Source organism: Bufo bufo, chromosome 10, assembly GCF_905171765.1.
Source record: "Bufo bufo chromosome 10, aBufBuf1.1, whole genome shotgun sequence".
NCBI lineage: Eukaryota > Metazoa > Chordata > Amphibia > Anura > Bufonidae > Bufo > Bufo bufo.
In genome coordinates, this window is record NC_053398.1 from 9103573 (window position 1) to 9214387 (window position 110815).

Consider the following 110815-nt stretch of genomic DNA (forward strand, 5'->3'; position numbering starts at 1 on the left):
AATAACAAAAAAAGTAAAAATGTCAGCAGCAATGAAATACCACCAAATGAAAGCTCTATTAGTGAGAAGAAAAGGAGGTAAAATTCATTTGGGTGGTAAGTTGCATGACCGAGCAATAAACGGTGAAAGTAGTGTAGGTCAGAAGTGTAAAAAGTGGCCTGGTCTTTCAGGGTGTTTAAGCACTGGGGGCTGAGGTGGTTAAAGTCAGTGGAATCTGCTTGGGTCTGTTCCTGTCAGTTATGTGCTGAATCCAGGGCTTCAGTTATTTTCATTGTTCTGCTCCTATAATGGAGTAGAATAACAGATATTATAGTGCTGATATGAACTTGCCCTTAATGACTATTGTGATTTATTTTTTCTTTTTCTACTTTTATGTATTTTATTATGTTTAGATGTCCTTTTATGTGAATCTGTAGAACATTTCTTAGAACCAGGGGAAATAAAAAAGAATCCTTTATGACATAGATCATGTAGCTTTGTAATCAGCTCGGACTGGCCCACAGGGGGATAAGTGAATCCGCCATCCCCTGCACAAGTGGCCCATGGCACCGACATGCAGATACCAGCCGATGCTGACCTGACCTCTGAAGGTCTCTACAGGGACCCCCATAATCCATCATCCTGTAGCGTCCTGCTGCTTCCGCTGTGTGAGCAGGTGGTATTTGCATGTTTACAAAAAATCCCAAAATGAATTTTACTGGTGGTCCCTAGGCACCCCAGTCGGACACTGTTTGTAATGTATGGCAGGGTTACTATCTGGCAGGATTGCAGGGCAGATCTTTGATCCCAGCGGTGGGGGTCACCTCATCTTCAGCCATCATTAAAGGTTTTGGCTACAAGTAATACAAGATTGTTCTACCCAACAACCACTCCCAGCATCTCCCATGTAGAGCTTGTTACTCGTCTTTAGTGTGGTGAAAACATATGAAGAAAATAAGAGACTAGATGGCAAAGGCTGCCATTAACGTCTGGCTAAATATAGCTGGTGGCCGCTCATTTCTACTCGTGGCCAGACACCAACATGCCTGCTGTCATCTGAGCGGAGATATAACCCCAGGAGACACCCATAGGGAAAATAATACAAAATTAGGCCTAATGCACACGGGCGTTGTTTTGGTCCGCGTCCGAGCCGCACATTGTGCGGCTCGGGCGCGGACCCATTTACTTCAATGGGGCCGCAAAAGATGCGGACAGCACTCCGTGTGCTGTCCGCATCCTTTGCTCCGTTCCGCGGCCCCCGCAAAAACGGACAAGAATAGGCAGTTATATCAATGGCCGCCCGTTCCATTCCGCAAATTGCGAAAGGCACACGGGCGGCTTCTGTATTTTGTATTCCCGCTGGATTTGCTCCATGTGGAAAATCCTCTGCATTTTCCAGCCCCAGCAAAGTGGAAGAGACTTAGGCTACGTCTACACGACGACATTTGTTGCGCGACTCAGATAGGGCACAACTACACTGCAACATTTGTAGCGCAACATTTTGTTGCACTAATGTCGCGCGACAATTTTTATAATGGCAGTCTATGGTGTCGCACTGCAACATGCAACATGCCTATCAAATGGATTTTCTGAGACTGTTGCATCGCAGTCGCAGCATGTTGCATGTTGCAGTGCGACACCATAGACTGCCATTATAAAAATTGTCGCGCGACATTAGTGCAACAAAATGTCGTGCGACAAATGTCGTCGTGTAGACGTAGCCTAAGGCTACTTTCACACTTGTGGCAGAGTGATCCGGCAAGCAGTTCCGTCGCCGGAACTGCCTGCCGGATCAGGCAATCTGCATGCAAACGGACAGCATTTGTAGACGGCTCCGGATCCGTCTCACAAATGCATTGCAAGAACGGATCCGTCTGTCCGTTTCTATTTTTTTTCCCACATTTTTAAAGGTCTGCAGATCCGGCATTAAAAATACCTCAATGTAAATTAATGCCGGATCTGGCATTCCAGCAAGTGTTCCGGAATTTTGGACGGAGATAAAACCGCATCATGCTGCAGTATTATCTCCATCCTGAAAAGTCAAAAAGACTGAACTGAAGACATCCTGATGCATCCTGAACGGATTGCTCTCCATTCAGAATGCATTAGGATAAAACTGATCAGTTCTTTTCCGGCATTGAGCCCCTAGGACGGAACTCAATGCCGGAAAAGAAAAACGCTAGTGTGAAAGTTCCCTAAGAAATCTCATTCACATGATGCAAAAAAGAATCTGCAAAGTACAGAGTATTGACCTGTGGTAGGAATTTCAAATCTGCAACAAGATAAGTAATTTACCCTGCAGATTTCACCCACCAACCAATCCCCTGGCGCTCGGCAGGTGGCATTTCCATGGTCTCTGTTTACCTGTCTCCAGCGATGACGTGTCGACCCATGTAACCACTGCAGCCGACATCGCTGGAAAACCGGTGCAGGACCAATCAGTAGACGAGTATACTGCATTTTTTTAATTTTAGACGATTTCCCGCATGTGGATGTTGATGCGAATCTGCGGGTAATCCACAGAAAAGTCTACAACGCTATAAAAACCCACAACAAATCCGAGCTCTTTCTGCATCAGTTTGTAAAACTCCATTCACTTTGCTGCTTCTGTATTTCGCAGATTTTCCATACGTTAATCTACATGGAAAATCTGCAGCATTTCTGGGATGTGTGGCTGTAGCTTTATTTTCCTGGGTGCAACATAGGGATCAGGAGATCAGGCTCCGTACAGGTGGGTATATCACAATCATTCCCAATAATGGCCCTTTACTTCCCTCTCGCCATTCAGAACACATACGCACTCGGCTGAGCTCAGTTTGCGTGTTTATTGGGGGATGGGAGGAAAGTGTATGAGCAGCAAAAGAGAATTCAGAGGATTTCTTTATTATTTAACCCTTTACGTAAAGATTTGTCAGAAACTTACTGCATGGGTTTGAATGTGCTGCCTGGAGGATAAATGTGCTGCCTGGAGGATAAATGTGCTGTATCGAAGAGTAATGTGCTGTATAGAGCATGAATGTGCTGCATGGAGGATGAATGTGCTGCATGGAGGATGAATGTGCTGTATGGAGGATGAATGTGCTGTATAGAGCATGAATGTCCTGTATGGAGGATAAATGTGCTGCATGGAGGATGAATGTGCTGCATGGAGGATGAATGTACTGCACGGAGGATGAATGTGCTGTATGGAGGATAAATGTGCTGTATAGAAGAGTAATGTGCTGTATAGAGCATGAATGTGCTGCATGGAGGATGAATGTGCTGTATAGAGCATGAATGTGCTGCATGGAGGATAAATGTGCTGCATGGAGGATGAATGTGCTGCATGGAGGATGAATGTGCTGCATGGAGGATGAATGTGCTGCATGGAGGATGAATGTGCTCCATGGGGGATGAATGTGCTGCACGGAGGATGAATGTGCTGCACGGAGGATGAATGTGCTGTATAGAGCATGAATGTGCTGCATGGAGGATAAATGTGCTGCATGGAGGATAAATGTGCTGTATAGAAGAGTAATGTGCTGTATAGAGCATGAATGTGCTGCATGGAGGATGAATGTGCTGCATGGAGGATGAATGTGCTGTATGGAGGATAAATGTGCTGCATGGAGGATGAATGTGCTGCATGGAGGATGAATGTGCTGCATGGAGGATGAATGTGCTGTATAGAGCATGAATGTGCTGCATGGAGGATAAATGTGCTGCATGGAGGATGAATGTGCTGCATGGAGGATGAATGTGCTGCATGGAGGATGAATGTGCTGTATGGAGGATGAATGTGGTGTATTGAGGATGAATGTGCTGCATGGGGGATGAATGTGCTGCATGGGAGGATGAATGTGCTGCACGGAGGATGAATGTGCTGCACGGAGGATGAATGTACTGTATGGAGGATGAATGTGCTGCAGGGGTTCTGTTAGGGTTGCCACCTTTCCCAACAAAAAATTGTTACACAAATTAAAAAAGTTGGTATGTCTAAGTTGTATTTAGCCTCTATTTTTAAAATGATTATGCTGGGATTCAAACTAACAGCCTTCTACATTAAAGTCAAGAACCTTAACCACTGGGCTACAGAGCTTCATGTTAACCTGCTGAACATATATTATGTCTAAAAACCTCAGTAGTAGTTTCCCACATATGCATTCATATATATCAAAAGTATGATTTTATATATATATATATATATATATATGGAAAAAAATTACCAGCAGCACCACCAAGCCAGAAAACAAGTAGAGAGGGTGCACTGTCCGAGTATGGTAACTGGTGCTTACCCACTGATACGGAACAAAGAAATCGGACTGCACTCCAGTTATGTCTTCAATGAAAAAAGGTTTATTCACCCATAGGTGGCACAAGCGACGTTTCGGCTCGCAATGAGCCTAGTAATTACACATTTATTTTGTGCCATACTTTTTTTTTTTACAATTACAAAAAAAAAATATATAAAATAAGACTTCTGCTGTATAGGAATACCTAATACATGAGAAACTACTGTGAGGTTTTTCTAGCACAGTTTAGCATTGAGCTCCATAGCTCAGTGGTTAAGGTTCTTGAAATCCCAGCAGAAACATTTCAGAAATAGAAGCTAAATTAGATTTAAATATACGCATACTGATAATGCTTGGGGATATCCCACCAGATGGGAACTAGAGTCCTGACTGTTCAGTAACACTGGGGGATTCCCCGTACAGCGATCTTTGCATAGACCTGAGTGGGCCCCCTAGGGGCAGTGGGCCCGGGTTTGCCGGGTGCTGATGCTGGCCCTGGGGATGAATGTGTTGTATGGGGGATGAATGTGCTGCATGAAGGTTCCCCCAACATACCGTAGGTGTAAGCCGTGAACATGCGCGTTGTGTGGGGAGCTATTATTATTTTTTGACGACTGCGCTTTTCATTAGTTTTAACCCCTAAAGGTCTGTGCCCTTTTGTTGCAGATTTGTTGCAGAGTTTGCTGTGAATGTTACCCTATAGTTTTTTTTGTGTGGATGAGATTTCTAGTACTGATCCAGTTAAAATAAACTACATGCAGATTTGCTGGAAACAGGCGTAAAAGCGCAGTGAAAACTCCTCCTATCGGGGGCTATCAGTCAGGGAGTAGTGTTCACTCCAGGCACACGGACTGCCCGTGGTGCGCCTAATGTATAACTAGGCCTGAGCCTCAACATAAGGGGAAATAAAGATTGGCGTAAACTTCCGGTCTTTGTAAATGACCCCCAAAGTATCCGTGCTCGGTCCGTGTGCGTCATGTGAAGCCTCCAGTATATAAAACTCCAAAATTGAGTTGTTGCCCCTAGCAACCGGTCAGGCACCATCTTCCATTTCCAGCTTATTCACACATCTGCATTAGGAATCATCAGGCAGTGAGGTCCGTATGTCTCCATGTGCCCATAAGGCATGGCCCAACATAGGAGCTGTTCTGAGTTTCTCGGCACAGACCACTTACTTCTAAAATACCTGGTGGTCTGTAGAGGCCTCTATTAGGGAACATGGATGCATAATACAGGGGTCCCTCATCCAGGGCCTTGTTCATCAAGCCTCTGTAGCCCATGGCAACCAATCAGAGCTCAGCTTTCATTTCTTAAACTGCTCTGGAAAAATGAAAGCTGCACTGTGATTGGTTGCTGAAAACAAATCACCATTCTCCTCAAGTCTATGGCCTTTGCAGCAGTTTCTGTGAGGAAAAATCCGCCATGGAATCCGCGACAGTAGATCTGGCTGATCCTTGGATTTCTGCACGGACGCCTGCAGTTTTAGTATTATCAGTAAGTGGACATCTGCCATAGTTTACCACAGTGTCAATGCTAAGTGTGAACATGTCCTTTGTTGGCGCGGTCTGTTGGCATGGACATTTTTTGGTCCACCCTTGAGGAGAGCCGCCATCTTATTGGTTGCTATGGGCAATCGCTCCTTTTTGCTGCTCTCAGAAGCATCAGGGACATTCTGAGTTGCCAGTGCGGTATTATTATCACAGTATTTATAATAGAGGAGCTCTGTTACCTGAGACATTACTGACAGTACCTATAATAGAGGAGCTCTGTTACCTGAGACATTACTGACAGTACTTATAATAGAGGAGCTCTGATACCTGAGACATTACTGACAGTACTTATAATAGATAAGCTCTGTTACCTGTGACATTACTGACAGTACCTATAATAGAGGAGCTCTGTTACCTGAGACATTACTGACAGTACTTATAATAGAGGAGCTCTGTTACCTGTTACATTACTGACAGTACTTATAATAGAGGAGCTCTGATACCTGTGACATTACTGACAGTACCTATAATAGAGGAGCTCTGTTACCTGTGACATTACTGACAGTACTTATAATAGAGGAGCTCTGATACCTGTGACATTACTGACAGTACTTATAATAGAGGATCTCTGTTACCTGTGATATTACTGACAGTACTTATAATAGAGGAGCTCTGTTACCTGAGACATTTCTGACAGTACCTATAATAGAGGAGCTCTGTTACCTGAGACATTACTGACAGTACCTATAGTGGAGGAGCTCTGTTACCTGAGACATTACTGACAGTACCTATAATAGAGGAGCTCTGTTACCTGAGACATTACTGACAGTACTATAATAGAGCAGCTCTGTTACCTGAGACATTATTGACAGTACCTATAATAGATGAGCTCTGTTACCTGTGATATTTCTGACAGTACCTATAATAGAGGAGCTCTGTTACCTGAGACATTACTGACAGTACCTATAATAGAGGAGCTCTGATACCTGTGATATTACTGACAGTACCTATAATAGAGGTGCTCTGATACCTGTGATATTACTGACAGTACTTATAATAGAGGTGCTCTGTCACCTGTGATATTACTGACAGTACCTATAATAGAGGAGCTCTGTTACCTGAGACATTACTGACAGTACCTATAATAGAGGAGCTCTATTACCTATGATATTACTGACAGTACTTATAATAGATGAGCTCTGTTACCTGAGACATTATTGACAGTACCTATAATAGAGGTGCTCTGATACCTGAGACATTACTGACAGTACCTATAATAGAGGAGCTCTGTTACCTGTGATATTTCTGACAGTACCTATAATAGAGGAGCTCTGTTACCTGAGACATTACTGACAGTACCTATAATAGAGGAGCTCTGTTACCTGAGACATTACTGACAGTACCTATAATAGAGGAGCTCTGATACCTGTGATATTACTGACAGTACCTATAATAGAGGAGCTCTGTTACCTGAGACATTACTGACAGTACCTATAATAGAGGAGCTCTGTTACCTGAGACATTACTGACAGTACCTATAATAGAGGAGCTCTGTTACCTGAGACATTACTGACAGTACCTATAATAGAGGAGCTCTGATACCTGAGACATTACTGACAGTACCTATAATAGAGGAGCTCTGATACCTGTGACATTACTGACAGTAACTATAATAGAGGAGCTCTGTTACCTGTGATATTACTGACAGTACTTATAATAGAGGAGCTCTGATACCTGTGACATTACTGACAGTACCTATAATAGAGGAGCTCTGTTACCTGTGACATTACTGACAGTACTTATAATAGAGGAGCTCTGATACCTGTGACATTACTGACAGTACTTATAATAGAGGATCTCTGTTACCTGTGATATTACTGACAGTACTTATAATAGAGGAGCTCTGTTACCTGAGACATTTCTGACAGTACCTATAATAGAGGAGCTCTGTTACCTGAGACATTACTGACAGTACCTATAGTGGAGGAGCTCTGTTACCTGAGACATTACTGACAGTACCTATAATAGAGGAGCTCTGTTACCTGAGACATTACTGACAGTACTATAATAGAGCAGCTCTGTTACCTGAGACATTATTGACAGTACCTATAATAGATGAGCTCTGTTACCTGTGATATTTCTGACAGTACCTATAATAGAGGAGCTCTGTTACCTGAGACATTACTGACAGTACCTATAATAGAGGAGCTCTGATACCTGTGATATTACTGACAGTACCTATAATAGAGGTGCTCTGATACCTGTGATATTACTGACAGTACTTATAATAGAGGTGCTCTGTCACCTGTGATATTACTGACAGTACCTATAATAGAGGAGCTCTGTTACCTGAGACATTACTGACAGTACCTATAATAGAGGAGCTCTATTACCTATGATATTACTGACAGTACTTATAATAGATGAGCTCTGTTACCTGAGACATTATTGACAGTACCTATAATAGAGGTGCTCTGATACCTGAGACATTACTGACAGTACCTATAATAGAGGAGCTCTGTTACCTGTGATATTTCTGACAGTACCTATAATAGAGGAGCTCTGTTACCTGAGACATTACTGACAGTACCTATAATAGAGGAGCTCTGTTACCTGAGACATTACTGACAGTACCTATAATAGAGGAGCTCTGATACCTGTGATATTACTGACAGTACCTATAATAGAGGAGCTCTGTTACCTGAGACATTACTGACAGTACCTATAATAGAGGAGCTCTGTTACCTGAGACATTACTGACAGTACCTATAATAGAGGAGCTCTGTTACCTGAGACATTACTGACAGTACCTATAATAGAGGAGCTCTGATACCTGAGACATTACTGACAGTACCTATAATAGAGGAGCTCTGATACCTGTGACATTACTGACAGTAACTATAATAGAGGAGCTCTGTTACCTGTGATATTACTGACAGTACTTATAATAGATGAGCTCTGTTACCTGAGACATTACTGACAGTACCTATAATAGAGGAGCTCTGTTACCCGGGGCTCTCCAGCCAGACTACCAATGTCGGGCAGGCTGGGGGTTGTAGTACAGGGGGCGCTGCAGTTCACAGCTGAGGAGGAGGAGGGCGGGGGCTTCTTGGAGGAGGAGCCCGGGGAGGAGGCCGCCGTCTCCGGCTATATCCGCCGCTCGGTCCCGTCAGTCTGTGCTGCTCCCGGCCGCCGTGTCTTCTGTCCCCGCCGGGAACCATGAACCGCTCCGGGAGGAAGGAGGAGGAGACCCTCATAGAGATGTCCGGGGCCGGTGAGTGAGGGGTTAATGGGTGACTGGGGGGGACACCGAGTCTGGAGGCTCCGGGATCTCCGCGTGTCCTGACAGGGAGCCGCCCGAGGCCGGAGACTACAGTGTCTGTATACTATAGAGTACATTGTATACAGTGTCCGTATACTATAGAATACATTGTATACTGTAGAGCACATCCTATACGGTGTCCGTATACTGATCACATACACCACATCATATTTACCATATAGTACATCATATAGAGTGTCATGTATACACCATATAGTACATATATACATGTGATAGAATGTATCATATTCCATACACATAAACATGATATAAGACATCTATATGTGTCACATTATGTATAAATATTGTACATAAACTCTCTTCTAGAGATGTGGCGCCTCCTCTACATGTAATATGATGTAAGTCATGTACTGCCCCCTATACACCCCCCCCCCCCCATGTACTGCCCCGTATACACCCCCCCCATGTACTGCCCCGTATACACCCCCCCCCCATGTACTGCCCCGTATACACCCCCCCCCATGTACTGCCCCGTATACACCCCCCCCATGTACTGCCCCGTATACACCCCCCCCATGTACTGCCCCGTATACACCCCCCCCATGTACTGCCCCGTATACACCCCCCCCATGTACTGCCCCGTATACACCCCCCCCATGTACTGCCCCGTATACACCCCCCCCATGTACTGCCCCGTATACACCCCCCCATGTACTGCCCTGTATACACCCCCCCCCCCATGTACTGCCCCGTATACACCCCCCCCCATGTACTGCCCCGTATACACCCCCCCCCCCCCATGTACTGCCCCGTATACACCCCCCCCATGTACTGCCCCGTATACACCCCCCCCCCCCATGTACTGCCCCGTATACACCCCCCCCCCATGTACTGCCCCGTATACACCCCCCCCCATGTACTGCCCCGTATACCCCCCCCCCCCATGTACTGCCCCGTATACACCCCCCCACATGTACTGCCCCGTATACACCCCCCCCCATGTACTGCCCCGTATACACCCCCCCCCATGTACTGCCCCGTATACACCCCCCCCATGTACTGCCCCGTATACACCCCCCCCCCCTCTACTGCCCCGTATACACCCCCCCCCATGTACTGCCCCGTATACACCCCCCCCCATGTACTGCCCCGTATACACCCCCCCCCCATGTACTGCCCCGTATACACCCCCCCCCATGTACTGCCCCGTATACACCCCCCCCCATGTACTGCCCCGTATACACCCCCCCCCATGTACTGCCCCGTATACACCCCCCCCCCCCATGTACTGCCCCGTATACACCCCCCCCCCCATGTACTGCCCCGTATACACCCCCCCCCCATGTACTGCCCCGTATACACCCCCCCCCCATGTACTGCCCCGTATACACCCCCCCCCCACATGTACTGCCCCGTCGTATACACCCCCCCCCCACATGTACTGCCCCGTCGTATACACCCCCCCCCACATGTACTGCCCCGTCGTATACACCCCCCCCCACATGTACTGCCCCGTCGTATACACCCCCCCCCACATGTACTGCCCCGTCGTATACACCCCCCCCCCACATGTACTGCCCCGTCGTATACACCCCCCCCACATGTACTGCCCCGTCGTATACACCCCCCCCCACATGTACTGCCCCGTCGTATACCCCCCCCCCCCACATGTACTGCCCCGTCGTATACACCCCCCCACATGTACTGCCCCGTCGTATACACCCCCCCCCCCACATGTACTGCCCCGTCGTATACACCCCCTCCCACATGTACTGCCCCCTATACACCCCCCCCCACATGTACTGCCCCCTATACCCCCCCCCCCCCACATGTACTGCCCCCTATACACCTCCCCCCAACATGTACTGCCCCCCTAAACACCCCCCCACATATATACAATCCTGATACTTATGGGTATTGTACGGTATATAGAATACGTATGCGTCTTGTGTGTCAATCATTTTGAGAACATTCTCAGGTTTCACACCGTGGATTCTGCACAATCCCCATGTGGAAGGTGAATTTGGATCCGTAGATCCGCGCTCGGGCCGGGACCCTAATCCGTAATGTTCCCACGTGGAACTGACTGCTGATCCAGCGGAGGTGTGGGCTTTCATGTGGCGCACCCACACGTGGCAGATCTGCTGCAGACTTTTCACTGTGGACAATCTGTGGTGTTTACAGTAGCAGCGACCTGGTTGACGTCCAGACCCCCTGCAGAAAACCTGCGTGAAATCCACTCCAAAACCTAATGAAAACTCTCAGAAATCCACACTATTTATCGCGGGTTTGGTGCGTCTTTTGTGCAGATTTTGTGTAACGACCACACTGGAGTCTGTGGGGAAAACCAGTCCACATAAAGTGCAGAATCGCACAAACAATTGAACTGGTGGAGATTTTAAAATCCACACGATATGAAAAGTGCTGGTGCTGTATTAACGCTTTGTCTTCTTTTGCTGGAAAATCCATGTGGAAAAAAAGCACACAAGGCCTCATGCAGGTGACCGTATGTATTTTGCAGTCCACAAAGTGCATATCCGCAAAATGCTTAGACCGACGAGTTGCAGTCCACGTTTTTTGTGCAGATCCATTGACTTCAGTTAGTCCGTGGACCGCGTTTTGCAGACCAGAATAGGACATGTTCTATAAATTTGCGGAACGGACATATGGATAGCGCATGGATTTCGTGGTTGCCACATTAATGCAATTTTTGGGGGTTTGGGTGCATTTACGTCACTTAGTGGTTTTCCAGCAATGCATCACATTAGATACACAAATAAGTTAAAATATTGTGCCCGGATTAGTATACTTTACTTTAAGTTGCGCACAATTATCCCCCGTCATGTGTGATGGAAACCAGTGTGTATCGTAATCGGAGAAAGTGAGAGTCCTGCCACCAGTCACTCCCGGTGAGTCACCTAGACGTAGCTCGCAGCGGTGAAAAGCCATGTCGCCTGCGAAGATCACAACGTCCCGGCTGCAGCTGGGGGTGAGAGCAGGAACAATACACACGATGGGAGTTGTGTTACCTGGAGATCTCACGATAGGACGCGGTTAATCTTTATGACGGCAGATGTGGCCACCCAGCTTTCCCAGTCTGCCTGATTATGCACAGTGGGATCTGGAGAGCAGCCGCTTGTCACCCAGCTTTCCCAGAATCTGATATGGATTATTATTGGCTATCGAAGGACTGAAGCATTTCTCCATGCTGGGAGTTTCCGATCTTTGTACATGGTTTCTGGGCAGAACGTGGCGACAGATTTGTAGGCTTTAGGTTGGGGGTTTGGTCTGTGGTTTGTGGAAAGGAACCTTCACTCATGAGAGAAATGTTTCAGAAGCGTCCTCATGTCACTGATTGTATCTGTGTGGTCAGTATTAGATACAATGTATCCATTCTTAGGCCTAGTTCACACGAATGTATGGCTTTTATATTTTTTTGCGGTCCGTTTTTCACGGATCTGTTCAGTTTTTGAGTTCCGTTGTGTTTCCTTTCCGTTTTTCCATATGGCATATACAGTATACAGTAATTACATGGAAAAAATTGGGCTGGGCATAACATTTTCAATAGATGGTTCAGCAAAAACGGAACAGATACGAAATTGAAATGAATGGTTCCGTATACGGAACACAAAAAAACGGCCCGTACACGCGCAAAAAAAAGTTCGTGTGAACTAGGCCTTAGGGTCCATTCACACGTCCGTGAGGGTTTTGCGGATCCGCAAACTGAGGATCCTCAAAAAATGGACACCTGCAATGTGCGATCCGCACATCACAGACACTATAATAGAAAATGCATTTTCTGGTCTGCAATTGCGGACAAAAATAGGACATGTTCTATTTTTTTTCCAGGAACAAAATTGTGGATCCCGAAAAAACGGATGCGGATCCCGAAAATGCGGATCCAGGAAATGTGGATTTGCATCCGTTCCAGCCCCATTGAAAGTGAATGGGTCCGCAAATTGCGGAACGAATGCGGACCCAAATTACGGACGTGTGAATGGACCTTTAGGCTACTTTCATTTACGGTATTGAGATCCGTCATAGGGTCTCAATACCGGGAAATAACGCTTCCGTTTTGTCCCCATTCATTGTCAATGGGGACAAAACTCAACTGAACAGAACGAAAAGCTCCAACGGTCTGTGAGATACCGGCTGGCATTGCAGGAGCGCACGGCGTCATAGCAACCAATGATGCCGTGCGCTCCTGCAATGCCAGTCCGGTATCTCGCGGACCGTGTTCCACGGACATCTGCATGAGGCTTTACCGTGTAAAACCTCTCCAGCAGATGCCATCATAGGGGGGCAGCGACGTGTCCTTCATAAAGGGTCACTATGGGGTACTTCCCTCTGTCACTTAAACTAATTATCATTGCAATTGTTACCACTTTATGGAACACTCTTCCACCAGCATCCTGGACCTATCCCTCCATTACAAGTCTGTTCACACGTGGCAGATTTGTTGCAGACGTTTTTCCAACTGAAGATCGGTTCCATTTGTCTGAAGGGGAGTTTTTCTGCAGTAGATGTGGATTTCTACAAACCCCGTTCAGATTCACTGGGGAGCGGCAATAAATCTGCCACATGTGAATATACCCCAAAGGGAAAATTCCAGAAGTCCCTCATTGTCCTCTGTGCCGACACTGCTTGGCCCAGGCACAGTACAGGAGATGTTATCATGAGGTCCAGAAGAGGACTTTATTGAAGGCCTCATGCACAAGACCATATGATTTTTGCAGTCTGCAAAATACGGATACTGGTCATGTGCATCCCGCAATTTCAGCGAGCCCTATTGTCAAAATGAGGACAAGAATAGGACGTGTTTTATAATTTTGCGGGAGAGATACACGTGAGCTGTCTGCAATTTTTTTTTCGGCCCCATGGAAACAAATGGGTCCACATCCAGTCTGCAAAAAAATGCAGATCAGATGTGGAAAAGAGAGAGTTTCTCTGTGGTCTGTCCTCTGCTCCGGTGACGACAGGTCAGTGTGCCATGACATCTAGTGTAGGCTTGTGGGTACAGGAGGATCGCTGGTCGCCATGCACAGCAGACCCCTCCTGCCTTTGTAGTTGTGGCTATAGCTTATGTCTATAATTGAAGGTCCGGATGGAGTTCTGCTCCTGTAATTTGAACTATTCATGGTGACGAGCTCCACCCTGACCCCATATTCCTTCAAATTGAGGTTGGTGGCACAGAACTGTCATAAATAGACTAGAAATATATTTCCTATGGGTCATCCTCCAGCTTTCCATAAACCTAAAGGACATGTGTGAATAAATGTACTTGTTTTTTTTCACCATTTACAGAGGAGTGCCGTGGATTTCTTTTGTTATTCTCACACCCAGGATCAAGGGTTAAACGCTGGCACCCAGATTGCTACGTACAAAAAGTGCTGCCCCACTTTAAAAAAAAAAAAAATATATAGTACATTTCATTATATTTTTTTATATATATTATTTATTTATTTTACACCGTGACCATTGGGCGCCACTGTATGGTTACGCCCTCGCAGTAATTATTATAAGATATTATTTTATATACTATATTCCACAGCACCTTAGACATAATCATCACTCGCTGTCCCCAGTAGAGCTTACAATCTAAGTTCCCTATCAGTCTGTCTTTGGAGTGTCGGGAGAACCCGGAACAAACCCACACAAACTAGAGCCTTAGATCCAAGATGTATGGGGGTTACTGATTCCAAGATAAGAATCTGACTAGATGTGAAGTTAGCACTAGATGAACAGCGGTTGAATCCCCAGATTTCAGCAGCTGACAATCTACTACCTATGGGGCCTCCTGACTCTACCCAGACAAAATATGTCTGTTAGGCCTCATGCACACGACCGTTGTGCATCCGTGTCCATTCCGTCATTTTTCACAGTTTAGCAGAGGTCCCATTCATTTCTATGGAGCTGTGAAAAAACTGATAATCCTCCGGTTTTTTTCTCCGCATCCGTGATTCCAGTCCATCAAAAAAATATAACCTGTCCTATTCTTGTCAGTGGAAAACGGAGGATGGACCCATTCAAGTCAATGGGTCCATCAAAAAAAACGGATGTACAACTGGTATGTCATCCGTGTCCGAGTCCGTGTCGGTTTTTTTCTACAAGACCTTTGTGCAATAAAATTACACTTTTCATTAACCTTCCTTTTTCCCCCCCTGTCAGACAAAAAAAAAGGAAGACACAAGGAAACACAACTGAAGCAAAATCGGACACGGGCCACTGAAGCCAAATCACTGACAGTGAAAAAACACTGTCGTGTGCATGAGGCCTTAAAAGAAGGATCGGGCATGTAGAATTTCTGTGCTCGATCCTCTTGTTTTATGGGAGATGGGACATTGCTAGTGTTTTAAGTCCAAGGTTCGGGTTATCGGAGAATCCCGTTATGGATTCCGCTACCAGGGCCATAGACCTCTATTATGACGGAATGTGATATGGAATGCCTTTTATAGGCTTTCGTGGTATGTGCCATCATAGAATTTCGTTAGGGTCCGTGGTAGCGGAATCCATAACTGGATTCTCCGATAACCTGAACTTAAAACAGAAGTTCGCTCAACACCAGACAAATGCCAGAGAAGGCTGTGATTTGCTCCCATTATCCCAGTTAATGCACACTCGGGCTAGCATGCACGTGTCTGGTGGGTTTGGGAGGAATACTGTAGCTGGCGCCCGAACAAACACTGAACTGATGTGCAGGGCTGCCCTCATGGTCTGTACCAGGCACAGATCTGCAGTATCTGGCTGCATGAGGGATGAAGAGGCAGCAATGATGAGACATCTTGATAATGAGAGGGTGCGTGGGTTTTGAGGAGAAAATTAATGAATAACTGGAAATTAGTAAGTTGTTGCCATTTCAACTTTGTAACAAATGCACGGTGACCTTTTCAAAAGTTGTTCGGTTTTGCTTATGGTGGCTTGACCAGGCCCCTGCTAGGCCTGAAGAGCGGATCTGGAGCATGAAGCACTGAAGGCACTCATTCCTGCTGACCGCATCATCCTTGTATGCTATTAGATCATGCAGGCGATTGTCGGGACTGTTGTTCCTTCCTGGCAATCACTTGCTCTGTAGCAGAGGGGACCGCTGCTATTGCATACACCAATCTCCTCTACAGTATGTAAATGATGGGATATGATAGAAACTTTTAAATACATAAAGGGAATCAACAAGGTAAAAGAGGAGAGAATAGTTAAAAGAAGAAAAACTGCTACAAGAGGACATGGTTTTAAATTAGAGGGGCAAAGGTTTAACAGTAATATCAGGAAGTATTACTTTACTGAGAGAGTAGTGGATGCATGGAATAGCCTTCCTGCAGAAGTGGTAGCTGCAAATACAGTGGAGGAGTTTAAGCATGCATGGGATAGGCATAAGGCTATCCTTCATATAAGATAGGTCCGGGGGCTATTCATAGTACTCAGTATATTGGGCAGACTAGATGGGCCAAATGGTTCTCATCTGCCGACACATTCTAGGTTTCTATGTATACGACCGTGTGCATGAGGTCTATAACAAACCCTGTGTAGTCTGATTGCGTTGCTCTCACATGTGTAAGGCCATGTTCATGTCTGCATTTCACCCCAAAAGGTGAGAAACCCCTTTATTGTGCAATAACGTACCGCGCCGTGTGCATGCTCCCTTCTGTCAGTACAGTAGATATGCGTAGTAATTAGGCCGATGCTTTCACCTCTGACACTTGCATGATATTTATTTTAAAAAAATAAGTGCAAATCCAGGCGTTCCCTACTTTTTGCAGTTTTCTTAAACGTCCTATCTTTTTTATATTAGTGGAAAACATCTAAGGCTACTTTTACACTAGCGTTAATATTTTCCAGTATTGAGATCCGTCATAGGGTCTCAATACCGAAAGCAAAACGCTTCCGTTTTGTCCCCATTCATTGTCAATGGGGACAAAACGTAACTGAACAGAACGGAAAGCTCCAAAATGCATTCTGTTCCGTTCTCGTACCGGAGGGCAAACAGCAGCATGCTGGGATGCAAGTCAATGGGGACAGATCCGTCCCCCCTTTGACTTTGGCTAGTTTTTACACTAGCGGCAAGGAACTCTGGCAGGCTGTTCCGACGGGTGAACAGCCTGTCGGATCCGTGCTGCCGCTAGTGCATGCCAGCCCTATTGGCTATACAAAAGTACATGTCTTACTCTTATTCCAGCTGGCTCTCGGCATGTTTGCCGTGCTGCCGCCGGAACATTTATAGTCGATGGGGCCGGAGCGGTAGTCTGGGGGAACGCGTGCACTAGCGGCAGCACGGATCCGACAGGCTGTTCACACGTCGGAACAGCCTGCCAGAGTTCCTTGCCGCTAGTGTGAAAGTACACTTACAATGGTGTTCATGACGGATCCGTCTTGGCTATGTTACAGATAATACAACTGGATCCGTTCATAACTGAGGCAGATGGTTGTATGATCGGAAACTGAAGCGTTTTTGCTGAAACCTGCCGGATCCAGCAAAAACGCTGGTGTGAAAGTAGCCTAAACCGAAATAAAAACCAAAAAGAGAGAGGGGAAATATAAGTTGTATATAAGAGAGCCGCAGCTTGAAACATGTTAATCCTCCCCCCCTCCAACTACAAAATACAGTTTGTGGGTTCTTTTCTTTATCATCCGGAAGGAACGCCCTTGGCTGTGTAATGGTGTTATCTTTAGATTTGGGGGCGTTCTGATTGCTGGAGGGCTCCCAGCTGTGATGCACATGGCCTTGTATCCTGGACCCCACATTCTAGCCCCCCGCAGCCTGAGTGCTGTGAGATTTCCAGGCCTCCTGCGTCCAGCTCTTGTGCAGGCAGCTGTCGGAGAGAAGGAGTTTGTTGCCAATAAACATTACAGAAATAGAAGTCCCTGCCATTCTCCAGCAATGCTGAGACCTGGAATACACTGTACATTTTTCTTATGTTTTTTTTTGCCAAAATAAGGCCTGGAAATAATTTTATAATTGCAAGAGAAATATTTTTGTTTGCAGATGTTGATTATTATTTATTTTATTTTTTACTTTTTGTTATTTTATTATTATTAGAGGGAGGAATACTGCCTGCCCTGACCATGTTCCTGTCTACGAGTTTTGCCAGAACCCCTTGGTGCTTTGCACTGGTGTCTCTGACCCCTGTAGGTCAGCCACTAGCTACACCAGTACTATTCCAAGAAGTAGAGGCCTGGTGGCACCCCAGAAGTGAAGACCAGATCATTGTACATGGTTTAATGCCCTTAGGTCTAGCCCAAAGTCGGACCAGTTGGCTAGCACAGTGTTTCCACACCCACAGCGCTGTACACCACTGAAGCCAGTGATTGGCTGCAGTGGTCATGTGGTTATAGATCACATCACGGCTGCAGCATTGTAAACAAGGATGAGCAGTAAGAATATATGCCTTTTGCTATTTTATACCGTTTCCTCTCTGGTCCGTCTTCTTTCTTGAAAACCCCCTCTAATAATCTATTTATGATAAATTGCCTGGAAAAAAATATATTCTTAAACGGCAGCTCACATAATAGTGAAGGTGATCGATCCCCCGACACAGGTTTCCATTTAGCCGCAGTAATATAGACATCGTCTCCAAGGTTACATGGAAATTAGTCTCTTCTCTGTTCTGTCTTTTTCATTTCCCTGCCCCCCAGGGTTTTTTTAACTATTTATTATGTTTCTGAAACCTAATAGCAAAACCACCACTACAACCAGTATGCAGCAGAGCTGGTCAGAATTTCCCTCACTTTGTGCTCTTTTCTAATGGTTTGTGACTTGTAAGAACAGGTTCAGTATATTTATTCATGTGTCACCTGGACAAACATACAGTATCGTGAGGAGGAGGGACGCAAATGAGCCGTCAATATTACCCTTCTGTATATCGGCAGGATCATTATGTTTTTTTTGTTTTTTGTTTTACTCATTTTCACATTTTATGGTCATCAGCGTGAGATTCCTTTAAGGCCTCTTTCAGACGGGCGTTGCGGGAAAATGTGCGGGTGCGTTGCGGGAACACGCACTATTTTTCCGCGCGAGTGCAACCATTGTAATGCGTTTTGCACTCTCGTGAGAAAAATCACGCGTGTTTGGTACCCAGACCCGAACTTCTTCACAGAAGTTCAGGCTTGGGATCGGGGATGTATAGATTGTATTATTTTCCCTTATAACATGGTTATAAGGGAAAATAATAGCATTCTGAATACAGAATGCATAGTACAATAGCGCTGGAGGGGTTAAAAAATAAATAAATAAAAATTTAACTCACCTTAGTCCACTTGATCGCGCAGCCCGGCATCTCCTTCTGTCTCCTTTGCTGAACAGGACCTGTGGTGAGCATTTATTGCAGGAACAGGACCTGTGGTGACGTCACTCCGGTCATCACATGATCCATCACCATGGTAAAAGATCATGTGATGACTGGAGTGACGTCACCACAGGTCCTGTTCCTGCAATGAATGCTCACCACAGGTCCTGTTCAGCAAAGGAGACAGACGAGATGCCGGCAGCGCGATCAAGTGGATTAAGGTGAGTTAAATTATTATTATTATTTTTTTTAACCCCTCCAGTGCTGTTTTACTATGCATTCTGTATTCAGAATGCTATTTTCCCTTATAACCATGTTATAAGGGAAAATAATAATGATCGGGTCTCCATCCCGATCGTCTCCTAGCAACCGTGCGTGAAAATCGCACCGCATCCGCACTTGCTTTTGGATGTTTGCGATTTTCACGCAACCCCATTCACTTCTATGGGGCCTGCGTTGCGTGAAAAACGCACACAATATAGAGCATGCTGCGATTTTCACGCAACGCACAAGTGATGCGTGAAAATCACTGCTCATGTGAACAGCCCCATAGAAATGAATAGGTCGGTATTCAGTGCGGGTGCAATGCATTCAACTCGCGCATCGCATCCGCGCGCGGACTACTCGCCCGTGTGAAAGGGGCCTAAGTGTCGCTCGGCCAATCACATTGATTTCTTGGCAGATAAACTGCACTTGAGGCGTCTGGCAGATGCTCTTTGCTCCCTGTCAAATTTAAGGGGGCATGCTATCCTTTCGGGCCATCTACTGTAAAATGAAGCCTATAAAATTATCCCTAAAATAGCGCACGATAAATGCAAAATTCCACATAAGTGTGCTTTCACATTGTAGTTTTGGGCTCAGTCGGGCTGGAATGTTATTATACCCAGTCTCTGCTATATGGAGCTATGCACTAATCAGTACAGAGGCATCCCATATAAAACGTATACCGCACGGTGGTACACATCTGTCAGCTTCCGAAAGACATCGCAAAACACAGGGTGAACACACTGAGCAACTACTGGAGTTTTGGGTGTGTATTAATGCAGTATAAGAGTTCGTTCACACGACCGTATGTCTTTTTCAGTGTTTTGCAGTTCGTTTCTCCTGGATCCGTTTTTACCTTTTAATTTTTTTCAGTAGTGTTTCCAGTTCCGTTTTTCAATATGGCATATACAGTAATTACATAGAAAAAATTGGGCTGGGCATAACATTTTCAATAGACTGATACGGAAGACATACGGAGTACATTCCGTATGTGTTCCTTTTTTTTTTTTTCTGGACCCATTGACTTGAACGGAGCCATGGAACGTGATTTGCGGGCAATAATAGGACATGTTCTATCTTTCAACGGAAATACGGAATGCATACGGAGTACATTCCGTGTTTTTTTTTTTGGGCGGAACCATTGAAATGAATTGTTCCGTATACAGAACACAAAAAAACTTTTGTGTGAGGCCTCTTGCACACGAACGTTTTTATTTTTTTCCCCCGTTCCGTTTTTGCTTTCCATATACAGTCCGTATACGGGACCATTCATTTAAATGGGTCCGCAAAAAAAAACGGAATGTACTCCATATGCATTCCATTTCCGTTCCGTTCAAAGATAGAACATGTCCTATTATTGTCCGCATAACTGACAAGGATGGCACTGTTCTATCAGGAGCCAGCTGTTCCATTCTGCAAAAAACGGAATGCACACTGACATCATCCATATTTTTTGTGGATCCGTTTTTTTGTGGACTGCAAAATACTGAAAAAGCCATACGGTTGTGTCCAAGCGGCCTGAGGCTACTTTCACACTCTCGTTTGGTGCGGATCCGTCATGGATCTGCACAGACGGATCCGTTAAGATAATACAACCGTCTGCATCCATTCAGAACGGATCCGTTTGTATTATCTTTAACATAGCCAAGAGGGATCCGTCTTGAACACCATTGAAAGTCAATGGAGGACGGATCCGTTTTCTATTGTGTCATAGAAAACGGATCCGTCCCTATTGACTTACATTGTGTGTCAGGACGGATCCGTTTGGCTCCGTTTCGTCTAGTGGACAGCAAAACGCTGCGAGCAGCCTCCAGAGCGGAATGGAGACTGATTGGAGGCAAACTGATGCGTTCTGAGCGGATCCTTTTCCATTCAGAATGCATTAGGGCAAAACTGATCCGTTTTGGAGCGCTGGTGAGAGCCCTGAACGGATCTCAGAAATGGAAAGCCAAAACGCCAGTGTGAAAGTAGCCTGAACGAGCCCTAAATCGGAAGAGACGACCCCAGGAGCATATCCTGAGCGCTCCTGGATCCTGTCCTAGTTAGACCCGTGCAGGATGATATCTGACAACCTTTTTCCTACGCTTTGTTGGAAACTGTCAGATTGGGTGAGCACGGAACAATGCCGCCTGACACCCGACCGTCATTCTTACAAGGCGCTTCTCTTTCTGGCTTCGTTGTCTAGTAACATGTTCTGTACATTCTAATTTGTTCACCTGGTAACATGGCCTCCAGGTGGGTGACCAGTGAGGTTCTGTGGGCCTAAGCGTAATGTCACACAGCATACACTGGTCAGCCATACAGACTCGTACTAAACTGCCGACAGCATTAGGTAGGGGCCAGGGAGAGCATGAAAAACATTCCCTTTGTGGAGCTTTTATCATTGGGAGTAGTGTGAATATGAGCTTTTATTCTGCCAGATTCTGCTCCTGGAAGTGTCCAGGAGGCGGAGCTTCACTGTGAAGTGCCCTCTGCTGCCTGCATTGAGCTACTTCACAGCTCCTCCCCTCTGCTGAGTAACAGTTGTAGCATCCAACCAGGACCCCCCCCCCCCCCCCCCCACAGCCTAACGCACAGCACTTCACAGGGAAGCTCCGCCTCCTGGACACTTGCAGGTAATGGACAAAGCATTATATTAAAGGGGTTGTCTAGGACTAGCAAAAGATGGCTGCTTTCTTCCAAAAACAGCACCAGTTGTGTGTGGTATTACAGCTCAGCCTCATTCACTTTAGTGGAGCCAAGCTGTAATACCCAACACAACCTTTAGACAGGTGTGGTGCTGTTTTTAGAAGAATGTTGCCATCTTTTCTAATCCTGGAGAACCCCTCTACCACTGTTCCTGATAATAGAAGCTCCACAAAGGGTCGGCTTGTCCTGGTCTCTCCTGCCTCGTGCTGTCAGCAGTTTAGCGTGGTCAAAACTGTCCATGTCCTTTAAAACCACTGACGGGTTCGGTGAAATCGTGGATTATCTGCTGATAATGGTGCATGTCGGGGGTAAAGTGAACAGTAAGTTTTTGAAGTTGATGAGTTGGAAGGAGGAAAAATTGCTAAGTGTAAGGGCGCATTTACACCAACGGATTATCTGACCAATCAGATGGCCATTTACACACCAACTATTGGTCTGATTGGACAGAAATTAGTCACATAATCTGTTGGTGTAAATGCGCCTTAAGATTCTGAGAAACACTGACAAGGACCAAATGGTGATGTGTAGACATCCCGGTCAGAGCGTCTTGTGGCCACTTCTGGTATGCAGTGGTTAGTACCTATCCAAAGTGGTCCAATGAAGGACAATGGGTGAACTGGTGATGGACGCCCAAAACTCATTGATGCAAATGGGGATTGAAAGCGAATCTTCCTGGTCCCGTCCCACAGAAGCACTACTTGGAGCAAATTACTGGAAAAGTCACTGCTGGCAATGACGGGTGCCAGGACGCTTGCTGCATAATGCACCATATCAGGCAGGTGGTTTCAATGTTATGGCTGATTTGGTGTATGTTCTTGCATTTTTTTTATGTCCATGATAAATTCAAAAAGAGCCAGAGAGGGTCACAGTGCAGAAAGGGAGAAAGAATAGCCAACAGCAGCACAGAGTATTACAGTAGAACAGGGGTCAGCAACCTTCGGCACTCCAGCTGTTGTGAAACTACAATTCCCAGCATGCTCTATTCATTTCTATGATCTTTTTTAGAAGAGCAGAGAAAGGATGCATGCTGGGAGTTGTAGTTTTACAACAGCTGGCGTGCCGGAGGTTGCTGATCTAGTTGGGGGTATTGACCTGTCCACCCATAACTGTGAGGACAGGGTCAGTCTCATGCTTGGAGGGGAGAATTAGAGACGCGGGTGAGATTGCAAACTACAAGGGGGATCCCCAGCAGCACAGGGTGTCTGGATCCTTGTGATCTGCTCCATCACATTAGTCCAGGGATCAGCAACCTCCGGCACTCCAGCTGTTGTGAAACTGCAACTCCCAGCATGCATACTTGCTCTGCTCTTCTAAGAATTCACATAGAAATGAATGGAGCATGCTGGGAATTGTAGTTTCACAACAGCTGGAGTTCCGAAGGTTGCTGATCCCTGGTTTAGTCTATAGTAGCTCCTCACATTGCTTGATATGAATTCTGCAGGTGTGAACACGCTCGGGGGTGGGATGTGTGCAGAACTTGTCAGGCAGAGTCCTGATCTTGTATTTCATGTTCTTCAGTGAGATCATTACAGAGCAGCAGCTTTCACACTTGTTCTCATTGTGTATGTACTACTACTCCTCCCATCCGAGCAGGTAACAGGTGGAATAGATGATGATTTAGGAGATGGGCCTCTTGCACACTTTTTTTAAAATTTTATTTCAATGGTTCCGCAAAAAAACGGAATACTCCGTATGCATTCCGTTTATGTATTTCCATTGCGCTGAAAGATAGAACTTGTCCAATTATTGCCCGCAAATAACGATCCGTGGCTCTATTCAAGTCAATGGGTCCGTAAAAAAATGGAATGCATGTGGAACACATCTGTATGTCATCCGTTTTTTGCGAATCCATGCCCACTTTGCCCATGAGTATGCTGTTAAAATATATTACTGTACATTACATTAATGATTAAAAATGTTATGTTTCAATTTGCGATCCGCAAACAAGGGATCGCATACGGAAGCCATACGGAGATTTTTTTACGGAACGAAAAACTAAACGGAAACAAAAAACTGAACAACGAATCCGTGAAAAACGGACCGCAAAATACTGAAAAAGCCATACGGTCGTGTGCAAGAGGCCATAGGCTTCCATGGGGTTAAGAAGATATTAGTTAAAGGAAATATCAGATACGACCCCTGTTAAAGCCTCATTCACATGTCCGTGTCTATGCTAAGAGCTCATGCACAGAAATGTATTTTCTTTCCGCTTCCTTTCGTTTTTTTTTTTTTTGTCAGACCGTATGCGGAACCATTCACTTATTAAATGGGTCCACAAAAACAACGGAAGGTACTCCCATGTGCATTCCGTTTCCGTATTTCCTTTCCGCAAAAAAGTAGTGCATGTCCTATAATTGTCCGTAAATCACAGTCCAAGCCCCCATTCTAGTCAATGGGTCCGCAAAAAATACGGAACGCACCCGGAACACATCCGTATTTTGCGGATCCATACTGTAGATATTTTATGCCCAGCTCATATTGCTTGTGTTTGGTGATTAATAAGTTACTGTTTCCAAAAAACGGATCGCATACAGAAACCATACGGATATGTTTTGTGGAATAACTGAACAGAAAAGAACTTAAATCACAGAAGAAAAAAAACCTCACATACGGAACAACGGATCCGTGAAAAACGGACTGCAAAAGCAGCAAAACAACAACGGTCGTGTGGATGAGCCCCAAGTCCATGAAAAGGTGGTCAGTGAGGCCTCCGTGAAGATGTCCGTGTGTCTGTTTTTTGCTGTCCGTGTGTCATCAGTATTTCACTGACTGCACAGCTGAAAAATAATTTTTAAAGCATGCGTCCGTGCTAAAAAACTCAGACCCACGGCCCGTGGTAAGAAACTGGTGTGTGAATACACGCATTAAAATGAATGGGTACGTGTGCTGTCCGTGGAGAACACGAACAGCACACGTATGTGGAACACTGACGTGTGAATGAGGCTTAATGCATGAGCCAGCCGGGCGGTCTGCTGATCGCCTCGGGGTGAGATCCTGAGACCCCTGGCAGATCAGCTGATGAAGCTGCTGTCAGCTGCTCCTTTCCCCCGCAGCGGTCGCCCTCTGCGCAGAGGGAGTGATTCTCAGGCAGGGAGCATCATGGTTGTCCAGGTGAAAGTCTCTAAAGGGGATCAGCCCAAGATGGGTAACTGATCGGCAGCTCCTGACAGCTGGATTCCATGGGGCACTTTACCAAGACCGGCTTTTGACACAGGTCCTAGTTTCCCGATTTGCGCTGCGCATCTGTGCCAGTCCTTGCCCCTGGCTGGCATAGCTGTTTGCTAACAATTATGCCCGTTTCCAGGAGTGAAAGTTAGTAGATTTGCTGGGGCTGGAGGTCTGGTCCTGGCACAGCCACCATCATACCGAGTAGGCAGACACCAAGTTGCACAGCCAAAAAAGGGGGGCTCGCAACTATTTTATGTCTAAAATAAGTCACAAGTAAGTGTGCCCCCATGTCTGTGTTGGAGCGGACGTTGTTCTTCTTCCAGCAGTCCCACAGAAAATGAATAGAGCAGCAGTGATGTGCATCCCAGTCGCACACAGACGTGGGACCCCCGTGGAGGAACCAGTGTTTGGACACCCATTGATCAGTTCGTATCCCCTGTCCTGTGTTAGCGTGGATCCAGTGGTGGAGCTTCACCTTTAAGCTGACTATACATGTCAACTGTCTCTCCTGATCCTTTCATACATATGCTCTGCCAAGCAGCATGCATACAAGGGGAAAGCCACTGCCATCACCTCTGGCAGCAGCTCAACTCCTGAGAACAATGGGGTCAGGCAGTTGAAATCCAACATGCCCGATCCTTATCCATCCTGCCATCAACCATCAGAGCTGTTGGATGCTCGGCTGAATGTGCACGGCCCGCTTTACATCTGTCCTTGATGTGAATTCTGCATCAGTTTTGTGGGACCAGCACTGACAAGTAGAATTTCATTGATACAGGAACTGGGAATGCTCTGCGAAAAGTCTTCTGAAACACTCTGTGCTGCTGTACAATGTAGGGATTTGAGACGCTGTGGTTGCAGATGGGTCTGCTGATCCCTGCTTCTAATAAGCAGAAGAAAAATGTGTGTTGGAGGATGAGTCGCCCCCAGTTGACTTTGGTCATGAGATCTGTGAGGTGAACAGCTGTCTCTTGTGGGATTGCCGTGCGGTCTATTAGCCGCATCACTCGGCATCTCTGCTCCTGGGAGTCACTAATTAGTGGGTGTTTTCCTCTCTACATTGTGGTGTGATGTGCCGATTATTCACTTGTATTGCCCCTCAGGATATGACCCATGAATGGAGCGTCACTACCTGTCTGCTATTCTCTCCAGCCGTGGCTATATATTATATATATTTATTTATTATTATTTTTCAGGTTACCATGATACATGTAGGTGTGGTGTCGGCATGGTCACAGCTCTGACCCATCTTGGCCCCTCCTGGTGGGCATGGAAGCTGAAGTGCTTGTAATTCTGCCTTCTCCTGGCCTCTCGGCCTCCTGCCTGCCATTCTGTGCTCCCTTAAAGGGCTAGCGTGTGTGAAGCCTTATTGATCCCATCCAGTGGCGGCCTTCCCCCTATAGGAGGACTCCTGAGCAAAATGTTCTTAGCTAATCTAGTCCTGAAAAGCTGTGCTCTAGTATTGTCCTGACCTTTGCCAGTTTACTGTATTGACCTTGTGCTGCCTGTTCACCGAATTGGAAGATCTCTGCCTTCCTGACCTCGGCTGTCACTGCTATAACACTGCCCTAATATCTGCCCTGTCTTATATGACAGTTTACATATCTGAATGGGATTGCTGTCGGGTAAAGGTTTTCTCGGGGAACCCGGCCTCAGAACACGCAATGTTGATAACGTACCAGAGATATAGATAAATGATGATAACGAGATGGGTTATCTTTTTTTCCTGCCATAATCATCCGTGTGATGAGGCCATCAGTCAGGTTTCTTGACCTTTTGGATGTTGTAATTGTAACCGATCAGGAGATTCCTGAAAACTTTGCAGAATCCAAAATGCTTCAATGTATTCTTCTTGTTTTAGTTTTTTTTCTCCGTTCTATAAATCCCCGCTTGTGCCGCTTGTCCTTATTGTGATAATGTTGACACCTTCTCCTCTGTATATTCGTCTTGATGTTGCACATTCTTTTTCCATGGAGCATTTCCAGTAAGTCTCCATACACAGCTGGGAATCTGTCACCCCAGTATTGGACTATTGTCTGCAGTAATACATGGGTAGTACTGCAGATATAGAGTCCAGATCACTATATTTTTATTTCCTGTCTCCCCTTGGGTACACAGTCAGGACTTGCTGTGCTAACATAATAGCGTGCACAGCAGTCCTGACAATGTATTTCAATGCAGTTCTGAGCGCTGGAAGCTGGGGAATGGAGGCAGAAGAAGAAAAAAAAAATAGTGATGTGGACTCCATATCTGCAGTAATCAGAAGTCTCACTACATTTTTTTTCCAGAAAAGTAAAAATACTCCTGTCACCATTTTTGAGGAGTATTTTTTACCCGTGGAGGAGTATGAAAGTTGCAGTAATAGAAATATGTATGTCACAGTTCCTGACAAAAAGACCAGAGAGAAAGGACTCGCATGCAGGACTTTTTGGTCTGCTACAAAGATAGGATCCCGAATGGACTCCATCATGTCAGTGGGGTCTGTTCAGCGTCTGCTCTGGCAGTTAGGGTGGGTTCAGATCACGTTTGTCATACATTTTTAATGTACACATAAAAACGTATATATATGTTAACGTACGCCTCAGACAGATGCAATAATGTGGCATCCGTCAGCATAAAAAAAGTATACGTTAGCCTATGGCCTCATGCACACGACCGTGGTGTGTTTTGCGGTCCGCAAATCGTGGATCCGCAAAACACTGATGCAATTTGTGGAATGGCACGGACAGCCTTCAATATAAATGCCTATTGTTCGCGGAGTGCTGTCCGCATATTTTGCGGCCCCCTTGCACTGAATGGGTCCGCAACCGAGCCGCTCGGATGCAGACCAAAACAACGGCCGTGTGCATGAGGCCTAAGTGTGTGTGTGTGTTGTGTTTTTTGCGGAACCATTCACTTCAATGGGTCTGCAAAAAAAAATATATATATGGAAATTGCTCCTTGGGCATTCCGTTTTCGGATGTCCATTCTGCAAAAGGATAGAACATGTCCTATTATTGTCCGCATTAGGGACAAGGATGGTACTGTTTTATTAGGGGCCAGCTGTTCCATTCCGCAAAATACGGAATGCACACAGATGTCATCCGTATTTTTTGCGGATCCGTTTTTGCGGACCGCAAAATACATACTGTCGTGTACATGAGCCCTAAGGCGTATTGGTAGACCTTGGCCTTTTTCCAGGGAGTAAAAGTCCTGAAGAAGCATCTATGACACGTGTACAGGCTTTATTGACCCCTGAGGAAGCTGGACTTTACTGGCGATGCGCGTGGAATCCTGCTCTGTACTGACAAGGGTCAAGCACCTCAAAATAGCTGTCTATGGATGGGTATCTGTCCGGGCTATATTCTCTTGTCGTATTCCAAGGCTTAGGCCCCATTCACAAGAGCGAGTTTTCAGCGCGGGTGCAATCCATGACGTGAATGCATAGCATCCGCACTGAATCCTGACCCATTAATTTCAATGGGTCTGTGTACATGAGGTGTTTTTATTTTTTTTATTTTTTTTGCAGCATGTTCTATATTTTATGTTTTTCACGCAGCCCTGGCCCCATAGAAATGAATTGGGCTTCAGCAGGTGCGGATGCAATGCGATTTTCACTGATAATTGATAAGAGATGTTTGTAAACCTTCAGGTTTTTTTTTTAATCACGCTCGTGAAAAACGCATTGCACCCGCGTGGAAAAAACTGAACGCAATCACAGACAAAACTGACTGAGCTTGCTTGCAAAATAATGCGAGTTTCACCTAACGCATCCGTATCATTCGTGTGATAGAGGCCTTAGTTAAAGAGTCGGATTTTAACTTGCAGGAAGCCGCTTCCACAAGGTGGAGCTAGCGAGATTGTTCTCTTTGCTTGGGAGATACCTCTGCATATTAGAGATTAGATACACTGTAGTATTTACATTGATACGTTGTTACTTATTAACTCTATTAATGCTGACAAGGAGTTTCCTCCATCCCATGTAGTAAAACGGCCTTCACTTTGACTCCTAACCTTGCTGCTTTGATGCAGACCTGTCACCATATGACATAAACCTAGAGAGATATGCAGCTCCTCTAGGAAATTGGGGGCCTCCGTTCCTTGACCTCTTTTCTGCTGCGAATGCAAATTCTGTCTGCAGAGGTCCCATATTTGCCATGTGCACCTTAGCTTTTGCTTTGCTCTGACGCTGCAGAACATGACTTTTCTCTCAGCCCAAGACTTTCTACAGTCTGTGCTTTGTTTGTGCTGACGGTATTTTGACATTGGCCCCTACAGCAGGGGCAAGGCTGGGTTACCACCGCTGGAGCTAGAGCAGAGGCCAGTCTTCACATCCGATGTGTGATTTTGTGTTTGAATTTAGGCGATCACCTTGTATTTCGGTCCCCCTATGAAATCTTCTGCCTTGGCCAGGAGGAGAAATCTTACACCCATTCATTTGTTTGTTAGGGGGCGCAAACTGGTGCCAGAGAAGCGATCAATTTTCATCCCATTTTGTCATATCGGGGAGATATTTTAGAAGAATTGAATGCTCTAAAACTGCCAACATCAGTCTTGGGCCTCATGCACACGACCGTACTGTGTTTCGAGGTCCAAGTTGTGGATCTGCGAAACACGGGTGCCGCCTGTGTGCATTCCGCAATTTGCGGAAGGGAACGGGCACCCATAATAGAATTTATTTTTTTTATGAATTTTTATATATATTTTTTTTTGCGGGGCCACGCAACGGATGCGGACAGCACACGTAATGCTATCCGCATCTTTTGTGGTCCTGTTGAAATGAAGGCGTCTGCATCTGAGCAGCAAAAAATGCGTCTCTGATCCGGACCAAAACAACGTTCCTGTGCAGGAGGCCTAATGTTTCGGGGGCTTGACCCTATTAGGACTTTTTGAGGCATGAGACTCCCAGGTAAAGACATGCAGATGAACGATGCTACCAGCAACATGCCAGCGTTAAGTGCCTGATCAGGGAGCCCGTTTTAAAAAAACTGCATCCAAAATTTTCCATCCTGGCAGATTAAAGATTGCTCTTGACCATCTCTTATCTTGTGGATGAATGCAGTTAGTGACTGCAACATACAGCATATCCTATAAGTAATTGGCCTTTGTAAACACCAGGCTTGACCTACGTTCACTGGCCGCCATACTACTAGTGCTTCCATGTCACCTGTAATCTGTGCCCGGTTAGTTTAGGGCTGCCCCTGGGTCATGGAGGCCGCTTGGTGTAATCTTTAGATAAGCAAAACTAACATCGTTAACATTTATTGTCCTCTACATAAACTCTGCGTGAGGTTTATGGCCCATATTAAGCGGGGCGAGGCTCTGCAATGATTATATTCTCTTCACCACTTAGTGGAAGGGACAGTAATCTGCAATGATGGCGTACCGTGGTGAAATGTAGGACTATTCCTTTCCAGAGGCCTCTAGCAGTATTGTCCTATGCAGTTTGCCATATGATGACTTATATCTGCTTTAGGGCTCATTCACATGAGCGTATTTTTCTGGCCACATCCATTCTGCAGTTTTGCAGATCGGATGCGGACCCATTCATTTCAGTGGGGCCGCAAAAGATGCGGACAGCAAACCATCTGCGCTTCCGTTCCGCGGCCCTACAAAAGATATAATTGTGGACAAGAATAGGTTTTTATATAATAGGGCAGGAGATCCTGATCTGCAAAATGGGGAACGCACATGGCCGGTCCGCAAAAAACAAATACAGTCATGTGAATGAGCCCTTATATTTTTTTTTTTTGGGGGGGGGGGGGGGGGGGGGGTACTGAGCCGAAAGTGTAAATGTGGGGAGTTGTGTTTGATGGTTGTCAGCCAAAAAAGCATTTAGACCATTGTCTTCAGTGTATGGCAACTGGAAATCTGTGACGCAGCTAAAAGCATAATGGGAAGATCAATGGAGTCTGTAAATCAGCGCTTCAAGAGCATGAACGTTAATATCAATACTTTAGGAAGGTCTTGTGTACAGCACTTTCAGAAAGTCTTCAGACCCTTTCACTTTTGTCACAATTTATGTTGCGGCCTTGTGCTAAGATTAAAACAATTTCCCCCATCCATCTGCACTCCATACCCCATAAAGAGAAAGTGGAAATAGGTTTTTGGAAATTTTTGCAAACTTATGTTCATACAAAATTTTAGTATTCAGACCCTTTACAGTGACACTTGACATTTAGCTCTGCAGCCTCCCATTTCTCTGGATCATCCGCATCGACTCCGCAACGCAGCTCCCGGCCTGACCTCCCAGCGCTGCCGGGGGTCACATAGCATTATATGGATTTATAATGCTATGTAACCCTTACAGTTCTGGAATGTATTGGATAACACTGGCATAAATCAGTATAATGCTATGTGAATCCCGGAAGCGCTGGGAGGTCAGGCTGGGAGCTGCATTGCGGACTCTCTGCCGGAGGAACGCTCGTCTGCAAGGGGCCTAAGATATTTCTCTCCCTTGATTGGAGTCACCTGTGGTAAATTCAGTGGACTGGACATGACTTGGAAAGACCCAGCCATGTCTATATAAGATCTCACAGCTGAGACTGAATATCACAGCAAACACCAAGCCATGAGGAGGAAGGAGCTGCCTGTAGAGCTCAGAGACAGGATTGTGCGGAGGCACAGATCTGGAGAAGGGAACAAAAACATTTCTGCTTCAAGCACAGTGGCCTTCATAATTCTTAAATTGAAGACGTCTTGGACAACCAGGACTCCTAAAGCTTGTTGCCTCACCAAACTATGTAATCCGGGAAGAAGGGCCTTGGCCAAAGAGGTGACCAAGTGTCCAATGGTCCCTCTGGCTGAGCTCCAAACATCCTTTGGTGGGAGAAACTTACAGAACATAACCCCTCACTGAGGCCTCCACCAATCTGGGCATTATGGCAGAGCGGCCAGAAAGAAACCTCTCCTGAGGAAAAGACACATGAAAGCCACCTGGAGTTTGCAGAAAAGCACATAAAGGACTATCGGACTGTGAGAAACAAAATTCTCTGTTCTGAAACCAAGACTGAACTTTTTTGGCCTCAATTCAAAGCGTCATGTCTGGAGGAAACCAGGCACCGCTCATCACCTGCCCCGATACCATCCCTACAGTGAAGCTTGGTGGTGGCAGCCTCATGCCGGAGGGCAGGGAGACTGAAAGGAGCAAAGGACAGAGATATCCTGAATGAAAACCTGATCCAGAGCTCTGGACCTTCCAACAAGACAATGACCATACAACACAGGAGTGACTTGGGGACAACTCTCTAAATGTTCTTGAGAGGCCCAGCCAGAGCCCTGAACCCAATGGAACATCTCTGGAGAGACCTGAAGATGGCTGTCCACCAATGGCCCCCATACAACCTGATAGAGCGTGTGAGGATCTGCAAAGAAGGGAAGAAAACCCTAACCCAAATCCAGGTTTAAACCTTGTGGCCTCATCCCCCAAGAAGACTGGAGGCTGGGATCACTGCCAAAGGGGCTTCAACTAAGTCCTGAGTAAAGGAAGAAGATCTCAAAACCCGAGCAAAATGCTTAATTTAGATTTAATACATCCCGATGCATCTGTTCCGTTCGGATGCGGTTGTATTAAATCGAAACTGAAAATAGTCTCGGATTCAGTTTGTTCAGTTTCACAAACCGGACACAAAACCGCAGCGGTCAAAAAACTGAACAAACCGCAGCGGAACGCATCCTGATCTGGTTTGTTCTGTTGTCCCCATTGACAATAAAGAAGGACAAAATGGAAGCATTTTGCCCCGGTTTTGAGATCCTCTGCTTTATATGTGAAACGCATGTGTGAAAGTCGCCTTAGATGGGTCTGCCCCCTTCCTATAGCCTTTATATATGTCCCCCAGGCGCATGCACTCTTTTCTCTGAGGTGACTTTCCCAGGAAGCCGGGATATTTTTGACAGACGAACCTAGAATAAAATAGATTTCACGTGGCCGGAATTCTACTCGTGTCCAGTCGTGAAGACAACAGCCCTGAGCCGCTGTAATCTGTTAGAGGGGTCTTCAGTGCGAGGAATCTGGATCTACCTCTGGCCCCTACAAATGCCTAAAAGAAGGGCCCATGTGACTCTGTAAAGCAACACCATTCTGGTGCAGTACTAAATTGGAAACTATGGGGGTCATTTATTAGGACCGGCATTTTAGACACTAGTCTTAGTAACCCCTATATCAAAGTTATGATGAAGAGGAGCCGGCCACTCCATAACTTTGGCGCACCCACCACCAGTTCTAAATGTGAGACAACTTCTGCCTAAAACCGGTGTAGAAACTGATGAGTGAGATGGGCCTGCCGGACTCGTATCCTTCCCCGCCCACGACTTGGCCACTTTAAGACCTGCCATGAGCGGGGATGACAGTGCAGATTCTGCTGCAATCTGCACCAGAAATACGCCTAATCTAGGTATACTTCTGGATAATAAATAGCCCCTTTACCTTGTACCTGAGCACTACATCCCTTTTCATTGTAGGCATCTGTGGTCTCCAACAGCCGTCATGTCTAATGAAGGCTACTTTCACACCTGCGTTCGGTGCGGATCCGTCTTGTATCTGCACAGACGGATCCGCACCTATAATGCAAACGATTGGATCCGTTCAGATTGCATGATAATGCAAACGGATCCGTTTTGACTTGCACTGAAAGTCAATGGGAGGCGGATCCGTTTTCAATTGCACAATATTGTGTTAGTGAAAACGGATCCGTCCCCATTGACTTACATTGTCAGGACTCCGTTTGGCTCCGCATCGTCAGGCGGACACCAAAACGCTGCAAGCAGCCTCCAGAGCGGAATGATGCATTCTGAACGGATCCTTATCCATTCAGAATGCATTGGGGCTAAACTGAGCCACTTGTGCGAGCCCTAAAACGGATCTCACAAGCGGACCCAGAAACGCCAGTGTGAAAGTAGCCTAACACTCCTTTCGGCTGGTTTCACACGTTTTCTGTTCTCTATTTTTGTGGGTTTTTTAACATGCCTCCAGATGTTATCTGCAAGTCTAAGGGAATTATGAAATCCAGTACAAACGTCTCTGCTTGCTCGGACTGTGACTTGTTTTTGGCTGATTTGCAGGTTTTGAATCCATTGACATCCATTGGCTTTTTGCCGTTGCTTGAAAACAACACTTGTCACTTTTTTCTTTTGGTTAGGATGTATCTATCAGAAGGGATACATACTTCTTTCCAGTATGGCTTGCAGGAAAAAAAAAAACACAAAAAATGTATGCGCTAAAACACACTATTTAAAAAAACAAAACAAAAAAACTACTAAATAAGTCACAAATCATTTAAAAACCGTGGAACATTTCAAAAACTGACATAAAAAATGGTGTCTTCCCCTCCCAGAAGCCTGCGCTCCAGTAATTGAGCGGCTAATAGACTCCAGAAATAGACCGTGCTCGAGCAGTGCAGAGACCTCATTGAGACGTGCGCTTTATGGCCTTGCTGGGCTCGTTAGATAACATTGTGATGTGTGCAGGAACTGGGGTCACTGCGACTGTATTCTTATCCTTCTGCTCGGTGATGAAGTCTATAAATTCAGGATCTCTGCACAGACGACTTATCTGCTGCACACTTACAGTAAATCCCATGAGGACGAGAACAGAAGGAATGTGACCCGTATAAACCGATCGCGTGTTTATTTAATGAGGACGGAGGGAGTTTGATATGTTTTTGGGTCCTTACTGTTTCTCATTCAAGTGTATGGAGGGTTATTTTTCAGGCAGTGCTCCATCTGAGAAAACATGGAAAGTAACTTCAAACCAGAGACCCTTCCCATACGCTGTAAAACAGCACGTTGTCGCCCACTGACATGCCTTCTGTTGCTAAGCCTAACCTAAGGCTACTTTCACACTAGCGTTTTTCTTTTCCGGTATTGAGTTCCGTTCTAGGGGCTCAATACCGGAAAAAAAACTGATCAGTTTTATCCTAATGCATTCTGAATGGAAAGCAATGCGTTCAGTATGCATCAGGATGCATCAGTTCAGTCCCTCTTACGTTTTTTGGCCGGAGAAAATACCGCAGCATGCTGTATTTTTATTTATTTTTCTCATGACAAAAATCCTGAACACATGCCGGATCTGGCATTCATTTCCATTAAAATGTATTAAAATTGCCGGATCCTTTCTTCCGGTCCGCGCATGCACAGACCTTTTTAAATGTGTGAAAAAAATAAACACCGGATCCGTTTTTCTGGATGACACCGGAGAGACGGATCCAGTATTTCAATGCATTTGTCAGACGGAACTGCCTGCCGGAATCCTCTGCCGTAAGTGTGAAAGTAGCCTTTGCCTAACCATCATTAGCTGCTTTTTTAATTTTATTTATTTATTTATTTTTGCTCTTTTTGTGGCTAAAAATTCTAACCTTCCCCCTAAATTTACTGTTTTTGTTTAAAGATGATATTTCTGTGCTTACCGATGTCCAGACTCCCGATTCGGCAGGTATTGTACTAACATCCACTAACCCGTCTTCTGTGTCCCTTATGGGAGACGTGTGTGTTTTCTGTGAAGCTTTGATTGCCGTCTGTGTCTTGTCTTATACATTAGGGGCGGTAGATGAAATGGTCTTTCCCCTGGACGTCCCCATGATGGCTCCTGCGGAGTATGACCTCTAGGGACGAGAAAATGCAGAGGTTAAAGATCGCCTCTCGACTACCTTCACCAGAGCTCACGGCTTCCCTAATGGGGCTTTTAGAATTAAAAAAATATATAAATCTATATATTTACCCTCCTGGACCCCCTCTGCCCCGGCACAGCCGATCCATTCTCCCCCACCAGGCTTTGTTGTGCTGACTGTAGCAGTTTTGTGGCATGTCGTCACTGCAGTAGCGGTGACGCTGGAGCACAGAGGGTTCAGGTGGGTGGGCATCATTGTTATTTTATTTATTTTTTACATTCTAATAGTATCCTTGACACACAAAAAAAAAAAAAAAAACGGGCGACCCCTCTGCATTGCAAATCTCCCATTTTCTTTCTTTAATCTGCCACATTCCAGGAGCCATTTGCAGTACAGTTTGCAAGATTGTCCCTCTGTTGCAAGTACAGTATACTCGAACATAGATGCCATGGGAAAGCCACGTTCACACTTCCGTTAAGGAGTCAGCTGCCTGATCCAGCGCAAACGCCGGCAGTCAGCCGGACAGGAAACTGTTGCATGTAACGGTTTTCTGGATCACCGCCAGACCTCATTGCAGTCCATGGGGATCTGGCAGGCCGCCGGATCTCCTAACAGAGGTGTGAACAAGGCCTTACTTTTTGTCAACCATTTTCAGTTTGCATTGTGTGTGTGTGTGTGTGTGTCAGTATATTTTGTGGACGTGGAAAGTTAAAAGCTACCGTATAACTGTCTGATCACTTGCTCTGTTCATTCACTTTTTGAGAGGTATCTCCCATTGTTTGTTGTTCCTTGTGTCTTTTTTGTCATGTTTAGTCTTTGTATTTTTATGTATTTTTGGACTTCAAATCAAAAATTAGCAAAATGTCTGAAAACCTCACTGGATTGTGTAGGTGAATCTGCTTCTGACCTCTGCGCTGTGTCTTGTTCTAGGTGAAGACCTCAATGGGCCTCTGTACGAAATCAACTCCAATGCAGATTCAGAGATTCCAAGTAACTCGGAGGTGGGTAAAAGTCGTGCTTTGATTTTGATGTTTAGTGACCATTATTCTCCATTGTGTCTGTATCATCTCACTGGGTCAAGTCTGCACCAGACACAGTTTATATATGTCCATCTGTTCCAATTTTTTTATGGTTCGTCCACCTATACAGATCAGCCTACATAAGGAATGAATCTATCAAACAAGTTAATATGTAATGTATTATACAGTGACTCCACCAGCAGAATAGTGAGTGCAGCTCTGGAGTAGAATACAGGATGTAACTCAGGATCAGTACAGGATAAGTAATGTATGTACACAGTGACTGCACCAGCAGAATAGTGAGTGCAGCTCTGGCGTATAATACAGGATGTAACTCAGGGTCAGTACAGGATAAGTAATGTATGTACACAGTGACTGCACCAGCAGAATAGTGAGTGCAGCTCTGGAGTATAATACAGGATGTAACTCAGGATCAGTACAGGATAAGTAATGTATGTACACAGTGACTCCACCAGCAGAATAGTGAGTGCAGCTCTGGAGTATAATACAGGATGTAACTCAGGATCAGTACAGGATAAGTAATGTATGTACACAGTGACTCCACCAGCAGAATAGTGAGTGCAGCTCTGGAGTAGAATACAGGATGTAACTCAGGATCAGTACAGGATAAGTAATGTATGTACACAGTGACTGCACCAGCAGAATAGTGAGCGCAGCTCTGGCGTATAATACAGGATGTAACTCAGGGTCAGTACAGGATAAGTAATGTATGTACACAGTGACTCCACCAGCAGAATAGTGAGTGCAGCTCTGGAGTATAATACAGGATGTAACTCAGGATCAGTACAGGATAAGTAATGTATGTACACAGTGACTCCACCAGCAGAATAGTGAGTGCAGCTCTGGAGTAGAATACAGGATGTAACTCAGGATCAGTACAGGATAAGTAATGTATGTACACAGTGACTCCACCAGCAGAATAGTGAGTGCAGCTCTGGAGTATAATACAGGATGTAACTCAGGATCAGTACAGGATAAGTAATGTATGTACACAGTGACTGCAGCCAGCAGAATAGTGAGTGCAGCTCTGGAGTATAATACAGGATGTATGTAACTCCGGATCAGTACAGTGATATCCCTTTTTCTATACATTGATATAATATGAAATGGTTTTAAAGATGTAAGTTCTTCATAAAACACTCCCCTCCCTGAAATGACCTCTGGATCTGCTCTGTACATTGACGTTTTAGCCGCAGCCATTGCCTTCCCTGAAAGCTCCGCAGACTGCTTAGCAATGCTTTTTAACTGCGTCCTGTAACCACAGATCTATCAAAGGTTTATGAAAATGCCAATCGGTGATATCCGATCCAGGGACGTTCTGCATTACCACCTGCACTGCCTGCTGTTTGTATATGCATCTGTAGTGCTGGCTGTGGAAGGGTTAATGTGATGAGCACCTTTAATAGGATCGCACTAAAAAATAAAGTATGTGCAAATATTGACCATAGGGTTGGGTTCAGACCTGAGCGTATTCGATATGCGCTTTTTACAGGCGTTTTTATCGGGGCGTTTTTAATGGGCGGAAACAAGCAAACGCCCATTTAGGCGCGTTCCCGCTGAAGTCTATGGGCGGGAACGCGCGACAATATGCCCCAAAGAAGCTCCTGTACTTCTTGAGGCGTAGGGCGTTTTACAGCGAGTTCGTACGCGCTGTAAAACGCTCAGGTGAGAACCATGCCCATAGGGAAACATTGGTTTTTGCCTGTTGAGCGTTTTACAGCGCGTAGGAACGCGCTGTAAAACGCTCAGGTCTGAACCCAGCCTAAGTGGCTGTTTGTGCAGTGTCCACGAGACGCTGATTTGGAAATAACCCTAAAGTCCTTTACTACTAATCGATCGGCTTGCGGGTCAGGACGCTCGCTGACTGTATAAACCTCGCTGTAGACTTTAGATCCTTTTCACCCCTTTGGACAGGATCCGTTGACCATTTCTTGGGGACTTCCTGGCTTTCCTCTGTTCAAAGAAACAACAAGGAACTGGGGCTTTGGCCTGTGCAGTATATTACCCTAGAGATGGGTGGCGCCAGAGGTCAGCCAAACAATTGTATAGAAGAGCGGAGCCCTGTCTGCCGGTCCCGTCACACGTCTGTGTGTGACTTGCTTTACCGTGTAATGCAGTACTCTCCAGTCAATGACTCCCCGACTGCTGCAAACCTACACCTTCCAGATGGCCCTGACAGCCCTACAACAGTGAAGGAGCCACAGGCTGAAGTTCACTGATCTAATGGCACCTGGCTACCTAGTCTTGACCATTGGGCGGCCACCATTGACCATCATACCCTATCCTTCTAAATACTCCTCCTAACTCTAATGCAGGAAAAATCTGGGAAACCACACGTATAATCATAGGTGTAAACAGATTTATTTACAGGTACCTTCCTCTTTTTAAAACCAGAGGCTTTGTGTGACCATTGTGGGCGCAGTGGAATCAAGATGGATCTCGCCTGGATGTGATTCTTCACACTTTAAGGCAGCCACGGACTCCATTGGCCTCTCTACAACCTCCGTGCACACTGCTGTTAGACATTTCTTGCTGATTTTTCTGATTATTTTTTTTTTAACTATATGCTGAAATCCACATGTATTGTAAATGTCGGAGAATCTGCACCGACAGTCCATTGCAATTCTGTCAACGTTCCTCCTATACCCCAGATGATTGCTTGCAGCACTAAATGATTTGATGCTGTTGTGATGAGTCTGTTAGTTTACATTAGGCTACTTTTCACACCTGCGTTTTGAATTCAGGTTTTGAGATCCGGCAGAGGATCTCCAAACTAGAATTAAACGGTTCAGTTTTGTTCCCATTCATTGTCAATGGGGACAAAAATGTTCAGGATGCTTAAAGGGGTTATTCAATCCTATAAAAAGCCCCCCAATATGCCAGGCCCCCCCCCACTGAGTATACTTACCTGACTCCCTGCGCCGCTCCTGGTCCCCACTACCTGCACCACCACTGCTGCTGGTTCTCCCCGTGCGAGGATGAAAACATCAGGGGGGGGGGGAGGGGAGCAGGCGGTGTCGGGGGAGGGGGAGCCTCCCTAGCATCATGGGTGACGCTAGGGAGGCTAGTCCCCGCCTGCCAGTTTTCTTCCTCGCACGGGGAGAAGCACTGGCGCAGGTAGCGGGGACCAAGAGCTGGGTAAGTATATTCATTGTGAGGGGCCTGGTCATATGGGGGGCGGCTTTTTATGGGATTGGATAACCCCTTTAAGTATGCATCCGTTGCGTTTTGCGCGCTTTTGTGTCCCTCTTGTGAAACGGAACAAACTGGATCCGGCATGAAAAGAAAAACTGATCTGGATCCGGTTGGTTCAATTTTGATTTGATACAACCAGATCCGGCCAAAATGGATGCATCCAGATGTATTAAATGGCACGGATCGGTTTAATTCTGGTTTTGAGATCCTCTGCTGGATCTAAAAACGTGAATTAACACAGATGTGAAAATAGCCTTATAGGAGAAGTCTCCCAGTATCTTCCAGGCTTCCAGATTTTTATCCTAATGCATTGTGCATGCCAGAATCTTCCCCACCTAATCCACTTACGGAGCATGCTTGCTGCTGGTTCATGTCTCCGGTTATATTCACACACAGCAGATCTGTTGCCGAATTGGCCGAGACTGAAAGTCTCTTCCATAGATGTGAATGTTTCTGCAACTGGTGCAGGAATTTTTGCAAACCTCATACAGATGCAAACTTTTCTGCAGCAGATCTGCAGTCTGTGAATTGTGCATGTGATTGCTCCATTTTATGTGAATGAAGTTTAAAGGGGTGGACCATCTGGGACATTGATGGCATATCACTAGTGTATGTCAGATAGGTGCAGGATTCACCTCTGGGACCCACTCCTGTCCAGAGCCTCCAAAGTAAAGGAGAGTGCACGAGGTCCCGTTCTGGAGATTGGTGCGGGTTCCACGACTGGCACCCGTAATTGGGACATTAATGGGATTTCCAAGTTATATGCCATCAATTCCCAGATGGGAATACCCCTTCAATCAATGTAAAATGAAAGGTTAGTGGTTCTAATATATTGTGTTTTAATGCTTCACAAATTTCAAGGTCTCTGTTTGCTGTCAGTGAAAGAAAAGTTTTAAATAGTCTTAGAACCATGTACAGACCTAATCTTACAGCTGAGGGTTTGTTACAGCTGCATCTAGTCTGAGCAGTACAGACTTCTACATCCACCTTATTAAACACCATGATAGAAGATGACCTACCCCATCGTGAGGCGGGGGTTCCATCACATGACACTTCTCTTGTGGCTTACATTCCATCTCTGTGTTCCTGTGATGAAATAGAAAAACTAAATTTATATCCAAGATGTGAACTCGGACTTAGGCCTCATGCACACAACCATTGTTTTGGTCCGCATCCGAGCCGCAGTTTTTGCGGCTTGGATGCGGACTCATTCACTTCAATGGGGCTGAAAAAGATGTGGACAGCACTCTGTGTGCTGTCCGCATCCGTTGCTCCGTTCCGTGGTCTGCAAAAAAAATAACATGTCCTATTCTTGTCCGTTTTGTGGGCAAGAATAGGCAGTTATATAAATTGCTGTCCGTGCCGCTCCGCAAATTGCAATACGCACACAGACTCCATCCGTGTTTTGCGGATCCGCCGTGTGCATGAGGCCTTACTTGCACTGACAGAAGTAACAAACTATCAGGAGCGGTTTGTGCCACTGACTGAGGCGTCTTGCACACAACCGTATGGCTTTTTCAGTATTTTGCGGTCCGCATAAAACTGATCCGTAAAAATAGGGATGACGTCTGTGTGCATTCCGTTTTTTACGGAACAGCTGGCCCCTAATAGAACAGTACTATCCTTGTCCATTATGCGGACAGTAATAGGACATGTTCTATCTTTGAACGGAAATACGGAAGCGGAAAGCATATGGAGTACCTTCCGTTTTTGTTTAGTTTTTTTGCAGATCCATTGAAATGAATGGTTCCGTATACGAAACGCAAAAAAGGAACGTAAACGGAAAGAAAAAAAACGTTTGTGTGCAAGAGGCCTGACTCTTGTAGCATATGAATGTAAGCAATTCACTGACAGCAAAGGACGCAGCCTCTTGGTATAGCGTATTCCTTGTGTGCTGAAAAGTTCTAATATGTTTTGTTTCTAATTAGTATTGATATTGTTTCATGATCTCTACTTGCTGTCACTGAATGAGGATATTCATTGGTTAGAATCTGTCCTGGTCATGTGACGATCACATGACCACGATTGATTCTTGGCCTCTGGAAGCAAGCAATGGATATTCCCATTCAGTGACTGCAAGAAGAGATCTGGAAACAATACTGATCTGTTGCAGAACTTTTGGTTACAAGCCATATACCTTTTTTAAAGGGGTGTTCTCATCCTATGAATTTATATATTGCCAGGATCACTTTATGATCGGTGGGGGTCTGACCTCTAGGACCCCATCGAACATGAAGTGATCTTTGTGACATGCCATCGCTTTATCAGATACCCCTTTAAGGTCCGTTCTACCAAGAGACTGAGTAATGGGAAATCAGACAATTCACTGTAACGAATCCATCAGATCCTCATCCTCTGTTTTTATGCCGAATGCACCTGCTATATATAATTTATATTTTTTTATTCACCATTACTAACCGCATTATATATTTTTCCCATGATGCCACTCTCAGGGCCTCAGCAGCACAGAGAGTACGTTCCTCATCACCAGTCCTCAGAGGGTAAGCGGCTGCAGCCCCGTGCATGTCCGGTGTGTAGCTGGGGGCAGCATTTAGCGTCTAGTGGTGCCAAGAACACCTTCCATTCCTAACCTGACCTATATTTCTGCTCCAGCATCCCCTATGGAGGCCGTATTGATGTTCACCCAACTTTCCCAGAATCTATGGATCTAATGAAGAAAAAGGTGATGGAAAAATACTGGCGCAGGCCCCCAGTCCTCTGATATTTAGGGGACCCCCCATCATATATTTATAGCTTATTCTGTTACTATAAACCCCTTTAGGATATTTTGACGTCAGATTCTGCTTTTAGCCCTTATGGACTCCATGATCAGAATATGGCGGGTGCTACTGGAATGTGTTTTTGGCATTTGGTGAAGGATTGCGGGCTGTGCTGGTTTGTGGTGTAGTGTCGTCGTGTTTGCATTTTACGTATTAACTCCTTTGTTTGATACTAAACCACATTTAGGCTACTTTCACATCCGCGCTTTCCCTTTCCGCTATTGAGATCCGACATAGGATCTTAATATCGGGGAGAGAACTCTTCCATTTTGTCCCCATTCATTGTCAATGGGGACAAAACTGAACCAAACGGAATGCACCAAAATGCTGTCTGTTCCGCTTGGTCGCGTCCACATCGCGGACAGAATAACGCTGCAACCAGCATTTTTCTGTCCGCGATGTGGTGCAGGGCAAGACAGATCCGTCATGACACACAATGTAAGTCAATGGGGACGGATCCGATTTCTCGGACGCAATAGAAAACGGATCCGTCCCTCATTGACTTTTAATGATTATCCTGATGGATACGTCATGGCTGTAGAAGACATAATACAACCGGATCTGTTCATAACGGATGCAGAGGATTGTATTATCATGACGGAAGCGTTTTTGCTGATCCACGTCTGTAAACTGCCCGCACACCTTAGCCTCAAGACGAGTAGACTATCAGGTGATTAGACGTCGCCACAAAAAGCAGACTAAAGCATCCAACCTCAACAATACATACATCAAACGCAACATATAGCCATTTTACGTAATTTTCGTCTGTTGTGTATCAGTATCCTTATAGTGTAAGGGCTATTTCACACGAGCGGACGCCGTGCGGGTAAACCGCTGCATGAAAGAGCCAAGCCCCGTTCTGGACAGCAGAGACACGGAGCAGTAACACGATTGATAATGCTCCGTGCCTCTCTGTGATCTTTTTACTACAAAATCACAGTGAGATAAAGTTGTCACCGTGATTTTGTAGTAAAAAGGTCACCGAGAGGCAAAGAACATCATCAATCGTGTTACTGCTCCATGTCTCTGCTGTCCAGAATGGGGCTTGGCTCTTTCACGCAGCGGTTTACCCGCACGGCATCCGCTCGTGTGAAAGAGCCCTAACACTTTCTTATAAGGTGTCTGGGTGCTGGTAAAATGAAGGGCAGAAGTGTCTGCTGGACCCCTTTGTCTTCCGACATTGTTCCGTCTCCTGACATGTCTTGTTTAGTAACTGCTCAAATGAAGAAAAATTGTATGCCGCGTTCTAAGAGAACATGCTCCAGAATAAGTTTATTACTAAAACGACGGGCAGTCATTAAGATACTTCAAATTTCTGCCTTGGATTTGCTGTGGAAAATGCTGCCGATCCAAATGTGGATTTATGCCCGTTCAATGGGATAATAGGCATGTATCCAGCCATCATGGTTTTTTTTTTTTCTTTTTTTTTTACTTGCTGTGCAGATCAGATTCTCATTTAAATCAATGGGATGCACTCAGTGGTTTTATGTGGATTCATGTGGAAAAATAATGCCGTGTGAACACACCCTAAGGGTCCATTCACACGTCCGTAAGTGTTTTGCGGATCCGCAAAACACTGACACCTGCAATGTGCGATCCGCAATTTGCGGATCCGCACATCAGACACTATAATAGAAAATGCCTTTTCTGGTCCGCAATTGCGGACAAGAATAGGACATGTTCTATTTTTTTCCAGGAACGAAATTGCGGATCCCGAAAAAACGGATGCGGATCCAGGAAATGTGGATTTGCATCCGTTTCAGCCCCATTGAAAGTGAATGGGTCCGCAAATTGCGGAACGAATGCGGACCCAAATTACGGACGTGTGAATGGACCCTTAATGGAGAGTGTCCTTATGTCTTGGCCAGAGTGGAGAGCGGTTACCGCAAGCACCTTTCGCTCTGGAGGACCTATCCTGCATTACACAGAAATCTCATTGATGTGAATAGGCATTGTGCAATACTCCACCTTACCTGTAGGGGCACTGAAGGGAAATGGCGCACAAATTGCAGCTGATTGGTAGGGCACACTTTGTGATCAGTTTGTTAAGAGACCCTACGAAGCAGTAGTGATTGACCAAAGTCGAGTATGTATGGTATGTATGTGTATAAAATATATATACACATACACATGAAACTCGAAAAATTAGAAAAGGTTAATTTATTTCAATGCAGCTTAAAATTTGCATTTTGTGAAAAGGTTCAATATTCTCGGCTCAAGGTGTCACACTAGTCAGCTAATTAATCCATAGCCCCCTAAGCAAAGGGGACCTCAAAGTTGAGACTTTGGGGTTTCATAAGCTGTAAGCCATAATAATCAAAATTATAACAAAGGCTTGAAATATCTCGCTTTGCCTGTAATGAGTCTCATATGTTAGTTTCACCTTTTAAGTTGCATCACTGAAATAAATGAACTTTTTCTAATTTTTTGAGTTTCATGTGTGTATGTATGTGTATATGTTTGTGTGTGTGTGTGTGTGTGTGTGTGTGTGTGTGTATATATATAGATATAGATAGAAATATATCTATATCTCCTCTTGTCCCTGGTTCTGTGGTTTTGTGCGTGTTCCTCCGTCCCTGCACCAGTATATCTCTTCCCTCCACCATGGGACTTCGGAAATGAGTGTTATCTGTATCGGTCTGTGGCTGCTTCTCTACTTCCCGTACCATCAATGTACAGTTGTGGTCAACAATAACCACTTGGAGAATATATATATATATATATATATTAGTACAAGTCACAAGGTAACAAAATAAAAACTTGGCAGGAAAAAAGATACAACATTGAAAACAATGCAGGACACAGTTAATGGAGCCTCTGTTTAGGCTAGTTTCACACTAGCGGCAAGAAACTCCGGCAGGCTGTTCCGGCGGCAGCGCATACCGAGAGGTGGCCGGAATAAAACTACGTCATGTCGTAGTTTTATTCCGTCCGCCTCTCTGCATGCGCTGCCGCTGGAACTCCGGCCCGCCCCATTATAGTCAACGGGGCCGGAGCGGTAGTCCGGGGGCGCGCACGCACTAGTGGCAGCACGGATGCAACGGATCCGTCTGCCAGTGTTCCTTGCCGCTAGTGTGAAAGGGGCCTGAGTTTGTCAAACCAGACTAATCTGTGATTAAGCGGTTTTCCGAGACTTTTAACACACAACATCCAAAGACTTTCAGACTGAGCTGGAGACATCGGGAGTGATTTCATCCTGTGCGATACACCACACCCTGAACAAAGCAGGGCTCTAAGGGTGAAAGCCAAGGATGACCCCACCACTTAAAGGGGTTATTCTGGAAAAGATAATGATAACGTATCCTGGCGATAGGTCCTCATTATTACATCGGTGGGGGTCCGTGTCCCGGTACCACCCCGATCAGCTCGGGGATCTGCTGTGCTCGCTGGAGCTCCGGTGTGCGATGCAGGCTCCCAGCAGCTTTCAAAGGACAGCGCCGTGCATCGTATAGTGGCAGTGCTTGGCACTGCAGCTCAGCCCCCTTGACTTGAATGGGACTGAGCTGCAACTCACCCACGTCACTGATGTACAGTAATGTCACTGGCCTTGGAAGAGGCTGCGGCGCTCAAGGCCTCGTCTAACAGCTGATTGGCGGGTGTTGCAGCCCCTCAGATCCAATACTGATGACCAATCCTGAGGATAAGTCATAAATATCTTTTCCTGGGTAACCCCTTTAAAGAAAAAGCGACAGAACTTTACTAAAAGTTACACGGACAAACCATGATCCCTCTGGCAAAATGACCTCTAGGCAGATGAAACCCGACAAGAGCTTTTTGGCCGATGCCAGCAGAATGTTTGTAGACCAGGAAATCAAGCGATAAAGAAAAGCGAGCCTGCCTACCTACCAACCAGTGTACCTGGTGGAGGAGCCATGATATGGTGGGGCTGCTGCGCTAGAGGCCTTAAACGTGTGACAGAATGATCAGAAAAGTGTAAGAAACTAGGTTTGAGGCAACAAAATGAATCCTACAGCAGGATAATGACTAAAGCACATGGGTGTAACAAGCAGCCATGGGGCCCCATAGCAAAACCTGGAATGTGGCCCCATTCCACCAAGATTTCAGGGATAGTGCACGCAGGGATGTCGCAGTACAGGGATAGTGCACGCAGTGATGTCGCAGCACAGGGATAGTGCACGCAGTGATGTCGCAGCACAGGGATAGTGCACGCAGTGATGTCGCAGCACAGGGATAGTGCACGCAGTGATGTCGCAGCACAGGGATAGTGCACGCAGTGATGTCGCCAGCACAGGGATAGTGCACGCAGTGATGTCGCAGCACAGGGATAGTGCACGCAGTGATGTCGCAGCACAGGGATAGTGCACGCAGTGATGTCGCAGCACAGGGATAGGGCACGCAGTGATGTCGCAGCACAGGGATAGGGCACGCAGTGATGTCGCAGCACAGGGATAGGGCACGCAGTGATGTCGCAGCACAGGGATAGGGCACGCAGTGATGTCGCAGGATAGGGCACGCAGTGATGTCGCAGCACAGGGATAGGGCACGCAGTGATGTCGCAGCACAGGGATAGGGCACGCAGTGATGTCGCAGCACAGGGATAGGGCACGCAGTGATGTCGCAGCACAGGGATAGGGCACGCAGTGATGTCGCAGCACAGGGATAGGGCACGCAGTGATGTGCGGGATAGGGCACGCAGTGATGTCGCAGCACAGGGATAGGGCACGCAGTGATGTCGCAGCACAGGGATAGGGCACGCAGTGATGTCGCAGCACACAAAATTGTAGTAATGCCACACAGAAGGGATAATCCAAACAGCAGAAGTAATCATGAGGGTCCATAGTAAAACATAGAATGGGGTCATATTACATTTTCAATGTCTCCTGGCACCACTGACTGCACCTTATGCCTGGGTGGAAATGGGCCCTATTAGCTGCTGGCCCCATAGTGCCTGCTACTCTGCTAGTTATACCTATGCCAAAACAGGCATCTAAAAGCACACACGTGTGGTTAAGAAGGAAAAAATGGACTGGCATGATGGGAGTTGTAGTTGTCAACCACTGGAAATCCACAAATTGGAGATCAGAGAAGAGCTTTGTCAGCAGTGAAACCCGTGAGTAGTGGATGAGTCGGCCTTAGGACACATTCTTTCTGTTTTTGGGACATCACTGGGGTTTTCTAAAAGTAGATTCCTGGATTATTACTCATTCAACCCCTTCCTCTTGCAGAACAAGTATTTTAGGAATTTCAAAATCCTCCTCCAGGTCTCCGCTGCTCTCAGTGACGTCCGCACTTGTAACTACTTGTACGTGGACTAGGTCCTTGTGCTGAAGTCCCTGATGGCCAGGAAGGACCAGGCGGGAACACATGTCTAGTGTCTGCTCTTATGGTGAAGCTTCAAGGACATGTCTACACACAGATCTATGATGACCAACTGCAGCCACGCCCCTTTCCCTTTAAAGGGAACCCGTCATCAACTTTATGCTGATCTCACTGAGGGCAGCAGAAATTAGTGATCGAAATGCTGATCTCAGCGCTGTGTCACTCGTGAGCTAAAAGTAAGTGATTGCCGAGAACCAGCATCATAATCCTTGCATCCCAGGCCGGAGAAGAGTCCTGGTTATCCATAATCTCCTGCTCTCCGACCATCTGCTGATGATTGGCAGTTCTCTCCTAGAGACAAAGGGAGAAAACTAGGTAGAAGCCGGTCAGTCATCAGCAGGTGGGCAGGAGAGCAAGAGTTTATGAATAACCAGGACTCTTCTCAGGAGGCCGTGACTCTTTTCCAGGCCCAGTCTGCAATGATTGTGATGTTGGTTCTCAGCAACCACTTATGCCCCTTGCAGACGAGCGTTCCTCCCGCAGTGAGTCCGCAACGCAGCTCCCGTCCTGACCTCCCAGCACTGCCGGGGGTCACATAGCATTATATTGATTTATGATGCTGTGTAATCCTTAAAGTTCTGGAATGTATTGGGTAACACTGGCATAATGCTGCCAGTGTTATCCAATACATTCCAGAACTGTAAGGGTTACATAGCATCCTAAATCTATATAATGCTATGTGAATCCCTCAGTGCTGGGAGGTCAGGACGGGTGCTGCGATGCGGACTCGCTGCGGGAGGAACGCTCGTCTGCAAGGGGCCTTACTTTTAAATGACAGACCACTGAAATCAACTCGCCTGTCTCTACTTTATGCTGCCGTTAGTATGGGCAGCATAAAGTTGATGACGGGTTGCCTTTAAAGGGTTTCTGTCACCCCAATTTTCGCTATTAAACAGGCTGACATTATAGATGTGAAAATGTCACCTGAATTTAACTCTGCATTTCTTTTATTTAAGTATGCCCCCGTTTTCGTGTAATTAGAAATTTTAATTACAGGCGCAGTGAGAAAGCCATCAGGAGAACCAACGCTGGCCTGGCCCTGTCAATCAAGACAGAAGGGCGTGGAAATGAGGTGGCCAAACGGAGCCTCTAGGAGCAGGTGCAACCCCCCCCCCCCCTGCTCCTAGAGGCTCATTTGCATATAATAAAAGTTCAAATTACACGAAAACAGGGGCATACTTAAAAGAAATGCAGCGTTAAATTCAGGTGACATTTTCACATCTAAAATGTCAGCCTGTTTAATAGCGAAAATTGGGGTGACAGAAACCCTTTAAGCCTCTCCAAGTGAGGTGCCGTAAATTCTCCTTTTGTGGTGCATTTGGTTTATCAGTAGGTCTTCCAAGGTATATGTATTATGCCTGAGGGGGCAGCACTTGACCTGTGGATTCAATTTCAAGACCCCCGTATCATGCCCCCTGCGTTGGGCATTATACATTGCTTCAGTTTTGTTTTAAATGCCAATCTCTGAAATGGTCATTCTTCTGCATTAGGTTTTAAAGGGCTTCTGTCACCCCGCAAAAGTCATTATTTTTTTTTTGGATAGTTAGATTCCTTATAGGGCGATATAGGAGAATATAATAGTCTTACTTACTTTCATGCGGCCGTTTCTTTAGAAAACGAAGTTTTATAATATGTAAATCCGGTCTCTACCAGCAAGTAGGGCGTCTACTTGCTGGTAGCCGCAGCAGAAAACCGCCCCCTCGCCGTGTTGATTGACAGGGCCAGCCGCGATCTCCTCCGGCCGGCCCTGTCAGTATTTAAAAAATAGCGCGCCTCTGTTCATTCGGCGCAGGCGCTCTGAGATGAGGAGGCTCGCCTCCTCAGCACTCCCTCAGTGCGCCTGCGCTGATGACGTCTTCTCTTTCGGTGATGTCATCGGCGCAGGCGCACTGAGGGAGTTCTGAGGAGACGAGCCTCCTCATCTCAGAGCGCCTGCGCCGATTGAACAGAGGCGCGCGATTTTTGAAATACTGACAGGGCCGGCCGGAGGAGGAGATCACGGCTGGCCCTGTCAATCAACACGGCGACTGGGGGTCGGTTTTCTGCTGCGGCTACCAGCAAGTAGACGCCCCTACTTGCTGGTAGAGACCGGATTTAATATTATAAAACTTTGTTTTCTAAAGAAACGGCCGCATGAAAGTAAGTAATACCATTATATTCTCCTATATCGCGCTATAAGGAATGTAACTATCCAAAAAAAAAAAAATGACTTTTGCGGGGTGACAGAAGCCCTTTAAGCTGATCCTGAGTTCCCCTCCCCCATCTGATTATAGAGGGGTAATTAATAAATACATCCTAAGTTGTATTTGCTTTTGCAGCTGCTGCTTGATATTGAGCACTGCTGCTTGGTTTACTAGGAATTACAATACCCAAGTCCTTGTGATCCCCAGTTTTATTCCATTTCAAGTATACACAGCAATACAATTTGCAAATTTTAGCTTTTACCCATCAGATCCTTTCTTTACCCCAAAAAGTGAGATGTAAGAAATGAACATCGTCGGATTGTTTAGCTGAAAAGATACAAATTCTGACATTTTCTGCTAATTGTTCCACAGAAATGGCACAAGCACGGCCTATTCTTCGAGCGTCGACTAAGGGTAAAAGACTGGTTGTTGCATTAGATGTGGTGTGCAAACTAAACCTTAAATGTGTGCTGTGTGAACAATGGTTAACATCGAGTTTTTCTTGAGGTCGTGTATTCTGCAGATTCATTAATTTCTAAGAGTTGGTGCTCAGCTGTTCTAATACAGAGCTCCAAATCCTCAGTACGGACGGATTTATTGCGGGGTTCTATGGAGGGACCTGTATTGTGAGCTCCCTCTAGTGGTGGCTGCAGGAAGACAATATTTTATTATGCAACTCTATGGCTGTGTGAGATGATGGGGTTTTGGAGCTCTGTATCAGAAAATCAGAACTGTCATTGCTGTCTAACTGCAACCTGCTGGTTGGATGCATGTGAATGGGGGTCCTTAATGCAACCTGATGCATGTTTCCTGGTCACTGGATGCATTGCATGTGGTGTGGAGTACTAAAGAGGAGCGTGCTTAAAGGAGTATTCCCAACGCGTACAGTGATGCCCTGTATCATCAGGATATGCCATGACTTTATGATTAGTGGGGCTCCGACCTTCCGACTTCTAGGATCTCCACCAGTCCTGAGAAAGACAGGGATGCAGTTCTGATTCAGTGCTGCGTCCCCTTCGTTCTCTAGATGGGTGGCGGTGTCAGAAGTTAGATCCCCCACAAATTATGGTGACGGCACATCCTATTGGGAATACCTAGGCCTGCACACAGCTCATGTCAAATTCTGTCCCTCATTTCTGAGATCTCGGCTTGCTGTGAGTAAAACGTGAGACGTTTAGAGTGTATCGGTGTAAGAAAAAGTTAACAACCCTAAGGTCCTAATGGTCTGTGCAGCAGCAATAATCTGAAGCCTTGAACTGACAGCAAGCAGAGGTTTTGAATGACTGGAGTGTGGATGAATCCTGCCAATAATAATGGACATGTGTGCATTTGCCACGCTGTGTGGTGCCATATAGTGCATGAGCTCCAGGCCCCAATGCTTTCTGGTAGTTGATTGATCCAAAGGGAGGTTCGGAGTATTGCTGGTGTCCTGCTGTTAGGTCTTGTGTCCAGCCGAGGGGTGGAGCCATACTGCCTGTTTTTAGCTTTAACTGTCATCCTTACTCTCCAGTATAGGTAATTGGGATAATTTGAAGAATATCCTGGTCCCTATTTATTTCTAATGGAATCCAATTAAATCTGTACAGACGTTACATTGTGACTCCCGATGTACTGACCGACCCGTAACGTCCTCTTGATGTGGGGCTGTGTTTTCATGCTGCTTGTGACGTAGAGCAAGAAATTCCAAGGAGCCATTTTTTATATGTTGTTTTCCATTTCTCTTGGCCTGCTAGGTTGGGAGGCATTAGTCAAGACTGAGGCCAGGGTGACTTTTTTTTTTTTTTTTTTTTTTTTTTTGGGCGGCTATGTTGACTTTTATATAACGTGTGCCTACTTCTTTTTTTTTTTCTTTTTTTTTTTTTCTTTGGCCCTCCCTATAACTTTTAATGAACTAATGAGCCGTTCCTCTGGCGCTGCGCCTCAGTAGTTATTTGTCTGGCAGCCCATTACTTACCACTCTGAGGTGTTGCATTACAGATAGTCGCTGGAGTTGGGTTACAGCAGGGTCGCTGTACTACGGAGGGTTGTATGTCAGTAGCGATCCTGTCTGCTCTCATTAGTCTGCATGTGCAGGGGGAGGAAGCGCCCATTGATGCAAAACCTCAATGAAAGGCTCAGTATGCAATCACCAGGGCAATAAAGTCCAGCCTTGACTGTAATGGACTGTTAGCCAGTACATTTTGAGTGTCGGGAAAACTGTCGGCAAGGAGGACGGTGGCTGCTTCCGGATCCTATTCTGTTTTATTTGCATTCTAATGATGGCCTGTGTGAATACAATACATTATACTGTTATCTCTGCAGGTTTAAGGATTTATGAATCTGTATTTATTGAAGTGTGTCATCGTCTCGTTTTTGTGTCAGCAAATTATGTGCTGACTAAATTCATAATATATGTATCCGTATTGGGGTACAGCTCCTTTTTCCCCTGATACAGAACTCCCAATCCCCATGGACCATAGCTTTACGTGATCTACGGTCTGCCTGCAGCCACCACTAGGGGGAGCTCACCTACAGTAATCAGCCAAGCTGTTTGTGATGTAAGGTCCACACCACCCTACACAAGAGTCCGTATGACCCCAAAACTAGTCCGCACACATAGACACCCTACAACTTTAAGCAGAGCTTAACCTCTTCCTTTCCGCCATGTCTGTAACACCTGTGTGTTCTGTGCAGGATTGCTGCATGCTCCTAAGTAGGCCATTAACCTCCTCTTCTTCCCTTCCAGCGCTGTAACACATCACCTCCTGTGTGTGAAGGATCCTCGCTGTCCACCCCGCACCTCTTCCATGTTGTAACTCTGCCTCTTCTCTCCACAGATAGAAAAGCATCATCAGAGTAAAGATTCTGTCTTCTTCCGTGATGGCGTCCGGAGATCGACTTTGTATTTCTTATGTTGATGAACCGAGCAAAGAAGTAGACCGGCGAAAAGCTGTAAGTTAAAAAATCAGTGCCCGTCTCCTGTATCCCCCCTCACCCCCCCCCCCAACTCCTTGTGGTCGGGGCCGAGGTCCTGGACCTTTTGCAGTTCCTCCAAGGAATGTGCACGCTCCATCTGAAAGCATGGACATACAGGGTCTGTCGGGGAAGAGCAACTCTTTGTTGTGGGGACCCCCGTCTCGTATCTCCCACCCTAATAACGTGTAAGGTAGCCAGCGCTCATTTGTCTTAGTCAGAATGAAGTGGATGGATGACTTGCTCAAACCAACACCCCATGCCAGCACCTTCTACCCGTGGTCTTGAGCAGGAGGGCCAGGGGTCTCCTATTCTGGGGACTTCCACGATTTGGCATTTATCATCTATATGGTTGCTGGAATAGCCTTTTAAGGACTATATCTGTAAACTGTAAAACTCTTTAATCTGGCATCCATAGAACCACAAAGGACTAGACTATGTTTTCTGGTTTACCAGACACTTATGTAAAGTGGTATAAAACTGTAGTGGCAGTGAACCTTCACAATCTGCTATACCGCATCCTTTTACAGACCTGTGCTGGATTTTTGGATACCAGATTAAAGGGATTTTATGTTTTCCGTGCCTTTTAACACGTTATAATCTAGGACCTTGCAACTGGCAGCACTGACCACTAATAATAGTACCTCGCTCCCGGCCGCTCTGATATCAGTCCTTCCTCCCATCACCTTCATAGTTACTTGGCGCTGAGCGCTGGCAGGCTGCCACGCTGCGTAATGGCAGAGAAGGGCGGCTCCCGGGCTGAATGTAGTCCACAGAGAACCGGGCTGAGCCATTCACTTCTGTCTGACTAAAGTCATCACTGTGTGGGTGTTCAAGACTAACTGTACTCAGTGTGTGAATTCAGGGATGACTGTGACCTCCAATATGGCACACATCCCCTTCAGGTCACATTCACAAGGCTCCTGGAGGCTGTGCTATGGGGTGCTGTTTGAGGCTCTGCACAGCTGTTCTAGCGGTCCATATGCTCCTTGTGACATGGACAGGACACTGTTTTTTTTGTTTTTTTTTTTCACCAAGATGCTCCGCAGCGCCTAGGAGCCTATCTTGCAAGCAGCTCATGTTATCTCTGGGTCCATGTGATATGCAACCATTTTACTCCAATACTTCTGAAATGCATAATGAGGGGTTATCCCATAGGGACAACACATCTCCTACTCCACAGGATAGGGGGTGAGTGATCGGCAGGGGTCTGACCACTGTGACCCTGCCAGTCACAGACCAGGGGCTGTGCTCCCCCATTGAATGGAGCGGATATGTGTGTCAGCTCTAAATGCTCGGCAGTCCCATAGAGTTACATGGAGCGACGGCTGCATGTGTGTCCACCAGTCCGTTCAAACAGGGGGACACAGGCCCCCCATTCTCCTGCTTGGCAGGGGCCCCACTGTCAGACACTGCTGACCAGACCCATCTCCTATCCTGTGGATAGCGGATACGTAGTTCTAATGGGACAACCCCTTTTAAGTGAGGTTGGACTGGGGATTTTTTGGTTATTTATGGCATCAGACAGAATTTTAGTCATTCACTTAATGCAGAGGTTTGTACCAGAAAAAGGCAGGTACCATAGACTTGAGTAGAATCCAAGGCAATCACAGGGCATCCTATTTACTGACGAAAAAATAGCACAATGCGATCTCGGACGATTCGAAGTTCTTCAAGAAATTCGGTATATTCCGAATTAATTTGTCATGAATCATGATAAAATCTGGTATACCCCAGGCCACTCTGCCTAACATATGCATCCCACTTGGTGGCCCAATCTCGGTGGTGGAGGCATGCTTTTGGCCTAGAAATTCTGATCAAATACTGATGCAAAACACTGACTAAAAGAACCTATTAGCTACGATGAATTTGGGTCGAGTTGGTGGAGTTGGGCTGCTTTCACACTTTGGACGGATCCGTCATGGATCTGCAAAAACTGATCAGTTACAATAATACGCCTGCATTCATCCGTCCTGAACGGATCCGTTTGTATTATCTGTAACAATGTAACGGATCCCGTCATGAGCTCTATTGAAAGTCATGGGAGACTGATCCGTTTTCTATTGTGCCAGAGAAAACCGATCCGTCCCCATTGACTTACATTGTGTGTCAGGACGGATCCGTTTGGCTCAGTTTCGTCAAGCGGACAGCAAAACGCTGCAGGCCGCCTCCAAAGCGGAATGGTGACGGAACGGAGCCAAACTGATGCATTCTGAGCGGATCCTTTTCCATTCAGAATGCAATTAAGGGCAAAACTGATCCGTTTTGGACCGCTTGTGAGAGCCCCGAACGGATCTCAGAAACGGAAAGCCAAAACGCCAGTGTGAAAGCCTTATTTGTGTGGTTCATTCCAATAACCAACGACACTCCTCCTGTATGGCAATAATCCAAGCTGCCAGTTTGATCCATCCAGGAAGTTCGGCCCATCTGGTTCTAACCCTAATACAAGGAGTTATTTGACCCCAGGCGGTGACATCACAGGGGATGGCTCTGCTGATTGTGATTGGCTGCACGGTATAATGGGTCATATCGATCGCAGGCTCTTACTTTCACTTTGTAACACGTGTAGCCACCATATTAGGAAAAAAAGATTCATTAAAATTAAAGGAAAATTCGGATTGTGGCGAAACTAATTTTTCCTGAAATTTGGATCAAAGTCAATTCGTTTCACTTCCGTTCACATGAACACTAATTTAGCCTAAAGTGGGAATATATAAAAAAGTGTCCAGGAGTTCAGCCATGTCCTCCCTCCTCACTGTCTTGTCTGGCAGTAAGGCCACTGGCTGCAGCAGGATCCTCCCCCTCTGCCCTCTCTGCAGTAGGGTTGTTAAGCCCCGCCCCTTGGCTGAGTCCTCAGAACTTCCCCAACTAAAAATGGAACAGACCAATTAAAGGGATTGTCCGTTTTATTTATATTGATGACTTATCCACACTTCAGCAGGAGCCCGACAATCGTTTATTCGAAGAGAAGGCCATGCTCGTATGAGCGCTGCCATCTCTTTACTGTTTACCCGCTCGCCGTCCCAATCGCAGCGGCAAGCAGCATAATTACAACTAAGCCGTCCCATTCACTTCTGTGGGACGGCTCCTTCCTGTTCACGTACGAGTGCGTCCTTCTCGTCATACAGCTGATCGGTGGGGGTGCCAGGAGTCAGATCTCCCCCGATCTGATATTGATGACCCATCCTGAGGATAGGGTTAAAGGGCATGTCCCCTTTATTTATATTGATGACCTATGTTCTCTGCAGGGCTGTTTGTTTCAGGATCCTGCAGATGACCAGCAGCATTCATTTAAAGGGGAAAGGATGATTTTCTGTCTGTAAAAAAGCTTTTGGTTCAGTGTATCCCAGTCGTCGCAGATCCTGCAGTGTGTGTCACTTCTTAAGGGGAACAGTATGACTGCCATATAAATGTGCCCCCTGTTCAGTCTCTGTATTGTGACCCGCATGTGACTGATGCTGGTTTCCTGCAGATGGGTCCGGGTGGAGCTCTCCATAGCCGGCGTGTTCTCGGCTGTAGCGTGTCACTGTGTGATATCCATCAGCAGCATATCCTGCAGTTCATCCACTCTGCGTCCTTGTTAGAAACGCTCACACACAGCAGCAGAAATCCCCATGCATTGGAATGGGGTTTGTAAGAATTCACGCAGCCGCTGCAGAACTGATTTTCAGATATTCCTGCATGAACAGCGGCACAGACTCCCGTTTATAACATGGGGGTTGTTCCATGCGTTTTTTTTTTTTTGTTTTTTAGCTGCGGAATGCACGCCAAATTCTGCAGAAAAAATGCAGACGAGGCCTTTCTGTTACTGGTGATTTCTGCTGCCACCTGCTGGTTCAGAATTATTATACAAGGGGACGCCACCATAGCCTTATTACCTGGTAAAAATGGCTAAATAGGCTACTTTCACACTGGCGTTTTGGCTTTCCGTTTCTGAGATCCGTTGTACTCGTGCAAATGTCCCCGATACCACTGCCGATACCTGCGCCGCTTCTAAATGTGTCTGTGTCCGTCCGCGGCCTGCCCCTGCATCTCGCACAGCAAAAACAGCTTCTTCTTGCTCCCAGTCTCCGCCCCTCGCCCTGATTACCAGCAGCCTCCGCTATCCCCGGCTCCACGTATGTTTAAGACTCCGCCCACAGCCATCCGACATGACCAGTTCTGCATGTGGTGTTAGGAGGTTGTCTGGAAAGAGACTTTTCCCGCGGCTGCTCTGATTCACACTTTCCGCAGCGGCTGCCACCGTCCCTGGCTCCTCCCCCCATGTTCCCGATGACTCCACCCACAGACATCTGATCTCCAGTAGTTTTAAAAGTTATAGGAACAGACTCTAGTAAGTGTATAAAGCTTAGTTAGATTATAACCAGCCCAAGTGGTCACAGACAGAAAGAAATAAAGGTGTTGTGTCTGTCTTCTATGGCCCTGGTTCTTACTGCCTGCAATCTGCACATTGATCTCTAAAAGCAGGCATTAGGGCAAGAAGAAATATACATTACTGTATGGTGGCCACAAGACTATTATACTGAGGAGGGAGGGGCTTCAAAAATTGTTGTCCTTACTCCTTACAGTATACAGTCTCCTTGTGGCTGCCCCCATACAGTCTCCTTGTGGCTGCCCCCATACAGTCTCCTTGTGGCTGTCCCCACACAGTCTCCTTGTGGCTGCCCCCACACAGTCTCCTTGTGCTGCCCCCATACAGTCTCCTTGGTGGGCTGCCCCCATACAGTCTCCTTGTGGCTGCCCCCATACAGTCTCCTTGTGGCTGCCCCCATACAGTCTCCTTGTGGCTGCCCCCATACAGTCTCCTTGTGGCTGCCCCCACACAGTCTCCTTGTGGCTGCCCCCACACAGTCTCCTTGTGGCTGCCCCCACACAGTCTCCTTGTGGCTGCCCCCACACAGTCTCCTTGTGGCTGCCCCCCACACAGTCTCCTTGTGGCTGCCCCCACACAGTCTCCTTGTGGCTGCCCCCACACAGTCTCCTTGTGGCTGTCCCCACACAGTCTCCTTGTGGCTGCCCCCACACAGTCTCCTTGTGGCTGCCCCCACACAGTCTCCTTGTGGCTGCCCCCACACAGTCTCCCTTGTGGCTGCCCCCAAACAGTCTCCTTGTGGCTGCCCCCACACAGTCTCTTGTGGCTGCCCCCACACAGTCTCCTTGTGGCTGCCCCCATACAGTCTCCTTGTGGCTGTCCCCACACAGTCTCCTTGTGGCTGTCCCCACACAGTCTCACGGTCTCCCTAACTCTCCTTGGAACCTCAGTGTTTTTTTTTTTTATTCATGTTGCCCATGACTTTGCCCCACAGACATCTGATCTCGAATCGGAGCACAGGAGCAAGCCAGTTGATACACTGCCTCTTGTACATTAAACAATGGTTTAGTTCTGTTTTTGGGCCTTTTGGTTGGTCAGTGGTCACAAAATACATGTGTGTGTGTGTGTGTGTATTTTATTGTTAAAATTGGTATCGGTAATTGGTATCGGTGAGTACTTAAATAAAAGTATCGGTGCTCGTACTCAGTCTTAAAAAAATGGTATCGGGACATCCCTACCAAAAACAGCTGAGCACTTGTGCATGCTGGGAGTTATAGTTGGTAGTTTTACAACAGCTGGAGTGCAGAAGGTTTCTGGCCCCCTGCTATAGAAGCTTCTGTGTTGTCTCATGAAGGTACCAGATTTCCATATGTGCTATTAGGACCTATGGACATCCCTATTCCGGACACCTCTCTGAGTGCTTCTCCATTACTGGCAGATTCCGTGTATTACATGGACAGCTTCCATTTGAATGACCGCCATGTAATACTACATTTCCCTTGCTGTGGCTGCTGCAGGGGAAATCCCTCGCATTACCCATATGCCCGGGCAAATTCAGTTGGCGCACCCCTGGGCCACATTCTCCTGAGACAACCCTTTTAAAGAGCACCTGTTGGCAGGATCAACCCTATTAAACCAGGCGATATCACATCAAACTAAAGGAGCGCATGCGAAAATAGGACCACACTGCCCTCTAATGGAACAAAATTATACCACATGCCTGAAGAGAAACCTATATATCCATTCTGGCAAAATAGAACAATTTGTGCCAATTTAAATTTAAGTGACATGATAAATATAATATGTAATATACATAATTTAAGTGAACAATGTATATGAAATGCAACCATGATAAACCTGACCTAATGAATGAAGAATAAATAATAAAAAAAAAATATATATATATAATCTCCAATGATAATATAAAAAGTGTAAACATTTAAACAAAGTGTGTAGTGTGAAAATAATTGAAAAAATACTAAATACTACTTGTGAAGCGCTGCTAGGGTTCTGATTGAAATGATACCTGTCTTGTGAAACTCTTGCAGAATTACTTTTATTATTTTATGCAAATGAGGTATTCAAGGGGTGTGGCCAGTACTGGAAAGGCTGGGGGGCTAGACTCCACATTTACATAAAGAATTAGTTCCCCCTCCCCCAGGCATAATAGGGTTGATCCTGCAGATAGGCAGTCTTTTCCCTTTGGAGGGATGAGCGGTGTGACAATTATGCTTGAACTTCTAGCAATGGTCACAAGACACCGACGAACCTTTCCCTCATAGGCAAAATATGAATTTACCACAAAGTTGCCAAATTCAGCATTTGTTCTTGGTTTCTTCCCAGGAGAGAAGACGAGAATTTGAATTGAACTTGCAGAAAGCGGGTCTGGAGCTAGAAACCGAAGACAAGAAGGTGAGTGGAGGCCACGGAGCAGTCGCACCTGTGTACAGGCTGGACGTCTGCTCCTTCTCATTAGCTTTGTGTCATTACGTAGGCTGGAAGCCAAGGAGCAGAATTGGGAATTGGGGAATTGTCTATGCAATTACCTAGCGGTTATAATTGTTTCCAAATCATGGCCAATTTGGCCTCAAGTCTGTATTCATGTTTGGATTTTGTATATTGTAAGCTTTTCGCGGGCAGGGTCCTCTGCCCCTCTATACCAGTCTGTTTATTACTTTCATGTTTATCCCATTTGTATTTTTTATATTATGTGTAACCCCCCTCTTAAAGTACAGAGCCGTGGAATTAATAATGCTTTCAAATAAATAATGATAATGGGTCTTAGGTGTTGATATTTCTATTTTTCCCCGTAGGAGTCGGAGAATGGAAAAAATTATTTTGTCAAGATCCATGCGCCCTGGGAGGTCCTCTCCACCTACGCCGAGGTGCTGAATATCAAGATGCCCTTAAAGGAGAATGATATGGTCCTGAAGACGGAAAACCCTCTAAACTGGTTTCTGAAAACCTTCAAACTTCCGTATGACGTCATGAACCCAGAACCAGATTATTTCACGGCCCCTTTCAGCAAGCAGAGGCAGGAGCTGTTCTACATCCGCGACCAGAACACGTTCTTCACACCGGCCACCAGGAACAGGATAGTAAGTGCCGTGAGATGAGCCGCTCTCTGGTACCTCCAGGTTGCCCCCACCAGCACTTAATCACTTCCCACCCTGTGATGTACTCATTTAGATGACATAATAGTCGGTCACAGTGATGGCACTGGTACACTGTGCGCTAATGTCATGAAATCTCTAATCACTAATGTCTGTTTAATCCCTTAGATGCCATGGTCAGCATTGGCCATAGCATCCAAGTGGTTAAACAGAGGGAAGGAGCTCTTTGTCACCTCATTGCGCTCCGGCCATGTGATTGCAGAGTGCCCATGGGTAGCCATGGCAGCCGAGGGCCTGACCATGGTTTCCGGTTCTTCTATGTACATGAGCCTATTAGGGTGCATTCAGACGACCGTATTTCTGGGTCTGCATCTGTTCTGCAATTTTGTGGAACAGGTGCGGACCCGTTCATCTCAATGGGGCTGCCATAGATGCAGGAAGCACATTGTGTGCATGTCCTATTCTTGGGGACAAGAATAGGCATTTCTGTATAGGGCTGGCCTATATGCTTACGGTCATCTGAATGTAGCTTTGGACTGGAGTTTTGCAGTGCACTATGGAAGCAGTCATACGCTCTTTCTCATCCGTCTCATTGGGGGACACAGGCTTTGACCATGGCTATAGCTGTTGCCGTTAGGAGGCGGACACTAAGCACACAAAGTGTAAGCTCCTCCCTCTTCAGCTATACCCTTCCTACAGGCACTAAGCTAAATCCGTTTTAGCTTAGTGCCTGTAGGAGGCAGATCTCCCTGCAACGGGAGGTCTGCCTCCTACAGGCACTAAGTAAAAAGGTCTCGCTTTTTTTTTTTTTTGTTTTTCTCTAGCGGGAGTTTCAGGCAGTCCGTAAAACTGCTGCACTCCCACCCCAGGAGGCGGGAGACCATGGGGTCACCCAAACCCCCCTGCTCCTTCCCGTGCTCCAGAAGAAAAGTAGTATCAGAGGTTCCTGTAAAAAAACGTTGTCTCCCGCCAGCATTCGGGTCACCACAGCTGCCCACGCCGTAAGTCCCCTCTGTTCCGGTGTAGCGTCCCTCACCAAGGGGCCGTACACCGAAGGTGGTGACCTGGCTGGAGCTAGGGGGGGCAGAAGATGCCGGACAGGTGAGTAAAGCCGATGTTGACGTCAGGTCACTCGTTCCTCCCTCTCCGTTGGAAGGTGTTAACAATGGACGCAAGCCTCAGGGGTTGGGTGGGGAGTGTTGGAAAAATCTCTCTGTTCAAGGAGTATGGTCACGCAAGGAACGCTCCCTTCCAATCAATATTCTGGAGTTAAGGGCGATTCGGCTCTCTCTGCGACATTAGACCAACCATCTCAGGGGTTGTCCGGTGCGGGTTAAGTCCGACAACTCCACGGCGGTGGCGTACATCAGTCACCAGGGGCGGCAGCCGGAGCCCGGCAGTCATGGCGGAGATGGCGCTGATTCTCAGCTGGGCGGCTACTTGGTCGTCTTTGCATACTTTTTCCAAGTTTTATAGTTCACACCTTTTTGTGTCTCTGGGGCATAGAGTTTTGCAGACTGCAGGCCTCTGACAGGAGGGTTGCTTGTTATGCCCACCCTTGGGGACTGCTATGTAACGTCCCATGGTCAAAGCCTGTGTCCCCCAATGAGACGGACGAGAAAACTAGGTTTTTATACTTACCGTAAAATCTGTTTTCTCTTCCGTTCATTGGGGGACACAGCTCCCACCCATTCTTTTGTTTATGGGCCTGTGTGGTTCTGGGTTTGTACATAATGTAATTTTCTTGTCTGGCTTTTGCACGAACTGATTTAGCTTAGTCCCTGTAGAAAGGGTATAGCTGAAGGGGCGAGCGTACAGTTTGTGTGCTTAGTGTCCGCCTCCTAGCGGCAACAGCTATACCCATGGTCAAGGCCTGTGTCGTCCCGTCCCCCCCCCCCCATTGAGACAGATGAGAAACAGATTACAGTAACTAAATCTAGTTTTTGCAGATATGGATGTTAATGTCTCTGGAGGAGGTCTATGAACTAAAGTAGTGGTTATGCATGTTCTATCATTCATCCCATTGAAGAACTAAGTGTAGCCTAATGTAGTAGATGACATTTTGCTGCACCAAAATTAAAAACGTAGACCTAGGTTTACTGGTCCTTTAAATCATTGCTCATCTGGTGGACACAGACTTGGTGTATATAGAGCACCCACACAAGAGGATATACACGGAGTGCAGAATTATTAGGCAAGTTGTATTTTTGAGGATTAATTTTATTATTGAACAACAACCATGTTCTCAATGAACCCAAAAAACTCATTAATATCAAAGCTGAATATTTTTGGAAGTGGTTTTTAGTTTGTTTTTAGTTTTAGCTATTTTAGGGGGATATCTGTGTGTGCAGGTGACTATTACTGTGCATAATTATTAGGCAACTTAACAAAAAACAAATATATACCCATTTCAATTATTTATTTTTACCAGTGAAACCAATATAACATCTCAACATTCACAAATATACATTTCTGACATTCAAAAACAAAACAAAAACAAATCGGTGACCAATATAGCCACCTTTCTTTGCAAGGACACTCAAAAGCCTGCTTTCCATGGATTCTGTCAGTGTTTTGATCTGTTCACCATCAACATTGCGTGCAGCAGCAACCACAGCCTCCCAGACACTGTTCAGAGAGGTGTACTGTTTTCCCTCCTTGTAAATCTCACATTTGATGATGGACCACAGGTTCTCAATGGGGTTCAGATCAGGTGAACAAGGAGGCCATGTCATTAGATTTTCTTCTTTTATACCCTTTCTTGCCAGCCACGCTGTGGAGTACTTGGACGCGTGTGATGGAGCATTGTCCTGCCCTGAAAATCATGTTTTTCTTGAAGGATGCAGACTTCTTCCTGTACCACTGCTTGAAGAAGGTGTCTTCCCAGAAACTGGCAGTAGGAATGGGAGTTGAGCTTGACTCCATCCTCAACCCCGAAAGGCCCCCCAAGCTCATCTTTGATGATACCAGCCCAAACCAGTACTCCACCTCCACCTTGCTGGCGTCTGAGTCGCGACTGGAGCTCTCCTGCCCTTTACCAATCCAGCCACGGGCCCCATCCATCTGCCCATCAAGACTCACTCTCATTTCAACAGTCCATAAAACCTTAGAAAAATCAGTCTTGAGATATTTCTTGGCCCAGTCTTGACGTTTTCAGCTTGTGTGTCTTGTTCAGTGGTGGTTGTCCTTTCAGCCTTTCTTACCTTGGCCATGGCCTCTGAGTATTGCACACCTTGTGCTTTTTGGGCACTCCAGTGCTGTTGCAGCTCTGAAATATGGCCAAACTGGTGGCAAGTGGCATCTTGGCAGCTGCACGCTTGACTTTTTCTCAGTTCAGGGCAGTTATTTTGCGCCTTGGTTTTTCCACACGCTTCTTGCGACCCTGTTGACTATTTTGAATGAAACGCTTGATTGTTCGATGATCACGCTTCAGAGCTTTGCAATTTTAAGAGTGCTGCATCCCTCTGCAAGATATCTCACTATTTTTGACTTTTCTGAGCCTGTCAAGTCCTTCTTTTGACCCATTTTGCCAAAGGAAAGGAAGTTGCCTAATAATTATGCACACCCTGATATAGGTGTTGATGTCATTAGACCACACCCTTCTCATTACAGAGATGCACATCACCTAATATGCTTAATTGGTAGTAGGCTTTCGAGCCTATACAGCTTGGAGTAAGACAACATGCATAAAGAGGATGATGTGGTCAAAATACTCATTTGCCTAATAATTCTGCACTCCCCTGTATGTGCCTTCAGGGAGTCTGTGACCTGGCGTCTCCTCACTTTATTCTATTCTTCAGCTCATTGATTATTTTTCCAATTTCAGGTCTATTACATCCTCTCTCGTTGCCCCTACGGAATTGGGGAGGAGAAGAGAAAGTTTGGTATTAAGAGGCTGTTAAGCAATGGAACGTACACGGCCGCCTTCCCTCTCCATGACGTAAGTAATCCCTGGAAAATGGAAGCCCTGGTGTAACACGATATATTGTGTGTTAGGTATATTTGTGGAAATGCGCGGTGACAACCAATATAGCTGCAATCTGATCCCATCGAAGGTTGTCACTTAGTACCTTGTACACTAATCTACCTAGGTGTGTGGTGATATTATTTACCCTCTGGGCAGGGCGACTTGTGATCAGGGCTGTGCTGCAAAAGTCCGTTGTGATCTGCAGCCAACATCTAGTAGCTTTGGCTTTTGGCAATTGTCATGTGGCAGGAGGCATCGTATGGCGTGTAGTAACACGAACCCTCACCGCAGTCATTGCTTGTCGCTATGTGATCCTAGCGATCGCCATGTAGCCTCATGTTCCATGCTGAAGTGTTCTTTCCTCTGCAGTGTCAGTATTGGAAGAAGTCCCAGGACGTGACCTGTGAGAGCGAGCGGTATACATTGCATAAACACTGGGCCAGATTTGGAAAGTTTTACAAGGAGCAGCCGACGATCTCGATCAGGTGAGTTCAGGACAACAGCCAGGTACACAATAGTTACTAAACCTCCGGCCACAAGAGGAGACCTGAATGTAGGGGCCACGGTGCCTGATTTTCGCATGGCGTTCCTTTCATTGCAGGGAACTGCAGCACAGGTCTGTCCAATTGAAATGCTCCTGGCTGCAATTCCTTTGCATAGCTGGTGACGGGGACGTAGAATGGTGCCCAATACGTCACCAGCGTTGCAATTCTCTTCATCCTCTGGACTGGTAATGGGTTCCAGAGGTCAGAGCAATCCTAAAATGGTGTCATATCCTAGTGCAGGGGTCAGCAACCTTCGGCTCTTCAGCTGCTTGTGAAACCTTAAACTCCCATCATGCACATGTACTGCACTGTTCTTGTAACTCTCATAGAAGTGAAAAGAAGATTTTGGGAGTTGTAGTTTCAGAACAGCTGGAGTGCCCGGAGGTTGCTGATCCTTGTCCTAGCGCCATGTGGTAGGAATACCCCTTTAATACAACCCACTGACCCTTGATTTATTTCTCCTTCCAGAAAGTACTACGGGGAGAAGATTGGAATCTACTTTGCTTGGCTCGGCTTCTATACAGAGATGTTATCTTATGCTGCTATTGTTGGGTTTTTATGCTTCCTGTACGGATGGATAACAATGGATGACAGCATCAGTAGGTAAGATTATATAAATCATTCCAAAGGCTTGACGTGCAGCCTGGAAAATTGCCTTGTGTGGGTTTAGACATTGCTTGTTTTTGGTTTTTTTTGTTTTGTTTTGTTTTTTCCCCATGTTTACAGCCAGCTCCCATATGTTGCATGGGGTCTGTGGGAATTAAAGGCCCTTGATGTGTGCATTTTGTGTTGCCGTTTTTCCAAGCACTTTTTTTTGCATATATATATTTTTTTATTCAGTTCTACAGAGAAAGTAACATAATAGGGGGCACATATATTCCTCCAAAAAAAAATGTATGCAAAAACAAAACAATGATTGGGCAAAAAAGTCTCAAAAAAACTCTGAAGGCAGGACATGAGGCTTTTTTTTATTTTTTTTAACCCAAAAACCACCAGGACAACACCAAAGTAAAGAGCAGCTTCTCTTCTGAAGGGGAACCTTGTCTAAGGGGCTGTTCACACACTGCGGCTTTGTTGCTGCGTCTGATTGTGGAGGCCCATGGATAAGTTCAGGCTGGTTCCACAGTGTAATTTTTAGGTTGGGGCCCGCTTGTGCTCTGTGCTACTGGCTTTGGATTTTTACATTTCATACATTTGTGTGCTGCCGTCGTCTTCATTGTTGTCTTTTGCTCCTGCAGTAAAGAGATCTGTGATAAGGACATTGGGGGACAAATCTTCATGTGTCCGCTGTGTGACCAGACCTGTGAATTCTGGAGGTTAAACGCCACATGTGAACCTTCTCAGGTAAGTACCGCCCTCCCGTCCACCACCCCCTGGGCTCTGTGTATGTGACCCCCTACCATCTGTACTGATCCTCTTATCTTCTCCGTAGTATTCACACTTGTTTGACAACGTGGCCACCCTCTTCTTTGCCATCTTCATGGGAATATGGGGTAAGTATCCGGCCTTTATCCACAAAATAGATTGTTCTCCGTGCAGCGAAACGTCCCAAAAATGAGAGACACAAAATTCCTGTAAATATGTAAAATGTATTTTTATTGAATAATTTCTAATGCCTTAGAGACCTTTTCCAGGAGATGGAAAGATGGCCTGTCCCTCTGGACAGATTATCAATATCAGATCGGTAGAGGTCCAGCACCCCTACCGAACAGCTGTTATGGGCAGTTTCGGGAAACTATACATTGGAAAGAAGGTTCTGTGCACCGTGTAGTTTCTGGTGCCGGGCATACTGCAGCTGACTTCTCACTGTTATGGGGGCTGAGCAGCATTACATGGCGCGACCACTACACGGTGGACAGAATCTTCTGCTCCTGGTGATGTTCACTGTCCATCAAACCCCCTTCCAATCTCATATTTATGATCTATCCTGAGGATCAGTATCCAAGGTCCCAGAAAGCCCCTTTATCACTACGATATGCCACAGGTGTCGGATACAGGTCACGCCTCTGCAATGGGGCCACTAAAAGTGAACATAGGGCGCGCAGTGCAAGTGTGGCCACCCCTCCATGCACTTCTATGGGAGTGCCAAAAGTAGATGAGCTGGCTCGGTTATTCCGGTACTCCAATAGAGAGTGAAATGGAGAGCACGTGTTTCACTTTGGCGGTTCCCCCCCGTTCTAGAGGTAGGTGCGGGTCCCAGAGGTATGCCATCAGTGTGTGAGATGAGCCAACTCCTGTAAGGACCAAGACATTTTGGCAGCAACATTTTCGACTTTTTTTTTTTTTTTTACTACCAAAGTTTTTTTATAGTTTTTGTTTCATTCACGTTTAATATAAATAAAATGATTATTCTTTTTTACTTTTATATTCATAGAACTATAGCATTATATACATTTTTTTACACTGTAGCTGCGCAAGGGCTCATTTGGTTGCTTGTATTATACACGCCAATACTTTTATTTGTAGTCTATGATTTTAACGGTTATCTTATACACCCATGATGTAATAGGAGAGTAGTAAGATGCCACTATAGGGGCATTTATAAGGCCCCTCTGCTGCCACGACAGTGCCTCGGTTACCCTGTGACTGCACCCGTTAGGGCATGATCACAGGACTGAGAGCCCCTTCCCTTTGTCTAACCACTAAAATGCTACGTTGCTATTGACCCGCGGTATCTGAGGAGTTAAACCTACTTTGCATTTTCACCCTTTGCATTGCAAAGGGTGAAAACCGCAGAAAAATGGAGCGTCAGCAGGATAATCAGGCAGATGTGCCATTCAGAACTCTGGGAAAGATGGATGGCCTAAGTCTGTTGCCTTTCAGTAAAGTGAAAAAATAAAAAAGCATTTTTAACGGTGGGTGAATGCCTTGCTGCATATTCTTCGGAAGGCTTGCTTTCCCAGTACTGTATTGCTGCATTAATAGAAGATTGTCAGCAAAGTGGATGTTGCATGTCCAAAGAGCTTGCCTATCTAGCCAGGTGTGTGTATGTATGTGTTATAGTGACTGGTCAGCGGTAGACACGTGTTATGAGGACGCTACTAGACCCTTCATCTCTTTGCAGCTAGTTAACCATAGTGGTAGAGAGGACTGACCTGACTCTCCTTGCAGTGACCTTATTCCTGGAGTTCTGGAAGCGGCGGCAGGCGCGGCTGGAGTACGAGTGGGACTTGGTTGACTTTGAGGAAGAACAACAGCAACTTCAGCTGAGACCAGAATATGAGGCCAAATGCACCCAAAAAAGGAAAAACCCGGTGACGCAGGTAAATATCGAGGTCGCAGATCTATTCTCAATGTAGGCGGCCCTTCCATTCTTAAAGAGGATTAATCTGTTCTGCATACAAGTCAGTTTTAGTAAATACTTGCATGCGTAACTCTAAATTGTGTCGTTTATCTGTTATTCCTTCTAGAAATTGGTAACTCATTTGACAATTGGGTGTTACCAGTGGGGGGGGGGGGGGGGGGGGGGGGTGTCCGGGGATGTCCCTGCACAGTGTGACATTATCCAACCAATGTTGACTATGTAGGGATACCCTCTAATGACAGGGGGAAGGGTAGCGCCCAGTTGCCGATTTCATAAGTATTCAAGAGGAATAACTAAGCAACAGGACAATGTAGAGTTATTATCTATTATTATGTATTTATCATTATTTATTATTGTTTTGATATTTATTATAATATTAATAAAAATCCCTTTTAATCTTGCAGAAGAGGTCCCGGATTATCAAATATTCTGGATTATTGGATGTTCATAGAAAAGTATATAATGTGCATTATAGGGTAGACCGCTTCCAGGGAGAAAGCTGCCATCAGTTTGCAGTTGTTAAACTCAGCTTTTTTTTATTTTTATTAACTTTTAAATCTCTATATTAGAAATAGAAAAAAATCTTAGACACCATAAATTCAAGCTACCATTCCCACCACCACCCAAAAAAAAAAACTACTTGGACACCCGGATTGTCTTCATAAATTACTTCAAGAATGATTTTTCAATCCATTTAGACCAGGGTTTCTCAACTCCGGTCCTCGGGACCCACCTACCGGTCAGGATTTGAGAATATCCCCCAGAATGAATACCTGTGATGTAAGTCCTGATGCATGGACACTAATTAGATCACCTGCTCAATACTAAGGAAATCCTAAAAACAAGACTGGTAGGGGGGTCCCGAGGATCGGAGTTGAGATCCCCTGATTTAGACCATAATACACAAAACTTTTCCTGTTCTCCATGCCTTCATAACGCAATTTCTCCGAAATTAAAGATTACCTGCGGCGCTCACTTCAACGAATAGCATTTATTATGTAGAGGAAGTTAATACAAGACATTTACTAATGTATTCTTATTGTCCATATTGCTTCCTTTGCTGGCTGCATTAATTTTTCCATCACATTGTACACTGCTTGTTTCCATGGTTACGACCACCCTGCAATCCATCAGTGGTGGTCGTGCTTGCACACTATAGGAAAAAGAGCCAGACTATTTGGTAGCCGGGAGCGTGGGAGCTCACATAGGCTGGTGCTTTTTTCCTATAGTGTGCAAGCACGACCACCACTGATGGATTGCAGGTTGGTCCTAACCATGGAAACAAGCAGTGTATAATGTGATGGAAAAATGAATCCAGCCAGCAAAGGAAGCAATATGGACAATAAGAATACATTAGTAAGTGTCTTGTGTTAACTTTCTCTACATAATAAATGTAGAGAACCCCTTTAAGTCTCAAATCTTAGTGGTTCACGGTCATCGACCTGTCTATAGTTGTCCAGTATTAGCAAAGCAGCTCCCCCCCCCCCCCCCCATTGGTCCCATTCATTTCAGCAGAGCTGCAATACCAGGTACAGCCTGTGGGCAGGTGTGGCACTGTTCCTGTTCCTTGACAACCGAATCATAAAATAACTCTTTATTTCCAGCATTGATTGTGTCCGGAGGGCAGTCATGTCAGCTGCAGACCTGGCCCGGCCGGAAGTTGTGCACATGTATATTATAACTGTATTCACCATTATGTATTCTCTCCTGTTCACACCACGGAGGCGGCCATTTTGTAGTTGTGTACAGGGTGTATTACTCTGCAGGTCGGTTGCCACCAAACTTTCCTGAGCTCCAGAATGGCAGTAATAGATCCTATATTTCACCAATACTTTGCTGCTTTAGTACTTGTCACCCAGCTTTCCTAGAGTCCCAAGCAGCCTAGTTATGTTAGTCATGATGGTTGTCATCCACCTTTCTCAGACTCCTGAATGGTAAACTTATGCCCATGCCTGGGGCACCTGTGCGACGATCAGTATGGCCACCGTTACAACCCTTGGACGCCAAACTTTACTGGGCTCCAGAGCGGCATCCTAGTGGTGGCCATATTGATTGTCAGAGACCATGCTGTGGTCTGGGAAAGCTGGCTGACAACTACCATGGCCACCATTTCAACTGCTGCCCAAGTTGTCGCCCAACTTCCCCGTGCTCCAGAATGGCGGTATGTATAACATAAAACATCTAATAATGTAAATGTCTTGTATTTCAACACAACTGGCCTTTTCTTTGTAAGATATAGGACATGTATAGATTTATTACTTTTAGTCTGGAGCTTGGCAAAGTTGGGTGGCAACCAGTGTCATAACTGTAATGGTGGCCATAGGTGTCGGCACACAGCTTTCCTAGAAACAGCCCTAATTGTAAAGATTTGCCTTCCAGTGATCCGGAAAAGCTGGGTAACATGGAAGTGATAATGGCGGCCATCTTGTTTGTCACACAGCTTTCCCAGGAAAATAAAATGCACCTAATAGACCGCTCAATGGCCGCCTCCGTTCTGTCGTGTTATCCTGCGGGCCAGGCTCTGATCCGATGCTCTGCTTTGTCACACATTCAGCCTTTCTACATTTGTAGGAAATAGAACTGGTGCTAAAGCGAAGTCCTGCAGGCATCCTGGGGAAAGTGTTCTTGTGCTGGATGTCCATTGTGTTCTGGGTAAGAGGGAGACGCCGGATCTCAGCCTCTCCAAGCCGACACTAACCAGCATTAACTCGAGCTCTGTTGATTTTGCTACAAAAAGGGATGCTGGACTTTGTGTTTCTGCCCGGTGATGTGCGGGAGGGCAGAGGCTGGCGACAGAAACCATCTTGTTCCATTGGACGCTGTAGACTAGGCACAGAATCCAACAACTACCCTCATCCGGCAGATGCTGTAGTGCATTGGTGCCTGCTTACACTGACCTCTGCTGGCTGCACTGGGGTAGTACAGTACAGCTGATCATAGGTGTCATAGTTGGGGATGAGCTTGTTACCGGAATATAATTGGAAATCCGGTTACAGGTTTTAGAATCACTTTTTTGGTAATTTTGAGGGATTCATGGGAAAAATTGACTTGCCCATTGTGTGTTAGCAGCTGAGGCTCCGGACCCAGGAGCAGGATGGTCTCTCTGCCGCCTTTGCTTCCGCACATTATTCGCCGACGTTTTGTATTCTGCTTATTTTGGGTGTGAGTGTCTTTACTCCATGGTGAATCGTGGCCTTGCTTGCTTTGACTGTTTCAGGAGATGGAACCTTTCTTGCCTTTAACTAGCAAGGCGGCCCGGTTCTGCTTCTCAGGGACCACGGTGCTATTCTGGGTGAGCAACTTCATACCTCTAATACTTCCTTAACCTCGGTCTGTGGTGCTGTGTTTTATATCCCGTGTGGACTCCTTGTCTGTCTCCTTATGCATCTGTCTCCTAAAATTCTCAATTATGATATCGGACGCCATTTACAGGTATGTTCTGGTGACCCGGGATAAACACCTCAGATCAGTACATTGTTATTGCCCCCCATAGGGGAACGGCAGGTATGTTCTGCGACCTCAGAGCATTCCTGATTTCCAGGATGATCAGGCTATAGAATCAGGTATTTTGACATTTACTATGAGGCTAGATTCACACAGGCAGTTTTTGGTGCAGTTTTTGACAGAAGTGAATTAAAAAGGAAGGACTTGTACCTCTCCTTCCTGCTACTTGTGTTCTCAGCGGGACGTGGCGGTCAGTAGCCTCTGGTGATGGTTTATCTTCCTGTGAACAAGGGATTGGGCATGTTGAAATCCTGATCTTCCCCTGTCAGGAGGTCCTCATGCACCTCAGGTTCAGCTGACGTTTATCTATTGTGTATGGCCATTCATTCTCGTCAGTGGGATTAGTGGCAGTAGGCCGGGGCACGGGGTGTAGCGCGTCTTATCATGGTCCAGCCTCTGCGACTCCCGCTGATTATACTGATATACAATCGCTCTATAAGATGGGGGAGACCCCTTTAATCCATGCATGCGGCTGCTCCATCCATTTCTATGGGAATTCCGGAGATAGCCGAGCGCTGTACTCGACTATATCTCCGGAACTCCCATAGAAATTAATGGAGTGGGCACGAACATGTGCGAGTGGCTGCTCCATTCATTTCAGGGGGTACGGGGCCCCTGTTCTTGTGATCTGTGGGGAGTCCTTGTAGATAGGGATAACTGCTAACAACTGGAATACCCCTTTAAGTCTTACATACTGACAAATCTTGGCTGCAGTCCTCCAGTAAAGACCACACAGTAACTCCTGCAAGCATCAAGAGTTAGTGTCCCCCCGGGGCCCCCACAGCCATAAATGTGCCTATTTAGCACTCCGATGGTGCAACCATTGTGGTTACAATATGGCGGTTACCCCTATATTGCTCTTGTAGTAATCACTGATTTCTTCTCCATAATGCCACCATAGGACCTCCACCAGCAGTTACTTGTCCTCAGTAGTGCCCCCACAGCAGGTAAAACCTCCACCACACTGCTAGGAAGCCTCAAGTGTCTGCCTGTCATTTTCGGGTCTGCATCCATCTGTAGTAACCGTAGCAGAACAACTCTCCACAGATCGTGCCACCATTGCACTGCAAAGTCTGTGGGTTACATGCGGATGGAGGTGCAGATCCCCCCGAAGCTGCGCTGCCGAGGGCGACATCAGGAGCTAATCCACAACTTTTCTGCAGAAGGTGTTAAAGTCCTCAGCAGCGCGCTCTGATTTTGTGTTTGGATTTGTTCCGCAACACGTGGACGGATTATGAAAACCCAGGTTATTGTGCTGTGAACTGAGGCGGTTGTTTGACAATGAATTTGAGCCCAAACTGCTGACTGTTTCCAAGGGCTAGCGGGACAGAATGAGTCCTTCCGAGTGACTCAGATCATTATGTAGATTTATTGAATGGTGATGGTGAGACGCCATATTGTTTATCCCGGGTCCCAAAACATCATGGTGTATAATACACTGCCAGGATGATGGGGGTTATGTCTGTGATATGTTCTATGAATTGGAATTAGCTTGTGAAATAGATACATTACAGTAGAATTCCTTCAGTAGATAGAGGACTGTGCGGTAATAATTCCTCCACAGAAGACACGGTGTGACAAATCACTGCTCTTCACTCTGTGTCTTTTACCTTCTCTCCTTATTCCTTTTCTCTTTCCTTTCCCTTTATTTTATTTCCTTTTCTTCCCTCTTTCTTTGCCTTTTCTTTTCTTTCTTTCCTTTTCCCTTTTTTCTTTTTTTCTCCTTTTTCTTTCTGAACTATTGTTTCCTTCTCGCTTTCTTTCTTGCCCCATGTTCTATAATGCCCATGACCACCCTGTGCAGTCCATATAACCCAGGACTGGCCGCTACCTCTCCTGGCCCTGCAGTCTTATGACAGGTGCAGTCTTCTACCAGCCGTAACATAAGCCATTCTTAGACCATCGATTTGGGTGGAATCTGCTAACATCTTATGTCTATGATGGAAGCCAAACCTTTTCCTGGTTAGATGGGGAGGATTAGTGTACCTTGGGATCCACCACAATAACCAGTTTGGAGGCCTCCTCCTTATGTACCTGCCCGCACCTGCCATGGCGCTAGCTGGGTGTTTCAGACTGGTGACCCAATCAGCGCCCTCATTTCCTAACCCACCCGTATTACAATTTGTCTATCTAGCCACGGGCATGGGATTGCACAAGACCTTGCTTCTCTGGAAATACATTGCATCGCACACCTGGCCTCTAACAGTAAATGTCTCAAGTGCAGGGACTGCAGAGGTAGCGGTCCTAGCCAGGCCCCACCTGTCAGTCTGCTGGTCACAGCCGTCTGGTCACAGGTCCGGCAGGGTCTCTATAATATCCCCCACCGTTCACAAGAGAAATTCCAATACAATAAGGAATTGCTGTTTAAGTCGTTTCCTAATATTCCCAATATATGCCTTCTTAGACCTTCTGTCTTATGTTCTCTGTAGATCGCTTTAATCATAGCCAGCATGATCGCGGTTATTGTCTATCGGTTGGCGGTCTATGCCGCGTTCGCCAGCGTTATGGAGAACAACCACACGCTGGAGCCCATCAGTGGGCTGCTAACACCACAGCTGGCCACCTCGGTGACTGCTTCCTGCCTGAACTTCATCATGATCATGATCTTGAACTTCTTGTATGAACGCGTGGCTATCTGGATCACCGACATGGGTAAGTGGGCAGAGAGAATGGACCGCCATGGCTGTTGACACATTAGATTCCTGTGCCGTCATCTCCAGCGTCTTAGGCCATGTCTGCTACTTTTTTATTTTCGGCTGAGAATTAATCACACGTCTGTCCAACCTGGGTAGCAATGGGAGAGCACAACGCTTGTTGCAGTGCAAAGGTCCCCTGATTATAATTGTGGAACATTCATCTGGAAGGGCAGATGTATAAGAGAGAAAACAACATGGCTGGAGCTCCTCTTTAAGACCTCTCATGCACACGACTGTATGTGTATTTTGCGATCTGCAAAACGTGTATCCATAAAATACGGATGACATCCATGTTGCATCTTTTTATTTTATTTTTTTGCGGTCTGAAACGGGCATACTGATGTGGAAAGCACATATAGGGTACTTGGTAATGCATTTACATGTACATATGCATGCCAGAGGACAAATTCCTCTGTATGCTGGCCCCTTCTTTAAGAAGACCACCCGTATAGAAGACCAGTTTCCTCTGCAGGGCAAATCCCACTTTGCAGCAGCTTACCCTGGTAAAAACCGCTGTTTGTTGCAAATGCCAGGAGTGACTTCCTGGCCCTGCATTCTGAAAGGGTTTGACTTAAAGGGGTAGTCCCATCAAACACAATGTCTATGTTCTTGGTCATTTTAACTGAAAACATTTATTTATTCATTTTCCTTCCGAAAAACTAGAAATTCCCAGAACTCACCTGGAGTACGAGAACCGGCTCACTATGAAAATGTTCCTCTTCCAGTTCGTCAACTACTACTCCTCATGTTTCTATGTGGCTTTCTTCAAGGGGAAGTTTGTTGGCTATCCCGGCGAGTACACTTATATGTTCAACCGTTGGCGTAATGAGGAGGTGAGTCGTGTTTTTTCCACTGTCATCAGATCTGGGCCGATGTCTGAAGTAAACTGCCTGTAACATGGGGAGGTTAAGGGACTGTTTAGGGATCTGTCACAGGACAACACTCCAAGCAAAGGACCCACCTAAATGGTGCCTGTTGGTGCTACCACACTGATTGAAATGGGCATGAGTAGCATACAGCTTGCACTTCGGGATGGCCCTTATTGAATTTTTTCTACTTAAATGATAGCATGTGTTGTTGCATGGTTGGGTGGCAGGTCCTTTGTATGTTAGTCAATGTCATTCTGTTATTTTTCTCTTATTTCTTAGTGTGACCCGGCTGGCTGTCTGATCGAGCTCACAACACAACTCACTATAGTTATGGCTGGGAAGCAAATCTGGGGAAATATACAGGAGGCCTTCGTTCCGTAAGTTACTGTCTATAGATAACCAGAGGAGTTAAAGGGGTCCTCTCACTTCAGCAAGTGGCATTTATCATGTAGAGAAAGTGAATACTAGCCACTTACTAATGTATTGTCCATATTGCCTCCTTTACTGGCTTAATTAATTTTTCCATGACATTATACACTGCTCATTTCCAGGGGTTACGACCACCCTGCAATCCATCAACAGTGGCCATGCTTGCACACTACAGGAAAAGGCACCGGCCTCTTTGGTGGCCGGGGCCGTGGGACAATGCATAGGCACACATACGCAGCAGCTCCTGTCCCAGCCACCTTGCATCTGAGCTGAAGCGGTGGTCATAACCTCTGGAAACGATGAAAAAAGGAATCGGCCAGCCAAGAGGCAATATGACCAATCATAATACATTAGTAAGTGCTTTGTATTCACTTTCTATACATGGTAAATGCCATTTGCTGAGGTGAGACAACCCTTCCTATATCTGGTGTCATTCATGCTTGATAGGTGCTAATTAGAGAAATTACATATTCATAAAGTGTAGAATTTATTTATATATATATATATATATATATATATATATATATATATATATGTATATTATATTATATTTTTTATATTTTTTATTGTTCTAAAAAATTCTGTATTTCACAGGTGGATAATGAACTGGTGGAGAAGTAGAAAAGCCAGAAATAGCCCAGAGACTCTGTACAGCAGATGGGAACAGGACTTTGACCTACAGGTCTTTGGAGGTCTGGGACTCTTCTACGAATATCTTGAAATGGGTAAGACAGAGTAAACTAGGATGCAAGTCTGATCACTTGATTAATTTATTGATTTCTTATTCCTTGTAAATGACAATATAACCATAATACAGCTCCCTAATTATATAACTACTATAATACCGCCTCCTATGTAGAAGAGTATAACTGCTATAATACTGCCTCCTATGTACAAGAATATAACTACTATAATACTGCTCCTATGTACAAGAATATAACTACTATAATACTGCCTCCTATGTACAAGAATATAACTACTATAATACTGCCTCCTATGTACAAGAATATAACTACTATAATACTGCTCCTATGTACAAGAATATAACTACTATAATACTGCTCCTATGTACAAGAATATAACTACTATAATACTGCCTCCTATGTACAAGAATATAACTACTATAATACTGCACCTATGTACAAGAATATAACTACTATAATACTGCTCCTATGTACAGGAATATAACTACTATAATACTGCCTCCTATGTACAAGAATATAACTACTATAATACTGCTCCTATGTACAAGAATATAACTACTATAATACTGCTCCTATGTACAAGAATATAACTACTATAATACTGCCTCCTTATGTACAAGAATATAACTACTATAATACTGCTCCATATGTACAAGAATATAACTACTATAATACTGCCTCCGATATAGAAGAATATAACTACTATAATACTGCTCCTATATACAAGAATATAACTACTATAATACCGCTCCTATGTACAGGAATATAACTACTATAATACTGCTCCTATGTACAGGAATATATCTACTATAATACTGCTCCTATGTACAAGAATATAACTACTATAATACTGCTCCTATGTACAAGAATATAACTACTATAATACTGCTCCTGTGTACAAGAATATAACTACTATAATACGGCTCCTATGTACAAGGATATAACTACTATAATACTGCCTCCGATATAGAGGAATGGGGCAGATCTGCAGTAGCCCCGCTCTTCAGTGTTCGGAGCGCTCTGCTTCCAGCCCAGTACACGGTTAGTTCCTGCTGGCAGCTGTTTGTGGGGGTTTCCTGCCGGATCTCTGTCCCCCTCTTATTGGATATTGATGACCTATCCTACGGTCCTGGAAAGCCCCTTTAAACAGAGGTATATATGTTCTCTCCTAGTGGTCCAGTTTGGGTTCATTACCTTATTTGTGGCCTCCTTTCCTTTGGCTCCGCTCCTCGCTCTCCTGAACAACATCCTGGAGATTCGTGTCGACTCTTGGAAATTAACTACGCAGTTCAGGCGACCGTTTGCAGCGAAGGCTCACAGCATTGGGGTGTGGCAGGAAATCCTGAATGGAGTTGCCATCTTATCCGTCGTAACGAATGTGAGTACCCCGGGCAATGACGCTGCTGACGCCACAAGTCCATTTGCAGTGTAGCTGGACAAGCATGGGGGTCCTGTGAGAGGGCAGAACCCGCACCAATAGGAGCCCCATTTAATGTTCCTTTTATTATTAGGCTACTTTCACACTGGCGTTTTGGCTTTCCGTTTGTGAGATCCGTTCAGGGCTCTCACAAGCGGTCCAAAACGGTTTTGCCTTAATGCATTCTGAATGGAAAAGGATCAGCTCAGAATGCATCAGTTTGCCTCCGTTCAGTCACCATTCCGCTCTGGAGGTCTGCACCAAGTAAGTTAATGGGGATGGATCCGTTTTTTCTGACACAATCTGGCACAATAGAAAACGGATCCGTCCCCCATTGACTTTCAATGGTGTTCAAGACGGATCCATCATGGCTCTAGAAGACATAATGCAACCGGATCCGTTCATGACTGATTCATGCGGTTGAATTATTGTAACGGAAGTGTTTTTCCAGATCCTTGACGGATTCGCAAAAAAAAAACGCTAGTGTGAAAGTTTTACACCATTTACAGCACTGACTACATGGTAATACCTGCAGCTGTCTTTGCTACAATTGTTTCTAGTCTGTACAGTTCTCCGTTTGTGACTTTGTTACAATGTATCAGAGCAGGTAAATTGAATCGGCCTCGGTTGCAGACTTTTTGGTTCACCTCTAGACTGGATACAATTGTAACAAAGCATCAGCTGTGGCAACTATAAGGTTTGTGTAGGTTTTCAACCTGTGGTTGTAAACAAGAATGTTACATTCACTTATGGCAAGCAGATATCTAAACAATGGGGAGAAATTGAAAACCAAAGTATATTACAAAGCTGCTGAGTTTTTTACTGAACGTGCCTTATGCACGTGGGCATATGACGGCTCCTTACACCTTCCTCAATGCGGCACCCATAGGATGCTCTGCGGCCCTGTACCTCTGACCTCCTATATGTGGAGACATCCAGAGTACTGTGACAGTCCCTGTGTAGTGTGGAACCAGAGGTGATGCCACGTGCCTCTGTGCATGAGGCCAAACCCAGGATCTAACCCTATGCACTTATGTCCTAATAGGACTTTTTACATTGCTTTTCTGCATTGCAGGCATTTATCGTGGCGTTCACCTCCGACATGATCCCCCGCTTGGTCTACTATTATGCCTACTCTGATGACAACGATTCTTCAGGATATATTAGCAGCAGCCTCTCTGTGTTTGACGTTTCTGATTTTCAGAATTTCAGCATGCCACAGAATAACGAAATGAATGTCACTTTGTGCAGGTTTGTTGAAATTTTCTATTACACCCGGCACAGTGCCCTGTAGGGCTAACTCATCTAAACGTAAGGATACTTTTCCCTTCCTTTTCTTTAGGGCTCACGCACACACATGTCCGCATTGGACCTGCCGTTTTTGCGGGTTGGATGCAGGCCCATTCTCTTCAGTGGGGCCGCAAAAGATGCAGACAGCACACAGTGTGCTGTCCGCATCCGGATGTCCATTCCATGGCTTCTGCAAAAATATAGAACATGTCCTATTTATTAAGGATAGGACAGTTCTGTTATGGCCCAGATGTTCCGTAAAATGCGGAAAGCACACAGCCAGTATCTGTGTTTTGCGAATCCGCTATTTGCGGGCAACGGTGGTGTGCATGAGCCCTTATTCTGGAGAGAGCTTTAATCCATACGCAAGCAGTTATGTGCAACTGGGCGGACACAGACAGCAGAGGGTACGTGTGCCAAGAATGTGAATGCCCCCCCCCCCCCCCAAACCACACATACAGACATAAACATAGGCAAGGATTAATACATAGTGATGTGTGGCAGCAGAAGGTGCACCAAATTGTCAGCGCGCCCCGATCCTGGTTAAGTGCATAATAGGCCTGGGGCTCTCTACCTAATTTGGGCCCCTGTTCACCATTTTACCCTGACATCCCCCCTTCCATGTGCTGGAAAAAAATAGTTTTTTGTTAGTTTTTTTTCTGTATGAAGAGGCTGCGGTGCTTTGTGAGCGCTGCGGCCTCTTCCTAGGCCATATAACATCACATTCATCAGTCATGTGGCCGAGGAGCAGCTCAGTCCCATCTGAGTGGATGAGGCTGAGCTGCAATATCAAGCACAGTTCTGTGCATGGTAAGGAGCGAAGAGGCCACGGTGCTCGCTGGAACATCGCGGTCTCCTCAAACAGCTGATCAGTGGGGTGCCAGGAGTCGGACCCCCGCCAATCTCATATTGATGACCTATCCTAAGGATAGGTCATCAATATGTGAATCTCAGAGAACCCTTTTACCTTTATGTTATCTGTAGTGTTACATAGGACTACAGGTACCATATACTACATTATCTGTACATAGAAAGTTATCACTGTTTATGTGGGGTGTTACATAGGACTGCAGGTTACATCTACTACATTATTCGTACCCAGAGTCTCTGAGTACAGATAATGTAGTAGATTTTACCTGCAGTCCTATGTAACACTCCGGATAACACAGGGATAACTCTCTGAATACAGATAATGTAGTAGATGTCACCTGCAGTCCTATGCAACACCATGGATAACACAGGGATAACTCTCTGAATACAGATAATGTAACACTCCGGATAACACAGGGATAACTCTCTGAATACAGATAATGTAGTAGATGTCACCTGCAGTCCTATGCAACACCATGGATAACATGGTGAAAACCCTCTGAAAACTGATGATGCAGTAGATGTTATCTACAGTCCTATGTAACACCACATAACACAGTGAATTGTTGTGTTATGTGGAATGTTACATAGGACTGCAGGGAATCTTTACTACGTTTTCTGTACTCTCTGGATACAGATAGTCAGTTCATGGTACCTGTGCGCTCTTGCTGCGCTGCTCTCTGACCGTTTCCTCTTCCGGCTAGAACGCAGCAGCACACGAGGGCAGAGGCAGGGACTGCAGACTGTTCCCTATAAGCCAAGGCAGCTGCGGAGCGGGGTCAGCGTAGAGCTGGGCAAAGTTTAGTCAAAGGTGGGCATTATAAAAATGAAACCTGAGATAATCGTCACATCGGTCAAACATACAAGAAGATGTATAACTTATACCAGCTGTACATATATATTATATACAGGAGATACCCAGGTTATACCAGCACGGTCCATATCACTATATACAAGAAGATGTATAACTTATACCAGCTGTACATCTATAATTATATAGGAGATGCCCCGGTTATACCAGCAGTGCCGCAATATGGAGTAGGCGGTGTCTGCTTTGAGCCCCGCACAGAACGTCCTGATGCAAGTGTCAGGATATTCCGTAGAGTAGGACGACTGTGGCACACAACAGGTATGGGCAGGGTTGCACCTTGCCTTTCTGCTTCTTGATGTGAAAATTGAAATGGCCCAAAAAAACAAAACACACTAATACTTACCTCTATGCTTCTGGCAGTGATATGGTGCGGGCCCCTTCCAGCCAATTTCCTGGATGCCCAGCTCAGGCGGCACAATGATGATGGTCATCGTGACAATCTAGTACAGTACCTGCAGCTTATCAGAGGAACAAGGAAGGGAGACTCCTCTCCCCTGCCCCGCCGCTGTATCACTGTCCTGAGGACGGCGATACAGATGAATGTAGAGAGATGAGCGCTTCCACTATGGTTGCGCTCATTTCCCCACGGGTATGCTGCCGACACGCATCTTATGGGGATTTAGAAAGGGCCCCCTCCCACGCTAGGGCCCTGTGCAGCCGGCGGTATGTCCGCCACTGATGTGCACTGAAGGCAGGACCAAGCCACTCTGTGCAGTGCACCCTTCTTCCTGTCACCCCCTCCCTCTCCTTGATTGACAGGTACAGCTTCCTGCATAGTGATCTCACCTGGCCCTGTCAATCAAAAAGGAGGAGGAGGGGCTGGCTGAGGAAATGGAGGCAAAGGTGTCTTGGTCCCACCTTCAGTGCACTTAACTGCTGATTTGCATATGGATTACTAATCCTTTTTCTATGGAATGAAGCAACAGATCTCTAACTGAGGGTATTGGGTATGCAAGGCCCGGTGCCTAAATCAGAAGGCATTTGTATTAATTACACAGGACCGCAGGCAGACTCATGTAGAGTATTCCCTTCTGCCCTGTTGGCCCAGATCAATGCTTTATACTGCAGGTGGAGTTTATTACAGAACTAGGCCCCTGGCCATTCCAGTGTGAGAGCAGCGCCATCTGCTGCTTAGGATGTTTAATGACTGAGGTAATCTGTGCTCCGCGCCTCTGCTGTAACCTCAGTTATATTTATGTCCTCACAGGTACAGAGATTATCGTTACCCTCCAGACCACGAGAGGAGATATCTACACACCATGCAGTACTGGCACATACTGGCAGCAAAAATGGCCTTTATCATCATTATGGAGGTACGATGGGAGTCGTAGTCACCAGTAATAGTTCTATGAAAATTGGAAGTAGTTTATGTATGATCCCCAGCAATCTAGTGCATCAAATAAAAGGTGGGCCGGATGCTGGGGAACTGGGGGTATTCTTCTTCTGGCTCATAGGGTTGGAGAAAGGCTTTCTCGTTTTGGAAAGGACTTGTGCACAATCATGTCTAAACACCCCAAACTACTAGCATCGCTTTCAGGAAGGCTAGGTAACAACCAGTGGATATCCTTTTGGTTGTCACCCAGCTTTCCCAGAGTCAGATATAACCATGCATTTCAACCATCTTTTCCAGCACGTCGTGTTTCTCGTCAAATTCTTCGTGGCCTGGCTGATCCCAGACGTCCCATCCGAGGTGAAGGCCAGAGTCAAACGCGAGAAGTACCTCACGCAGCAGATTCTTCACGAATACGAGCTGTGCAAGTTACGGCAGAAGCTGGACGAGAAGAATCAGTGCTCCGAGGTGGCCAAAGAAGTTATAGCCTCAGAAGGGAAGGCCCAGCTGTCTGCCGCCATGTAGCGGCTCCTCTACCGCACCCTGGGACACGATGCGTGCAAAAGCCATATTCTAAAGCCACACTCTGTGCTTGTTGGCGCAGCGGGCGGGATGGAGCAGGGTCTCCGCCATGGCTGCTTCCAGTGCTGGGGCTGTGGATGAATATAGGGAGCCCGGCCCTGCTGTCATCATCTTAACCTACATGGGACATATTATTTTTTTTTTATTTATTTTTTTTTTCGTTTTAATTGAGCCATATCTGCAACTTTTTTTTTTTTTGACAAATTTTCTGTCACTTTATGTCCCACTCCGCGCCAGCACCTTGATTTGCACTTTTATTAGTAGGCGCCGTCGGAGGTTGTGTCGTCTAAAATCCACAGAGATACTTTTGTTTTGCCTGATATTCAGAAGCCATTTAAGGAGAGTGCTGTTTTTATTTTTGCCTTAGACTTTTACTGTGCTGTGTACATTTTAATATTAAAGGGACACGATCAGCAAATGGTTTTTTTTAGCTCAGTTAAGAGCAAAGTATTACTAGAACAGAGCAAATTGTAACTTTTTCTTCTTTTTTTTTTTAAAACTTTTTTTCCTTCTTGCAAAAATCTGCCCTATTGTAATTGTGAGCACTGCTTCTCTAGCCTCAGGCAGCACAATACACCTTTTATTTTCCACCGACCGCACTAATGATGAAAGGTTAACATTCAGCGTCTCTGTACCCTGTAAACGCAGTGCCTCCCCCAAGTTTGTTGTGCTGCCATCTAGTGGCCAATGGAGAAATTGCAATATTTCATAATTTATTTTTAAACTGATCAAAATGTTTGCAACATTTTATTTGGGAAACTGTCACTTTGATGATGGTGTTTCTTAATATTCTCTGCAATTTATTGTATTGGAATAGTCCCGACTGTTTTATTTATTTTTTTATGCAATTTCTCTTACAAACTCTAGGTGCCAGTACAAAAAAAATAAAAAATCGACATGGCTTCTATTCACTGTCTACGTGGAAGCCCAAAGGGACAGTACCAGTTTAGAAAGGCATAACTGCTTTCTTCCAGAATGAAGGTCGCGTCTGTCAACTGTTATTGGTATTGCAGCTCAGCCTTGCTCCGTCAAAGTGAATGGCGCTAAGCTGCAATACCACCCCCAACCTGTGGACAATTTTTTTTTTTTTTTTTTTTTTATAATGTCCCCTCTTTAAAGAAACCCTCCAGAATAAAATGATATGCTTTGTCATGCCTAATCCAAAATCTGATGGGGCGGAGCATGACACAGAGACTCAAAGAATGCTCACCCCTTCGGGTCTTTCACTACGGAGAACATATCAGTTGTGTCTGAATGTGGTCATTGATATTTTTCTTTTAGGATTTTTTTTCATGTATTTTTTGCCCCCCAGGAATGGCTATTTCAGGGAATATTCACTGTGTGGTTCCAGTCATATTTTTATTTTTTGTTGCTGTTGGTTTATTGGTCTACTAAATCTGGTCCGGGGTTTCCACATGATTAATGGCGATTTAAACCACAATGTAACACGTGGCGTATTGACTTTATATCCGATGCAGCCGTCTGTCTATAGATTGCAGCTTCCTCAGTGGTTTCCATGCAGGATCTCGCTGCGGCTTCACCCACACCTACCTCTCAGGAGTGCTTTATGACTATTATGAAGAAATTTGCAGCACTGACGACTCGCACGATGCGGTTCTGTTATTGCTATTTAATTTAATTTTGAATTTTTTTTTTTTTTAAGAAACGTGATAGGTTTTGATGTTTTGGTGGGATTTATGCCAACACCTTTTATGTGTTATGTGCCTTGTTTCTGACCTTTAAGTAAATGCAAGTGTTGACCCCAGTTATACACTGCGCCTGACCTCACAGGCCATTTTAAATGGTGCACCAAAGCAAATGGCCACACTTGTCTCCTGTCTGTAATCGGCACGGCAAAGCGAGAAGGAGTGCAACATCGGAGCATGATCCAATGCTTGGAGATGGCAATTACGGCAGCGCCATCTAACCAAACTAAGGCTACACAAAAATGGCTGCCGCCACTGTGTAGTTGTCTGATGGGGCAGATCGGCGCAGGGTTTGGTTTTGGTCGTGTGTCCTCTATTTACTCCCCTCTATGGAGAGGTTCTCCATTCTGGCTGGTTCCAGGAAGGACCCCCATCCATCTCTTACCTCCATGTACTCGAGTAGGACATTCAGTATTTTCTCCGTTTATTCACGTCACACACTTGAACGCTTTTCAATAAACGTGCATGGTTTTAGCGCCCTTGTGTGGCGACTAGGGGAATTGCAGCATGTTCCTGTTTATTCATGGCGCTTGTACACAATGACCATTGTTGTATTTTGTCGCAGATCTTCATGTACAAATCCTAAAAGTGCCTTTTTGAGGGGCGTTCCTGGGATAGTGCTTTGCATGTGTGTATTGGCCCGTCAGCCTGCAACCTCCTTAAATGACTGTAGATGTATTTTAAGCTGAAAGGCATATCTAGTCTTATCAAAGGGTTCATCTATTGGGTACTGATTGGATCCTCATCTGGTATCGGGGTACTGGTTTTCCTTGCAGAGATCCAGTTGATTTTGAGACACTTACAGCCAGTGTTTCCTGGGATGAATATGCAACTTCGCTCTTGTGTCACCTGTAGGTAGCTACCCTGCAAGTCAATGCCTGACCCTTGAAACCTGACTAAGGATATCCGTCAAACCAAAGACTCCCATACAGGGTGGCTACCTGTAGGTGGCAGTACAGGCTACTACTATGCTACTATTTGAAATTGTGGGGGCATCCGAGACCCTCCATGGTCCACTTAGCAGGAGCCACAATGTGCTCCGTGGTCCCCCTGAAATATTCTCCTGGTTTGGCTTAAGACGTCTCTTTCCTGCTGCGGTTACTTTCATCGTAGAATGAATTCTTCATTTTTTTTATTTTTTTTTGTAGATTTATGATGGTCTGTTAATTGTTCTTCAGTAATTAATATGTAAGATAATCGCATCAGGATAAAATCAATTTTCTAGGATTGGGATCTCCAGCTGTTGCAGACTACAACTCCTAGCATTCCCTGACAGCCTGATGTTGTCGCAGGAGATCCCTGTTACTTAAAGCCATCCCTTCCCTTTTTAAGTGTTTTTTTTTTTCTGGGAAAGCTGGGTATCAGCCCATACACACCATTTGTCACCCATCTTTTCCTAGGTTCTGTCTAGTCCTCCAGTGTTACGTCCCACACTTGGCATTTTTGCCGTTCAGGGGTCTGGATTAGGTGGGTGACAGTCCCTCATATGCTGTTTAAGTGGTCTTATTGGTTCTCACCCAGCTTTCCTGGACATGGACACTGACAGAAGAGGATTCCTCAAGGGCTATTAGGAGTCTGGGAGATGCTTGTGGTGACATATCATTGCTGGGCCTTAGAAGGCTGCATACGTTTGCACATACGTTGACTAATGTTGACTATAAATATATTTATTAAAGATGCTGAAGTTCTATAATTTGCTCTATGCAGGATTTAACCTGCACCTCCCCCTAAGAAATCGGCAGCACAGAGGATTTAGAGCATCTTTCTAGTATAGTATAAGCCCAAAGTGCTCTTTCTCTTTCACCACTAGGGGGCGATCTGTATGTAGATTCTATTCAGGTCAACAAGAATCCAGTAGAGAAGGCGTGTAGATCGCCACCTAATGGTGACAACAGGCGGCAAAGGTTTATATAGGTCTCTGTTTGGGGACCGGGGAATGGAGCATCAGAGCCTCACCAAGTCCATTAGGAAAATGCTGCAAATCCTCTGTGATGCTGGTAACTTGGAAAACGTATTGTAATGTTAAATACCTTTTAAATAAGATTGCTCTAATGCAGGCATGCTCAACCTGCGGCCCTCCAGCTGTTGCAAAACTACAACTCCCAGCATGCCTGAACAGCTATCAGCCTACAGCAGGGCATTGTGGGAGTTGTAGTTTTACAAAAGCTGGCGGGCCGCAGGTTGAGCATGCCTGCTCTAATGCATTTTAAAGTCGGGCCTTGCTGCCCTCATTCAACCATCTGACCGTAAACAACTGGCTCGGACTTTCCAGGATGTTAAACCGGCCATATTCATTATATTGTTCCGCCATCTTGAATAAAAATCCCAGAAAATCCACAGAAAATACCAAATTTTCTGCTGTTGTGAAGACGACCTGCCCGTAAGAATACGTCGCCTCGCCCTGTGCCTAATCCATCACTAGCTCATACAGAGGTGACATGGCCGCTGCCAGCTGCGATGTCGGAACTCGCTCTAAGTCTTGACTGTGTCCATAGTTATTGGAATTATGAAGGAAAATTTACGGCAATCTTCTTTTTTACAGGTAGTGTTGTTGTTCTGTATTTCTACTTTGACCTGTGAATAATTTGTACATTTCACGTTTTTACCAGTCATATCAGTATGTTTCTCTGTCGGTTCAGCCCTGGTTTTATATTGTGTTTCACGCTGCTTGAACTTGTATGGAGAAAATAAATATCACTTTAAAGGATTTTCAGTGTTTTGGGTGTCATTGTATAGAGTAGAACGCCTCTCCACGCTGCACAGACTTGTGTCCGATCAGGAGCCGGCGGGAGGCAACTGTGCAAGAAATAGTGATGCCAGCGCATAAAAGGCGAGACTAGGGGAAGATGTGATGCAACAAGGGGTTAATACGTGGGACATTTGCCTCCGATCGGACCAGTGCTCAGAAGTTCTTCTGGGCTCTAGGCTGAGTGGTTTTAGCCATTGGCTGATACATTTTATTCCATGTGCTAGCATCAAGGCCGTGACATGGACCCCGTCATACAACAGATCTAACCGTTCACCGACGGACCCCGTGGACTGCGCAATTCTTGGTGTAATAAAAAAAAAAAAGTTCTGAATGCTTATGTAATCAAGAGTCTTAACTGCACTGTTAGGGCTAATGCACACAAACATATATTTTTTCCGCGTCCACTCCGTTTTTTTTGTTTGTGGCCCGTATGCGGAACCATTCACTTCAATGGGACCGCAAAAAAATGGAAATGACCTTGTGTGCATTCAATGTCCACATGGGCGTTCCGCAAAAAAATAGAACATGTTTGATTTTATTGTCCACATCACGGACCAGGATAGGAATGTTCTATTAGGGTCCGGCCGTTCTGTCCTCCCGTGGAACACTATCGGGGCAGGATAGAGATTTGTATTGATGTATCCGGCTCACTGAGGATTACACAGACCCTGATACTGGATCCACACACCCTCAGTTGTGATACAGCGTAGCAGTACAGTAGGCTACTTTCACACAAGCGTTTTAGTTTTCCGGTATTGAGATCCGTCATAGGGGCTCAATACCGGAAAAAAATGCTTCAGTTTTGTCCCCATTCATTGTCAATGGGGACAAAACTGAACAGAACAGAATGCTCCAAAATGCGTTTCGTTGCGTTCTTTATACTGGACAGCAAACCGCAGCTTGTAGTTTGCTTTCCGTCCTGGGATGCGGAGCAAGACGGATCCGGCATGACCCCCAATGCAAGTCAATGGGGACGGATCAGTTTTCTCTGCCACAATAGAAAACGGATCCGTCCCCCATTGACTTTCAATGGCGTTCATGACGGATCAGTCTTGGGTATGTTAAAGATAACACAACCGGATCCGTTCATAACGGATGCAGATGGTTGTATTATCATTAATGGAAGCGTTTTTGCTGAACCCTGCCGGATCCAGTAAAAACGCTAGTGTGAAAGTCGCCTAAATGGAGGAGTCTGGAGTCCAGGCTGGTTCATTTAGGCTGGGTTCAGACCTGAGCGTATTTGATATGCGCGTTTAACGCACGTTTTTGTAGCGCGTTTTTATGTGCGTTTTTTGCAATAGTAAACGCGCGTTTGACGCGCGTTTGTGTAATTGACTGCAGTGTCCTATGGCCACAAACGCGCTGTAAAACGCTCAAGTGAGAACCAGGGCCATAGGGAAGCATTGGTTTTCATGTGTTGAGCGTTTTACAGCGCGTTTGAACGCGCTGTAAAACGCTCAAGTGTGAACCCAGCCTTACAGATGACTGTCTAGACCAGATACAATTGTAACAAACTCCAGCTATTAGAAGTATTAGCTCTGATTCCTGTATTATTGCTGCTCACACAACTGAGGCGTTGTTGGGGCGCCTTCACATGCAGCAGATTTTGTGGCCACAAATTCTGCTACTGAAAATTTAATTCACACTTTAATGTGGCTTGCAGAAATCCACGTGTTTGCTGCCACATTCAAATGAATGGAACTGATCTGCCACATGTGAAGGCGTCCTTACAATTGTATCCAGTCTAGACAATCCTCTTGAGCCTGCACAGCCTGGATTCTAGACGGATTCATTTATCTCTTTTGATACATTGTGTCAGTCTGGAATCCAGGCTGTTCAGTTCACAGACCATTGTAACAAACCCTCCGCTGTGATAAATATTAGGTCTGTGCAAGTTTTCAGTCCATGACTACAAACAGGAATAATTCTTGAATTATTACTGCTCACACAACTGAGGGGTTGTTACAATTGTATCAGTCCACTTTCAGCTGGATACATCAGCACAAATCTCTCCTATTCTGATTGGCACAATGTAGCAGTCTAGTTGCAAATCCAGGTTAGGGTACTTTCACACTAGCGTTTTTCTTTTCCGGCGCGGAGTTCCGTCCTAGGGGCTCAAATCCGGAAAAGAACTGATCCGTTTTATCCTAATGCATTCTGAATGGAGAGCGATCATTGTGATCAAAATCCTGATCAGGATTCAAATGTAATCAGTTTTCACACGTTTTTCCGAATCCGGCAGGCAGTTTCGTTGACGGAATTGAACGCCGGATTCAAACAACGCTAGTGTGAAAGTAGCCTTAGGGTATTTTCACACTAGCGTTTTTCTTTTCCGGCACTGAGTTCCGTCCTAGGGGCTCTATACCGGAAAAGAACTGATCAGGCATATCCCCATGCATTCTGAATGGAGAGTAATCCGTTCAGGATGCATCAGGACGTCTTCAGTTCAGTCATTTTGACTGATCAGGCAAAAGATAAAACTGCAGCATGCTACGGTTTTATCTCCGGCCAAAAACACTGAAGACTTGCCTTAATGCCGAATCCATCCTTCCGGTCTGTGCATGCGCAAACCGAAAAAAAGGTGAAAAAAATAAATGCCGGATCCGTTTTTCCGGATGACACCGGAAAGACGGATTCGGCATTTCAATGCATTTTTCTGACTGATCAGACATTTTTAAGACTGATAAGGATCCTGATCAGTCTTACAAATGCCATCAGTTGGCATACGTTTTGCCGGATACGTAAGGCAGTTCCAGCAAGCCGTTCCGTCACCGGATCACTCTGCCGCAAGTGTTAAAGTAGCCTTACTGAAAAAAATTTTTTCCTAGGCTGGTTAAAATTGTACCAAACCTTCAGCTGTGTGAAGTCTTAGGTTTGTACAAGTTCTTATCCTCTGGCTAGAAACAAGAATGTTTTTATTCACTGACAACAGGCAGGGATCTAGAAAATGGTGAAACCTTGAAACACACGGCCACATCCGTGTTTGGTAAGTATCCCCCTAACGCATCGTGAATGTACGATATTTATTTTTTTAGAAATGTTTACAAGTTCTGGCTCAAAATATCGCTGTATTGTATGCCAGCCATGAGGTGGGTGAGGAAATTCTTCATGCCACGTGCACCTGTTTGGGGACGTTCGTCTCTAATTGGTGACCATAGAATTTTCCGTATGTTTCAGAACCACATTCCTCTCTGCTGCTCCTGTTGACGCGGCTGAGCACTGTCGAGCAGCTCCACTCGTCCTTATCAGATGGTGCTGGTGGAACAGATTTGCTCTGCTTGTCACTTTCACCTCAGCAGTGTACACGAGCGCTCTGTAGAGGCTGCTGGGTCGGGAGAAATGCTCTGCGGATGGACATTGCTGACTCCACAGGCGTTACCTTAGCAGACGTCGTTTAGGAACAAACGCCTCTAAAAGCAACTCTTGACCCGAGAGGAAGACCAGACGACGGCTTGTACCAGAGGATGGAACTACCCTCCGAGCAGGTGAGTGTCATGAGTTCAGTATATGCCGCTGCAGGTGGGATGAGGAAGAAATCTAATGATAGAATGCATACATGTAGCAGAGCTGAGCTGCCCATCACTGCTTTATATGTTCAAGGCTGTGTTTGTCATTTGGCCCAACTCCATGGTCTTACATAGGACTGCATTTAAAAGTAGAGCGAGGAGATTTTTTTATGCACGAACCATACAGCCAAATTCAGCTCTGCTACATATTTATAAGAGATATAGTTACATATTTTATACTAATGTAGCACCACGGTTTCTGATCACATGACTCCGGGGATGCAATAACCACATACCAGGGGTATATACCTATATACACTTCTCCAGTAGGAGATTCCAGATGTGCACTGACACCTATTCAATACCTCTTGGCAATTCCATAAATATTTCCGCTGAAGTCGGGGATTTCTCTGCTACCCATGGGCTGTTTTATGACAGCCTGCCACCTAGATTATGACCTGACTTACATTAAATAGGGCACTATATATGTACATTTTGACACTTGCCATCCAATGACAAAATTGACTTTTTTTTTAATTTATTTTTTAATTTCCCCCTTAAAGGAGATGTCTATAGTTTAAAGGAGAAAAACGCAACCCGCCCTTTAAAAGGAACCAGTCACATTAGTCTGCTCTTCCAGGTTCCTACTCCTTCTGAGCTTAGGAGTCCAGTGGGCAGGCACCTCAGTAATTTACAGCTATATCGGTGCTGTCAATCAATGAGAAGGACAACCCACTGGACTCTGAAGACCTGAATGAGTAGGAATTTAAATGAATAGATTACATGTTCTACCAAACCTTTTCCCACTAAATTAATTTAAATTCCTACTCATTCAGGGCTTAGGAGTCCAGTAGGCGGTCCTACTCATTGACAGTACAGATAACAGACAAAATACCTAATAAACAACATCTAATAGCAATAGGAACCTGAACACTATAGATTCTAGAAAAATATTCAATTACATCTAACCAATAGTTTAGGGCATATGGATCAAATTTTTATCACCCTCCCGACTTTTCATACAGACATCTGATTCCCTTCATTTGCATGTCTTCAAAAAGAATGTGAGTCATTTACCATGTTCGGTGCAAAAACAGAGTTACAGTTGTTTCCCACCACCCATAATTTGTGCAACTCAGATTTGCTGGATCTATGTGCCTAGCATGCTGCTATCTTCCCTTGCCTTTGTATGTGCTTTCCTCCATATCTATAGTCTGTGAGCTCTAACCTTCTTAGATGCTTTCCCCCCTCGCCACAGTCTGATCTGCCATGTACAACTTCCTCCCCTCCCTGCTGCCATCTCTAAGGCTACATACACAAGGCTAATTTCAGTCCATGTCCAATACACATTGTTTTTGCAGATTACACGTAGACCCATTCATTTCTATGCGACTGCCAAAAAATGCAGAGAGCACTCGGATGTCATCCATGTGATGTCCGCATCCATGCAGCCCTTCCACAAATTATAGATGTCCTGTTCTTGTCCATTTTGTGGGACGGGGAGAGGGGAAGGCGATTGGGGGGGTCAGCTAATAGCAGGCCGGGACGGGAACGAGCCTCCCTAGCATCGTGGGCCTGCTATTGGATGAGCTCCCCCGTCACCGGATGGTTTGATCTGGGGAGATGCAGTGGCGGCTTTGCAAGCAGTGTAAGGGGCCCGGACATTTTAGGGGGCATTATAGGGGTTGGATAATCCCTTTAATACATATGTTGCAATTTCTTAGCTGCCCCTTGGAAACAAATGTTGCAATATGATGACACGTTTCCTGCTTTCTGTCCCGCTTGCTCTATTTTTCTGTTGGAGATACTGATGCATCAGTGCTGCTCAGCATCTAGATGTAGCAGAGATGAGTTAGTCATTTTGCACAATCAATAGTTTTATCATTGTGTAATGTGGCTTTCCATATGATGGCAGGTAAACCTACGAAATAGATTCAGCTCTGCTACATCCATCGGATCACCCTACAGTACATTAAGCCAAATAATTGTCCTCATGCTTATTTGATATCCAGATCTACAACCTATTGCATGTTTTTTTTTTGCAGAGGGCCGAGAATGACTTTTGTGAAAATGAAGGTTCCTTCCTGAGCACCATTCAGAGGATCATATTTCCCATCACCTTCCTCTTTATTCTCGTGGTTGGTTTTTCCCTGAACCTCTCTGTGATGTGGATCCTGGTGTCTCGAATCAAGCGATGGAACAGGAGCACCATCTTCCTCTTCAACTTAGTCTTGGCCGACATCACTTGGATACTTTGCCTTCCGTTTCTTATCTACTACCACTTTAACCATCTGCACTGGATATTTGGAGATGCCATCTGCAAGCTGACCCGGACTGTCTACCATACCTGCTATTACTGTAGCATCTATTTTGTCACCTGCTTGAGCATAGATCGCTACTTGGCCATAGTCCATCCTCTCAAGTCCCTAAGACTCCTCAAGAAGCACCAATCTCTGCTAGTCTGCTTGACCATTTGGGCAGCCACTACTTTGAGTAGCGTACCCGTGATCTTCATAGCTGGAACCCAGGTTTGCAAAACCAATAAAACCATTTGCGGCAACTATGTGTTTTCTCAAGAGACTCATGTGACTCTTCCGTACTCCTTATTCTCCACCACCATAGGTTGCCTCCTGCCCTTTGCCTCCATATGTTATTGCTACTGCAGCAGTGTGTGGGAGCTGAGGAGGATTGAGATGCACAGGTTGAAGAAGAGAGACCTCTTGACCAAGCTCATGTGCTCTGCTCTGGTGACCTTTGCTCTTCTCTATCTGCCCTATCATGCCTCCAGGAACTCCTGTATCGTCTTAAGGATTCTCAGGCCGCACGCCCCTCTGGTTATTGAACGGGCAGATGCCTTGTTCTTTATAGAGATGGCCGTGTGCAGTTTAAACACTTGCATCAATCCCTTGTTTTGTTTCCTCGCTGGGGGAGATTTCCGAGAGCAAGTCTGCAAAATTGCCCATTCCATGCCACCTTTCAAGAGGTGGAGGCTGGGGAACAGAAGAGCGGCTGTCTGCCCCATGTAAAGGGACACTGGTTTGGATGGGTAACATCTAGACATGATGGACACACCGGCGTGATGTGTATGGCATTAAAGCAGGGATCAGCAAACTTTGGCACTCCAGCGGCTGTGAAACGACATTTCCCATCATGCACACTTATTCAGCTATATTTGTAACTCACAGAGAGGTGAAAGTAGGATTCTGGGAGTTGTAGTTTCAGAACAGCTGGATTGCCGGAGGTTGTTGATCCCCGCATTAAAGTATAACTCCACCTCTGAACATTGTTCTATGGGTTCAGTCTATAGGTTAAAGGGAACCTGTCACCTGGATTTTGGGTTTAGAGCTGAGGACACGGGTTGCTAGACGGCCGCTAGCACATCTGCAATATCCAGTCCCCATAGCTCTGTGTGCTTTTATTGTGTAAAAAAAACGATTTGATCCATATGCAAATTAACCTGAGATGAGTCCTGTACGTGAGATTAGTCAGGGACAGGACTCATCTCAGGTTAATTTGCATATGTATCAAATCAGTTTTTTTACACAATAAAAGCACACAGAGCTATGGGGACTGGATATTGCGGATGTGCTAGCGGCCATCTAGCAACCCGTGTCCTCAGCTCTATACACAAAATCCCGGTGACAGGTTCCCTTTAATATGGAGGAACTTTGTAAATACTGTTTTAGCTACAATATCAGAGTGCAGGGGACTGAATACAAATGCATGACACACTTTTTTGAGGTTTTTATTTAAACATTTTTTTAACTATGTATCATTTTCTTTTCAGTTTACACATACTTGCCACTTTGTGCTGGTCTATTACATGAAATCCCAATAAAATACAAGTTTGTGGGTGTAACATGAAAAAATGTGGAAAAGTTCAAAGGGTATAAATACTTTTTCAAGGCACTGTATTTTGCATTAAAGCCTGCACTTGAAAACAGACATCTCCAAGACCAATGCTATGTTATAACATCAGCTCCCCCTAGTGGTGGCTGCAGGCAGCCAGAATTATATAAGTCTTAAAACAGCGCCTCCTATATAGATATATCATGAAAGCAATCAGCATTGAATTTTATACCTAAAACATGAGCAGGTTCTATTCTTTAAATTATGTGGCCCTATGGTTTCTGTGCACGATTTTATCTGCTGTGCAAGTGAAATTGCTGTGGAGTCAAATGGCTAATATCAAGCATTACATTCTGGAAGATGCACAAGACACAATATACGGTACTCGGCCTGTTATAAATACTAGGGGGGACATTTATCAAGACTGGCATTTTACACTCCGATCTTAGTCTCTCTCTTACTTACTTTCCGTGCAAGAAAGCAGAGATCTAGACCAGCAATGGAGCTATAATCCAGGCCAGTTTCCTAGATTAGATTATAATACATCTGATGGACGGCTTACTCTGGCCCCTCACCACTGAGTAAAACCCACAGAATTTTGTGCAACAGCTGGTTTTCTGGAACAGAGGGTATGATAAATGTCCCCCTAGGTAGAGCATGCTGTTTAATAAAACTGAACCAGCAGTGAGATGTATGCTTCTGTACCCTCAGACTAAATGGGGGAAAAAAAAATCATAATTTTGAATGCAGCTCTGGATGTGACTGGAGAGTGATATAACACAGGATACAGTAGGTAGCAGCTGATCCTGTTTATACTGATACATTGTGTCTTTCCACTTTGTGTAAAGTTTTTCTTTGTTGATAGGAGTTACAATGTGTGTCCCATTCAGGAAGCATGAGATGCAAGAGCCAAACAGCTCAGTTCTGGAGGAACCACAGGACCCATGGGTGCCTGTAGATTCTAGTGGGTGCCATGTAATGCAGGTTACCTTATTGCTGCCCTTGTGGCCCCAATATTGGCTCTTGATCTACAACTTATTGCTTGAATAACAATTGTACATTATACTTTACTTTTTAAAAATGTTCCCTTTTTTTTTTTTTTATACTGCGAGGCCTCAACCTGTTTTGGACGAGCAATGAAAATCTGATTCCACTTATCTGAGTCATCTGTGTCAGGTAAAGCTGAGTGCCCATCAATGTGTCTGTCTGTCACGACCATGGTCATGGTCGCGACTCCTTGAGCCGCATGCAGTTGCCCGCGGTCTGCTCTTGTTGTCAACCACAGGTGAGGGCTGTTAGTATGTTGCCTCACGTGTGGTCGCCGTTGGCAACATGAGGTTGTTGGCAGTGGAGCAGCCTGAGCTGGTTGCTCGGCGGTCCGCTGTCTATGCATGCGGTTGCATCAGGCAACGTGTGTTTGTATGTGTGCACTTTCTTTGTTTGGTATGCACGGGATTTAGTCGTATGTGCACTTCCCCTTTAAGTGGCTACCTTACCTTGTCTGGTGTTGGAAGGGTTAACTCCCTTCCTAGTGTGTGTCTGTGTGGGTGCGGCTACTTGGGCTATTTAGCTTCTGCTGGATGCCTGAAGCAGAGGGGTACTCCAGCCATGCTGTATGCTGGAGTCATCCTCCTGGTCTTCTTATGCCATCTATCCAGTGAGGGCCACCCTTGTGGTCATAGACGTTAAGATGTTAAGAATATGTTAAGATGTTAACTTTATGTTCTTGTGGTGTCTCACCTTTTGCAGCTATGGTTTCCTGGGTTCCTGTGTCCTTTTATGTTGGTGTGGACATCAGCACTTGTGCACGGGTTCCAGGCTGTGTGTCTGTGGCAGCTAGGTGTGGTACTAGTTTCCCTTACCTGCCATTGCCATATGCTGTATATGTTCCCCTTTCCTTGCAGCTTGGCCAGTGAGACTCCTGTTCGTCCGTGTCTAGGAGGAACAGGTCGTCTTACCCTGCTCCTAGTCCAGGGATTTCCTGAGGGCTAGTAGGGACCCGAGGTTCCGGAGTATGAGCCCTCCTACCATCTGGGTTGGCTCATACGGTTAGGAGTCGGGGTCAGAGTTAGGGACGCATTAGGAGGTGACCTGGCCTAGCAGCTTCCCACTATCCCTTTAACATCGCACGGCGGGGGGTTTCCCCCACTCTCCGCCGTGACACTGTCATAATGTCTTCCGCGGAGTGTGCCACCCAGCTTTCCCAGAGTCCTGAATAGTTAAATCTGAAGCATGAAATATAGAGGGGCCACAGGGCTACATGAGAAAATAGCAGCTAACCAATGCAGGTGGGTTTCAAATGCAAGACCCCAGCACTGCAAGGTAAAAATAAGGTTCATGACTGTGTATTGTTTTGTTTTATTGATAACGTTAATTGAAACAATAATATCAAGCCCCAATGATGTTCTCATTGCCAGGAACCTACCCCACAGTTGTCAGAAAGAGTTGTAGAGTTATAGAGCCTGCACTCCTTGCAGAGAGCTCCCCCTACTGGTGGCTATAAGCAAACAGAATTCAGTTCCAGAGCTGAATGAAGAGGGATGATGGCATTAACCCTTTTCACTGTGCTTAAACAACTTCAACCTACTGTTCAGAACCATGTATTTTATGTTTAACTCCTTCACCACCCTAGACCTCCAAGCATCTGTATCAGAGGAGCAATGAAAATCTTATTCCAAGTTTCTCAGTCATCTGTGTCAGGGAAAGTTGAGTGCCAATCAACGAGACTGTCCTTACATCTACCATAGTGTGTCCACCCAGCTTTCCCAGAGTCCTGAATAGTTAAATCTGTCACATGAATCAGTGTTATTACCCACCCTTTCGCCATTTGCTATGCAGGATCCTGGGAAAGATGAGTGACAACCGCTGGGACAAAATAGCAAAAGCAGGTGGGCTGAAAAAGCAAACATTTTGGTGATGTCTTTGCCTCCTCTGGTGTCTACTCGCCCCGTGCCCTCGTCCTTTGTCTTCTCCTGTTCCTCCTCACTAATGGAAACCACTGCAGCACCCATGGCTCGTGGGCGACAATAAACAACCACCAGCCTAATATGTTTATCGCACTAATCGCTTCCTCGTGTATAATGAGACTAATTAATCACATCAGGTTTATTCGTGTTATCTGCCTGGGATTTAGAAACACAGATCCTGACACCTGTTTTGGCGCAGGAAAGGTCATATGTTTATAGATCTGTTTGTGTAACAAGATAAAGAGCGATGTATACAATGGAACAGGGATCCGAGGAGGAGCATGATGACCCAGCGGGAACTGTGCAGGCTGCATCCCTTTAAGGCCCCCTGCACACGAACGTGTGCACCCCGCGGTCGTGCTGCGGGCCGCAATGCACGAACACAGTCCGTGGGGCAGCCGCAGCAGATCGTGGACCCATTCACGGCCATTCCGCAAAAAGATAGGACATGTTCTATCTTTTTGAGGAACAGAAGTACGGGACGAAACTCCACGGAAGCACACCGTAGTGCTTCCATAGGGTTCTGTTCCACACCATTCCGCATCTCCGGATTTGCGGACCCATTCAAGTGAATGGGTCCACATCTGTGATGCGGAATGCCCACTGAACGGCACCCATGTATTGCGGATCCGCAAATGCGGTCAGCAATATGGCAACGGGAAGCACACCTTCGTGTGCAGGGGGCCTAAGGGTGAGTCATCTGGATGTTATATTGGAGTAGCATAGCTGAGTTTGACACATAACGATGATATACTTACTGGGAGTTGTGGTAGCTGCTACAGAGGGGCCACAGTTCTACATGAGAAAATAGTAGCTAAAAGATTCAGATAGTGTCTCTGGTGGGTTTCAAATGCAATACCCCAACACTGCAGGGTAATAATGCCGTTGACTGTGAATTTTTAGGTTTTTATCAATAAAGTTGATTGAAACAAGAACATCAAGGCCCCAATGATCTGCTCTTTGCCAGTGACCTATCACACAGTTGTCAGAAGGAGTTGTAGAATTACACAGCTACCACTAGGGGGAGCTCCTTACATAGGGATTTATACAGATTCAATTTCTGACTGCAGTGAGCTCCCCCTACTGGTGGCTGCAAGCAAACAGAATTCAATTCCAGAGGTAAATAAAGGAGGATATTAACATTAACCCTTTCCCTATGCTTAAACAACCTCAACCTACTCTTCAGCACTATGTATTTTATGTTTAACACCTTCACTACCCTAGATCTCCAAGCATGTGTAGTAGTAGTAGATGTAAAAATTTGGCATGGTAAATATAATTGATAGAGGTGTATTTTTGCATATCTACCTTCTTCTTTGATACATTGTTACAAACTGCAGGCCTAGGATAGTACGCTCTGATACAGTGTTTCCCCTATTGGAAAGCTCCCCTATGAGCTATGAGTAATCTGGAGAACAATGGACTGTAGGGCCAGACTACACAGATTTTATCTGCAGTCTGTAACCATGGAGACACACAGGCAGGCATAGGAGCTGTATACACAAAACCTAAATGAAAGGATTAGGGAACATGTATTATCCATAAGCTCAGGCAAGGGTTGCCCACGCGTAATAGAACATGTCAATTCCATACATAACGGAGATGTCAATGTGAAGTTTGCGGGCATAGAAACGGTACAGAACCTCCCCCAGGCAGGAGATAGGCACCGCAAATTACTAAGGAGATAAATTGATGAATACTGCGCATGGGCGCAATGGGCCCGCTAGGCCTAAATGATAAAATAGATTGGCAAGTGTTTCTATAACCATCTAATATGTTAGTAAGAGATTTGCTGTTTTTATATTTGTGTTTTACCACAATATGAAGCACCGATTCCAGGGCGACGTCAGACGAGTGCGCCGAGTTTGTGGCGCAGCGGATGACGTCATAGTTGTGAGACACCAGAGCCGATGCTTAAATAACTGGCCCAGACGCGCAGTTACACTACGGGCCAGATGAAGCGCTGACGCGCGACATGTCACCTCCATAGCACCCCGCCCCTTAAAATGTCACCCCCACAGTACCCTGCCTCCTTAAGAGTGCCATCCACAGCACTCCACCCTCTTAAAACATGACCTCCACAGCAACCCACCCACCCCCTTGACAGGTCACCCCCCGCCCAGAGCACCCCGCCTCATTAACAGTGACCTCCACAGTGCCTCTCCCCTTTAACATTGACCTCCACAGTACAATGTCAGCACTCAGACACGAGGACCCTCCAGGAGACTCTTCACCTTGCAGCTGCTATTTGGATCGAGGAGGGTAGAGGCGTAACTGTATACAGAAGGACCTGGCGCATCTGCCATCAGAAAGTGAAGTCCTGAGTAACCATAAGATTATGACTCATGTCCTTGTTAAGGGACAAGGGGTCTGAAAAAAAAAATCTATTAAAAAATCTGTTCAGTTTTATAAAAGATGTGAGAAATCAATTTACATGCATGTAACAGTCTGTATAGTACTCCGGAGCTGCATTCTGGAATATAATACAGGATGCAACTCAGGATCAGTACAGGATACGTAATGTATGTACACAGTGACTGCACCAGCAGAATAGTGAGTGCAGCTCTCGAGTATAATACAGGATGTAACTCAGGATCAGAATAGTGAGTGCAGCTCTGGAGTATAATACAGGATGTAACTCAGGATCAGTACAGGATAAGTAATGTATGTACACAGTGACTCCACCAGCAGAATAGTGAGTGCAGCTCTGGAATATAATACAGGATGTAACTCAGGATCAGTACAGGATAAGTAATGTATGTACACAGTGACTGCACCAGCAGAATAGTGAGTGCAGCTCTGGAGTATAATACAGGATGTAACTCAGGCTCAGTACAGGATAAGTAATGTATGTACACAGTGACTGCACCAGCAGAATAGTGAGTGCAGCTCTGGAGTATAATACAGGATGCAACTCGGGATCGGCACAGGATAAGTAATGTATGTACACAGTGACTGCACCAGCAGAATAGTGAGTGCAGCTCTGGAATATAATACAGGATGTAACTCAGGATCAGTACAGGATAAGTAATGTATGTACACAGTGACTGCACCAGCAGAATAGTGAGTGCAGCTCTGGAATATAATACAGGATGTAACTCAGGATCAGTACAGGATAAGTAATGTATGTACACAGTGACTGCACCAGCAGAATAGTGAGTGCAGCTCTCGAGTATAATACAGGATGTAACTCAGGATCAGTACAGGATAAGTAATGTATGTACACAGTGACTCCACCAGCAGAATAGTGAGTGCAGCTCTGGAGTATAATACAGGATGTAACTCAGGATCAGTACAGGATAAGTAATGTATGTACAAAGTGACTCCACCAGCAGAATAGTGAGTGCAGCTCTGGAGCAGAATACAGACCATTACAAGTCAGATCAATAACAGTGCAACCAATATTTAACAGCCTTTTTAAGATGCTGATTATAAGCCGCTTACCCTAAATAACTCTTAGCCGTTAAGGCTTATTTACCTGAGGGATTTTGAGTCGCCTGTTCAAGTCAACAGGTCCACTAAAAAAGACCACACTGACGCCATCTTTGTTCATGCCTTTTTTTCACAGCTGTATGCCAGGAGATTTTATTGACATGAAAAAATGGATGACATATGAACAGCAAAAATGGACATGCAGAACGCAGGTGGGGACAATATAGATTCCACCATTTTAGCGGATGGAACACATGTGAGTTTTAAAGAGCTCATCCGAATAAGCCCTCATCCGTTTCCTTCAGTGTCGTCTGCTTTCTGATTTTGATCTATTAGGGCATAGCTACTGACTCCAGCTTAGCTACATAATTTGCTAGAATCTCTTTTTCCCCCATACTTTACACTACAGCTCTGCTCGATCAAATTGGCTGCTGATGGGAAGCACAAGTTCAGAAGGAAATCAGTGCATGGAGAGAAGATTTCCATTGCAGCAAGGACAGAATGATTATAAAGTACAAGCACATCTCCAGCTAGTGGCACCTTTAGACGCTCTAGTCTTTATACCACCTATTACCGGCCTAAATTCTGGTGTAAATTACACTTGAATTCAGACACAGAAACAATAGTACAGGGTGGGCCTTTTATATGGATACACCTTAATAAAATGGGAATGGTTGGTGATATTAACTTCCTGTTTGTGGCACATTAGTATATGTGAGGGGGGAAACTTTTCAAGATGGGTGGTGACCATGGCGGCCATTTTGAAGTCGGCCATTTTGAATCCAACTTTTTTTTTTTTTTCGATAGGAAGAGGGTCATGTGACACATCACACTTATTGGGAATTTCACAAGAAAAACAATGGTGTGCTTGGTTTTAACGTAACTTTATTCTTTCTTGAGTTATTTACAAGTTTCTGACCACTTATAAAATGTGTTCAATGTGCTGCCCATTGTGTTGGATTGTCAATGCAACCCTCTTCTCCCACTCTTCACACACTGATAGCAACACCGCAGGAGAAATGCTAGCACAGGCTTCCAGTATCCGTAGTTTCAGCTGCTGCACATCTCGTATCTTCACAGCATAGACAATTGCCTTCAGATGACCCTAAAGATAAAAGTCTAAGGGGGTCAGATGGGGAGACCTTGGGGGCCATTCAACTGGCCCACGACGACCAATCCACTTTCCAGGAAACTGTTCATCTAGGAATGCTCGGACCTGACACCCATAATGTGGTGGTGCACCATCTTGCTGGAAAAACTCAGGGAACGTGCCAGCTTCAGTGCATAAAGAGGGAAACACATCATCATGTAGCAATTTCGCATATCCCGTGGCCTTGAGGTTTCCATTGATATAGAATGGCCCCACTATCTTTGCACCCCATATACCACATCATACCATCAGTCTTGGAGGGATCTATCCAATGTGGGTTAGTGTCAGACCAATAGCGGTGGTTTTGTTTGTTAACTTCACCATTCACATAAAAGTTTGCCTCATCACTGAACAAAATCTTCTGCGTAAACTGAGGGTCCTGTTCCAATTTTTGTTTTGCCCATTCTGCAAATCTGGGTCATCCTCGTTGAGATGCTGCAGTAGCTGGAGTTTGTAAGGGGGCCATTTGTGAGTAGCTAATATCCGCCGAAGGGATGTTCGACCAATGCCGCTCTCCAGTGACATGCGGCGAGTGCTACGCTGTGGGCTCTTGCTGAATGAAGCTTGGACAGCCACTGATGTTTCTTCATTACAGACAGATTTCATGCCTCCACATTTTGGCAAATCCAACACTGAACCAGTTTCACGAAACTTAGCAAGCAGTTTGCTAACTGTAGCATGGGAGATGGGTGGTCTCGTAGGGTGTCTTGCATTGAAATCTGCTGCAATGACCCGGTTACTGCGTTCACCAGACATCAACACAATTTCTATCCGCTCCTCACGTGTTAACCTCGGCGACATGTCAATGGCTGTAAACAAAGAGAAACTTGTAAATAACTCATGAAAGAATAAAGTTACGTTAAAACCAAGCACACTATTGTTTTTCATGTGAAATTCCCAATAAGTTTGATGTGTCACATGACCGTCTTCCTATTGAAAAAACAAAAGTTGGATTCAAAATGGCCGACTTTAAAATGGCCGCCATGGTCACCACCCATCTTGAAAAGTTTCTCCCCTCACATATACTCATGTGCCACAAACAGGAAGTTAACATCACCAACCATTCCCATTTTATTAAGGTGTATCCATATAAATGGCCTACCCTGTAGATTTGGACCGCGCTTCTTGCAGGGTCTTTTTCATGCCTGTGCATGCATTCTGAGTGGGCAAGCTCTTTCTGTCATTACCTTGGTGGACTGTCCCGCTACCCACACATAGCAAAGTGCAGTTTAAAGCCAGTGAGATGTCTCCCCACTGCCAGGGCTGGATTTAGGGCTTTTGCCGCCCTAGGCGCGTTTAGTGCTCACGCCCCCTATTAGTTTGGCTATAGCTGCCTACTGACTTGAGGGTATACAGTAGCTACAGAAAATGATTTTGACCATGCAGTAAATAAAACGCTGTTGAATACGCACTTGTTTTTACTGTGTTTTTTTTTGTTTTTTTATATGTGGTCATTGACCCTGCAGTTTATACAAGTGAAATACATTTGTGTTACATTTTTAACCTAATAAATGGCACAGCAAATAACCAGATCACAAAGCTGCAACAAACCCGGTAAAACTGAGTGCGGATTTAAACACCTGATTGAAATGCAATTTTGACTGTGCGTTTAAAAACATCTCATCCAAACATACCCTTACACAGCTGCAAGTAAAATATAAACCTAATGCACAAGTCCGAAGGCATCTCCATAAATGATGGTACATGCTTCATAGTATGAACTATCCAGTGTGATTTTTCCCTCGAGATTCATTGAAGTGAGTGGGTCGACTAAAATAACTGAGAGGACACAGAGATCGCCTGTCAGTAGTCTGTATAAGAATGCGTCCATGTTCATAGGCGGGGCACAAACTCGTTAACATTGCTTATCTGAACTATTTCTAGGGGTATGGCCACCTTTACTCTCTGTTTTTTTTTTTGTGTGTGTGTTTTTTTAAAGTTATGTAAGTTTGAGAAACAGCTATCATTGTTTAAACACTGTTTATGTATGGAATAAATTAAATGTTCTGGACTGACGTTCTGCTGTTTGGCCACAAGGTGCTGCTGTTTCCTAGGCCCAGCTGACTGATTGCATATATATAGTTCCATATTCATAAGAGGTGTGGCTTTCTCAGAGCATGGAGAAGGAGCAGCCATCTTAGGAGCGAGCTGAGGAACTGTGCTCTAGCAGAGAAGGTAATGGATCCAGGAGTGAGAGGACCTCCTCTTTGACCACAGCTTGTTGTCCAAAACACAGATCCTGTCCGGGGAAACGAGAATTGTTACCAGGAAGGCTGACAAGAGCTAAGGAACAAGCTGCATACCATGTAAGACCTCATGTTTGCTGGAGAGACTGGTTGTTCGGTTCAGAGACATCAGTGGATAAAGAGCAGACCCGAGTCGGTAAGATCGTGCACGCATCTCATGGCAGTGTTGGTGCCTAGAGACTGCTTTGTGTCAGGTCTAAACAGTTGCTACTGGTACTACAAGAACTCTATTACTAAAAGTGACATTGTACATTTGGGAGCTGATAAACAGCCCCACGAACTCCATTCAGTTCAGCATTTTGCTCAGGAGTAATAATCAGACACGTGCTACCGGACTAGTTATCGGAGGGGGAGTAATATAGAGCAAGGTAAGATTGTGAACTGTTGTGTTGCACCGCAGGCCAGCCCGTACTAAGCACCCAACCAATTGTTTGTGTTTGTTTCAGGATAATAATAGGTACGGCGAGGCAGTTTTAGTTGTGCCCGCCAGTAGGTAAATTACCGCGAAATTTCCGCTGGCATCCATCGGGGGGCGCCGTGCTGTGCAACACAGGGGTCTCAGCCTTTGGGCTGGGTGTATGTAAACTTATTTTATGTTCTCAGCATTTGTGGTTGTGTTTATTATCACGTTAGTAAAATTCAGTTTTTGCAAAAGCTGGTGTCAGAGTTGCTTTCCTCGTTCGTGACTTCGCTGTATCCTGGGGAGCCCACCCCGGTACACGGCTTACAGTTATACTGAGGAGCTTTACTACTTTCACATACGTATGTTGATCATGGAATGGTCTGCTGTGTGAAAGGAAGAGAAATTTTCTTTGCTAGTCGGAAATGTCCATATGGGTCATATATCGGTTTTATCTGTCCCCTTGTCTGACTGCTCTGATGTCTCCTTATCACTTTTGTTAACTGCAGCACCAAATCAGGGGATTTAAGCCTTAGGCCTCTTTCACATGGGGGAATTTTCCGCACGGGTGAAATGCGTGAGGTGAACGCATTCCACCCGCACTGAATCCGGACTCATTCACTTTAATGGGGCTGTTCACATGAGCGGTGATTTTCACTCATCACTTGTGCGTTGCGTGAAAATCGCAGAATGTTCTATCCTCTGCATTTTTCACGCAACGCAGGCCCCATATAAATGAATGGGTCTGTGTAAAAAAATCGCAAGCATCCGCAAGCAAGTGCGGATGCGGTGCGATTTTCACGCATGGTTGCTAGGAAATGATAGGGATGAGCAACCCATTAAAGTTTAATCACTGTCTTCTTTTCCCTTATAACATGTTTATAAGGGAAAATAATAGCATTCTTAATACAGAATGCTCACTAAAATGTGGCTTGAGGGGTTAAAAAATTAACTCGCCTCATCCACTTGTTTGCGCAGGCGGCATGTCTTCTTTCTTCTTCTTTCAGGACCTGCAAAAGGACCTTTGATGGCGGTGACGTCAGCGTAGGTCCTGCTGAATGAATATAGAAGGCACTGAAAGAAGACGATGCCGGCTGCGCGATCAAGTGGATAAGGTGAGTTAATTTTTTTAGTTTTTTAACCCCTCAGTCGACATTTTAGTAAGTATTCCGTATTAAGAATGCTATGATTTTCCCTTATAACCATGTTATAAGGGAAAATAATAAAATCTACAGAACACCGATCCCAAGCCCGAACTTCAGTGAAGAAGTCCGGGTTCGAATCTGGGTACCACATTCAGTTTTTTCTCACGCGTGTGCAAAACGCATTGCACCCGCGCGATAAAAACTGAATATCGGAACGCAATCGCAGTCAAAACTGACTGCAATTGCGTGCCTACTCGCGCGGTTTTCCCGCAATGCACACGCGACGCATCTGGAGCATATCCGGGACGCCCTTGTGAAAGAGGCCTTACAGGGTTGTCCAGGTTTTAAAAAACATGGATGATTTCTTCAAAACAAAGCAATGCCACCCCTTTCAGGGCCCCTGAACTCAATTGTATATGTGTCTACTGGCCCCTAACTCTCATGCTAGACCTAACTGTAATATTGACCCCTAACCCTAAGGCCTCATGCACATGACCGTTCCGTTTTTTGCGGTCCGCAAACCGCAGATCCGCAAAAAACGGAAGCCAGCAATATAAATGCCTATTCTTGTCCGCAAAGCGCAGACAAGAATAGGACAGGTTATATTTTTTTAGTGAGGCCGCGAAACGGAGCCACGGATGCGGACAGCACACGGATTGCTGTCCGCATCTTTTGCGGCCCCATTGAAGTAAATGGGTCCGCATCCGAGCCGCCAAAATGGCGGCTCGGATGCGGACCCAAACAACGGCCGTGTGCATGAGGCCTAAGACTAATTCTAATACGGATCCTAATCTTATTATTATTCTAACCCTAATACTGATTCATAACTGTAATACTCACACGTCCGTAGAATGGGTCCGCATCCGTTCCTCAATTATGCGGAACGGGTGCGGACCCATTTATTCTCAATGGGGATGGAAAGGATGCGGACAGCACACATTGTGCTGTCTGCATATACGCATTTCCGGTCTGCGGCTCCCGATAAAAATAGAACATGTCCTATTCTTGTCCGCAATAGAGGACAAGAATAGGCATTTCTATAGGGGTGCCGGCCCGGTGTATTGCGGATCCGCAATACGGACGTGTGAATGGACCCTAATCATAACCCTAATAAAGACCCTAATACAAACCCTAAGGCCTCTTGCACACGACCGTATGTACAGTCAGGTCCATATATATTGGGACATCGACACAATTCTAACATGTTTGGCTCTATACACCACCACAATGGATTTGAAATGAAACGAACAAGATGAGCTTTACCTGCAGACTGTCAGCTGTAATTTGAGGGGATTTACATCCAAATCAGGTGAACGGTGCAGGAATTACAGCAGTTTGCATATGTGCCTCCCACTTGTTAAGGGACCAAAAGTAATGGGACAGAATAATAATCATAAATCAAACTTTCACTTTTTAATACTTGGTTGCAAATCCTTTGCAGTCAATTACAGCCTGAAGTCTGGAACGCATAGACATCACCAGACGCTGGTCTCATCCCTGGTGATGCTCTGCCAGGCCTCTACTGCAACTGTCTTCAGCTCCTGCTTGTTCTTGGGGCATTTTCCCTTCAGTTTTGTCTTCAGCAAGTGAAATGCTCAATCGGATTCAGGTCCGGTGATTGACTCGGCCATTGCAGAACATTCCACTTCTTTCCCTTAAAAAACTCTTTGGTTGCTTTTGCAGTATGCTTTGGGTCATTGTCCATCTGCACTGTGAAGCGCCGTCCAATGAGTTCTGAAGCATTTGGCTGAATATGAGCAGATAATATTGCCCGAAACTCCTCAGAATTCATCCTGCTGCTTTTGTCAGCAGTCACATCATCAATAAATACAAGAGAAGCAGTTCCATTGGCAGCCAAACATGCCCACGCCATGACAGTACCACCACCATGCTTTACTGATGAGGTGGTATGCTTAGGATCATGAGCAGTTCCTTTCCTTCTCCATACTCTTCTCTTCCCATCACTCTGGTACAAGTTGATCTTGGTCTCATCTGTCCATAGGATGTTGTTCCAGAACTGTGAAGGCTTTTTTAGATGTCGTTTGGCAAACTCTAATCTGGCCTTCCTGTTTTTGAGGCTCACCAATGGTTTGCATCTTGTGGTGAACCCTCTGTATTCCCTCTGGTGAAGTCTTCTCTTGATTGTTGACTTTGACACACATACACCTACCCCCTGGAGAGTGTTCTTGATCTGGCCAACTGTTGTGAAGGTGTTTTCTTCACCAGGGAAAGAAATAATTCTTCGTTCATCCACCACAGTTGTTTTCCGTGGTTTTCCGGGTCTTTTGGTATTGCTGAGATCACCCGTGCGTTCCTTCTTTTTAAGAATGTTCCAAACAGTTGTTTTGGCCAGGCCTAATGTTTTTGCTATCTCTCTGATGGGTTTGTTGTGTTTTTTCAGCCTAATGATGGCTTCACTGATAGTGACAGCTCTTTGGATCTCATCTTGAGAGTTGACAGCAACAGATTCCAAATGCAAATAGCAGACGTGAAATGACCTCTGGACCTTGTATCTGCTCATTGTATTTGGGATAATGAGGGAATAACACCCACCTGGCCATGGAACAGCTGAGAAGCCAATTGTCCCATTACTTTTGGTCCCTTAACATGTAGGAGGCACATATGCAAACTGCTGTAATTCCTGCACCGTTCACCTGATTTGGATGTAAATGCCCTCAAATTACAGCTGACAGTCTGCAGGTAAAGCACATCTTGTTTGTTTCATTTCACATCCATTGTGGTGGTGTATAGAGCCAAAAATGTTAGAATTGTGTCGATGTCCCAATATTTATGGACCTGACTGTATTTTGCAGTTTTCAAAAAATACGGATGACATCCATGTGCATTCCGTATTTTGCAGAACGGAACAGCTGGCCCCTAATAGAACAGTACTATCCTTGTCCGTGATGCGGACAATAATAGGACAAGTTCTATCTTTTAGCAGAACGGAAATACGGAAACGGAATGCACATGGAGTACATTCAATTTTTTTTGCTGAACCATTGAAATGAATGGTTCCGCATGCAAACGGAAACCGCAAAAACGGAACGGACACGGAATAAAAATACGTTAGTGTGCAAGAGGCCTAACACTAATCCTAACCGTAATAATGATCCTAACCCGAATACTAATACTGACCATAACCTTAACTACAACCCCCAATTCCTCACGTACCTCACTCAGTGACCATAATATATAACTGTCCAAATATACAGTAACCGTACCCACTGCATCCATTATACCTTGTGCCTGACAAATAATATACAGCAGTGTACTGATACGTGAGGTACGAGGTATAATAGATTCAGTGGGTACAGATATATAGTATATACAGCAGTGTACTGATATGTGAGGTACGAAGTATAATAGATGCAGAGTGTACAGATATATAGTATATACAGCAGTGTACTGATATGTGAGGTACGAGGTATAATAGATGCAGTGTGTACAGATATATAGTATATACAGCAGTGTACTGATATGTGAGGCACGAGGTATAATAGATGCAGTGTGTACAGATATATAGTATATACAGCAGTGTACTGATATGTGAGGTATGAGGTATAATAGATGCAGTGTGTACAGATATATAGTATATACAGCAGTGTACTGATATGTGAGGTATGAGGTATAATAGATTCAGTGTGTACAGATATATAGTATATACAGCAGTGTACTGATATGTGAGGTACGGGGTATAATAGATGCAATGTGTACAGATATATAGTATATACAGCAGTGTACTGATATGTGAGGTACGAGGTATAATAGATTCAGTGTGTACAGATATATAGTATATACAGCAGTGTACTGATATGTGAGGTATGAGGTATAATAGATGCAGTGTGTACAGATATATAGTATATACAGCAGTGTACTGATATGTGAGGTACGAGGTATAATAGATGCAGTGTGTACAGATATATAGTATATACAGCAGTGTACTGATATGTGAGGTATGAGGTATAATAGATTCAGTGTGTACAGATATATAGTATGTACAGCAGTGTACTGATATGTGAGGTACGAGGTATAATAGATGCAGTGTCTACAGATATATAGTATATACAGCAGTGTACTGATATGTGAGGCACGAGGTATAATAGATGCAGTGTGTACAGATATATTGTATATACAGCAGTGTACGGATATGTGAGGTATGAGGTATAATAGATGCAGTGTGTACAGATATATAGTATATACAGAAGTGTACGGATATGTGAGGTACGAGGTATAATAGATGCAGTGTGTACAGATATATAGTATATACAGCAGTGTACTGATATGTGAGGTACGAAGTATAATAGATGCAGAGTGTACAGATATATAGTATATACAGCAGTGTACTGATATGTGAGGTATGAGGTATA

The 110815-nt window shown here is 45.4% G+C and overlaps 2 protein-coding genes across 2 annotated transcripts; both read left to right on the top strand.

Annotated features, from left to right (window-relative positions):
- Positions 1–8876: 8876 nt before the first annotated feature.
- On the top strand, positions 8877–83276 carry ANO5 (anoctamin 5). Its single transcript, XM_040409759.1, is given in 22 exon segments — positions 8877–9014; positions 36934–37004; positions 42692–42739; positions 53358–53413; positions 53415–53472; positions 60149–60217; positions 60619–60903; positions 64745–64858; positions 65255–65370; positions 65899–66033; positions 66669–66774; positions 66863–66923; positions 68542–68693; positions 71952–72026; positions 74668–74890; positions 75598–75767; positions 76083–76180; positions 76827–76957; positions 78109–78314; positions 79429–79604; positions 82592–82697; positions 83015–83276. Coding segments are annotated over 22 exon segments (2736 nt in total). The 5' UTR covers positions 8877–8959; the 3' UTR covers positions 83240–83276.
- Positions 83277–91215: 7939 nt separating this feature from the next.
- LOC120980939 (P2Y purinoceptor 1-like) lies at positions 91216–94283 on the top strand. Its single transcript, XM_040410332.1, has 2 exons — positions 91216–91236; positions 93303–94283. The coding sequence occupies exons 1-2, from the start codon at positions 91216–91218 to the stop codon at positions 94281–94283; spliced, it is 1002 nt and encodes a 333-aa protein (XP_040266266.1).
- The last annotated feature ends 16532 nt before the right edge of the window (positions 94284–110815 follow it).

Coding starts and splice junctions, on each gene's coding strand:
- LOC120980939 (XM_040410332.1), top strand. CDS start 91,216: ATGGAACTACCCTCCGAGCAG. Junction 91,237..93,302: donor TGGAACTACCCTCCGAGCAG/GTGAGTGTCATG, acceptor TTTTTTTTGCAG/AGGGCCGAGAATGACTTTTG.